The sequence below is a fragment of the Micromys minutus genome, assembly GCF_963924665.1.
Source record: "Micromys minutus genome assembly, chromosome: 16".
NCBI lineage: Eukaryota > Metazoa > Chordata > Mammalia > Rodentia > Muridae > Micromys > Micromys minutus.
In genome coordinates, this window is record NC_137985.1 from 11575767 (window position 1) to 11719945 (window position 144179).

The 144179-nt window shown below is 42.6% G+C and overlaps 5 protein-coding genes across 6 annotated transcripts in view; 2 read left to right on the top strand and 3 right to left on the bottom strand.

Moving 5' to 3' along the window:
• Nucleotides 1-4336, top strand: part of VSTM5 (V-set and transmembrane domain containing 5) — a gene marked incomplete at both ends in the record, with an annotated part of 18668 nt that extends 14332 nt beyond the window's left edge. The window contains 3 exons of the mRNA XM_080929948.1: nt 3300-3626; nt 3721-3861; nt 4293-4336. Coding sequence (XP_080786074.1) covers nt 3300-3626; nt 3721-3861; nt 4293-4336 — 512 coding nt within the window. The remainder of the gene's footprint in view (nt 1-3299; nt 3627-3720; nt 3862-4292) is intronic.
• Nucleotides 4337-7749: 3413 nt separating this feature from the next.
• On the bottom strand, nt 7750-23684 carry MED17 (mediator complex subunit 17). The gene is made up of 12 exons (XM_080929764.1): nt 23336-23684; nt 21540-21706; nt 19693-19912; nt 18057-18193; nt 17894-17978; nt 16416-16568; nt 15565-15695; nt 14609-14793; nt 12377-12514; nt 10859-10976; nt 9170-9329; nt 7750-8261 (listed from the first exon to the last, which is right to left on the bottom strand). The coding sequence occupies exons 1-12, from the start codon at nt 23577-23579 to the stop codon at nt 8050-8052; spliced, it is 1950 nt and encodes a 649-aa protein (XP_080785890.1). The 5' UTR covers nt 23580-23684; the 3' UTR covers nt 7750-8049.
• Nucleotides 23685-27466: 3782 nt separating this feature from the next.
• On the bottom strand, nt 27467-47642 carry LOC308430710 (ester hydrolase C11orf54 homolog). Its single transcript, XM_080929970.1, has 9 exons — nt 47572-47642; nt 44772-44909; nt 42939-43037; nt 39263-39336; nt 38977-39078; nt 35649-35825; nt 34475-34624; nt 31207-31323; nt 27467-29241 (listed from the first exon to the last, which is right to left on the bottom strand). The coding sequence occupies exons 2-9, from the start codon at nt 44824-44826 to the stop codon at nt 29068-29070; spliced, it is 948 nt and encodes a 315-aa protein (XP_080786096.1). The 5' UTR covers nt 44827-44909; nt 47572-47642; the 3' UTR covers nt 27467-29067.
• A 152-nt stretch (nt 47643-47794) lies between these two features.
• Nucleotides 47795-57320, top strand: TAF1D (TATA-box binding protein associated factor, RNA polymerase I subunit D). 2 transcript variants are annotated; one of them, XR_013975369.1, is made up of 12 exons: nt 47795-47820; nt 49028-49118; nt 49774-50152; nt 51049-51224; nt 51543-51594; nt 52446-52612; nt 53503-53561; nt 54777-54820; nt 55014-55044; nt 55933-56668; nt 56895-56930; nt 57142-57320. XR_013975369.1 is itself a non-coding variant. In XM_080930341.1 (6 exons), the coding sequence occupies exons 2-6, from the start codon at nt 49048-49050 to the stop codon at nt 52590-52592; spliced, it is 825 nt and encodes a 274-aa protein (XP_080786467.1). In that variant the 5' UTR covers nt 47795-47820; nt 49028-49047; the 3' UTR covers nt 52593-53490. The 2 variants fall into 2 exon arrangements, 1 of the variants encoding a protein (XP_080786467.1); XM_080930341.1 differs by lacking the exons at nt 53503-53561; nt 54777-54820; nt 55014-55044; ... (1 more) ...; nt 56895-56930; nt 57142-57320 and having other exon boundaries at nt 52446-53490.
• CEP295 (centrosomal protein 295) lies at nt 57288-93945 on the bottom strand. Its single transcript, XM_080930340.1, has 27 exons — nt 93861-93945; nt 91745-91875; nt 90261-90461; nt 89050-89174; nt 88169-88262; nt 83753-83848; nt 80710-80850; nt 78270-78453; nt 77955-78062; nt 75999-76220; nt 73860-73952; nt 73623-73726; nt 73160-73294; nt 72865-72962; nt 69243-72594; nt 68230-68389; nt 67970-68113; nt 64660-64812; nt 63398-63504; nt 62825-62927; nt 60953-61089; nt 60390-60531; nt 59296-59864; nt 57897-58034; nt 57710-57803; nt 57517-57627; nt 57288-57417 (listed from the first exon to the last, which is right to left on the bottom strand). Exons 2-27 carry the CDS (start codon nt 91847-91849, stop codon nt 57359-57361), a joined length of 6975 nt encoding a protein of 2324 aa, XP_080786466.1. The 5' UTR covers nt 91850-91875; nt 93861-93945; the 3' UTR covers nt 57288-57358.
• Nucleotides 93946-144179: the final 50234 nt, after the last annotated feature.

Genomic DNA, 144179 nt, shown 5'->3' on the forward strand with positions numbered 1-144179 from the left:
GCCAATAAATTTAGAAGAAAGGTAGAATTTAATATATCATGGGTTTACAGCTGTATCCAACTGAGAAGTAGTTAACAGAGGTGATGTGGGGCTGTGAATACCCAAACCTCCAACAGGGTGGCCATGTGGTCTCTAGAGAAAAGGGTGATCTGCCAGTCAGAGCCAGGTGCCCTGTCCAACTTAACTCCCCCAGCCACCCGACAGACGTCTAATGTGTGTCTTCTGGGTTGGTGCAAAATGAGGACTTCGCTTTTACAGTGGTTTTACCTTGTTTCCAAGCAAATCTTGAGTAAAATGTTTTAAAATATTGTCATGAAAGTCTCACACCATTTCTAAGGGGGAGAAGCTTTGCTGAATTAAAGAGGATATCAAATCATAAGGACCAGATGCAGAGAGTGGATTCCACGTGGTAACAATTCTGTGAGCAGATGTGGAACTTTGGAGATACACTGGACACTAGGAAGTATATTACCCATGGGGCCAGATGGCTCAGTGAATGGAGGTGCTTATCCCCAATGCTGACAGTTCGTTTGCTCCTCAGGACTCATGGCGGAAGGGGAGAACCCACTCCCACAAGTTGTCTCCTGACCTCTACCATAGCACGCATTGCACGTGCTGTACATACAGTAACATGGACTAAGAAAATGGTGTTATTCCAAAGCTAAATCTTAGGAGTGGATGACGGTCTGAGAACATCTGCTCCCTGGCCAGGTTTTGGGGTGCCCGTAATGTACTATGTTACGGTTCAGTCCCCGAGACTGCTCTGCTCTTCGGATGCCAATGTGGGGCTGTAGACTGCATCTGTTAAGGGCACTTGCTGCTTTTGTGGAGTCAGAGAGTCAGTCGGCTGTCAGGAAGCAGCTCACATCTGTACTTCCAGTTTCAAGGGAGCTGACACCCTTTGGTGGCTTCTACAGTACCATGTGTGCATAGACATGTGTGCAGACGGCATACACATACAAAGCAAAGACAAATAAATCTGTTTTTAAAAAGTCCCAGCTTGTCCCCCATGTTTACACTCTTTGTGTAAAACGAATCTGCTAGGGCAGCTCATAAAACATATAGAAACACTTTCCTTATGTGTACCCATTCGTGAGGAGCTTACACAGACTGAGGTGGGCACCAGAGGAAGACAGACAGAGGAAAGGGGGGTAAGGGAGGGCTTCAGACCTTTTTACCCTTCCTGGGTGAGTTGCCCTGCGAGCATCTCTGTGTTTAGCTCTCCAGAACACTCAGAACACTGTCCCTTAGGGGTTTGCAAGTGATTCTCCATGTGGGCATGGATGACTGCTCACAGACCAAGGGGAGCAGCTTACCTCTCAGCCTCCTCACCTCCCTGGAGGCTGGAAGAGGTGCTCCAAGCTCTAGCATTCCAGCCACCCCTCACCTTTCCTGGTGACCAGTCCCATTCCTGAAGCGATCTTGGAGTCGCTGGCCACCAGTTGTGTCGCGTGTCCAAAGAGGTTCCCCATGACGCCCATCACTTGGGAGAGCCCAGGGTTTTAGGAACTGACAGGACACGGTGGCAGAAATCAGACATATTCATTCTTGCATGATAACGTTAGAGGGAGAGAGTGTATGCACTTGGCAGAATCACTCTAGAAAGTCATTATTACCATTTCAAGGGTTTTTTAAAAACTGTTTATTATTCTGTATGGAAAAGGTGCACATGCTCAATGAACAACCTGAAGGAATCACTTCTCTCCCACCATGTGGTTCTCAGAGTCTGGGCTCAGACCATCAGGCTACTAACAAGTTCCTTAAACAACTGAACCATCTCAGTGGCCTGCTACCCATTCGTGTAAAGCATGAGATCCCTGCAGTGTTTTAGTTACCCAGCCACCCCAGGGATTGGGAGAGGACAACAGAAAGGGTCTGGAAACATTATGTGTTGGGTTACCTACAACCGACAGTGTGGATCCGGGTCAGCCGGGCCCCAGAAGATGAGAGTTAAACAGAAAAGAAAGGTGGGAGCCAAGGGTCTCAGGATTTCTGCTGCGGAGATGAAACACCGTGACAAGCACCTTAGGAAGGAAGGGGCTTATTTCACACACTTATCCACATCACAGTCTGTCTTCGAAGGAAGTCAGGGCAGGTACCCAAGGCAGGAACCTAGAGGCAGGAGCTAAGTCATGGGGAACCCTGCTTACCAGCAAGCTTCTGAACTCTAGAACCCACCGTGGGCTGGGCCCTCCCACATCAGTCAGTAAGAAAATGCACTACAGTCTAATACGATGGGGGGATTCCTCAACTGAGGTTCACTCTTCCCAAATGACTGAAACTGTGTCAAGTTGATGCCAAACTAGGCAGCACACCAGGCTTGCCTCCTGTCCCATTCGCTCCTCTCCCATCTCTAGCCTCCCTGCATGTAGGAGGCAGCTGTCACTCTGTCCCCTCAACTGCCAGCCACTGGCCCCCTAGTAGAGCCATGTATAAATGTTTGAGCGTTGAAGTCAACCGCCCATGTGTAAACCTCAGTCCTGCAGTGACCCTGAGCAGGCTTTTTAGTCATGATGAGCCTGAAGCTCACCATGGATTAACTGGCTATAGACTCTGGGAGACTAATAGCATGGGGCCTGGTGCATGGTGTGCACTATGCAACACGGTACCTAGTTAGTACTTGTGAAATGTACCTGTTCAACTAAGGCACTATCTCCTTACACACTCAGCAGAGATCTGCTTTATCCAACCCCACAGCCACACCTAGATACTCACTGTGCTCAGAGCCAGGTACTTTCTAAGGCACGTCCTAAATCACCCTGTCCTTTTCAATTCCATCTCTCTTTCAACGACCACCGGCACCCTGGTTTCCACTCTTACCCATTAGCACTCAGGCTGGTCTTCATGGCTGGGCTTAAGGTACCCTGCAGTTCCCACAATGCCAGTCTGGACTCCCACCCGGTTCTTTAGCTTTTCATCCTAAGCCCTGCCCAGTGTTCCTTGCCTTCCAGTCCTGGCCACCCTCAAACACACCCTACCTGCCCTCGGGACATACGCCTCTGCCAAAAATGTCTACCTCGTATTTTCCTTCACAGGGACTTCTTGCTTGTCCATGGGGTCTGAGCTCAAATGTGATTTCCTCAGAGAAGTCTTCCCAAACCATTGCGTATCCACCGCCCTCCACCACTCAGTTATTCTTGCTGTTGTCAGTGCACTTCTCACCACCTAACGCCAGGCTGTCTGTTTATTGGTCACTGGTGTTCCTCACCTCGCTGAGAATAGAGCAGAGCTGGGAGCTGGGTGTGATCACTCTAGGTGCTCAGTACATGCTCACGGAGAAACTGCTGTGTGCCCCACAGGTCAGGGTGTGTCACTCTACATTCCACAGTCAGCCATCAATGCCACTGTCCAAGAAGATATCCTGCTGTCAGTGGACTATATCTGCCACGGCCTGCCCACGATTGAGTGGAAGTACACAACTCACTGGGGCGTGCAGAGGATTGTGGAGTGGAAACCAGGGACCCCAGCCAATGTCTCCCAAAGCCACAGAGACAGAGTCTGCACCTTTGACAATGGCTCCATCCAGCTTTTCAGTGTCGGTGTGAGGGATTCTGGCTACTACATCATCACTGTCACAGAGCATCCGGGGAGCAGCCAGTCCGGCACCATCTTGCTGCATGTGTCTGGTAAGAGAGCCCCAGGGCTCCCCGAGGTACAGGCCCAGGTGGGCGACATTGTAGTACTAAGAGAGACCTTGCCTTCCCTCCTGTCCCACCCCAGAGATCCGATATGAAGACCTCCACTTCGTTGCTGTCTTCTTTGCTCTGCTTGCTGCTGTGGCTGTGGTGCTAATCAGCCTCATGTGGGTGTGCAATCAGTGTGCATATAAATTCCAAAGGAAGAGGGGCTACAAACTCAAAGGTAACGCTCTGGGCCGGGTGGTCATCCCTTCAGGCTTCTGAGGCCAGAGGTGGCTCCTGTTACCCCATTCACACTAAGAAGCCACTGTGTGGCAGATTCTCGTCCTCTTGTTGAGTGTGTGTGTGTGTGTGTGTGTGTGTGCGTACATGTGTGTGTAAGTCTGAGGTCAATATTAGGTGGCTTCCTCAAGCACACTCCACCTCTGATTTTTTTTTGAAGCAGAATTTTTCGTTGACCTGGAGATCACTGATTGGTTAGACTGACTGGCCAATAATCCCTGGAATCTGCCTGTTTCCATCCACACCCTGAGCACTGGACACACAGATGTGTGCCCCTGAATTCTTACATGAGTTCTGAGCTTCTGAATTCAGGTCTTTAGATTGTTCATTTAACCAAAAGGCATTGCCTTTGACTTGCCTCTTGCTTTGCAGAAAGCACCACCGAGGAGATCGAGATGAAAGATGTTGAGTGTTAGCCAAGACTGTACCCAATGACACTGCTACCTCAAGAGCAAAACAGTATTTTCCAGTCGAAGGAACAAGCCAATCGTCGAAGCAGCCTCCTCACCCCTTTCCTGATGACACAGCTGGAGAAGGCAGCTGGCTGTGAACTGGACGTGGTGGCTTATGTACTTTTGCCTGTAGTTCAAAGAGACGTCTGGCTGAGGCTTTCAACCAGGAACGTTCCTTGGTTGCAGCTTCAGGGTCACGCTGACCCTTAACACAGGCAGGCACCAGCTACACCTGTAGTACAGCAATCCTACACTGGCCTGTTGCAGGAGTTCCTGTCCCCAGAGCCAGGGCGTCTGCAGAGGGGGTGATGTGCAGCCAGCGCTGGAGCTTCCTGTGTCTCCCGCTCCTGTCTGATGTGCACGCTGTGGCGCCCTCCTCCTCCCCATCCCACCAATGTGAGCAAGCCTGAGGCTCTGGGACAGTCTGATGATGTGGAGTGAACTGTAGCTCATGGTGAGCAGCTGAGTGCATGAAGCCACCAGCTTTGGGCACAGGGAGCAGAAGACATTGATCTCATCTTCCCTCATACAAAACTGAGTAGCGTAAACTTGGGTTACTATGAGAAACCATGGCTTACGTTGAGCAGGGGTAGCTGGGTGGGCAGTACAGCAGTAAAGCCCGTAAGGCTTCATCCAGCTTCACCCCAGGTCTCCAGTCAGCCCGGGCAGAGGCGTGTGTGGTGTGCACCTACCTCATATGGCATCGGGGATTAAGAAAAGCATGTGAATCCTTGAAGGATCTGGAAAATTAGTTGAGAAAGTGCAATATTGTATAGCAAAGGTTAAAGCACCCTGGGATGGGGCTAGAGAGAAGGCTCAGCACCTAAGAGTACTTGCTGTTCTTGCAGAGGACCCTGATTCAATTCCATGCACCCACACTGCAGCTCATAACCTTGTATAACTCCAGTCCAGGGAATGGCTCCCTCTTCTGGCCCCAATGGGCACTGCATGCACACAGTGCAAACATGTATGTGAAGGCAAAACATCCATACACGTGAAATAAAATTATAAGAAATCAATCTAAGCAGGCTTTTTCAGTGACCTAGGCTATCAGGGCTCCGGATGAGATTGAGGGTTGGGTCTCTGCCGGCCTTGACTTTCCAGACACTCAGACTGTTAGGCTGACCTCAAATGGCCGGTCTTCTTCCCAGTTACAATTTGCCAAGCTCCAGCTGCAGACATCCACGCCCTTCTGATACACAGCAGCACACCAGCTCAATGTTGTCTCCACTCCAACCATGATGGAAGCTGAGGCCAGTGGCTGTGTGCAGGGTTGGCTGCGGATTCATGTGTGCCCTTATCTTTTTTTCTTCCCATGTGGCAGGTAAGGAATTATTGCAAAAATCCCTTTTCTTGGAGAGATTAAAAACACTGGCTTCCTCTCCTCGTTAGGTCCCAACAACAAACCAAGGTGCAACAAACTGCTGTGTCATAGACAGAAGACCATTTTAAAATGTGTGCTTCCAGAATTTTTTTTTAAATCACAGGTACTTAAAAAAATCTTTTTTATGTATATGAGTACATTCTAGCTGTCCTCAGACACACCAGAAGAAGGCATCAGATCCCATTACAGATGGTTGTGAGCCACCATGTGGTTGCTGGGAATTGAACTCAGGACCTCTGGAAGAGGAGTCAGTGCTCTTAACCACTGAGCCGTCTCTCCAGCTCCTACTTCCAGAATTTTAACTGTAATTCTAGTCATTGCTCCCTCTGGAAAGGGTGGAGGCTAGGAGACTGCCAGGCCACATACGTCAGTGGGCATACCTGGCTCTGTCAACTGGGTCTTCTCAGAGAGCATGAGCTGAGAACCTAAGAGGTGTATGTTGTGCTCATATAAGTTTTCTGGTCTTGAAGAACTGAAATAAACCCGTCGCTTGAGGCCCACAATGACAGTAACTGCCTGAGACAATCTCAGGCATAACCAGAAACACCACAGGGAGGAACATATACAGTGAGGTAAGGTTGCCAGGATGTCTTGGCCAGTACAAGAATGTAGACAAGGACACCACTCTAATGGCTGAAGAATGTAACCATGGGCAAATGACATTTGAGACCTCAAGGCCCACCCCCACAGTGACACACTCCCTCTAGCAAGGCCACACCTCCTAACAGTGCCACTCCCTTTGGGCCCATGGGAGCCAAAGCACCACAGAAGGCCTTGAGGAACACATCTCAGATGCAGCTACCTTGAGTGGTACCAGAGCAGACAAGGCTGCTTCCTCCAGCTGTTATGTATCAGAACTGGATTATTATGTGCTTCCCTGACATCAGACACCGCTAGAGTTAACTAAGAAACTACTGTTTCCACAACCACACCAAGTCTCACTCAGAAGAGGGATGTGTCCATGTGTGCTTATGCATGTGACCACCATCTCAGCTGCCAATCTGTAAGGGCGTCTGGGGTCACGATGTCTCTTGCCTTTCAAGAATCTCTAATTGCAAAAGTAATGGTTCTTAAAAAGTCAAAAGATACACAAGTACCCAACACAGCGAAAGCTCATACTCTCTCTCCATCCTCACTTCTCAGAGGGCACAGGATCTTTCTAGACACACATACATATAAACATGTCTATACATTACAGTACACATTCCAACAATCATATCCACCTACCCCTTTCTCTCTAATTCTGGAGCTTGAATCTGAGCACTCATGCATGCTAGGCAAGCATTCTCCCACTGGGCTACACCCCAGCCCACGGACCCCACAGACTCATGACCTTGCCATCACATTACTTCATGTCTCTCCCTATTAAAAATTTCACTCTCTTCCCCTTGCAAAACATAATCCATAGCATGAATACATTTTCTTTCCTTTGACTTTGAGACAAGGCTCTTCCTACGTAGCCCCAGATGGCCTGGAACTCATGCAGATCAGGCTGAACTTGAACTCTTGATCTTCCTGTCTTCAACTCCATAGTCCTAGGATTACAGGCATCACACTTGGCATACATATCTCCTTTATATCTCAACTTGTCGCATTTCAAGTGGAATGCAGTCAGCTCTATGGAAGTTTCTATATAGCCAAAGACAGTGACCATTACCAGGGAAAACAGAAATGGTATTATGGTACGACTTTTGGTTTCCTGTTTTTTTGAGGAAGTTCTTAACCTGTTCATGTTGACCCAGGTGAGGAAAAAGATGGCTACAGAGGCTTCATGTCCCAAACACCCCAAGAGCCCCACGTGCTAAGGACTCCTGAGTGATCGGTGAACTTCAAGGACAGGGTCTGGTGTGGTCAATGGATCTGTATTGTAAGATGTTCTTAGGTGATTTTTAAAGAAACAGCAGGAGTGGCTGATTTGAGACACAGCTCACACAGGTTATGAGAAACTCACAAAATACTTGGAGATTTTTAAACACAAAGTTTATGTTAACATTAAAGATGGAATTTTAAAAAAGCAACTTCAAGCCCTTAAGTTAGTAATATTTTCAGGTTATATAAAAAGTGTCCTATTTTACATCTCCATACTGCATACTAAAACTGTACATACATTTGCTCATTCCAAAGGACTCGTCACTTATAAAGTGAGAGAATTCAAGCGCAAGGTAAACACGTAACTTTTAAACAGGCTCCTGTGAAAGACTGGAACAGCAGTGAACACCAGTCTGCGCTCAGCACTTATACAGAAAGCATCTCTCCCAGAAGCCAGTATTTCTGGAACTTGTTCTGGAGAAAATCACAGCAGACAGGGGCTCAGGGCAGACATAAGCAGCTCCATTTTATAAACAAAGTTCCGGCCCTCCATCTTGTTCCACTGAACCTCCTTGAATGGTCCGCGGAGATGACTCCATTTGCTGTCTTGTAAAACATCACTTTTCGGAAGGTCTTTGCACTGGTTACGGGGAAACTGAACCATAATCTTGCTGCCACTCTCAGGTCCGTTACGAACTATTGAGGAAACCAACATCAGTACATCGACTTTGCAACTTAGAAAGTGACAGTAAACTAGGCCCAACAGCTTAGACGACCTCCAGAGCACGTCAGGAGAGGTACACACCCCTAACCCTCACCTGGGAGGCGCAGGCTTCAGGATCAGGAGTTCAAGGCTAATTCTGACTACAGTAAGATCAAGGGTAGTGTTTCAGTTCTAAAATACTAAACGTATTTACGTGTGCACATATATGTGTATATGAAAAAATGCATGTGTGTTGTATGTGTGCACATGTGAAAGTCAGAAGACAACTGACAACTCTGTGGGAGCTGGGGTCAAACTAAGGTCATCAGGCTCCACGGCAAGGGCATTTTCCTGCTAAAACATCCTGTCAGGCCTCCAAATGCTAAAGTTTTACACACACCCACAGACTAAGACGATCTAAACAGTTTCAAACAATTATTGCCCTATAAAAATTAAACAACATGTGCCAGATGTGGTAACCTATGCCTGCAAGCCAAACCCTCAGAGGCTGAGCCAGGACTGGGGCTGGCCTGGCCACAAAGCGTTTAACACCAGCCTTTGTTCCACAGTTTGACACCAGCCTAAACTGCAAACATGACCTGGTCTCCCCAAGAAGGAAAAGAATAAGTCAAAGGAAGAATCCTTGACTTTGACTGACGTTTTAACTGATGCAGGCAAAATTTAAAAAATGGCTTTTTCAACCTTCCAATATTCTTAATCTTAAGAATAGAAGGTTTGCTTAGTAAGTTCTCACACCCTTCCCTCTCTACCTGCCCCTCCCTGCTTATATACACACACAGCAGTGTAAACATGTTAACTCATTGTAGAGATAAATGGGTCCTACACACATTTAGTTATATTAAAGGTTAAGCGTTACCTCCCACCGGGGCAGTCAAAGTACCTGAAATAGCATAGTCACCACTCGGAGAGGCCACTGTGATGGCAGAGGCATTGCCAATACTCTCTATGGGCCCGAGTCCCACATGATTACTGAAGCTGAGGACCTGCCAGCCCATAACCTTGGCAAGCTGCTGAACCGCATGCACCTGGTGCTGTGACATCTGCGGATGAGAGGATGGAGTGAATCGCAGGCACACTCTGGTGAGCTGATGTAACCGTAAGCCTGCTGGGGTTCTCAAGCTCTGGCCCAGGTTTGAGATTCTGTGTGACTACTAAAGAGGCGGGTAGACCCCACCTTCCACTGCAGAAGCTGTGGGTACCTAGCACTGTCTGTGTCTGCCAGCAGCTTGAGTGCAGACTCAGGACCTAAGCCTGGCTTCTGCAGTCTCCTGTGTGGATCAATGGATGTGGTGTGACATCAGAAGCTGCAGTGCTCCAAGCATCTTCCATTGCCCTTCAAACACAGTCTCAGCTTACTGCTGGGTAGACTCCACATTAGCTTACTACGTTCTCTGGCTTCAGGTAATGGAACCACCAAAGCTGGGGGTTACCCAATGCAGCCAGCAGAACAGTGAGGGACACGGTTGGTCAGGCGTTGTCCTCATGGTACTTGTTCCTGTGAGGCTAACTAGGTCAGCTGCAGCTCATGACAAAAACCTGCTCATCTGGTCAAGTGGCTTGCTATACATTACAGCCCTCAAGGCCAGAAGCCCTGAGGTCATCACTAAAGGCACCCACGTGGCCAGCTGACCCCCAGTAACAGCATGCCGCCTGTTCTTCATTCTCCCTGGTGGCATGCTCTCTGCCACCGGCAGGAAAGGAGCAGCACCAGGGCAGCCATACTGCCACCACCTGCTTCTCTGGTCCCTGTCCACTTGCAGACCTGGGTCTCTAGCCATGCCATTCTGACACTCCAGCAATCTGTGTACTCTTCAGCTAACCAAACCCGCTTAGGATGTAACTGATGGGAGGCTGAGTCAGCTGTGTCCCCCACAGATGCACCTGATTACTTGGCATCAAAGAGGCAAATCCTCTCAGAGAGCACCTCACCTGGAGGAAAGTATTAACATATTTTTTTCTTAATTTGTGTGAATAACCATTATTATTAGCATTAAGCCCCCCCCACCCCGCCATAATTCATCACTTTACTAGCTAATCCCAACTCTAAGGTGGCAAAATACTGTTCTTCTTGCACTCCGGTGTCACCAGACAAGTCTGTGGAACAGGAACTAGACGCCAGCACTTCCGGTGTCCTTTCACATGAGCAATTCTTTCCAGGGCCAAAGACTAAAAACACTGAACTGTGTACAATGGTTTATATTACACAGGATGACGGCTGCTACAGTTCACATGGTCTTCCTCTCTCTGCTTCCCTAGGACTCATACCCCCTTCCTGGAGAGGTCTATACACCACTTGTGCAAATCAAACCAAGACAGATTATGAAGCAAAAGTGTGTGCTTGAAGTAAGTGGCAGGGCAGGAAAAATGGTTTCTCCTTCTGTAACCATTACAGTTACTGCTTGTTCAGTTTGTTCCTTAAGCAATTAATGAAACTAGACTTCAGGCCTGAGGTGCGGCAATCCCAGTATCCAGGAGGACTACTGGGTTACACAACTCATTCCAGGCTAGGCTGAGCTACATTGAGACTTTCCTCAAACACTTAAACAAAACTCCAACCAATGTAACATACCTGGGACAGAAGGAAATCCTGTAGTTCCTGCTCCTGGTGAGACAATGTGATCACACGCCCATCTCTGTGCACAACACGGACCTGCTCAACACCAATGTTCAACTGCAGCTGGATGGACCTGCGGACACACTCTAGTTGGTACAATTCCAAGGAACTTTACATCATGTTAACAGCATGCACAAAGATGCAACAGCTCTGATGACCTAAACCAACGTTTATGTTACAGGTGAGGGTGGTTTCTTAGCATCCAGAGTGAAATCCAAGGCAGATTTACTCAGCGTGCACCAGGCACATGCTTCACAGCTAGTCAGGTGACTGTCTTCCCTTCAAGTTGTCATAGCAGGACATGCACACAGCAGCATCTCCCAACTCCCAAGAGGCAAGATATGTTGGCCTGGCAACATATCTGATTTAAAATGTAGGTAAGGGCTCTTGCATCCAAGTCTGAGGACCTGAGTTCAATCCCAGGTACATACACTGTAGAAGGAGAGAACCCGCTTCTACAGACTGTCCTCTACAGCTCTGCACATGTACCATGGCATGTACGCACAGCAACCCCAGATAAGGAAATTAATGTAAAACATGCGCCTAGTTCCTTTCCATCACATACTTTTACTTCCTGCATCTGATCGTATGCTTGTTTATTCACTAAAACGGGCACACTGAAAATCAGTACTGCAGAGCTTCTGCTCCTCCTTCACAAGGGAGTGACTTTGCATGTCATAGTGCTTTGTTCGTGGTGGCCAGTTTGCTCTGTCTTAAAGCATCTAAGCACGTGCAGAGCCTGGAGAGGCAGGGCTGAGACTTTCAGACCAACAGGTGCAGCTGTGCCTTTTCACTGTTTTTCAAGACAAGCTCTTGTTTGTGAAACCCAGTCTGGCCTTGAGTTCACTGCACTCCGCCTCCCAAGCTCTGGGATTAGAGGTGTGCATTAGCACACCCAGCTTTATTATAAAACACCAAGCAGGCATTCGGAGCCATACACCTTGCTCAAGCATCTGACTAAGAATGCTGGGACAAGGACCAGGCTGCTATCCCACAGCAGACTAAGCTGAGTGCAGGCTTGGATGGTCCTCTCACTCCTGACACAACAGACCCAGGCTTAGCAATGAGGTAGCTGTCTTCTCAGTGTGGGGACCCTAGGTACGTTCGACTCAGCCCACAGCTGCCATGTGGCCAAGGATAGCTGTGAACACAGCCCAACACAAAACTGTAACCATGGGATTTTATGTGGCTTTGAGTTTTGTGTATGTATGCCACATTTGTGCAGGCGCCCTTGGAGGTCAGAAGAGAATCTATGGTTCTCTGGAGCTGGAGTTTCAGGCAAGTTGTGAGCCACCTGATTTGGTTGCTAGGAACCGTCCGTCCTCTGGAAGAAAACTTTAAACCATGTAACCGTCTCTCCAGCCCCTTACCTCTTGTGTCTGCAAACACATTGTTGGTGATTGCAGACTCCCTTAGAGAAGGACACTAACAGCCCTCAGCAAGCTGTCTGTGTGACTTACTGGTGACACTTACTTGCAGATCTGTTCATAACCCTGAGATGTGATTAAAACTTTGACACTGGACTCATACACGTCGTTGATGTTTGACCAGTGGGCCTGGATCTGGGGGTCCTCAATGCGACTCGCCAAGCTGTCAATGGTGGCAGCCGTCCTTCAGAAGAAAATGTGAGACCATCACATAAAATGAAAGCATTTAAATTGTGTGTCAATTTCACAAAAATTAGAAAATTATTTAATTTTGCCTACTTTCCAATCATACCACCATTTGAAAGGTGAAGGCTCTAGAGGTGAGTTCGTTCTGCGAGTCCTTGCACACCCACTGCTGTGCTGGTCTAAGCTTTGCACCACAACACACACTCAAACCTCCTCATTCATCTTGTCCTGCTCATGAAAGCTTATTTGACACAGGTAAGGTACTTCCCAGGTACTAATCTGATATGCACCCAGATATTAGTGACCTTCCCTAACAAATGACTTGGGACATACCCACACCTGGAATAAACCATAATTAAGGCAAACTAAAGAACTGGGCACAATCCAAACATCACCCATCAGGAAAGTCAGCAATGCTTGCTACGATCAGCATCTAAAACTCTGCGTGTGTTCACGGACTTCATTATCTATTCACAACAGCCCTGTGTGTTTGGCAGGCATTGTTTTGTTTTTTTTTGTTTGTTTTTTTTTAAGTTGGGTTTATTAATTTTTCTTTGAAGCAATCTTTCTCTTTGTAGTCCCAGCTTGGCCTGGAACTAACAGTGCACACAGCAAGTTCCAGGAGGGTCAGGGCTACCTAGAAAGACCCTGACTCAAACAAACAACAAAAACCAAACCCTCCCACCTCATGATCCTCGGGAGTGGGAGCATGCACACGAAGTGTCTCCTCGCTATACATTTCCAACACTAGTCCATTACTTCTATAATGGGTGTGTGTGGGGGCAGGTGTTGCTACATTTTAAAGCTTCTCTACTTCTGAGATCTACTTACTGTTAAGATCAATAATGGTTCTAAAGACACTTCTTTCTGTGTCACATACTTTTCATATATTGTAACAATACAGTCCCATTGACAGTGTTTATCACTGACGTCATAAAGGAAAGCAGAAACTCACCAATGCAATACTGTAGTGCTTCTAAATCATTTCTGCACAATTACATACTTCATCCCAAGACTAGGCTTTTATGTATTCCCACAGTGAAGCGGAAAAGACTGGAGGGCAACAGATACTAAGGGACTCGCAGTGATTAAGCCCAAGCTCAAATCCACCTCTCACACCAGATCTCCCTTTCTTCCACTGCACCACAGAACTCTAAAACATCTTCCTAATTTACTTTCCGAAACGATGAAGAACCTAGACTGGAGAGATGGCTCAGTGGTTAGAAGCACTGACTGCTCTTCCAGAGGTCCTGAGTTCAATTCCCAGCAACCACATGGTGGCTCACAACCATCTGTAATGAGATCTGATGCCCTCTTCTGGTGTGTCTGAGGACAGTTACAGTGTACTCATATACATAAAATAAATAAATCTTTAAAAAAAAAAAGCTGAAGGACCCAAGCTGCTCTTTCTGCCAAGACAGGACAGTAAGCCAATATTCTAATAAACTACTGTAAAGAATGGAATCTGCCTCTAGGAGAAGACAGGCCCTTGTCTGTCTCCTGAGAGCTTAATCAAGTAAGGCAAAACACTGCTAGGAAGCAGGCTTACCTGTGTACTGTGAGCTTTCCCAGAATCTATACCTTGGTGTAGTCCCCAGGAGTTACTGCAAATCTGAGGTTCAGCTATGTCTACCCATCTTTTACATCAGGTCTGCCTGACTCAGTGATGTGACTGTGTCTCTTTCCCCACAGGCTGCTAGAAGAGCCAGGTATGCTGTTAGCTTCCTACAAGCATTCCAAGCTTCCCTGTGCTTTTGCTAAATCCCTGGCCTCTCCCTGCATAAACTCAAGCTAAACAGCTGTGTTTCCTCTTTCTCTCTCTTTCTTCCTTTCAGGCAGCTGGGAGGCTCACAGCTTGCCTGCCCAGGGCTTTCCCCTTTACACTCTACAGAAGTGTTTTCAGCTGTCAGCAGAATCTGCACCCCCAACACCCCTTCCACCTACCCCCACCCCCTGCAACTGGACAAGAACCAGTCTGTCACCATAATTTTTCTCTTAGCCACTTTCTGCTAACATGTACCCAAAATTAACAAAAAGAGGACAGAAAAAGGACTCAATTTTACAGAAAAACAGTAACTTTCTTTATCCTTACCTGCTCCTTAGAAAAATATGCTTTGCTTGTTTAATTATTTTTTCTAGGAGTCCTTCTGTGGACTGTATTGAATTAATTTCATTCTTATCAAAAGCTTGAGGACCTGAGAGTCTCATTCTCTTGTGGCCAAAAGGAGCACTCGCTGGGTGTGGCATCACGATGGAACTCAAGGTCTGTTTGTGAAACTGACAAAAAATAAAAATAAAAAGTAATCTTGCCAGATGTAATAGCAATGCCTTTAATCTTAGTTCTCAGAAGGCAGACACCAGCCTGGTCTACATAGGTGCTGCAAGACAGCCAGGGCTACACGGTGAGATCCTGTCCCCAAATCACCATCATCACAATCACCTTGATGCAGAGATAATTCACTGAGTGACCATGTACATGACTCAAGTCTATAAGGAGGTAGGCTCCTCTGAACTGTAATTTTTATTCTGAAAGTTTAAATTACAAAGCATTCTTCATTAAGTCTGATCTCATGTCATAATCAAAGAGTTAATCAACTCTCCTAGACTGCCTAGTAGAACCCCAAGAAACACGTAACAGTGGGATTGAGCTGAGAGCCTCACCCAGGCTAAGCAAATATTCAACCCTGAAGGAAGTCCTCAGTCCAAAAAACCTGAAACACTGGCTTTATACCATTACAATCAACAGAACTCAATCTTGGGAACTGGAGGCTAGGGGTGGGGGTGATGGGAGGATGGAATATGGACTTCTATGGAGTCTCAAACATGATGCTCAGACCTCCCTGCCAGAGCCACACTTCTCACTGTGCTTCCCATGGTAACTCCAGAACTTGCTGTGTATCCCTAGTGCTACAAGATATTCTGGGACCAAGGACCATCCATATACTGGTTGTGTCTGAATCTCCAGACACAGCAGGCTCTTCCATACCAGGCAGGGGACACCACTGCTGCACATTACTGAGCCTCACTGCTCAGCTCTGGAGTTGATACCTCTCTGATCAGCAGGTGCAAGTTGTGCTCCAGGACGTAGAGATGACCCTCCTGACCAGGCTTCTCTGTGGCACATTTCTGGGACTTCTTATCATCTGAGGAGTGGCACAGAGAAATGGACAACTGCAAGCCTGTGTAGAAAGGCAGGACAAATGCAGATTAAGCCAAGAACTGGACACCAAGACTATCCTCACAGGGGACAATCAGAGCACATTCTCAAGAATCTGAAGTGGACCATCAGGGCTCCTGTGAGCACCTCTACTCCAATGACCTCCTTCACTAGACATGATAAATTATCACAGGCTTGGACAACGGTAATATTCCACAGACTATACTGTGGCTCTGACCCTGAGCTGTGACTAAAGAAGACTGGGGATAACTCTCAATGCTTGGTTTTACAAAGAATCTTAAAAACAAGCTTTTCTAGTTGTGGAACAAGAAGTTAAGACCTAGTTTTGCCAGGCTCTTTTCCCTGCTCCTAAAAGCATAGGGCAGAGCTGTTCGTGTCTAACCCGAAACTAACAAGTCTACAGACACTGACAACTGATTTCTAAGTTACACTTGAACAAAAATTTCATTTCTACAAATTAGGAATACTCTATTATTTTGAGTTGGTACCTCATTTAGAAAAGCAATGCCCCTGACAGCACTGCTGTTGTCTGAAGCCACAGCACCACAATTTCTAACATATGCTATGAAAGCCCAAGACGCCACCCTCAGATCACAGAACAGAGCAGGCAGCTTTACTGGCGGCCATGATGCACACAGCAGCCTCTTGCTGAGGCCACTCTTACAGCACACCCACACCACAGAGTCCTGCTTGCAGGCTTCAGCAGGCTGGCTTCTCTTACTTGGAAAGGGCTGAGAGATGATCTGGTTTTTCACCACAATGTGAGGGATCTGAGACTTAATCTGAACGGCTTCCCTAGAGAGCTGTGCAAAGATTTCCTTACAAAGAAGAACATTTTGTGCTGCTTCTAATTTTGTCTGCCAGTGTGGGGAACCTGAAAGACAAAAGGCATGTGGAAAGCCATGTCCAGCTGCATGAACAATGACCTCACTCCATAATCAACACTCCAGAGAATAGTTATCACCTCTTTCTGTTCAAATACGAAGTCTCACTTTAAAAAATTCCACAATTTAGATGCAAACAGGCTTCTGGTCATTTTCACCTGTCTCTCTTTTGTCTTCCTTTTCCTACTCCACTCTTCTCCCAAAGCCTCCTTCCTGCGTGCATGCGTGTGTGTGCATGTCAGAGTTTGTAGCTGCTCCTGTGAGCATGAGGTTATTTACAGGAACACAGGCAGCTACTCAGTGGCTTTACTGAGGGCCAGAGTCCATTAAACAGCAAACTCACCCTATGTGATGTCACTTGTGCTTTACAACAGCCTAAATGACTTCTGTGCTATGTCAGGGCCAGGCCAACCCTGACACCCATGTGCACTGTTACCTCAGTCAAGCTCCCTAGACCCTGAGTCTTGGGCGCTGTTTCTGAGTCAACAGTAGCCATCTTTATGGAAGAAGCCATAAGTACTTTGTAAAGAACTTCAATGTAAACATGCCTTAAGCTTTGTTGTACACATGCGCTGAGTTAAATGTCATCAAAAAACTTCTTTCCAAAATGGTGCTGTACCTAAATATGGTTAAAACAAACTGCCTGTTGTTAGACTCTACAATTTGAACCAGTGATGTCAAGCTGAACAGAGTTTCAGTCTGACCTCATTTGTATACTTTTGCTGACCATTAGCAGCCCCTAGTCAGTCAGTAAGGGTGAGTCCTCATGAACACCTCTGCGGCAGGTAACCACAGACAGAGTGCGTGAGTGCACGGCTGTGCCATGCCCAGAAGACAGTGCTTCAAAGCCTCCTCCCCAGCCTCTATATTCTTAGGGTCTCTACTTCCGTGATATTCTGAGTCCTGGAGGAGCTGAACATCTCCTTTACATGGAGACACCTAATGTACTTCAACCTATAAAAATATACAGCAATTCACCAGTGCTTTATGTTTAATTAGTACTTCTGCAGAAGTAAGAATGGCATTTCATGCCTGTAATTCTAGTATGCAGAAGGCAGAGGCAGAAGATTATGAGTTTAAAGTCAAAGATTGTTTCAAAAAGCCAAATACAAGATGGCAGCTCTTTAAGAAACCCACATCCATGCTCTGGGGTATCTTTCTTTCTGAGCATCTTTCTCTTAACCCTCACTGCTTAAGACATCTTCAAGAAACACAAACTTCCCATTGTTTTCACACTAACGGTCTCCTTTCCTCTCTTTACATTTGGCTTACTGAGTACGTGAGTGGAGAATGAAGTGTAGACACCATGACATACCTGACTTGGACTTGGGCAAAGGTCTCTTAAAAAGGTTAACGGTGCCAAGATCTCCAATGTCTGGAGCCTGTTTCTGAATAGAAACCTAGACAACACAAAAAGTATTAGCAAAGTAGCTTCAGGGTAATTGCCAAGAAATAACACGAAAAACTCTACTCCGTACCTTGATATATGCAGACCCCTCTAAATCACTAGGAATCTGGACATCTAGAGGACAGTAATCTTCTGGAATCTTTTTATCCAAGTCAATGTCTGTATTCTTTATCACTTCAAAGGTACCATGGTGGGGAAAGAGAGAGCCTAATTGGGTAATAAAGATTAAAATAATTAACATAACAAATTAACACAAATTATCAAGTATAATACTTTACCCCCACATCACTAAAACAAGCATTCTTTGCACTGGAAATGTGTATGCCAAGAGGGAGGTACTTGGAGGCTGAGGTGGGAGGGTCAAGAGTTCAAAGCCAACATTGCCTACATGAGACCCTATCTTGAAAATCCCTGGACAGACCAGTCTTACGATAGTAGCTACATTGAAGAGAAAGTTCAAACGCAGCACTTCAAATTTACAATTTGGACTCCAGTCCTGCTTGGTGAGCCAAACCAAAAAGGAAGTAGAAAAGAGGTGGAGACAAGTGAGTCTACAGTGAGGCCAGCCTGATCGACATAGGAATTCCAGGCCCAGGAGAGCTCTACACAATGAGATCTTGTCTACAAATAAAACTAACCAACATGGGCTGGAGAGATGGCTCAGCGATTAGAGCACTGACTGATCTTCCAGAGGTTCTGAGTTCAAATCTCAGCAACCACATGGTGGCTCACAACCATCTGTAATGGGATCTGATGCCCTCTTCTGGTGTGTCTGAGGACAGCTACAGTTTATATGTAATAAATAAATATATTTTAAAATTACTTAAAAAGAAAACCAACCGACATAACACTTCGTGAGCACGGTGGTGCACACCTGTACCTATCTTTAAGACATCACTGAACCTGACTGCTACAGACCACACACTCTTCTCCTGGAGTCTTGATAAAATGAATCCACATCAGAAAGGCAAATCAACAGTGCTCACAGTACTATTTCCAGCCAGCTCCTCTACTGTGCTGGGCAGCACTCTATGCAGGGCAGAAACCTACGTAACTGCTACACTATTAGTAGATGGTTAACTGCAATGCTTGTCTGACAAGAAAGACATTCAGGATCGTCTTGCAATTAAAGAGTGTGACTAAACACTTCCATAATCTCAAGGGATCAAGCCCAAAGAGAAATTAAGTATTTGCCCATAATTATTTTGGGGAAAAAAGTTACAATGTCTAAAACCAAAAGGCACCAACTTATCTTGTAGTGGGACTCCTATCAGTGCTGGGGCACTGACCCTAGACTGTGTTTTAGTAACAGCCTGATTTTGGTACAAGGAATCTTCGACATCTCTACCGCTGTTCTCACAAGCATCCCAGCAGGACTGCTTGGCTGTCTCCCACTGGATTCTAAACATTAAACATGCTGCGTTTGAACTTTCTCTTCAATGTAGCTACTATCGTAAGACTGGTCTGTCCAGGGATTTTCAAGATAGGGTCTCATGTAGGCAATGTTGGCTTTGAACTCTTGACCCTCCCACCTCAGCCTCCAAGTATCAGGACTCCAGGTGTGTGACACTGAGCTCTGCCAAGAATGGTTCTGGCTTGTGGGTAACGACATTAAGTCTCACTGTCCAACAAGGAGATGAGAAATGATCATGGCAGGAGGCGAGGAGACATCACACAAAGCAGTTTCTATGGTCAGAGATCTGTACCTGCACTTCGGTAGCTTAGGTCACCCAGGATCTTGTCGCCCACCTTCCTCAGTTTCCAGTGTTGCCGAAGTCTCAAGAGCTCAGAATTGAAGTCTCGCTGGAGCTTGTTTTCCTGGTTCTCAGCCACTGACTTGGTCAGTCTTTCTGCCCCCTTCAGTAGGATTTGAGCTGCTCCAGCAAGGGACTTCTTCTTAGAGATCAGTTGCAGCGTCTGTGGACTCTACCAAAAATAACATAGCACGTTTTCTATCAAAAATGAGTTCCAAATGACTTTAGGTATGTTTAAAACTATATATTTTTTCAAGCAGGAAATGTTTTACTTGGAAAAAAAGTTGTAATTAAACACACACACACACACACACACACACACACACAGAAGGATGACAGCTGGCAAGGGGCTTGGCATCCCAGTCTCAGGGAAGGACAATTCTGGAGGCTTGCTGGCCAGTCAATCTGGTCAACTAGTGAATTTTACCTTCAGAAAGAAAAATTGACTCAAAATTATAAAGATTCAGAGAGAACTGAGAAAGATGCCTAAGGTAACCTCTGACTTCTAGACCCTCCCACAGGGGCATGCACACAATACGCAAATGAGTAAACATAGAAGAAAAATGAGCAGATAGTAAAGTAACATACTAAGACTTTGAAAAAAAGTTCCCCCTGCAAGACTTTTTTTTTTTTTTAAAACAACAAATGTAACCTGTTTCTTGGCAAGCTTACAAAATGACCTTAAGCCAAATCACCATGGTGGCCCAGAAACTAGAACTAGGCAATCCACCACCTGGGGCAAACTAGACCAAGGCTCTGACCTTACCATCCCAGCTCTGACCCTGTGCATGCCTTTCTGTGGCACCCATACTTCATGTTAAACTCCAAACCCCTGCTCAGATGTACCCAATGCATAGAACCAGCATCTGCATGGTACACACCGACACTAAGCTTACAGCTGACAGAAATCCAAGAATCCCCTCCAGGAGTTTTGAAATTGTGACCTGTGTCAGTCAGCAGCACTACATTAACTACACTCACTGCCGAAAGCTGTTGAAGTGACTGCAGAATGTGTGTACAACCACCAGTTTTGTATTGTATTGAGTAGCTACACTCCCAAATAACAAGTCTAACACATGCAAGTTCTCTGACAGTAGAGTGTGTCCAAAACAAAGCAAAAGAGTTTCACAAGTAGGTTTCACAAAAGGCCCCAGCCTTCTACAGCCGTACTATGAATTCCCACCATGTCACCTGACCTCACACACTAAGTTGGCCAGGCCTGGTTAGTACCTGGATGGAGAAGTTCACTCACTATCTGCATAAGAAGCTGATTCAAAGATACTCCTAGGAGTTGGAGAGATGGCTCAATGGTTAAGAGCACTGACTGCTCTTCCAAAGGGCCTGAGTTCAATTCCCAGCAACCACATGGTGGCTCACAACCATCAGCAATGTGATCTGATGCCCTCTTCTGGTGTATCTACATAAAGTAAATAAATAAATAAATATTAAAAGTAAAGATACTCCTCATCTGTGAAGTGCTCATTCTTTACATCTTAATTTTTCTCTTTCCTAATACTAATATTATTTTATTATGTGTACATGTGTGAGCATATATATGAAGAGATTAGAGGGGTGTCAGATCTCCTGAAGCTGGAGCTGCTGGCAGGTTTAAGCTGCCTGATGTGGTACCAAGAATAGAACTCAGATCATCTGCAACAACAATATGTGTTCAAAATCACTGAGCCATTGCTCTAGCTCGTGGATTTAATGTTCCAACCAAGTAAAAGGGAGAAAAACACATTCAATAAAATACTGCCCCTGGGCTTAAAGAAAAGATTTTCCGTTAAGGGCACATGTACCTGTTTGGGAGGAAGTGCATCCTGAGAGACGGGGTCCAGAGTCATGAATTTTTTGTCCCTGACGATACTGAGAACATCATAGAGAACACACATCTCTGTGAGGGCACTTCGCAAATTGTTCCTCACTGAGTCCCAGGGCCACAGAGAAGGTTGGAATTTTACCAAACCTGAAAGCAGAAGGAAAAACAGAAACATATGTGTACTGGTTTCATTGAATATAAGACAGAAGGCGGTTCATTACAGGTTTAAAAGTATGAAGAGGAGGAATGAGTTCTCTTCCAAACTGCCCTTCCTTCACCTCCTTCTCATACCCTGTCTTGAACTGTTAACATTTAATACTCTTCTTACGGCAAAACAAATGCCAGGTTAATTTCCACAGGCCAAAACTGTCATTATATCTTAGGTAGACACTCAAATCTTTCTAAACCTAGGGCTTCATTCATCCCAGATAAGCACTGAACTATATCCCCAGTTCCATATAAGCCTTTAAAAATAAGCTGCTTCCTTCCAACATCTACAGCTTGAATAACTGTGCTGAATTCCTGAACTGCAAAACAACAGGCAAAGCCCCCAATGGCCTTACAACACCAGCATTACTACTGGCTACATGAGTTTATCTACCTTTTAATCAATTTTTAATAAATGTTCACTCTATGGAGTTCACCATAAAAGATCAGGGCGTGAAAATCAAATTTTCCTTTTAACTTAAACCTGACTCTCCTCCCTCCTGATACATAGCCATTATCAACAGATGGGGTGAACCCTTTAAAGCTTTTCCTGATAATTTAACACATACTGTTACTTGCTCTTTCCTTCAGTCGTTATGTCCTAGAGATACCTCAACCCAGCATATAGGACCTACTCATTCTTTCAAGACATTTGGAAGCCCAGAGGCATGCCATTTAAGCCTGTCACTTAATAGACAGGTCAAACGCTCCTAATGATGTCAGTACTGGATCTCAATACACACTTGTGCTCTATAGTTTGCAGGTGGGGGATTTCATGGATCAAATTCAATACACATTTAAAAATTTGCATTTAAAACTACTGAGCTGATTTGCCTTTCCAACACTGGCTAATAACAATGTTCTTTTAAGCTTTATTTACTTATTTAATGTATGTGAGTATACACACTGTCGCTGTCTTCAGACACACCATTAAAAAAAAGGGCATCGAATCCCACTACAGACAGTTGTGAGCCACCATGTGGCTGCTTGGAATTGAACTCAGGACCTCTGGAAGACTAGTCAGTGCTCTCGACCACTGAGCCACCTCTCCAGTCCCCATTGTTTTACCTTTCTGCCAAATTTATAAAAACTACGTTTAAATTTTTATGTATTTATTGAGAAGATATCTCACTATTAGCCCATGCTTTTCGTAAATCTGATTGCCTCTGCCTGACGAATTACCACATTAGACACTTACATCCTTCACTTAAACCGACTCTGTCACATCACTAAATTAAGAACTATGCTTTCTGGCTGCTTCTCCAAATTTCCCTCATTCAGCTTTGTTTCCTTGTAATTCATTTACCTCAAAGTTTCGGAGGTCATCTTTAAGTATCACCAGTCTCCACCTAAGATCACCCCAAAAAGCTTTTAGATGTTCTTTAAAATAAAAAATAAAATAAAATAAGGCGAGTGCGTCTGTACACGACCCCGAGTCCCGACTAGGTCGACTTTACCACTGCTGTCAATACTTTGGGGGTTGTTAGGCTCAAGGCCGCCCACTACAAAACACACTTTCCCCCTAGGGGAGACCCTGGAGCAGGAAGAGCAACGAGGGCGAAGCCTCACCCTCCTCGTCGTCCTGGTCGGCCCCCGCGCCCGCCCAGTCCGGTGCGTCGCCGTCCGGCCCCGCCGCCTCCTCCTCCTCAGAGCCGGAGCCCTGGCTGAAGTCGATGCGCTGTGCCAGGCGCGCCAGGTTCTGCGACATAGACAGCGGCTGCAGGTACGTCTCGGTGCCATCAAGGCCCACCTCCTGCACCTGCTTCTCGCAGGCCGACTCGATGCTGATGCGCACAGCTCGCACGCCCGACATCCTGGCGGCGGCCTGCGGGAGACTCTTCAGAAACTCAGAAACGAGCAAGGACACAGAAGGATAGAAACCAAGCTGCCAGAAAGCCGGACGCGGCGGAAGCTAACCACCCACCGCTGTCCCACAATCCTCCGCGAAGCGTCTCGCGGAACACTATGTGCAGGCGCGGAGAGCCAGCTGGCCGGACACTTCCGGTAGGCTGCACGCTGGAGCCGAAAACTTCCGGCTGGCGGAGCTCTCAGCTGCGGCAGTGAAAGTGGGTAGGGCTAGTTTTATGTAGATACGCTGGGCGTTGTAATTTTGTTTAGTTGGTTGCTTTGATTTTAAAATAGCTTATTTCTTCTTGACCTGATTAATTTGTTAGTTGGTTGTTGAGACACGCAGCTTCTTTGTTAGTTGCTTAGTTATTTGGTTCGTTATTTGGTTTTTAAGACAGGCAGCAGCATATCCACCACGCCACTCCCGATAATTCAGTCTGGGACCTAGTCCACGGGATGCGTCCACCTTCTGGGTAGTTTTCACTTCTTAGTTAAACCTCTCTGGGAATATACTCCCAGAGGTGTCTCCTCTAGGTGATTTTACATTCAGTGAAATTAACGATGAAGACGTATGCACCGTAACAAGGGCTTTTCATTTATGTAAGCATGCCCACAGAGACACTGTAGACGGTAGTTAACTGTATATTTCACAGCTATTGTCGTCTCTCTGTTAATCGAGCTGCCTTCAGCAGAAAGACTTAAATCAAACAGCTAGAAGCACTACCATCCAGACTGCACCAGCTGTCTTCAACCCTCCAAGATCAGTCAGATATGTCTACACGAAATATTGCAACTGATTGTCCTGGCCCAGTAAGCACAGCTTGGGCCAGGACTTTGTGTAGTCATAAACCTGGACAGAGGCTGAATATTATGACCCACTCATTTTAACCAGTTTTAATGAAATCATAAAAACTAGCTTTCTCTAAGTTTCAATGAAATGCAATGATTAATAATTCATAATACCAAAAAGTGTAAAGCTGTATTTAAAAATGAACATATCACGTTTTTAAAGATCATATTACATCAATCTACTGAAAATATGAAAGGTTTATAGTTCTCTTTACAGTTTAGTCTATTCTATATAATATAATAAGCACTTATGGCATATATAATATATATGTATATTGATCAGAAGTGCTATACTGGAATTCATACATGAGTTGGGAATGACAATGTTGAGCTTGCCTCTTACTGAAATAAAATAACATGCAATTATAGTTATCTCTGTAAAAATTCTTCTAAGTAAACTGTATCACTAAGTAATTTTAATAAAATAAGTCATTAGAACTTAGATATTTGATCCTTTTAGAGAGTGTGAGACATATTCTCTGATAATGTTTAATGTTTATTATTAAAATGGACTAATCATTTCCACATTGGCCAGGAGGGTGCACTTGCCCTGATGGAGGGAGGGACCACTGTGTCTGCTGGCTTAAAAACAAAATGGAGGGCTATGCTGTCTCTCCAGACCTGCAGCCACCCTCACACATGTAGCATACACTCACAGAGACAAAAGACACCTGTCTTTAGTCAAACAAATGTTGCGATTGGCCCAAATCCCCCTTCTTGGGCTATACAAGCAGGCTACACTTCAGGTGGTCCACCAAGAGGTGCTCTTCCCTATCATGGAGTTAGGTCCAGCAATGCCTTGTACTGAGAGGCCTTTCCCTGCTTACTTTCACTATTCCAGCTGCACCAGAGAAAGGAAGGAACATTAGTTGGTTGGCAACAGTGCCCCACAGCTTGATGGGCACTAACCCCTACTTTCCTCCAGTAATTTGTTGTTTGTTTTAAGACTTCCTCTGGGCTGGAGAGATGGCTCCGTGGTTAAGAGCACTGACTGCTCTTCCAGAGGTCCTGAGTTCAAATCCCAGCAACCACATGGTGGCTAACAACCATCTGTAATGGGATCTGATAACTTCTTCTGGTGTGTCTGAAGACAGTGACAATGTACTCACATATATAAAATAAATCTTTAAAAAAAAAGGACTTTCTCTGTGTAGCCCCAGCTGTCTTGGAACTCACTCTGTAGACCAGGCTGGACTTTGATACCACTTTGAGTCTAATCTTGGGCTCCTGAACAACCAACCTTGCCTTGTCTAGAAATTATGTGTCAAGTCCTTGGGCCCTTGCTTCTGAACAAGCTGTAGACTGCAAAAGCCTCTGACCTACTATTGACAAAGTCCACGGGCTTGCATCCCACTGGTAGTGCTGGTGCAGCTATTAAAGCCTTGGAGATTCCATCTGCTGGAAGAGATGCTTCCTGAGTGGTCCTAGTTGGACCCAGTGTTTAGAGTCTGAACAGCTCTCCAGTTGCCCTGGCTCTCAAACACCCTAAGTAGTGACCATGGCACTGACAGCTGAAGGAGATGCTGAAAAGTTCCTGGAGTGGTCAGGACAAAATGGAAAAGGGAGGTGGAGGCATTAGAGAGTTTCATTTACAGTGTCACAACCCATACCCACCGTCACCACTCACTGCTATTAGAGACTGAGGGAAACAAAAGCTGCTGGACATCATTTAACAAGCTTGCCTATCCAGAATTTCCATCCTGGTAGAGCAGAGAACACTCAGACAGTTGAACACTGAAAAGTATCAGTTCTTCCACTTGGCATTTCCATCCCTGCAGGTAAGTGTGTGTCTATGTGTCTGTGTCCATCCCCGAATGCATGTGTAGGTGCTATGGAAGTCAGAAGAGGGCACTGGAATCCCTGGAGCTGTAGTTGCAGTCAGTTGTGAACTGCCTGATGTGTGTGGTAGAGAGTAGACTCAGGTACTGAGCAAGTACTGAGGAGCCATCTTTCCAGCTCCTGATTCTGCTTCTGATGTTTGACTAGAGGCAGACATCAAACCTATTTCTGACAAGAGCACCTGAATGCTCCATTGATATCCGTGGGAAGTTCAAAGCTCATACAGGAACCATTAAAGCCAGTCTTTCCTTATTCTGTCGGTTTTTTTTTTCCAGACAGGCCTAGTAGCTCTCCTGATCTCTCTAGAAACCTTCCTTGCATCACAATTAGTACCCTTTAGGTGTGATTTCATTAGTCTTGATATTTGAGTCAAATTAAGGAACCTCATGAGGAAATAGAATTCTTTTTATCTTCCACCCCCACTCTCTCGTCACGTATTAATATACTAGTCACATATTTGTTTGGTTCTCCAACTAGACACATCCCAAAATCTAGTGACATCTGGCATAATCACCCACTCACCCAACAAATATTCACTACATGCTTATTTTGGCACTGTGCTATAATGGTGAATTAACACCTCACTCAGCTCCAGAGTACAGGTTAAGTGAAATAAGAGAATACTAGCCCTAGGCTGGGGTGACAGTGGATCAAGCCCTTGTACAAATGTGAAGACTGGAGCTTGGAGCCCCAGAACTCACATAAAAGCCAGTGGGTGTGGCAGCTCATATGTATTCCCAGTGCTCAAGGAGGTAAAGACAGGATCGCACTGAGTAACTACGGTGCCTGAGTCAGCAAGCCTCAGTATTTAAGGTAAAGAGAAATCAAAGATACTGGGCGTAACCTCTGGCTTCCATATGTACATGCACTCATGTTGTGGACATGCAAACATGTAGCACACACACACACATTTTTAAAAATAGTAATATTGTTTTTGTTCAGGTATGATATTAAAAAAAACTATCAGCTGATCAGCTGGGCAGTGATGGCACACACCTTTATTCCTAGTACCTGGGAAGCAGAGGCAGGCAAATCTCAAGTTCAGGACTAATTTGGTCTCCAGTGTGAGTTCCAGGACAGCCAGGGCTACATAGAGAAACTCTTATCAAAATAAACAAACAAACAAACAAACTAGAAAGAAAAAACGGTATTAAATGATTTTATTCAGTTTCACATCAAAATCATTTTAATTAAAAATAACATCATTATTAAAAATAATATATGTGCATTACAAAGTGAAGAATCAGGAAACATTTAGAGCTTAGTTTGAGAGAGTTCCTAGGCCCACATCTTATTGCAAAGCTGGAAAGTTGATTTATAGCTAATGATCATCACAGATTCTGTAATACAGAACAGCAAGGAGTTTTCCTTCTTTCTTCCTTTCTTTTTATAAATTTTTGCAGCCTACTTTTTAAAAAAAATATTTATTTCATGTATGTGAGTACACTGTCGCTGTCTTCAGACACACCAGAAGAGGGCATCAGATCTCATTACAGATGGTTATAAGCCACCACGTGGTTGCTGGGAATTGAACTCAGGAACTTTGAAAGAGCAGTCAGTGCTTTTAACCACTGAGTCATCTCTCCAGCCCAGCAAGTTTTCTAACCATCACCATATGCTAACCATAAGCGCTCAGTAATAGTATATCTTTTGAAAAGCACAAAGATTTCTTGAATGTAGTCACTTTGGAATGAGGAGAAACAAATGGGTGTCTGGATTCCCATCCCTCCTCCACCATCCTAAAGAATCCATGTTGGGTCCTGGCATGAGGTTCGGGTTTCGATAGAAAGCACATAAGGAATGCTTAACTAAGGTCAAGCTGTGGTCCTGCCCACCACCGTTGTCTAGGCTCCTGTTGGTCCTGAGAACTGTGACATCTCTTTCTAGGAGACAAGTTCCTCCTCGGGCTGGCACCGGGCTTTAGCCTTTTTCTTCTCCTGGCATGAAATTCCTGAGGGAATTCCAATGTCTTGTGGCCCATTGTCTCAACAGTCTATGTAGACAGAGAAAGGGCACAAAGGTGTCTCTAACACACCACACACTAAGAGTAGTTTTATAGCTCACAATGGAGAGTGGCCATGTTTCGGTGTTGTGTTTTGTTGCTGTTTCTTTTTCTTATCTTGCAAACCATTATAAGGTAAAGACTGTTGGACAGAGACCTAATTCAGGAAGAGCCTGGCTAGTCAATGTCACTGACATCTGTAGAAGGCAGCTGCAGACCTCTGAGTGTGGGTAGTCCCCCACGTGCTGAGAACACAGCACAATGATTTCCAGGGTGGGCTTTTAAAACTCAGTGCAAAGATTCCACACTGTTGTGACTAATACTCAGTAATAATCCCTTAGACCTTGTGAGATGAACTTGGAAAATTTAGTAATGTCACCCAAATGTAAGTTACTGCTAGATAGCAGGAAAAATGGAAGGTCCCTGTCCATGTTCATATCTGAGGTATGAAGAGAAGGTAGACTTTGCTGGGATATAGACATAAAATTGGTTTACTGAAGTGAGCATAGAGGAAAGTGAGCATCTCAATTAGTTGCCTTTTTCCCCAAGACTCTCCTTCACATGCAGATGCTAAATATGAGTGTCATACGTCCACACCCTTGCATTTCAAATGCCATTTAAACAGTGCTTATACAGTGAAATTATTCTTATTGGCTGAGCTGGGATTCTCTGGCCCTTTACTGTATTTTGAATTGCTATCAATTGCTGGGTTAGTAGTTTAACCCTAGCTAGCCATCTCTCCCCTAAGTAAGCACCAGCTGCTTTAATCTCTCCCAAAGGCATGGGTGTCTTTAGGCTGGTCAATGCGGTAGAGGAGCTGTGCAGGTGAGAAGTAGCCAAGATACTCCACTGTGTCTGGGGTGGTATCATAGTGGTAGTGTCCACCTTCTCCATGGTGACTGAAGAAATGTGTGTGCTCCAGTCGCAGATCAAGCCCCTAGGACAGGAAGCGTTTGTTAGTATGAATTCAAATGATTTTGAATACAGTGTATTTAAGGGGAAGGAGAGAAGCCTTTTGTTACTTTTTCTTAAAGGTTTTTTTTTTTCCCCTTCTTAAGACAGGAACTTACTGTGGCAGAGACTAGCTTTGAACTCAGTCTTCTTACTGTATCTTCTTAGTGACACATCAAAGGCATCTACCCCGAAACCTGCAATTAAGTTTTCTGTAGTGCTGGTCCTTGACTCCCAGGCACGGGAGCCAATGCACGCCAGGCACAGGCTCTATCACTGAGCTACATCTGCAGCTGACCAGCTCTTAAGTAATGGAGTCATACTAAGGAAAGCCAAGGACGCAAGAGGGCGCAGTCCGTGCGGTCAGGAGCACACAGGCCCTCTTTCTTTTTCTTTTTCTTTTTCTTTTCTTTTCCAGCAGGTAAAGACAGCTTCCTGCACGTCCTTCCAGGAAGACTTTCGCCCTTTGATTCAGACTCTAGCTCTCTACACTGTTCTGCTTATTCAAAAATTAACAAGGCAGGGGCTGGAGAGATGCCTCAGTGGTTAAGAGGCTGAATCACCATGTGCAATTCTCAGCACTGACACGGCAGTTCCAGGGGATCTGACACCCCCTTCTGGCCTCCAGGGGCACCAGGCACACATGGTACACAGACATACATGTAGGCAAAACATCCATACATAGAAAAGAAATACAACCATAGCTTAAAGTTTCTGCTCTGAAGTTAAGTGCTTAGGCTTTCTTTGATTCCTCTGTGGCGTTCTGCTCAGGGTCTCACTGTGTCAATGGACACATTTCCAGTATTTCTACTACTACAGAATGTTGTCACTGTCAGCTTTGTAAAGATGGCCTGATCTCACAGAGATCCTACAGAATGCTGGAAGTAAAGGCTTGTTCCAACCCACCCAGCTCTTTTATTGTGGAGTAGCACAACTTCTGTGTTATTTAAAGTGCCTGCTCTTTTAGTTTCTTGAAGGTAAAGTCTTCTCTGCCAAACACTCTGTGTAGAAAGCCACATATCCCTCGGTTTTTCAGGATAATGCCTATAAACTAGACATGATGTCAGTGCCTGAACCTCATCACTGAAGAGGAAAATGTAGGCAGATGGATCAGAAGTTCAAGGTCACCCTTTGCTACAAAGGGAGTTGGTGGCCTGGACTGATGAATAAGGTCAAGGGGAAAAAAAGCCAGGCATGATACCACATGCCCCTAGTCCCAGCACTTGAGAGACAGAGGCAGGTGAGTTCTGGGATAGAGAATAATGTCAAGTCTCAAACGGCAGAGATGCCTATTTAACATATGAAAGCAGACCTGGCTGCCAGGTTCCAGCATCTCTCAGTCCTTCCTTGTTACAAGGTATGGCTGCCATACCTTGCCCTCTACCCTCAACTCTCCCCAGGGACTGGGCTGCCCTTCTCCCAGAGGCTCTTTCCTATATAATCCAGCTATTTTGATTACCAACCCCACCCCTCCGTTTTTACCTTTTGCCCTACAGGCTGCTGCCTCGGTTCCTCTCTCTCCCTCCCACCCCCAGGGCTCAGGGCCACTTCACTCTGGACTCTCCCAGATGTCCCTGTCCTGGCTGTGCTCTAGCCTCTATCTACCTTGAACCTTCTCCACCATCCTCATGGAGTATTCTCATACTTAAATAACAAAACCCCAATGACCTCGTTCAAAACCAATAAGAGGCTGGCAAGATGGTTCAGAGGGCAAAAGTGCTTGCTGCCAAGCCAAACGACCTGCGTTCCATCTGTGTTCTCACAATAGGAAGGAACTGACACACATGGTGTTCTCTGATCACCACTCATGTGCTGTACCCCCTCTCTCTCTCACGCACACACACACACACACACACACACACACACACACACACACACACACACACACGTTAAAAGAACGAGTATCCCACCAAGCATTTTATTGCGTATAGAATGAAGATAAAGGACTCACCGGGTCTTTGGAAACGAAAACTGGTAGACAAATCAAAGGAGCCTTCATCTCATAGAAGTGTAGCCATTTATTGACAGCTTCGTCCGAGTTCAGCGGGCAGGGAGAGAACTCTGCTGGCTGCAGTAAGAAGATATTAAACAGGAGACACTGCACATCAATGAAAATTAGAAATAGTGAGAATGAAAAAGCACAGTTTTATACTTTCCGTCTTGTGCACTTTGGTGTCAGTCACATAAGGCCATTTTTAACGGGCTAGCAAACCAATCTGTACAATCTAAAGCTTACTCCTAATTTAGGAAGTGAGGCGTTACTTTTTTCTTTTGCTTTCCACAGATATTCAGTCTCCTTGCTATTCATGTTCTCCATTTTATGTGTAATTTTAATTTAATTTTTTTGTAATATTGGAAATTGAACCTGAGGACTTATACACTCTAAGTAAGTACTGTACCACTGAGCCATAGCCCCAGACCCTCCCCATTTTAAAATATTATTCTCATACAGTTCTGGGGGTTAGAACCAGTGCCTCCTGACTTCTAGGTAAGCACTCTACCACTGAGCTATTCAGCTTCCCCTTTCCAATCCCTTCCTCCTAATCTTTAGGTTTTCCTCGGTGCTAGGATCAAGCCCAGGGCCTTGCTCATTTAGTCAGGTTGCTCCTCTGAGCTCCTCTGAGCTCGGGCTCCAGCTCCTGTGTTTGCCTGTACCTCATAACTGCTGCCAGGACAGCAAGTGGGTAGGACAGGGAAACACGCCTCTAGAAGTGGGAGGAGCCACCAAAGAGAACAAAGAACTTTTGTGTAATCAAGGAGGTGAGAGGACATACATAGGGAACTATAAAAATTGTGGAAAAAAATCAGAGTGGGGCCAGCAATTTGGTTCCCAGGTAAAAGTACCTGCAACGAAAGCCTGGTGGCCTGATCCCTAGAACTTAGGACAGAAAAGAACCAACTTTCTATTAAAAAGAAAAAAAAGGATTATTGATGTGTGTATTCCTGACGGGGGGGGGGGGTGTGCCAGTATTGGAGGTCAGAGGGTAATTCCATAGTGTGTTTTCTCTTTCTACCTTTAAGTGGGATCTGGGCATTAAACTCTTAAGTCCCTAGGCCTCCAGAACAGACAACTCTCAGCCTGAGGACGGACTTTTGACAGTTGTCTTACCTCCACATGTGTGCTGTGCATTCACAACACATACAATAATAGAACACAGACATTAGACTGCAAAAGTCCACGGCAGAGGGAAGACAGAGGTGACAGAAGATGAAGATGTCAGTGCTCCTGAAGGCTAGCTAAGGACTTAGCCCTGTGCCGAGGGGGTCTTGGCATAACAGTCCTTGCCTTGGCTTCTATCTTATTCTAGAACCACCTCCCAACCCCCCAAAACAAAACCCAGTAATAACAAGACTCATAATGGCAGGCTGAGGAGATAGATGGCTCGGCGGTTAGAGCACTGACTGTTCTTCCAGAGGTCCCAAGTTCAAATCCCAGCAACCACATGGTGGCTCACAGCCATCTGTAATGGGATCTGATGCCCTCTTCTGGTGTGTCTGAATATATAAAATAAAGAAATCTTTTAAAAAGACTCATCATGGCTAGTCACTGTTTGTGAGGTCTGTGAGGTCGTGGGTTTGATCACAAAGGGCAAAGCAGAGAATCAATGTAATTGTTATTTAAATTCTGGTCACAGTATGTAACTCCGGCTGTCCTGGAACTCAGGGAGGTCTGTGCTTCTGCCTCTCTTGTCCTGGGATTAAAAGCATATACCTCCATACCAAGCTGCTGCTTAAATCCTACTGGTTTCCTTTTTTAAGTGGAAAAAAATGCACCTAAAGTTTCTATAAAGTTTTAAAGACAATTCAGTAAAAGAAGCCAGAAGTCTTCCCGCCTTAGCTTCTGAATGTCCAGGTACTGTAGCTGACAGTGCCGGCTGCACAGACAGGCATGCTCTATCTGCTACTGCCCATCGCTGTGATAAACCACAACACAGGCAACCCAGTGGGATTGCACACAGTCTATCATGAGGGGAGGTTCGGGCAGGTTAGGTAGAGAGCACGGAGGGGCGCTCTTTACTGGCTTGTTCCCTAACGCTTGCCAGGCATAGCTTTTTAATACCACACTGCCCACACAAGCTGGGCCCTCCCACATCAATCATTAATTTAGAAAATACCCCACAGAGTTGTCCCCAGGCCAGTCTAATGGAGGTATTCCTAAATTGTGGTTCTCTCTTCCCAGGTGACTAACCTATATCAAATTGATAAAAACAGAATGGAGAGAGGCCAGAAACAAAGCATTTCATGGGGTGGGGTGGGGGGGGCAAATGATTTCTTTTCTTAAAATATGTATTTGTTTTTATGTGTCTTCATGTTCTTTGTCCATGTATCTGTGTGAACCATGTGCATGCCACTGTGGAGGGAATTGAACCCAGGTCCTCTGAAGGAACATCGAGTGCTCTTAATCACTGAGTCATTTCCCCTGCCTGGGTGAATGATTTTCAACCAGAGTGCCGGTGCCAGTCTAGGGGAACATTGGACAGACAGGCACAGGGATGGATGAAGGTAGATTGCACAAAATATAAAAGTTACCTTCAGCAGGGAAAAGATAGAATGCAGCTAAAATGTATAGAAAATGTTCAAAACACAGGGGACATTTTCTGACACTGGGGTTGGTAATCGTAAAACTTGTCCCATGAATAGTGGTGTATATCTGATGCCAGCACTTAGCCCGCTGAGGCAGAAGGCTTGTCAATGCAAAGGCAATGCGGACTCTGTAGTTAGTTTGATTCAGCCTGAGTTGTGGCAAGTTAGCTGCTGTGTCTGTGCAGGTCACAGTGTGTGCAGGCCTCAGTGTGTGCAGGCCCCAGTGTGTGCAGGCCCCAGTGTGTGCAGGCCCCAGTGTGTGCAGGTCAGTGTGTGCAGGCCCCAGACTGTGCAGGCCACAGTGTGTGCAGGGCCCAGTGTGTGCAGGCCCCAGACTGTGCAGGCCCCAGTGTGTGCAGGTCACAGTGTGTGCAGGCCCCAGACTGTGCAGGCCACAGTGTGTGCAGGGCCCAGTGTATGCAGGCCCCAGACTGTGCAGGCCCCAGTGTGTGTAGGCCCCAGACTGTGCAGGCCCCAGTGTGTGCAGGCCCCAGACTGTGCAGGCCCCAGTGTGTGTAGGCCCCAGACTGTGCAGGCCCCAGTGTGTGTAGGCCCCAGACTGTGCAGGCCCCAGTGTGTGCAGGCCCCAGTGTGTGCAGGCCCCAGTGTGTGTAGGCCTCAGATGGAGTGCTTACCATTATGTGGGCTTTTACTTTCCCCTTCTGCACAATGAAGGTGCCTCCCATGCCTACAGGTTTGTCACCATAGTGCTTCTCCAGCGTCTGCCTCATGCAGCTCACAAAGTTAAGTTGTCCTGTTCTTCTCTTGGCTTGCACTTGAATAACCTGCAGAGGGTGAAACGGTGCACGGAACCGTATAAACATACACTTCTGTGTAGAGAACCATCTACATGCACCATTACAAAATTACTGCCACCAGGTAAAGTCTTATTTGCTGAGCACACAAAAGTTAAAAATACTTCATTCCTTGTGAGTCTTAAATCTCTCCCTCTCTGTCTCACATACACACATACACACACACACACACACACACACACACACACACACCACCTATATGTAACTCCAAACTTATTCACGTGTCCTCAACTGAGTCCTATTCTGAACTTGGAGACTAAGGTGGTTCAGTGAGTTACTGGGCTTAAAGAGACTCATCTATGGTAATGGGGTGAAGACACGTTTATAAGGTGTCATTTCCTGTTAAATCCTGTATGAGCTTTCCCTATGTCCTTGGGCACACCTCTGTCTCATTTCTCATTTCTCCTTTCAAGACCTAAGTCCCTACAGGATGACACCGAGATCAAGCAGGTGCTTGCTCTTCCCTGTTGGGTTCTTGTTTTTGTCACTAACACTTCTAGCTCAATGCAGGTTATTCTGAAACAAACAGACGCCTAGTTACCACCCATAAGTAGGTGTAATCCTAGTGCTTTATGCAAGTGATAAATATCCTAGATTTATATCTTGTTGCCTTTTACCAGATGCTCTGTTTGCTAAGTAAATATTCTTAACTTTGGGTTAAAAGAAAGACTTTGTTTTCCCCTGTACTATTCTGAATAGTACATTGGTATTGACACGTACGATTTTCTTGGGAGAACTGTATTGGGGACAATAAAAGCTCATATTTAGCTATCTGAGATGAATGCTATGTTTTGTTTTGTTTTTTAATAATTATTTTATTTATGTGAGTTCACTGTTACTGTCCTCAGACACACCAGAAGAGGCATCGGATCCCATTACAGATGGTTGTGAGCCGCCATGCAGTTGCCAGGAATTGAACTCAGGACCTCTGGAAGAGCAGTCAGTGCTCCTAACCTCTGAGCCCCGAATGCTATGTTCGTATGGGCATAATCACCTTGCCAGGTTGGCCCTCACTGGCAAAAAGATTAGCCAGTAATGCACATCCAAAGTCGTGATATTTTTGGCTGTATTTCTCCAGCAGGCATTCCCCATCTGCAGGATTTTCACGGGCAAAGTAACTTCCGTTCACAGGTTGGTTGTGTTCACTTGCTGTTTGAACAACTGGCATGAACTGGAAAGAAAACAAACCAATGCTAGTGCATTCATTAATCCTTTTTCTTTCTCACACGTTAGGAGATTTTACCCCAGGTCTTTCTCACATACTGTAGTGGTGTTGGAGATTGCACCCAGGCCTTTGTTCATGCTGGACAAGGCTCTACCAGGGACTCTGTTCAATGCCAAATTCAAACTGTACTCACACAACAGCATGACCAGTCCCAAATGCCACTTCAACATCAGATTAACCTGCCTGTGGGATGTGGTGGTTTCGGGGGCAGGGCTTTGCTCCCTGGCTGTTTGCTTCCCAGCTGTAAGGTAAGCAACCGTGTCCTACCACATCTTCCTCACTGCCCTGTCTCCCCAAAGGTCCAAAACACCTGGGCAATCAGCCCCAGAGGGAAGCTGCTGAAACCGTGAGTGACAGTGTCTCCTGTCAACCGTCTGTCACTGTTATTTTGTCGCAGCTGTGGATATCCAACACAAACGTTTTGTAAAATGCTTTTCTAATTTCCTTTTAGATTCATTTATTTCACTGGTGTAAGTGCTTTGCCTACACGCATGTGTGGCATACCCGGACCTCACAGGTCCCTGGAGCTGGAGTTATAGACAGCTGTGGTTGCTGTATGGGTGCTAGGAAGAAGAGCAGCCACTTAATGTCTGAAGCACCTCTTCATCCCACTTACATAAAACATTTACAGTGTCTCCTTCTTAGAGACAGCCTCTTGCTGTGTACCCCAGGAAGTTGCTTCTAAGACTATCTGACACGGAACTCACAATTTTAGATATAATCCTCTGGCCTGAACTCTGGGGTTACTGTGTCTACCACGCCACCTGATAAAATGTCTTATTCATTTATTGATTAGAATAGGATCTCATTCTATGGTCCTGGCTGGTTGTGTAGACTTAACAGTAATCCTCCTCAGCCTCTGGACTATTATAGGTATGAGCCATTATTCATGGCTCAAATCATAGATTTTAACTATCACTGCTTCTGCAAGAGAAGCTGTGTAATTTCTGAACAACGCCCTATCTGATAAGAGAATGGCAGTCTGGTCTCACGAGATCTAAACAGTGGCATCTCACTATCGTACAGCATGTGGAGTACACATACGGCACTGGTACCAGCCATTGACTTTTGTAAGAAGCCATTGGATCTCTCTGATGGTTACTTACTATGTTTTTGTTGTTTTGATTTTCCAGATAGGTTTTTTTCTAACATCCGTGGCTGACCTGGAACTAACTTAATACATGGACCAGACTGGGCTCGAACTCATAGAGTCTACTTGCCTCTGTCTCCTGAGTTCAGGGATTAAAAGCATGTCCACCGTGCCCGGCGACTGTCTGGTTTTTCTCATGGAGTTCTCCCCATTGTCCCTCTTGACTCTAAAGCTGCCTTTATATGGCAGAAGGATTTATAGAGAAGCGAAGGATCCTGTGATCTATAAGAAAAATCATGAGCCAGGTGGTAGCTCATGCCTTTGACCCCAGCACTTGGGGAGCAGAGGCAGGTGGGTCTCTGTGAGCTTGAGACCAGCCTGGTCTACAGAGCGAGTTCTGAGACAGCCAGGGCTACACAGAGAAACCCCAAAAACAAACCCAACAACAACAAATGATCCCGAGGCCTGCAGCGGCCATGGCCATCCAGAACTAAACCGGCAGAGAAGACGACTGTAGTGAGGTCAGCCCGGGTACATAACCAGAGTCTGCTTCAAGAAACAAGGATGCACATAACACATACACACAACACACACACACACAACACATATAATGCACTACACAAAATTCACACATACACAATACATGCAATACATACAGACATAATACACATAATACACACACAAGGGCTAGAGAAGATGGCTCAGTGGTTAAGAGCACTGACGGTTCTTCCAGAGGTCCTGAGTTCAATTCCCAGCAACCACATGTGGCTCACAGCCATCTGTAATGGGATCCAATGCCCTTTTCTGGTGTGTCTGAAAGACAGCTATAGTGTACTTTTATACATAAAATAAATAAATCTTTAAAAAAAAGGAAATTATATGAACAAACAGGTATGCCCATGAAAAAAATACACACAATATACATATACCACACAATACACCCAGACATAATACACATATACCACACATACAGTATATATATACACATAAAAAACATACACACTACACACATAATATATAAACATTACACACATACACACAGAATCCACACACTACACACATAATAACACACATCACACACACTACACACATAACTCATACTATACACATGCATGATACATATACAATATATACACTACACATAACATATATTATACACATAAATGATACACACAATATACACATAATAGCATACACTGTACATACTACACACATACTCACATAGCACACATTACACACATTATTCACTATTGCACACTATACACATTATTCACAATTTACACATAATACATAATACATACACACATAATACACATTACACACTACATACACATACACTACACACAACACACATATACATAGATACATAGTACACACACAACAAATACATGCATAATACATACACATAATACATATATAACACACTGCATACATATACACATAATACACAATACATATACATTACACATTATACACACACATATATACATACACATACACACTTCACATATACACACACAATACAGACACTATATACATATATAATACATGCTACACACATACATAATACATACACACTACACATACATACATAATATATACACTACACACACACACACACACATATCCTTTTGGGTTTATCCTATTCTCTAAACACTCTGAAAGTAAAATAGGCACTTTCCTGGCACTGGACCAGTTGGAGTGTCCACTGAGCCTAAATCTGAAGAGACTCCAACAACTTACAATTCACTCACAAAGAAGGTGATTTCTGATTTTCGTTTTTCCCTTGAGACAGGTTTCCCACTGTAACTCAGACTGACTTGGAAATCACTTTGTGGCCCATGATGACCTTGAACTTGCACAATCCTCCTGCCTCAGCCTAAGTGCTAGAACCACATGTAGGTGCCACTCTCAGCTAAAAGTAGATTTTTGACAGATCAGTAAAAAGGTTACGAATAACTCAAATGTCAAATGAACAAAATAAAATAATACTATACACACACTGACCTCAGAATTGAAGCCAAGTGTCTGAAATGGACCTGCTCCTGCTCCAAGGATAAAAGCTCCAGGCAGCTTTATTTCTCTTGCAATTTCATTTAAGTCATAAACCTATAAAAAGGAAAAAATTACAGAATCATATGAATTTCCTGATTTATTGTTTACAACAGACCACTGGCTTCCTTGCCTGCCACACTCACTGGTGTGAGTCAACACAGTTTCTACATATACACTACACACTACACACACACACATATACATCCTTTGTGAATACAAAGAATAAAAACATACTTACTTTTTGTTTGTTTACAAGAGGCAGTAAGTAAGGCACACCTCCCACTTCTGCAATTCTAGTTTGCCCACAGATGCCTAAAAAACACAAGCTATCTGAAAATCAGGCAAACACATCATTCAAGTATGAAATTCTAGAGGACACTAATTTCTTAGGAACACATGTAAGAGAATCTCAGTTGGAACTGGCAGAGATGAAGAGATGCAACTGGTTCCTGCTCAGTTCTGCTTTACCGCCACCAAGAACCATCATCCCTGCGCACGGCGCAGGCCAGTGGCACTCCAACAGCTGATGTCTAAGACGGCAGAGACCAACTTTTGGGTAGAGTTTTAGGTAGAATTAGGTTAGAATTCATTTGCTTGATCCCTTAAAAATCCCCCAGGTAGCATCTTCATTTAAAAATTATTCTTTTTTGGCATAAGTTGTATTTTTAATTTATTTATTTCCATTTTATGGGTGTTGGTGTTTTGCCTGCATGTGTGTCTGTGTGAAAGTTGTGAGCTGCCATGTGGGTGCTGAGATTTGAACCTGGGTCCTATGGAAGAACAATCAGTGCCCTCGACTGCGAAGCCATCTCTCCAGCCACATATTTTTAAATTTTTCTAACATTTTACTTTGGTAGAATACTGTTCTTTAGATCCACGCTGAGAAATTTTTATAAGTTTATACAAATAAATTTATAAAAATAAGTTTATACAAAAATAAGTAATGATGGGTAACCTTTGGATACTAGCAAGTTTCTATGTGTGTATTTCTGTAGCGGTGCAGGTATTTTGTTGTCTGTTTTGCGCTAGGGATGGAACTCAGAGGTAATAACATACTGTGCTACTAAGCTGTCCTTCGCCCAACCCGTTATCTACTCACATTTGAAAATCAATGCTAAACTGTTAAAACTAAATTTAAACTAAATAAACTGTATATTGTACTTTGCTCACATTTTAATTGATTGATTGTCTATGGATGTATGTGTGTGTGTGTGTATATGTGTGAGTGTGCTGTGTGTATGGTATATTCAAATGTTTGTGTACATATGCTGCTCATACTACCACAAGTGGCAGCCAGACAGAGACGCTGGGTGACCTGCTTCACCACTCTCCACCTTATTCCTTGAGAGGCTTTCTCCGAACTCAGAGTGAGCCCCAGAAATCTTCTATGTCGGCCTGAGAGCTGGGGTTACAGACAAACATGGCTACATCAGGTTTTTATGTGGGTGTTGGGATCTGAACTCAATTCTTCATGCTTACGCAGAAAGAGCTGTTACCCACTGAGCCATCTCTCCAGCCCTTCTACTTATGTTTTTCTATTATGTTTATTTATTTAATATGTGTGTGGTGGCAGGGGGTATACATGTGGAGGGAAAACAACCCGTGGAGGTCTTCCCCTTCCATCATGTGGATTCTTGGGATTGAATTCAGTTTATCGGGTGTGACAGCAAAGGTGAACCATCGTACTTGCACTTTTAGAATTATAACACTGCAGTGAGGCAGTGTGGGAGAAGGCACTCTTTAGAAGTCTTTCAGGATTAGTATTAGGTGAAGTACATTCAATCACCCTGCTGTTATTCAGAGGAGAGATGCAAAAAAGTCTTACAAGTGCCTTTTGTGTTTGGGGTGAAGCTTGGGAGGTGCAAAAATCACCCACAGGTTGTGTACTGGGTAACAGGATGCTGGTGGCTGGAGGAACTACTACAGGACCCACAGCCGTCCAGGGAACTGGGAAGAAGGAAGCCCTAGGCAGAGCTGTGCTACATGCAACTGGACATTCGCGAGACCTAGGTAAGAGAGATTTCAAAGGTGCTGGGTCCCGGTTAAAAGTATAAGATTAGATGAAAAACTTGGAAAGATTCTACAAAGCAGGTGCAGGCAGGAGAAAGGTCCTGCAAAACATAAAGTGTCTTCCAGATAGAGAGAGGTGGCTTGAGAAACAGCAAAGAAAGAGTAATTTACTCTCAAAATGGAAACCAGAAACCACAGATGATTTACAAGGGGGAGAGAAGAGAGGTGATCTCAGTTTGTTCATTTGCAAGGTTGAACTGTGGCTGTGAAAGACCAGGATAAATCATGGCCCCCTAACAGGTAAAGTAGAAGGTAAAGTAGAAGACCCCTAGCAGGTAGAGTAGAGCCAAAAATGTAGGATAGCCGGTTCAGTGACTCTGTTTCAGGAACTGGCTGACCATAAAACCATAAAAGTTAAAATAACACCTTATAAACAATTGTGAGAAACTGGGTGTTTCCCTTGTGATTCTTCACTGGTATTTTTGGTATTTTCCAATGTACTCCCTGCCCTCTTGGTTGTGGTTTTTTTCCTTTAAAAAACCCCTTTTTCTAGCCACTTGAGGTCAGACTCCTCTACCCCTGTGTGGAATATGAGTCTCAACCCTAGTGCATTGGTTCATCAATAAACCTCGTGTAATTGCAGCAAGGACACTCTCTTGTAAGTTCTTGGGGGGTCATGTTATCCCAAGACTTGAGTGAGGGTCTCCCCTCTGTGGGGGTCTTTCGACTGCAGAGATGTCTCAGCAGTCAAGAGCACTGGCTTATTCTTTGAGAAGACCTGGATTCAGTTCCCAGCACCACAACCATCTGTAACTCCAGAAGGATGTGATATCTTCTCCATAGGCACCAAGCATGCACAAGGTGCACAGTCATTCATACATACAAAGTACCCAGTAAGTATAAAGTAAATGCTCCCAAAATGGTTTCTAATAGTTGCAAGGTGTTAAGAGACTACAGTCAAAGACGGTTTAACCTAGAAGACTCCCACAACACTCAACTGAACTTTCCTATTGAATGTATCTACGGCCATGGGACGTCATGGGGATGAGTCCAAGCAATGGAATGAACAGACACCAGGACTAGTGTCTAAAGAATTCCAAGCAGAATTGGAACCAGCTATGTCAATTAACATAAAAGAAACAGCAAATGCACAGTGCCCTGATTCCTCATTGCCTTGGTGAGCTGCTGCCATATACATCTGTCGCCCTGAGGCTTTTACTCAACCAGTATTCATTTCCTTCCCTTATTACTTCAAACGTGGCAAATTTCTTGATGGGGTCTAAACATTTTATTGATGAATCAAATATAAGGCCTAAAAGAAGCTTACTCAATTTTAAATCATGTATATGATATGTGCATTATGGGGCTATGTGCTCAGGAATGCAGATTTCTTCAGAGGCTAGAAGAGGGCCTTGGATCCTCTGGAGCTGGGGTTACAGGCAGCCGTGAACCACTTGATGTGTTCACTAGAAACCAAACTTGAGTCCCTTGAAAGAGCAACAAATGCTTTTAACTGCTAAGCCATCTCTCCAGACCCCCAAATGTAGGCCTCTTAAGATATTTTGTGAGCTTGAGTAAATTTATACAGACAAAGATTAAAGATAATTTTACAAGTCACTTGAGGAATTAAAAGCAAAAGTCTTGTCCTGTTAAAACTTAGCCTGTTGAGTATGTTGTATAACCAAACTATTGAGCGTTAGAAACAAACCTGAAACACAGTCTCTCCCTACAAGGGTCCACAATAAAATCTGACCCAAATAACTGGGTAAAATTGAGCCTGAAAGTTATAATAATAGCCTTTTTCATAGAGGAAAAGAATACTGGCTTCCAATATATATATATATATGAATGAAAGCCAAAACTTTTTTTAAAAAAGCAAAAACAAAACCAGAAAAACTACGCACCTTGTACTGGAAAGTTAAACGGCTCCTTTGTTAAATCTGGGCACTCCACCACGGAGACCTGGACATCAGCAAAGTTCTCTTTTAGCCCCTTCTGCAAAACTAAGACAAGACATGCAAAGGAGATATTTAACACTAGGTAAAAAAACTGATCACCATATACTAAGTCTTTCCTCAAAGTTTCCTTGTTACACTCACAGCCTTAACTTACACAAGAAAACACAGAGGGACCCAGGGCTTAAGCCAAGCACATAGTCGGCCACTGACCTGCACCGCCAAATCAAGAATGAGCTTTTTTTTTTTTTAACTTTTTGCAATTTTTTTTTTAGTTTATTTTTTATTTAACATGCGAGTGTTCTGCTACATGCACACCTGCATGCCAGAAGAAGCATCAGATCCATCCCATTACAGATGGTTGTGAGCCACCATGTGGTTGCTGGGAATTGAACTCAGGGTCTCTGGAAGAGCAGTCAGTGCTCTTAACCTCTGAGCCATCTCTCCAGCCCCCTATTTATCTATTTTTAGTGTGTATGAGTGTTATGCCCACATGTATGTCTGTGCACCACCTGTGTCTGGTGTTGAAGGAGGCCAGAAGAGGGCACAGAATCATCTAGAACAATTACCGACAATTGTGAGCTACCATGTGAATTCTGGGACAGAAGTTCAGCAGTACTCTTAACCACTGAGACATCTTTCCAGGCCCAGCAGACTATATTTAAAGAATATTAATATTGTCAATATCGTACAACTCTCTGGGCTCCTCTGCTAATTTTCATTAGCAACAAGATCACTATAAATATGATATGGTGGGTACTTCTGGGAGAATGATTTATATCTTTATAAATAGTGATATGGTGGTTATTCTGTTGGGGAAAAATGAATTTTGAATTTATCTATAATAATACCTTAAAAAATGTATAACTCCATGCATATGTATCAGTATATAGGAAGAAAGGACTGGCTTTTGTCACTGCAGGACTAGGCACACCCTCTCTCCCTGGGGCCAGGCAAGGCAGCCCAACGAGGGAATGGGATCTACAGGTAGGCAAGAATTCAGGGACAGCAGACAGCCTCTACTCCAGGTGTTGAAGACTGAGTTGTACATCTGCCACGTATGTGTAGGGGTTGGGATAGGGGACTGGCTTTTAAGGTATTGTATTATTGTGTGCAGTTTCATGTGATCTTGAATCAAACAACATCTATTTTGTCAAGATCAAGATGGGATAATAATTGTAAATGTTTATAAATAACATAGTCTAGGGCTGGAGAGATGGCTCACTGGGTAAGAGTACTTCCAGAGCACCTAGGTGCAGTTCCCAGCAGCCACATGGTGGCTCACAGCCATCTGTAATGGAATCTGATGCCCTCTGCTGGTGTGTCTGAAGACAGCTACAGTGTACTCATATACATAAAATAAGTAAATAAATCTTATAAAAAGGGTAACATAGCCTAAAAACTTACACAAGTTTTAAGACATAGAAATTTGGATTTTTTTAAAATAAAAATATTTGAACAGATACTGAAGCAGAAATTTCTGTGTTAAAAGTACTATTTCAATAAGACAGAGAGGTAATTAGCTACATATGTACTTCAGGGATCTTCTGGTTTTGTTTCCTGGAACAGTATTTAAATACCCAAGACTAGCCAGGCCTAGTGGCATACACCTTTACTTCCAATACTCAGGAGGAAGAGGCATAGGGATCTCTGTGAGTCTGAGGCCAGCCTGGTCTACAGAGTGAGTTCCAGGACAGCCAGGGATACACAGAGAAACCCTGCCTCAGAAAAACCAACCAACCAAACATAAAAACCAACCGCCCAAAGAGAGCCTCATTTTACCTTCAGCAAGCTCCCCCAGACTTGGCATGTGAAAAGAAAACTCAGTGCAAGCCATTCTCCTTCCCCTCACGGCTGCTCAGACTCGGCAGCAGCTGGCCGACTGCCACAAGCGTTCACAGGGCACCAGCACCAACAGTTCTGGACATGAATGGCAGAGTTTAGTTTCTTGGTGAGGGCAAAGGCCATCGAGGTTCTATGTCCTCAGAGTTCACTTATGTAAGGAGGGCAAAGTGCCCCAAGGCTCCACTCAGAGCACAAACGATTTTCTGTCCATTCCACGTGAGCAGGAGCTGAGGGACCCCTCCCTATGGTTCTTTCCTTCTTTTTCCTTTTGATCTATTGCTCTATTCCCTCCCTCCCTCGGTCCCTCCCTCCCTCCTTCCTTTCCCTTCTTTATTCCTGGCAGCACAGCAGGTAGAACCCAGGGCCTCAGCTACAACACTGTTATATGAATCCGTTCTTTATATTTTTTCCCTTTCATTTATTTGTTCTGTACTGGGACTGAACCAGGAGCTCAAGGAAGCCAGGAGAGCACTTTCTCATGGAGTGCTATCCTCAGCCTACACCTGAGCTTTTCTAACAGTCTAAGAATACGGCCTTGATTCAGAAGATGAATGGATACAAAAATTGTGGTACATATACACAATGAAATACTACTCAGCCACCAGAAACAATGACTTAACCAAATTCTTAAGAAAATGGCTGCATTTAGAGAATATCATCCTGAGTGAGATAACACAGTCACAAAAGAACAGTCATAATATGCAGTCACTGATAGTGGGATGCTAACCCCAGAAGCTTGCACTCCCCCAGAAACAACTCACAGACTGTATGAAGTCCAAGAAATAAAGAAAACAAAACAAAAAAAATTTACAAAACAAGAAAACTTTAACTATTTCCATGTTACATTTTGTTTTACATGTACTTTAGCTCATTGTAACAGCAATAACAAAATGCCAACATCTGGCATTGTAGTAGTAAAGCAGGATAATGGGAGTTTTTGTTTTTTTTTTTTTCCCTGAAGCTAAAAACTTGTGTGGCCAAATCTCATTTGTTCACATTTGAATTATTCCTTTCTATCTGTCATTTTAATAAGAGAAAATTTTAGTTATCGACTGAAATGGAAACCTATGAGTAATTATTCTCAAAGTCTTTTTCAACTTTAATTTATAAATCAATACACTTACTTGGTAAGTACTTTTAACATTCAATTAATCTGGTAACCTAATCAATTATAATCTTATATTTCCAAAAATGCATGGTGAAAACACTTTACAAAACAGAACAAAAACAAAAAGGAGCACATACTTCCCTGTTCAGGAGAAGAACCACAGAAGCAAGCCCAGGGAGGTAGCTAGACCGAAGTCAGGGAAAGAAAAGGAGATAGGCTATTCCTGCCTCCCAGAGCAGTCATTATGGCTAATGGAACATCCTGTAGTCAGAAGGGTTGGGTTTGAAGTGCTTACACGGCAAATAAAAAGTGGGCCCCTCAGACTGCTGTGGGTTTCTTTTGATTTGTTTTTCTCTTTAGTCTAACCACGGGAGCCTTCAGCCTGGATAACTGGTTTAGAAAAGTAGATGCTCATGCAGATGACATGTTCCGGGGAGAACATGTGTGTATAGAGTGGAGTTGGAGTTAGGACCCAAAGGATTGGTTCCACAGATAAGAGCTGCTCCCAGAAGACTTCCAGCCAGATGAAGGCAATATTTACCTTCCTGACTTAAGTTATGGGAGCCAATGGCTCAAAAACGGGGTAGAGAAAGGGTGAACGAACAGAAGATAAATGTGATTCGAGAAACAACACTAAAAGCAACAGTCATTATTGCTGAGTGTCATTATTGCGGCCACCCTGTATTCAGAAACAGTCAGGCCCTTTAAAGTCCTCAAAAGTCTCAAATCCAAGACTGACTTAAATGGCAGAAACAGAATTCAAAAGCAGATTCAAGCGAGGCAGGTGGTGCACATGGAGGAAGAGGCAAGGGGTTCTCTGAGTTTAAGGACAGCCTGGTTTACATGACAAGTTCTAGGTCACTCAGGGCTACACAGAGACACGCGTCAAACAGCAGCCGCAGTAACAACAAACTCAAAGGCAGAGATGTAAATCCAGAAAGTGCTCATCCCAAGCTGAATCAGCAGTGAAGAAATCATTCACTTCCTTCGGCCGACAAAGGAAGAAAGTGATCAGACTGATCCTGCAGCACTTAGGAGAGCTGATCATTGCTTGAGCCTTATTTCCCTCCTAGACTGGATTTCTACTCTCCTCCAAGCATATTGCACACAGTAGGCAGTCTCTTAATTAATTATTAAGTATTTATGATATATCAGACTTTTTTGATACACTAGACTAGTAGGGTCCAAGCACAAGGTTGGCTTTACAGCTTTGCAAATACTACGGTCAGCCAGCCACACAGGACCCTATATTCATAAAGATCTAACTACACACAGGTTTTTGTTTGCTTTTTTGTTTTTGTTTTTTCTCAGTGCTGCCATGCACACTAGGCAAGGTCTCTACAATCCCAGTAACTTTACTTTTGAAATGTGTTTGTCTATGAGAACTCATGGGACAGTGAAGCAGGAGCCTGTGTGCCCTCTCATCAGACCTTGTCACCCACTGAATAAGGTGTTTGTAATCTTCCACTAGAGCTTAGCCCTAGTGGACCGGCATGTGTGCAAGTCCACAGAGTGTTGGCAAACTGTAAGGATCACAAAGTAGAAGGCAAGTGAGTGCACAGCTACAGTACACAAATTTATAATAGACCTACCCTGCGGGCACAGTCACCACAACAAACCAACGCTCACCTGACCCGCAGTGTCTTCAGGTTAGCAGGAACGCCTTCCTGACACCCCTGATCTCAGCTCCAGTCTCCGGCCTCTCTTTTAATAGCTCAAGGCCAAGGGAAGAGCCAGGGTACCGCCCCTCCCGGAGGCCCGCCCACCACGGAGGCCACACGATAGCCACGCCCACGGACGTTCCCTCCCGCGAGATTTCGTCCTTGTCCTAATCAGGCTGTTGGGCACCGAAGCGTTCTTTTCGGCGCGGCGACAGAGGTGAGCGGTTGACTGTGTTGGGCGCTCTGGTCGGCCGCGGCTGACCGGGAGGGATCGCCCGGACCCCCCAGGGGCTGCTGGGGCGGCGGGGCAGGGCCGCCCGGAAACGGCGTTACGGTAGGACTGGGATCCGCGGAGCGGGCCTGGCTCGGGCCTTTCGCGGGCCGCTGTTGGGAGAGGCCGAGGTGTTCTGGGCCTGGACGGCGATTTTAGTGTCTTGTAAGGGGTCGTGTGTTGCCTGCCCACCTCTCTTAACCTGGTTAAAGGGTCTTGTCAGCCGGTCCCCAGCACATGCTCGACTCAGCTCACCACGTGGCCTCCAAAGCTTGCAGTCTGAGGATTTGAAAGTAGCATGCAGGTGGGAGTGATTCCCAGATAGGGTTTTAAGGTAATTATCTTGGGATTTACCCTCAGGCGTATTGTTGGTGCAAGCGGGCCAACCTTACATTTCAGTTTTGATGGATTGATTTTAAAAAGCAATTCGTGGAGTGGGTATTTTGCTATCTAAGGTCATAGTCACCTCATTTCTTACCCTTGAAGTTTGTGATTAGTTCTAAAATTTGTGTAGCCCGAGGTAACTTTGAAGTTTTTTTTTCTCTTTTAGTACATGTGGCCGCATTACCCTGCTCTTATTTCTACACCACGTACATGCAGTACTCACAGTGCCCAGAGTGGACATTGAATTTTTTAGGAATGGTTACAGCTATTTTAAGCTGCCATGTGGGTGCTGGGAGTCTACTTTTAGTCCATTGAAGAGCTCAGTCCTAACTGCTAAGCCATCTCCAGCCCCAATCTGTTAGGATTACAGGATTGTGAACCACTATTGCCATGTCCCAACTACCTGAACTGATGTTCCTGTTTCACTGTTTAGGTGCAGCCAGGATGGAACTAGAAATGATATAGTAATGTGAGGCTATGCGGTGGTTAAAGCCATGTGGGTTGTTTTGTGGGGTAGATTTAGAGAGGGAACAAACTGCATTGGAATTTAAGGGAAACTTACTGTGGGGAATATATGCCATATGTATGAGGGTACCCAGGAAGACGAAGCACTTTATCATCTCAGAGCTAAAGATTGTGAGCAACCCAGTGTGGGTGCTGGGAACTGAAATCTGGAAGAGGAGAGGAGCTCTACAGAGTGGTAAGAAGTATGTTGAACTTTTCATTAGAATGCTGTGTATGTGAAGGTCATTGAAATTTGTAATTACAGAAAACTGGGCAAGACAAGTGATGGCCCAATCAGAAGTGAATTCTGTTGACTGTGTGGCATCTGATAGAGATGGTGACATTGGAGATCAAAGGTAAGGTAGCTTTTGTGGGCAAACTATAGATTCAGTCCAAATGCTCAATTCATTTTGAGACAGGGTCTGTCCTCACCCATATAACCCTACCTATCTTCCCAAGAGTTGTGATTAAAGGCACCTTATTAGTGCTTGTCCATAAAGATAGAAAAGCTCACGATTAAAATTTATATTTGACTAATACAGTTTGCATAAAATTATTGCAGATAACAACCTGAACATGCAGAAATGGAACATAGTGCAGTTTTTTTTTCTAGGAAAACTACATTTTGGGGGCTATTTTTTTTTGGATTTATTGGCCCATTTTTGTTTAATGGATAGGAGAAGCCTCAGTGGTTAAATGGCTTTTGAAACATAAAATTGAAAATATTAACCAACTGTCTTGTTTTAATATAGTAAGGACATGGAAGTTAACTGGTACTGAGATAAATTGCTAGTTTTTTTTTTTTTTTTTAGGGGGTTGAACTTTGAGTGAGGTTGTACTTTGAATTTTTCACATTTTAGATTTGTCACAAGTACTTTTGCTTGTCCTGGTGCTCTTAGGTCAGTGGAGGGTGTGGAACTGGAGGGATGCACAGCTGAGCTGCCTGAGAGTATTGGTCTTGCCACCCATGGGGGATTGTATCTAATGAAAATTCCGAAATTTTTGTTCTAGTGATGACTCATCCGATGGCAGCTTATTTAAAACACAGTGTATTCCTACACCTACACAAAAGCAAAGAATCCCCACTGTGAAGTGTCGTACTTTACCTGCAAGTGTTGAAACAGATTCATCTAGTGACTCTTCTCTAGAACCAAGGCCTTTGACATTAAAGGCTATTTTTGAAAGATTTAAGAAAAAGAAACAAAAAAAGAGGAAAAAGAGAAAATATAAGCCAAAATTAAAACCAAGGGGAAGACCACCTGGAACGAGGAACACTAGAAAGTCACAAATAGATGTGAAACAAATTAAAGACAAAGGAGCCGTGCTCCCGTACTTAGACTCTGAAAGTGAAAGAAAACCTTTACCTTGGAGGAAAATCTTAACATATGAGGTAAGTGATTTTTTTTTTTAAGTAGGCGAGTATATTAGGGAAGGTGGAATGGCTTGCTGGCATTCTTATTTGTCTGAGGGACACCTGGGACAGACTTTATCAGTAGTGACATCTATGTAAAGTGCTCCAGTCTTCATCTCACGTGCATCACTAGTGAGAAATATCCACCAGCATATTTACCAGTGTGCACAGAGTTCCTTATACAGAGTCACTCCAAACTACTCTGAAGTACACCATCCCAAACTTCTCAGCAGTAGTTCAACCAGATACTTCAAGGTCAGCTAGTATGGTATCATTTCTTAAGTAAGGCCCATTTAGAATAATCCAGGAAGGGCTGAAGAATGGGACCTTGAAGCTGCTGGTCATGTGCACTATTAGCCTAGAGAACTCTTGCTCAGAACAGCAACACCCATAATCTTGGCAATTGCTATACAAAAAAAATAAGGCCCTGTTGTTTGAGGATCTGTTCTCCGTTGATTCTGAGCAATGCCAAATTGACTGTTAACTAGGACAAGGGCCAGAGAAAAAACCCAAGTACCCAGATACTAGTTAGGTTTTTCAAATGTTTGAGTATTAGGCGTTGAATGATTGCAAGTGGTCCTTGGTTGGTTAATGCCTGCTTTGTGTATTTCTTTTGTGTGTGCACTTGCAGACAGCTTCCTAATTTGGGTTGTCTTCCTATTTATTCACCTTGTTTCTACATACTGTTTTTACCACCCAAATCTGGAGTTGCAGTAGAACCATCATGTACATAGCATTTACATGATTTCTATGCATTCAAATTTGGTCCTTTGAACAGCAAGCTATTGTTCGGCCCCTTGGTACATTATTGAGCTTGATTTATAATTACTATTTGATGTTTCAATCTTTAAGGAATTGTGTGTTCTAACTTGCAGCAAGCTGTTGCAAGAGGATTTTTTCACCACATTGAAAAACTCAAGTATGAACACCACCTTAAGGAGTGCTTAAAGCAAATGCATGCTGGGGAAGATTTAGAAAAGGAAGACCTTGACAGCCGTAGACACAAGTATATGGATGATGATGGTCCGCTTTCTCCTATTGACGAGCCATTGTAAGTTGAATCTGGAAGTAATTTGTTCATTTGTCGTTTAATTTTTTAAGATACTTTAAAGTCCCACTACTGAATAGCTTTGGCTAGGGTTGAACTCAGATTTACCTTTTTCTCCCAATGCTGGGATTAAATGCATGTGCCATCTATAAAATGAGCATCCTTAAAATTCATAAATAGTAATAACTTCTAGTAGTCCATTTAGGATTGTTTAATTTGAGGTATGTGCACAGGACATCAGAATATTGTTTTCTTTGACTGTAGGTTTCAGTGGTTTTAGAATACTAGGTAAGATGTGACACATTTCATTTACTGTTACAGAACTGAAGATGAAGCAACAGATCCTCAGTCTGAATGTGATATCAAGTTGGTTGTAAGTGACTGAGTTTTTTTCCATCTCATATACAGAAGTTGTATACTATTTGAAATTTCATTTAAACGTTTAAGGGTGAAACTACTATTTAGGGTATTTGATACTGTGGTGTTTTTTGTTTTTATTGTGGCTCTTTTTAGCTCCAAGTGTTGGGGTTCAATGCTTTGTCTGCATTTATGACAAGGCAGACTGCTGAGTTATAACTTTAGCTTTGAATATTTGTGTGTAGAGTATGTGTATCTGCATGCAGGTATGAGCACACATTTATGGAGGCCAGAAAGAAGTCATTCTGGCCTCTTGAGACCACAAACCAGTGGATTAACCTGCAGCAGTCTTTGCTCCTGCTTATTGGCTAACAAAATGTGTATTTCTGTCTGGCTTCAGTCTTAGGCCTTTTTAAAAAAAATTCAGTATTGTGCTTTGCCGTCAAGTATACCAGGTGTATGCCTGGTTCCCGGTGCCTAGAACTGGGGTTACACTCACGGTGGGTGCATGGAATTGAATCTTAGTCCTGCAAGTAAGAGAAGCCATTGTCATGGCTTATTTTTTTATTTTTTTAAAACTTAATGTGAGTGCTTTATCTACATGTGCACCTGACTAATGGAAGAATACCCCATGGGAATTGAAAGGAAGACTCCTGAAAGACCTCTAACTGCTGAGGCATCTCTCCAGCCCTGAAAAGCCAGTGTTCTTAACCACTGAGCCATCTCTAGCTCCTGATAAATTATATGAACACTTAGCTAGTCTGGTATACCAAATGAGAAATAGCACTGGTGTACTGAGGAATAGATTTGTACTTATCCACCAGTCAGTGGTGAGTTTAGTTACTAATTTTCTTCTATTAAATGCAGGAAAATAGTTGCTTTATAATAAGTTCAGAATTCCCAAGGAAGAGAAACCTAGAGCACGAGAAGATTAAGAAAGAATCTACATTCTCTAAAAAGGCCAAAGCCAAAGATGCCACACAAAGAGCACAGAAGGACCTGGAAAGGAGATGAACACATGAATATCAAAGAAGGTAAAGAACACAAGTGGCTGTATGCCAAGTAGATGAAGAAACATAAAACACTGAAACAATCTGGGAAAGAAGATAAATCTTGTTGGGAAAGCTAATAAATAAATACTTAGTGAAGCTTTTTTCAGTGCTTGGTTTGAAATCCTTTATCTACTATGTCTTCCTATATCTACTTTCCTTCCTATGTCTATTACAGCAAGCATGCTTTTGATTTTGGCAGCAAAATGCTAACTATCCTGTAAATGTCTTAGTTTCAAGAATCCTAGCCTCTTCAGTGCTTAGCCCAAGCAAACTTCATATTTGTGTATTTTGCCTACATGCATATGTATGCAGTATGCATCCTGATACCCAAGGTTAGAAGACCTCAGGATCTGGATCTCAGGTTACAAGGTGGTAATTAGCCAGCCATTGTGGGGGTGATGGGAACTGAACCACAATTCTATCTACAAGAATGTTCCTATCTTGAGCTTTCTCTTGACACCCACACACAGCTTCCGGTGGGTATGTAAGTCAGTCTTGAGTCGACCAAGTAATTATCTTCCCTTAGGACTATGTTTTGAATTTTAGCACTGTCTATACTGTGGTCACAATTGTAAAGCTGGTTCTGTGTCAGTATGTACAGAATTGCTTAGTAGCACTTGTGTTTGTTTTTGTTCAACTGTTGGACAAAGGCAGGTTAGACAGGTGCAAAAAATAAATCCTCTTTTGCAACCCAGAACTCATTTTTCAGTATGAGTTTTGATACATACAAGAAGGAATAAAAAAAGGAATATAAGAGCACAGAGGTGTTATTGATGAAACTGGTTCTAGCAGTATCCTATGTATATATCTGTCTATATATATAGCTTATCCTATAAAGGTAATGTGATAGATGAATATTCCTTTCTTTAAAGGCTTGTCTTACAAAGTCAGAATTGGAAGATAACCATGAATGGATGTTTGTTTCAGTGTTGTAAGTAGCATGTCATTTTACACCTAAACAGTTTTCATCTCATTATGCTAACTTTAAGTGATGCTAATACAGTGGAAGTTTTAAGAGTCCTCCAACCCTCAGTAAATGCTAGAACATTAGAATCAATAATTTGAACTGAGATGTTTACCAGAATAACACAAAATAAGGCCATAAGGTCTTATACTCAATTTACAATATTATAAAAAAATTTCAAGCATGGTTTATAAACTATAGCAGAAACTTGTAACATCAAATAATGTTTGAAAAGTCTGAGTTAACTTAAATAGGTATTCTAAAAAAAATCAGGCTGCCCCTTTATTTAGGCACTTAATGAAAATTTAGTTTTTATCTGCCTAATGTCTCTGACCCTTATTGTTTTGAAGACCTAGTCTTGGAAGCTTCTAGCCTCTGTACAATCTCTGATTTAGGCCTAGAATGTTTTCAGCCTCTTGAAATTTATTGCTCACCCTTTCTTGTTCTTACTCAATTTTTGTCTGGTTTAACAAAGCTGTAGTGGCTCATTTTTGTCCAAGCTGACTAATTCAATCTGACTTCAAACTACCCTGTAATTTGTTCTGACTTTCTGAGTTCCTCCCTCTTGGGTTATTTTGTATTCACCTGTGTCTTGTTCTGTCTATACCTGTCTTTGTAAAACTAGTAAAAACTGCCTCCTTCCCTCAATTGCTTCTCTTCCCCCCTCCCCCATAGTTGGGTGTATCTTTGTTGAATCTTTGTCACTTTATCTGCCACTCAGACATCACTTTCAAACATGGGTGATTCCTTCTATAACCTAACTTTACCTTCATTGTTTGGGATTAAAGGCATGTGCTAAGGGTGTGTCAGTATTGAGGTCAGCATAACCATGTTGCTAGATTAAAATCCCTCTACAGTAAAAGTGAGTTTGGGAGGTCAGCACTGTAAGAATAGAACCTTAGAGCTAAGGTAGAAACATTTCCTGATTTTGGTGATTTCCTTAAGTTCCTATTCATAGCTGTCTATATAGAAGGTGGATGGAGAGCTTCACAGTTGTTGAAATGATTGCTTTTGAGGTCTATCCCGATGGGGCTTTCTTAGTAGCCACACGTCGTTGGAAACGCCTCATATATTAACTTGTGGCTTTACTTGACTCACAGGACTGTTTGTTAGGTCTGTGGGAAGGGGCTACAAGACAATGAATGTAATACAAAACTGATGTGTTTGGTTTGCTTTCTTCAGGCACTGGCATTTCCTTCATAAAAGATTAGAATTCTGAGTATTAGGTGAGTTTTAGTGACTGTAATTTTGGGGAAATAACAGCTACAGTTCAGATGATGAATTAAACTGTTCAACTGCTGAATGACACAGACATGAACTAAAATTTAATTCTGACAACTGGCTACAGCTGTTAAGTCTAAAATTTGTAGTTTTTTTTAAACAAATAATCCTTTTAAAGTCATATGTATTGTTCTTCAGGAAAGGATGAGGAGACTCTCCAGAGATGATGGTAAGTAAAAGTAGATTCCTGTAGGATTCTAGTATAGAAAATTACAAATCTCCGGGGGTGATGTGGACATTTGCTGTGTGTGTACAAACTAGAAAGTACTTTGTGCTAGGATAGCAGTATATCAAATGCCAGATGAAAATGATTAGAAATGCTCAATCAGGGATATTGAGTTTTGTTTTTATAAAAGATATACATACCATGTACTAGTCCCACACCTATAGTTCTAGGAGTTGAGAGTCTGGGGCGGGAAGATCCAAGTTTCAGTACAGCCAAGGAAACTTGTCTCAGAAAATAAAATTCTTGGCTGGGTAGATGGTACAGTGGGTAATTATAGTTCAAAAACCCAGCTGCCAGGCCGATAAGATAAATCTGTAAGCTCTGACTTTAGTCAGAAACCATCACTGAATAAGGAAGGCAGTCAACATCAGTGTGCCCATGTATGTGCACCCAAAGAGAACAATAATCTTTTGAATTCACTCATTTTCCCATTTGTAAGGGAGTTTTAGCTGAGATGCATAAACTCAATAGCTGAAAGTCTGCCCTGCCCCGTCAGAATGTGAGTGTATGTTAACATCAAGAAATTAGCTTTTTCATAGGACTTTGCACTGCACGGTATCTGCACTCAGCAGTTCTTTCCTGTTGGGTGTTCAAAAGACAGTGCGATAGCAATTCACTATCTGGCATCGTTGGTTTCTTGGCTTTGTGCATGCTAAACCTGGTATTTCTAATGATACAGTTTATTTCATATGTACATAGTTTTGGATATAGGTCTGCTGGGGGTAGATAGAACAACTTGTAAGTTTGATTTCAATGTCTGTTCTGGGGAACAATTAACTAGCTGGTCTTGAAGCTTGGTTACCTGCTGAATTCCTTTTCTCTTCTTCCTAGGGTGTCACACAAGTGAAGCCTACCTTAAAATGGTAATTTTTCTGTTTCTACATGACTTTACTGGAGTACTAGATATATCATATGAGACTCAGGAAGTAAGCCTCATTGTACATAAGAATGGGCATTGTTTGTCAGTGTTCAGAACTGGTCAGTGTGGCTAAATTGAGATACAGGTCATGCTTCCATCACAGCAGATAAATTACAGTGGTGACAATGAGACCTGTAACATTTGTCTGTCTACTGCACTCTTGTGCATGTTAATAATTCAATTTGTAATATACTCTTATGATCAATCTTGTAGGCTTAAAAGCTAATTGAAGAAGGGTCCCTAAAGTAAACTGCTGGATTCCTAAAAGCTTCTGGTAAGATGTTGACTTTGAAGCCACACATGTAAGATAATACTGAAATTTGGAAAAACATGACCTACCTACCATAAATGATGTTGTGATGATGGGCAAAGTGTTCAACTGCTCTGAATGTGCTGAATGAAAGTAGCCTTTCTGAACATCTCTATTGGGTAGGTTTCCCTAGACTCCATGTGTGCAGATCTTCCGACTCCCTTCAACTCCATATATGTGAGCTTCCAGAGTGCCATGTGCAACATTCATTTCAGTACTCCCTAACCCTAACTAACTCCATGTAGAAATCTGTAATTTTTTGAAACACACTTTCTCCCACAGGTTAAGAACTTAAGTTACCAATGACTGTGTCTTTAAACCAAGGACAGATAAAACAGGCAAGTAATTACTCATGACAGTAATTTTTATAATGGTCATTACCAAGGCTTTTAGAATGCAGTTTCTCATTTGCTGTGGACATGACCATAAAGAAATATTCCCATTAGGTTTTTCATATGCTTACTTGAGTAGCAGTTAACCTGTTGGGAACAAATCCTTACCCAGTTACTAATGATATGCAGATGGTTCTAGTGCTCATCTGATTACTCCCATGTTCTTATGCAGGGCTGAAAAAGCACAACTGGATGACCTTTGAGAAAGGTGTGTATACGGGAGGCAGGTAGTGAAGGTCATTTCAAAGAGGGCTTGGTGGACTGTAAAACCAAAAGCTCTTAACGCTGTGACCAGAGATCAATGTTCTTCAAAGCAAAGCGTGCACTTTTTCATAGTGCTGTGTCTTTCTGAGAAGACAACATGCATGCATATCCCTGAATCACAATTAACTCCTCATATCTTAATTTGTCTCTTTTAGGGCTATTTCAGATGACCTGGATGGACAGCAAAGGAATCAAATACCTTAAATAAAAATTTATTGACTTAATAAATAATTCTATACATTACAAAAAGAACCCTTAACACACTTTGTAAGAAGTCAGCATGTATTTTTTGGGGGGGGGGCTTGAAGTTTCTCTAGTGTTCTGTAGAATGAAAATTTAGCTGTTTTTAATGAGTGAAAGACTGGCTCCTGTTCACCCCTTTTCCTGCTTTGTTTTCTCTTCTCTTTGCTGCTGCATCTCAGCTAAACTGCCTGTAAGAGAAATTTGTGGAATTAGGTTGGCACAAGTGCCTTTTGGTGCATGATTAATGTCTTGGGCAGCTTTTCCTCTTAGGGTTCTAAGGAACTTACCTGTCTCTTTAGCTTCAGGGAGCCGAGTTTTATTCCGGATCTCTCTTTGTCTCTGGTAGGATCTTTCCATGAATGTCTTTTTTCTTTTCATAAATGCTTCCTGTAAACTACCTGGTGCAGCAGTAATAAAAATATTCATGGAATTAATTAGCAACGGATGTTTTAGGTTATCTGAAAGTCTCAAGTGGTTTACCTGAAAGTGCTACTGTGGGTTGGTCCACACAAGGCTCTGATTCAGCTCCATGGACAGGACTTTCCACTGAGGATGAAGGCAGAACCACACCTGCCTACAAAAGGTCATTTTGGCTTTAGTATCCTGCCTTCCTCCCGACTCCCACCCAATATCAGTGGCTCAAGCAGGTTGGGTGCAGTTGTTTTACCTGAAAACAGCTCTGTGCTTCATTGTCTTTGTCTTCAAGGGTTAAATTTGCAAGATCTGTTTCAGTGATGCTGATGTCACTAGTACTCAGTAGAGTGAGGTCTGGCTCTTCCATTATACCATAGCCAGTTTCTGTTTCCTGTTTAACAAACATTCAGAAATATGAAATTACCCTCATAATTGCCCATGGCAGTACTCTCCTCATTCATAGGATACAGGTTGGGTTTGCCCTGCAAGGATGAATCTGAGGTGCTTTCTCATGCAAAGCCACTGTGACATGCTACACAAATTTAGCTTCTTGGGACATCAGGAGCCATCAAAATAGAGATCTGTTGGCCCAGCACAGTAGTTAAGTGGATGCAATATCCTGGCAACAGACTACATTTGAGCCCAGTCTCCTGCAAAACAGCACTGCTGTCCAATTTTTATCTTCATTTTGCATATGCAGTTGCACTAGCATTTTTTGCATGACAGATTCCTAGCAAGTATCACCACGTGTAAGTAAATTAAAGAGTACCTGTTCAATTCCTAGGAACCACATGGTGGCTCACAATCACCTGTAATGGGATCTGATGTATCTGAAGACATTGCTCAGATGTAGAGATACTTCAGAATTCTTTGTGCTGCAATTAAGCACTTTAAGCTACTAGGCCCTAAAAGTGATAGTTCCCACTCAGATTACCCTTATTGTAATTTAATTTCCTGTTTGGCAGAAAAAATATTTTGCCATGGGAGGGACAGCTTCAATAATTCTTTTGGACTTAATTTTGACAATATGCTACATAGCATAGCACTAAACTTGGTTCAGCCCCATTCCATCGCTGAAGTAACTCAAGGTATCCCACTCCATTTGTATAGACCTGATCTTGCCCCAACACCAAAAAAAAAAAAAGTGAATTGCTCCACTATGAGCTTTCCCATCATTTCAATCAATCCTGGTAATTCTATCTAGAAGTATGAGGCCGACTTAACTCCACCCTAACATTCCTTATTTATCTCACTTAAAACTTCCGCAATTAATTCACTACTTTTTCTGCCCCCGCCCCTTCCTTTCAAAATGAGCTAAGAAATAACTGCCTCATCCTAGGAATGCTAATAGCCACAACAGCAGTATTCAGTATATCAGTAAATCTAATTTTCACCTTACATTTAGTTGATTTATCATCTATTTTAGGGGCTACTATTACTGCCATTATTAATATGATGCCACCACTTTAACTCAATATCAAACATCATTTGTGACCTCTGGTATTCTTCCAGTCACAACAGTAGTGAAAACCATATGTAGTTGACTAAGTAGCCTCTGTACATGCTGAACAGAACTTGATAGAAAATAAGTGTCAGAAGGAGGCTTTTCAAAATATATTTGGAAGTTTTCTAATGAAGACAAATTAACTTACCCAGACTGGAACAGGGCTCTGAAATGGACAGTGCTCAGATTTCAGTTTGTGCTCTGCTTGTGCTAGCTGACATCTGTTTCTTACAGCTCTTGTAGTTTCAGTTACCTTCTTTTCGTTGTGAATGCTCAATGAATCAGATCCCTGAACAGAAGTGTCCATCTCCACTGCTCCTGCATGTGGGTTTACAGGTAAAACTACATTTTCATCTTCAGTGAGTCTTTGTGACATTGTAACTGCTTTTCTTGACAGTTCTTCAAAACCCAACATGTCTTTGCTTTCTAATTGTTTTACTGAGCAATCACTAGAGAGAGAACCACAGGGAGTGCTGTGCTGCAGGAGTAACTGATCAAACAGAGTATCGGATGAACTGCAGGCTGGACTCAAATTCTCTGCTGAAGGCTGGAGACAGATACTTTTTTTCTTATTTTGTAATATTTCAGAATAGTTCTGGTTTTCCATGGTTTGGGAAGTGCCTTTTGCTTCAATGCAATAAATACTGGGTAGATCAGCATGTTGGCTTTCCTGTGAAGAGAATTCTGGTAGAAGCTGTTGAAAAGATTGCTCAGATCCTGCATGAAAAAACAACCCCCCCCCCAACAAAGTCAATACTGGATAGAGTCACATATTAAGTAAACTATAAATAGGTTTTATGGCCTACAGTTTTAGAAGGAAAAGTTGATGTGTATAAACAGACAATAAAGCCAACGATCAGTAATTTTCACAAAAACATTATTTTCTAAATAATATGGTTATTCCCATGAGAATATGGTTATTATTAATAAATAATAAATGGTTATTCCCACGAGAATTCTGAATAACAAAAATAGAAAACGTACATGTGTGTGTGTGTGTGTGTTTACAAAGTTCTAGAAAGATAGGACTACGGTTAGTCAGGTGGGACAAAAGTGATTTTTGATTGTGTGAGACTCAGTGTTGTACACATTCAAGTCAAGTATATATTACATTGCTTAAATAAAGGAACAGAACCTCTGATGCTGAGAATCAGAGAGGGGGCAGATGAGCAGGTGATAAGCATAAATGCCAAAGAGATGGGAGAGTCTTCATGTGGGTTTAACTCTCACTTAGTCACACACCCTCAGTTGTACCATGAACCAGGTTAACATCAAGTTGTTGGTTCAGCCTTGAGTTAGAAGAATGTGAGCTGGCTGTCAGTGCTGCGAAACACGTTCCTGTGGACAATGCCTTGGCATGTTTTTCAGATGAAGATTCTGAGCTCTGCTGAGAACAGTAAGAAAAAAGGCTGAAATACTGATCTTATATTATCAGTCAAATCTACCATGTTCCTTTGATATTTTTTTCTTAATTACAACTTTACCATTATAGTCATGAGTTGTGATCATTAAAGGAACAGGTACCCTTCTTAGTACTGACCTAGATTCCTAAAAGATGAACTATCAGCCTCTGTACTCTTCCCAGAATGCTGTAACTGCTGTGAGGTGAATTCCTTGCTCTTTTCTCTATAAACCCAATGACTGATAAGTGGGACCGCCTCCTTTACCAAGGTGTACAAGGAACCACATAGCTGAATGGAGTGAAGCAGTTTTTCATTCAGCTACAAATTCCACAAAACAAGATGACTGGTCTCCACCTTTTAATCACCGTCCATCAATACTCACAGCATTGAAATTTAATATACCTGGAAAAAGTCTCTGTCTTCTTGAGAGGTCCCAGGGGATGATAAGTCAAGATCAAGATGTGGTTCTAAGGGTCTGAAGAGCTGACGATGCAGGTGTGGAAATATGTGTTCCAATTCTGGAAAGTCAAAGTCCACAGCTGGAACGTTAAGGAGGGAAAAAAAAGATAAAGCTTAATTTTAATAACTGCAACGAAGCGCAGGAAATGATGGCTAAGAATGTGCCCATCAGTATTTAAACATTTGTAATACAGCAGGATTACTTCCATCTGCTCTCCATGCTCACAAGATGTATTCAGAGTCGGTCGAATCATGACTGTTCCCCAGATAGAAGGCAGCTTCCATGGTTAATTAGGAATAGCAGACCACATAAAACCACATAAGAATAAAACTTAGCTATAAGAGCTCAACTTCATTACCAAGTGTCTTCCTTGTTGCTGTAGGGCACATGTACTGTTGTTGATGTGTAATATTTTAATTTCAACCTTTTATGAAAGAGGTAAATTAACTGCTCAATGGTCCCACAGCAACAAGTGCTCGAATAAATCCCACCCAAATCCCTGTCTTAGTTGTTGTAATTTAAGGTAAAGGGAGATGTCCTTCTCTTTAGGCTCTTCAAGCTGCTTTATTTTTTTAATTTAAAAAATTAAACTAATTCATTTATGTATGTATTTGCTTGTACATGCCATGGTGCACCTGCCATAGTGCATGTATTTAGGTCAGAGGTAACCTCTAGAAGTTAGTTCTCTCCTTTCACCAATGTGGGTTCTGTGAACTGAATTCAGGTGGCTATGTCATAGGTTGATAGCAAGTACCTTTAATGTTGTGATGGTTTGTATATGCTTGACCTAGGGAGTGGCACTATTAGGAGGTGTGGCCATGTTGGAGTAGGTGTGTCACTGTGGGTGTGGGCTTAAGATCGTCACCCTTGCTGCCTGGAAGTTAATCTTTCACTAGCAGCCTTCAGATGAAGACATAGAAGTCTCAGCTCCACCTGCACCATGCCTGCCTGGACGCTGTTATGTTCCTGCCTTGATGATACCTCTGAACCTGTAAGCCATTCCAATTAAATGTCCTCATAAAAGTTGGTCATGGTGTCTGTTTACAGCAGTAAAACCCTAACTAAAACAAATGCCAAGACATCTTCTCACTGACCCCCCCCCTTCATATGTTTTAGTCAGACCGTGCTGCCAGACACCCTGTCTCTAAATGCCTTCAGTATTATCTGTGGTACAAATGATAACGCAAGCCGTAAGAAATAATGAAGTTAAAGCTAAAAAGGGATGAAAAGTGAAACGCTTAAAAAAGTTATACAAATATTCTTTTAAAATGGTTTTACCCTGAAAGTCTCTTTTTTCAGGTATCAAATTTGCTTCATTTATATTCTTGTCTATGATTTGCTGAACACGTGTATGATCAGATGCACTTTCTTCCCCCGTGGGCAACAGAGAGTTATGAGCACCTAAAGAGTGCTGCTGCTGGTAAATAACTTGTGTTGAAGGGACTGCACAACTAAGAGGACCAGTCTCTTCCTGTTTACTGGTAGATTCTTGTTCTAGATGCTCTGTCTGTTCTGAAAATGACTCTGAAATTAAATGTAATGAAGATATTTAATTAACATTTATACCACAGTAATTTAATGTCTCGGTATTGCTGAGATTGTTGGAGTCAAGATATCTGTTCGGAGGGAAAATGTGCTAGAATGCACACTTTGTCAGTTTCACAGTATCTATCAGAGCACAGTATTCTATTTGACACTGATGCTGTTTTTCTTTGTAGACTCGAGATGGTTTCTACCGCAGACCTAATTCCTTTTACCACACTGCAGTCTAGCCAGTGCAACTCCTTTAATATGTTCACAAAGTCTGATAGTACCTGGATCTGTGAGGCTCAAATCTGTGATTTCATAACTTAAGAAGCTTCCAGTAGAAACAGTTATTGAAGATAATGGTTCCTGAAAAATCTCTTGTGTTTCATCCTAAAATACAAAAGGGAACTATTTGATCATGATCATGACACATCTAGAAAAACCACAAATGATCTACATGGCCAGTTGTCAGGTCTGAGCTCAGGTCAAGTGTAGAAACCTTCACAGTGACAAAATTCAGTACTAAAGCCTTTTCATCATTGCTCAGAAATGACCACACACCCACACACACACACACACACACACACACACACACCCACCCACACACCCATACACCCACATACTACCCTTCCTTCTCCCACCATAGACAGACCCTAATTGTTTAAGCTGTTTTGTAGTTTTGCTTCTCAGAACTATAGAGATCATGTACCAAGCAGACCAAAAGGTCTTCTGATGCTCAGATTTGGCTATTTTCATCATTGATCCACTTCAGTAGATCTCAGAGAACAGATTTTGTTAATGAACTAAACAAATACAAAAAGCCAAACTGTTTAATAAATACACCAAGTAGTATTACTGACCTCATCATCTGGCTTGGCAGGAGGGCCCAGGTATGCCCATGCTTCTTCTTCTGAGACAGTATGACTCAATACTGAATGATCCTCAACATCAGATTTCTTGACTTTAACTAAAATGGAATTTGAGGGTTCAAAGTAGGGGCAGGGGCAATTAAGACAAAGTAAATTTTAGCACCAGAGGATGTCATTCTCTGCATTTCTATACCTTATTTTTGTATTTTCCTTCTTAAAATAGAAAAAAAAAGCCATTTATTGTCATCTATAGTACTCACTAGGAGAACACTCATTAAGGAAAGAAAGGAAGAAAAACAGAAAGAAAATGTATGTCACTGCTAGTCAAGGAAAAAATTCTCTTAAAATATTTAAAATGATAAAGTTGGAAGAGCCCAAAATACACATCAAAATATCAAAACTGACAATGTCCTATACTATTCTTTCAACTATAACAAAAAAAAAAAAAAAAAAAAAAAAAAAAAAAAAAAAAAAGCAGGCATTGGCACCAATCCTCTCTTATGAACCCTCAAACAGAAAGTTTCTCATTGGGCGCTGGAGAGATGGTTGGTTCAGTGGTTAAGGGCACTGACTGCTCTTCTAGAGGTCCTGAGTTCAAATCCCAGCAACCACATGGTGGCTCACAACCATCTGTAATGGGATCAGATGTCCTCTTCTGGTGCTGCTGAAGACAGTTACAATGTACTTACATATAATAAATTAATTTAAAAAAAGTTTCTCATGTCCTATGTTTTTATGTTTTAACTACAACTCACATACCAATTATCTGTGTTTAAATCAAGCTGAGATAAAAAGAAATCCTTGGAAGTTAATGACTTAAACAAGTTACAATGACTAAAGTGGTATTGGAGCTTTGCTCTGTAGGCCAGCCAGCAAACAATATTACAGCTGAGTGTCTATATGTATCCATTCAAAAGCAAGAAAATTAACCCTTTAGAAGGTACCTTTCCTACCACTGTATTACAATGTGGCCACAAAGTTGCCAACTTACCCTTCATATATTCATGGTACTCACTGCATGTGCCAGCTGGGCAGTAAAAGGATGTCATAGCACTTGCAAGACAGAGGCAGAAGGGTCTCTGAGTTCCAGGGCAGTCTAGTCCCAGCTTGCAATCGAGAGCAGTTATGTACCACAATGATCTATTACTGGCAGTAATCAAAGCTACTTAATACCACTACACACAACCTAACAGTCACCTTTTGTCCACATGTCCTTGTGTGTAACACTTTCACTTCCTACATATCTTTTTTACCTGCTTCAGCACTATCATGGCTTCTATTGTTCTCTTGAGCAGGTAGTTGGTGACAACCAAATGGATCATGTGCCAGTGGGCTCTCCAGGAAACTTTGTTCTCTGCTTACTGAGACCCTTAATGGGTCTCGGTCTTGATAAAATTCTCCTTTTCCTGGGTAGGAAAAAAAGAAAAACCAGCTCATTGAATTTCCAGTTGCTAAAATGGCCATTTGTTTTTAGGCGTGCAAGTGTTTTGCCTGCCTGTATGAATATACACTACGAGCGCAATGTCTTGGAGGCTGGAAGGGGTAATGGATCCCATGAAGTTGGAATGAAAATAGTCTGTGCATGAGTCCTCTGGAAGAGCAGTAAGTGCTCAACTTCAGAACCACCTTTCTAGTGCATCAATGGCCACTTTATCATGTAAAATGGCCATATAGACAACAGGTTTTAAAAGTCCAGCCAGCCTTATCATCTACATGGTTCTTTATGGTGCTTCTGTATATGCAGTGTCATTATCATTAAAAATTTTATCTTATTTATATTGTTATAAAAAAGTAATTATATTCTTAGCCTAACTTATGAATGGCATAATTTTAATTTAAATCATACCTTGAGCAGGATTAATTTTTACTATATTCTTTAAAACAATGAAATGTGTCACTCATATATATCTAAGAAGTTCAATATTCTTTTAAAATCATCTTTCTCAAGCACCATGGATCTTAAAGATTTATCTAATAACATGAATTATTCATCATCATGTTACATTACAAGCCGAGACTAAAATTTTATATTTAGAAAATTGCAAAATTCTAAATTTCCACTTGGATTGTCTCCTATGCTTACTCACTTCAGAGTTTCTTCTTGGAGACTAGAGATACTTGGTTTTACTTTGTTCAAACATGACTTTCTCGAAAAATAAGTTAACTGAAAATTTTGAAAAAAAAATTCCAGCCAGCCTTTTAATACAGTAAATATGCAGGAACTTAGAGAAAAGCTTCTAAAAATATGAGGAGGAAAAAACTGGACCAATAGGATATATGGAACCAAAACAAAAACTAAGTTTTAAAGTCACTCCTATTCTGTTTTCATGGAACAGAAGTAGGATGTACCAAGGTTGAGTGTTGGAGGAGCCCAAAACAAAACAACAAAAGACTGTTAACTCTAATCAGACAATAAATTCAGAAGCAAAGAAAAAAAACAGTAAAATAAAAGAATTAAGGAAAATTATCCAGAAAATAAAGACAAAAGAAATGATCTACAAGAGAGAAAAGAAGGAAAATCAATACAGATTAGTGTTTTCAACTTAATTATTAACCTCTAACTGCCCTACCCAACACAAGCTGTAGTTTGCGGATTAAAAATCACTGCAAAGGAGCTGGAGAGATGGCTCAGTGGTTAAGAGCACTGACTGCTCTTCCAGAGGTCCTGAGTTCAATTCCCAGGAACTACATGGTGGCTCACAACCATCTGTAATGGGATCTGATGCCCTCTTCTGGTCTTTGAAGACAACTACACTGTAGACACAAAATAAATCTTTAAAAAAAAAAAAAAATCACTGCAAAGCTTTCATTTGTCCCTCAACCAGCTTTCATTTTGTTGGGGGAAAAGACATTTTTATCAATGCCCTTGTTTACAGGCACACATGTGTATTCCCAACACTTGGAAAGCTGAGACAAGAGGACCACATGTTTAAGTATAGTCTAAGCTACTCTGTAAGCTCCAGACCATCATGGGCTACACTGCAGACTCTGCTTCAAAGAGCCAAAAGAATAATGCTGGGAATTCCTGTAGCTACCTAAGAAAAATAAAACCAAACAAACCAGGAGAGCCAGGGTTGAGTGGTGATGGAAAGTGGGCAGTCTTAAGAGTTCAAAGAGGTAAGAGACAGTAATTTTTTGGATTAGGACACCAACCCTTAAAGAGGAAGTAGAGTACTGTGACTTCCCCTCTAGACAAATGGCATTTTTATAATCTCAAACATGACTCAGTTAACTCCAGGAATCAGTAATAAGGAACTTCCTCACAATCATTCTAAATTAAAAAAATTGTTAATTTCCCAAAAGGGAAAAAGCTTCCAAAGCTAGTGAAAAAATTCTGATTCTCATTTCAAGAAATATGTTATCTCCTACTATGAGCAGGGTACTGATTCTTAGAGGGCCTGTGTTTTCTACCTTCCCATATTCTTTATTTTTTATTTTATTTATATAAATACACTGTTGCTATCCTCAGACACACCAGAAGAAGGCATCAGATCCTATTACAGATGGTTGTGAGCCACCATGTGGTTGCTAAGAATTGAACTCAGGACCTCTGGAAGAGCAGCCCGTGTTCTTAACCACTGAGCCATCTCTCCAGTCTCTCCCATATTCTTTCAGTAAGAAACCAAGGCACTTTATTTTATGGCTTGATCCAAACAGCTGATATTAGCATTGCATTCCTATCTATTTTTACCTTTTTTTATTAAAAAAAAAAAAAAAAAAAAAACACCTAATTTTCTTTTAAACAAGATTTGCTTTGGTAAATTCATCAAGAAAATTATCTGGTGACTCTAAAATCTGGAGGATGTTAATAAATTCAAGAATTTTAAGAAGGAATTTTTTTTCCCTAGGTGTCTGAACATAAAAGTAGTATGGTAAAAAAAAATCTGTTCTAATTGCTAGTAAAGCCAATATTTTAGGCATAATTATCACATAAAAGACACATGAATAAGATCAAGGTCAGCCTGGTCTAAATATTAAGTTCCTGTCTAGAAACAAAATAAAACAGCTCTACCTAGATACAGAAGACTAGTGAGAATAGACTGAAGGGAAAAAGAGCCGAGTCCCACTATGAGGTGTTTCCAGATGGCAGACATAAAAGAGAGCACTGTGTCAGAATGTTGGACAGCACAAACTTTGTCACGGCACACTGCCATTCTCCATATGAGAGAAAAGCTAGTTTTTCTCACACTGCCTTCCACATGTGAGATAGCAAGGCTAGTTACAGTGTTATATTTCTTTAAGTCAAAAATTTAAGTGCTTCAATACATTCTATTTTATTATTACTGTGTGTATAGGGTATGTGTGAGTGTTGGTGTATGTGTGGCATGTAGAGGTCAGAGGATAATTTTTGGGAGGTGGTTCTCTATTTCCACCTGGGATCCAGAGACTTAACTCTAGCTGTCAGGTCTGAATAAGAAATGCTTTTTACTTGGTAAGCCATCACTCTGCCCCCAAATTTTTAATCATTTTTATGTAAATCAGTTTCTCTTTCTACAAGTACTCAAAGACTGTCTCTTGGATACATTTTAGCATACTAAGATGTATTTTTATCACTTTGCTTACCTGGCATGGAATTCCTGCCACTTGCTGGTGTCTCTACTTCCTGTATAGCACTAAGCTCATGCTGGTTTAAGTCCAAAACACATTTAACTTTGGAGACAGGTGGCTTTGAGGTTCTTCCACTCTGTTCTTTGCCCAGACTATCACCTATTGGGTCAAGAAAAGGTTAAGCAAATGAAACTTTGTGACTACACAGCAAGCCTTTCTTCAGCTAGCCAGCTGCAGGGATAAGGTATGATCAGAAGACAACAGGACCATCTCACCTCTGTGCTCAGCATGGACATCTGCTGAACATGGCTGCTCACCACTAGAGCTCCCCTGACCTGAGTCTCCCCAGGTAAGGCCTTGGATGTTAGGAAACCACCCTCTAAGTTGTTCTATCTTCTGCATTTCCAAGTCATTTTCACCTGTGGGATTCCTTGTCTGGAAAAAAATAGGTAGGGAAATGGGAATGTGGGTTAAGGGATCATGTGAATAAGCCATGAGATTTAAATCTCACTTAAGTCAGAACCTCAACTGAAATCCATCACTATAGCAGTTTTTCCCTGTGTCTCTACTGGAATGGCCTACCTCATGGGCTCTACAAAGTACTTTGAAAGTACCATAAATTTATGACTTTCTGGCTAAAGCAGAATAGACCCATTCTAACTAAATATGTATTGAATATGGAGTGATGACACCAGTCTTCTCAGCAGCTCAAATACAAAAAGCATCAGTAGGTCTGGCCTCTATCAGACTATAACCATACCAGCTATAACATTATGTCACTTAGGGAAAAACAGGACACAGATTTTGATTCATATACAAATATTAACAGTCATTAGAAAACAGAATCTGCCACACTATAAGAATTGTAGGGCTGGAGAGATGACTCAGAGGTTAAGAGCACTGGCTGCTCTTCCAGAGGTCCTGAGTTCAATTCCCAGAAACCACATGGTGGCTCACAGCCATCTGTAATGGGATCTGGTGCCCTCTTCTGGAGTGTCCAAAGACAGTGACAGTGTACTCACATATATAAAATAAATTCTTTAAAAAAAGAATTCTATTAGCCAGCCTTTTTCATAATTTTATCTGAGAACCCACTGCAACAAAACTCATAAATGAAGATGGATATTCTTTAATGTTTGCTGTATTTTAAAAATGACTCTATAAAGTAGATACATTTGTTTTAATTTCCATACTCCCAATAACTAAGGAGAAGGTAGGTTTAGGATTAAAATGAAACCAGGTTTAAGCATCTAGTATATAATGCTGAAGTTTTAAATTCAGAACATACCTGACTGACATTAAAGAAGTCTTTCAAAGTCTCTTGGTGTTTTTGGATTTGCTGCTGTAAGGCTGTCTGTCTCTGCACAAGCAATTCTTCCTGGGCTTTTTGCCTAGAGTGTAGAGCTTCTCTTTGTAGATTTAGCTGCTTCTGAAGACACATGTTATTTTGCTGAGTTAAGACAGGCTGGGAATGACTTAAAAGACTGTCATGTAATCCTGGGATTGCAGCATTATTAGGAGCTGCATGCTCCTTTTCAGATAAATATGGCTCACAAATGCTTTTAGATTTAGTTTCTGCAAAAGGTAGTGGAATGAATGGATGCTCCATTTCCTTGGACAGAAACAAAGCAGGGAGAGAATGCTCAGGAGATTCACTTTTGGGTTGGCTCCTCTGTTTGTGTGAAAGCAGTTCATTATGAAATATCATTTCTAAGTCCAACTGCTCTGTCCCATTATCCTGCAGAAGTAGAAGAGGCTGTGAAAAGTTCAAATACTTATCATGGGACCTGAGCATCTCAGTATCACTTTTGGCTGAGAAAAACTTCCCTTCAGAACTGGCAGTTGGCAGTGCTACCTGGGATGAGAATGGAGAGGAGCTAGTTTGTTTGGAAGATACCCTTTGCTCCAATTTATTTAACTTTTGCAAAAGCAGTTCCTCTTGTATTTCCTGGCCAGATCTAATGATTTCCCTTTGCACCTCTAACTGCTGTTGAAGTGCCTTTAAATCATCGTGACGAAGTTGGATAAAATGCTTAGCAGACATCTCTTCAAATTTACACGTTCCAGGAAACACTTCTTGGGCTTTCTCAGTAGAATGAAAGGAATTTGTTTGTGCATGAAGGTGTTCAGCATGTGCTGTCAGATTATCCTGCTGAGGTAAAGCAGTATGTGATAATCCAAATGCCCTGTCAGGCAACTCTAGCATCTCAGAATAACCTGAAGATATGGCATCGTCACTGTTGGCTGAATACAGTTCTTGTGCTCTTTCAGTGTCAGAAACAGGGAATGAAGCGGGTGAATGCTGTGAAATCAGGGGAGAAAATGAACCAACCTGCTCTGGGAATATTTTTTCTTTCCACTCTCTTAGTGTTTCCTCATGAGCTTCTTGTCTAGAGTGGATGATGGCTTCCCTTTGTGTAGCTAATTGTTCTTGAAGGGCCTTCAAACTGTCTTGCTGAGGCTGGATGAGCTGGGATATCTTCAAAAGTCTATGCTGCAGTTCTGGTATCTGAAGATGGCTTGACGTTACTTTACTGTCACTCTCTGTTGAGAGAGGTTGCTGTCTTATACCAGAGTCAGCAGATGGCAAGGACACACATGATGGTGGTCTTAATGAGGATGTAAAGGACGAAAAGCCTGTGTGTTGAGAGGATGGATTTTCCCGAGTTTGAGGACTATATTGAAAGCTCCCCTTTTCCGTGTTGACCCATTCTTGGTGTTCCTGCGAATTATCCTGTAGAGGGGATGTAGGCTGTGAAAATCTAACTTGTCTTTCCTGAAACCCTGGAACCTTAAAATGGCTTAAGAAATCTCTACTATCACTGTTTACTGATACAGACTCCTGGGGTATTTCCATTTCAGTTACTTGGGATGGAGAAGACAAGGCACCAGTCTGTTGAAAACAGAGTCCCTTTTCTAATTCATTTTGTTTGTGAGCAAATTCCTGAATTGTTTTTCTAGCACCAAGTATAACCCTCTGAATATGTGCCTGTTCCTGGAATGACGTAAAATGTTCTCGTCTTGGCAGGCTGTGCTGTGGAAAGCTATGAGACTCCTCCTGAACTGCTGGGGTGACCAAATGACCGGAGAGAACTGTATTTACTTTCTTAGATGAATACACTTCCTGGAGCCTCTTAGGCCCAGCATGAGAGGCATGTGAATGCTGAGCAACTACTGAGGAGAGTGAATTAACCGGCCCAGCCTTACTGTGTCCCGAACATCTTTCTTTATGTAAAAGTAATGCCTCTTGAGCATCATGTCTACGCTGAATCACACCCCTCTGTAGAGTTCGCTGTTCTTGAAGCAAGTTTAAAGTATCCTGGAGAGGTAGGGTTTGCTGTGGAAAATCTGAAGATCCATCTTGAGATCTTGAGATTTCAGACTGGCTTGGGAGTAGTCCTTTCTTGTTTGTAGGTAAAGGCTGTTTATGGATTTTTCTACATTGTGTATCAGTCGATGTTAGTGAACTAAATGACTGTGGCCAAGACCCAGCCTGTTCAGAATGCACAGCTTCACCCAGCTTACTCTGTGCATGTGCACACAGGACCTCCTGGGCTTCCCGCCTAGCCTGTAGGTTATCCTTCTCAACACTGACCTGCTCTCGGAGAAATTCTAAATTAGTTTGCTGTGATGAGATGGATTGTGAAGAATCCCAAAGCCTGTCTATATTGTTTGAGGAAACAGTGGCATAACTTTTTGTTGAAGATGTTTGGATGTTTCCTGATTCAGCTGAGGCAGAGGGCAGTGAAGAAAATACATTTCCAACTTGTGAAGGGAGGAATACTGGGAGACCAGTCTGCTCTTCCAGTTCTTTCTGTGTGCATAAAAGCAGCTTTTCCTGAGCCTCTTTTCTTGCCTGAAGAACTTTCTTCTGTAGTTCTAACTGTTCTTGAAGAAATCTTAAATCACCCTGCTGGGCTGTAATAGTCTCCAAGGATGACAAAGGCTGATCATGCATTTGACTGATTATAGATTGGCTTATGGTTGTAAAAGGTTTTTGAATTGTTTCAGATTCGAGTTTAACTGGGAGACTAGAAAAAGAGTGTTCAGGTATCAGTGGGAGAAAAGAAGACGGCTCAGTTGGCTTAGAAGATATATTTTCACTATCCTCTGATGATATCTGTTGGGAATCTAAAGTTTGAGAAATTATTGACCTCAGTGGTTTAGATACTTCTCCAGCATCCTGTAACGTTTGTGGCCTAGCATAGGACAAGGTCCTTGAAAGTGAATGAGAATCTTTAAGGGTGAACTCATAGTCTCTCTGATGTGATTCCACCTGAGGGAATTGCCACTGCTGTTCCTGTGACTCCATAGACTGCTTGGCTAGCATCTCTGAATCAGCTGTTTCTCCTTGCCTCTGTGGAACATGACCCGGTCTTGATACCTGAATATGATCCTGATCTAATGCAGAGATCTGTGAGGGCTGCACAGGTTGATATTTGCTAGGACTTTGCTTTAGTCTCTGCCTTGGATCCCAGCAGTCTGAGGTAACAGCAGGCTTTTGGGTTTGTTGTGGTGGTCCTGATTCAACAGAATCAGTTATCAGTGATGTGGCTGACCTGGATGGGCATCTTTCTTTTAATACAGTTTGGTATTCGAGTAATCGTTTCCTGGCAGTTTCAACAGTTTGCTTATGTAACCTACCAAAAACCAAATAAATAAATAAATATAACTAATTTGTAATTAAAAAAAAAAAAAAACATCAGATTCTCAAATTTTACACATCGAACTATAAACAGCAACTATAAAAGGCTGGTTATATTTACTGTGAAAAAGTACTAACATTCCCACTGCCCTTGAAGAAAATGTGGCAATTTCTAAAGGATCCCAATTAGATCCTCACATAAAACAAATGATAAATCCCAAAGATGTAGCACATTGTCTCACAGAAATCATAACTTGGCCCATACCTGTTTTGTTGTAAAAGCTGATGTTGATAGTTACGAATCATCTGCCTGTGACAGTCTTCATCAGAAACCATAGCATGTGACACTGGAGCAGGGCAAACCTAAAAAAAAAAAATAAGTAAATAAAATTAATTTAACATTTTCTACAGTGCTAGGTAAGTCCAAAATCTCAACACACACACACCTTATTAATAAACCTGATCACATTTATACTGGCACGGCACACACACTGAAGACGAAATATGTAAGGTTGGGTGGGGCATAAGGAATGTTTTCTGACCTTCCAATGCCATCCTACCTCAAGCTGATCAGCTTTCTTTCTTTTCTCTTCCAGTTGAGCCTGGAAACAGTCAGTTTCTAACCTTAACTTCTGCTGCTCAATTTGTTCAAGTAATTCCAACTGCTTCTGCTTCTGCTCTTCTATCTCCATTATCTAGGTAACAAGAACACTACTGTTCTAACAACAGACTCAAAATGTCCATACAGTGCATTGAAAAGAAGTACAAGTCATCAGCAAATGGATGGATTATCCATAAAATAAATAGTTTTAATCTGCCAGTGGTGTTGCAAAGGGGATTATGGGAGAACCAAGAAAAAGTGGAAAGGATGCCGCAGACACTTAAGGGACAAATGAGTGTAAAGCAGAAACCAAATGCATCCTGTCACCTGAATGTCTATAAGAAAACACATGGTATCAAATAACCACAGACTAAGCCATGTTGCAAAAGTCAAACAAAATTGCAGCCCCAGGGCGTGCTTACCTGTTTGCGCCTTGCTGACATTCGAATTCTGACTGCTTCTTCCTGAGGATGAAGCAGGACTGAACTCTGAGCCACAGTTGTGACAGGTGGAGAAACAGCTATTGCTAGAAGAATCCCCAAACAAAAAGAAATCAGCATCAATAATTCAGAAGGGTGACTCTACTATCATACCTTTCTTTACTAGAGAAAAGATGTGAGGAACCAAGCAGGTTTAATTTGAGGCTATGACAAAAGTACCTTGTTCCTTCCCAGTACCCGCTTTGTAGAAAAATGGCTTATCTTCACTACTCAGTGGTCCAGATTCTATCGTCAGCGTATCACTGTCCATGACTGTAGAAGACACCACTGTTATGAGAATGTCAAACTTAAAAGGAGCAAATTAACAGGAACCTTCATTCAGATAAATCATTCTCCCTTAGTCTACACGAAGTGGACATTCAGTGAAAGCTCTGTACTCTTTTTGGTAGCTACACACATTAACCACCCAACTTAAGCCAAATATTACAAGACAAATTAAAGACTAAAGAAAAGCTGAAGGAAGGCCAATGAATTTTTAATAGAATAACTAGATTCCAGGGATTTTAGGACACATGTCCCATCACATCAAGGTAGCTCCTTTGCGAAGTACTCATTCATCCATCTATCATACTATGGTAGATGACAGGGAATATTGTGCTGAATGACAAGAGGCTTCAAGGAGGTTGGTGTTGCTGTAAATATTTAAAAGGTGGCTTATCCCTTTATCAGCCCCCTTGGTCTCACTCCACGGAAGTCACTCTAGCGTGGAGTTGTGTGCACAGACTGTCACATAGTTTGAAAGCCATACTCTCTGCATGGTTCCCTTCTCAGGTGGTTCACTCCGTCCGCCCTGCTGCTTTTGTCCCAGGTGGATATGACTGCCCCGGCATGGCCGCCCAGCACAAACATGACTCTGAATCCCGGTAGCTTTTCATGGTAGGTTTATATATTAAATTCTCAATCCACAAACCTCTACAAATTAGATTAAATACAATAGACAAAGACACAAACTGCCCTTCTACAAGAGAGAAAAAAACCTATAGAATCCCTTAAGAATATTCATATCTATCTATTGCCAATTAAGTGCACCTGGATCTAGGTCTGCTTTCTCCAGCTCTATCTTGATTCTCTCCCAGTCTCTGCTCCTCTTCTGTTTCCTACCCTTTCTCCGCCCACCTCTCTACTGTCCAATCATGTATCACCTTATCAACCCACAGGTTGGAAGTTTGAAAGGAGAACATAAATATAATATAGTAGCCTCAGAAAAGCATAGAGAATTAAAGATAGGCACTACATAAAGAAAACAAAGGCTGTATTATAAAATAAATAAGGATACTAGATTAGTGAGTCAGGTGTGCTTTCTCTGAGAAAATAATCTTTAAGCACTCACTGAAAGATAAGGAAGATCAGGTGAAGGAGATGAACAGACCTATCCAAACACCAACATAAATGAAGGCCCTGTGAAGAAAAAGAAAGGAAAACAAAACAAAAAACCCACAACCCCCTCCCTGTCCTCTCTCACTCTTTGGGTTACTCAAGAAACTAGAAAACTCACAGACAAGTAGTGTAGTCAGTTGAAAGGCAAGAATGCAGCAAGATTAAAGTGAAGAATGCCTATTCTATTCATCAGGGTATTTTCAAAAGAATGTAATTACAGATTCTACTGTAGCTTCCTTTTATTGGAATCCCAACACCGTATTCTCTCTACTTGTCTGCCCCCTGTAGCTTCTTCTACAGCTGCAATCCCTCAGGTAGTCACATGTAAGTTCCCTTCTCACTGAATTCTTTCCTCTAAAAGAAACTTCCATTCTCGTGGCTTTAAATATCTGACTTCTTGATTCACTCTCTTGCTTTAAGCTAGTCATCTAATTCAACAAAAACTGAGCACTTTTTATATACAAGGCCTCTTGAGAACAGAGGAATGAATAAAATCTTCAAGTTTTCTCTCGCAAATGGGTTAGATATGAAGAAAATAAGCAAAATAAAGTAAGTCTATTGCCTGTTGGTTAGAGCTCTAAAGAAAAAGCAGGATGAGAGAGACTGTGAAGAGATGGGAGCATTACTGGGCAATCTATTCAACTGTGCTTTCTCAGCGAGGCTTTCTCTGCTCACTCTATTTAAAATATTCCCTTCTGCCCTCCCAGGAAGTGTTCTTAAACCACTGAGCTATCCCTTCAGCCCATGTCTTAACTTTTGGCCTCTGTTCTTTGTTTTCTCATACAGAGAACTACCACCCCCGACCCACCATCACCTCCCAGTTGCCAGAAACACGGGCTGAAACCAGGGCTTTGAAGAGACTCAGTTATGAGCATCCACCCTTTCACCAATGTGCCATCAACAGAGTAGTAGAGAAAGCACCTTGCTCCTGCTCAAAGGACACTGTTCTCTGCTCCGTGGTAATGGCGCCTGAGTCCATACTGGGCACTTGACTCTCCATCTCACTGATGCTCGTAGTCACCTCACTTTCATCCTCAGACATGGATTTAATTGTCCAGAGAGATTTTTGACTTCGAATCTTATTTAATAGTCTTTTAAAAAGAATTCTTGAGGGGATTTGTTGGGTCTTCGTTGCCAAGGGCACTAAAACAGAGAAAACTAACTTCATCACATTTAGGCATATTCAAAAGGTAACTTCACTGCACCCTTCCTTAATGCCACACAGTAATTTTACCGATTCCTTAATTACACACACACACACACACACACACACACACACACACACACACACACACACACACACACAACACGAGTTACTTAAGTTTTTTTTTTTTTTTTTGCCTGGTTCATTCAATCATTAGTCTGTGAGTTAGTTACCTATCTTTACGACAGATTGATCATCCATTCATACACCCACACATCCATCTGCATTTTGTGTGTGTACTAGAGATGGAATTTAGGGCCTTACACATGCTAGGCAAACACTTTACCATTGAGCTGCATTGCCAACTTTTATTTGTAATTATTTTCAATGAGGATTTAATTTAAGGAGGGTAATAGGAATGCCTAGCCTTTGGTTGTTGTCTTCAAGAGACAAACTACTGCTATTTTGTCCAGAACAGCACCAAACTCCTGGATGTCCCCTTAGCTCAGCCTTCTGAAGAGCTGAAACTACAAGCTGTACAGTAATATACAGCTTCCTAACTCTTTATGAAAAGCTGAAGACTGAGTAACATTAAGCCAGATCTTAACTGGGATCAACAGGAAATAGAACATTTCTTTATGAAATGCTAGGCTTCAATTTTCGATAACCATAAATATGAATTAAAAAGTTCCACTTTTTAACAAAACAAAACAGGGTGGGTAAACACTGAACCAATCCACTGTCTGCTTGAGAGCAGAGTCAAACCAGTGTCTTATAGGTGAGTAGAGACTTGTGGGCTGAGCTGACAGAGAAAAGAATGCCCTGAGCTCCCACCATCAAGTTAGAGCCATAAAGAGCTAGTTCCATTAAGGGTGCCTGTGATGAGATGTAAACCTCAGTAGCTTGACGCAAAGACAATATAGGTAGAAAAGAGGAAAAATGAGCTCAGTTCAAAGGTGGGGTGGTCTCTAAGGAGATATAGAAGTGAAAGAGCAAAGTGTATGGTCTGCCTCAGGTAACCAGGATACCATCACTCAATTACATTTATTTATTTACTGGGGAAGGGAACACGAAGGTCAGAGGACAACTTGCAGGAGTCAGCTCCCTCCTTCCACAATGGGGTCCCAGGAATCAAGGTGGGGTCATTAGGCTTGGAGACAAGTGCCTTTACCCACCGAGCCATCCTGCTAAACCCATCAATCACTTAAGTTAGGAAGCAAAGGTTTCAGTAGACAAAGATGATTAAGTTTAGTGCTGGATATGGGTGTTAAGTACCTGTGGGACAGCCAAGTGAAAAAGTTCGATGTTGAAGACAGGGGTGAAGGGTAGAAGATCAAAGTTTGTATGCCTCATCATGATATCTGAAGTACCTAGCAGTAATGGAACACAATAGAATTTCTACTGATCTGGTCAACTGTAAATATTGCTAGCCTTTCAAATGGCTTTAGAACTGAGCATCTATCTCCTAAAACCTAAAAATCTCCAGATGAGGTGACATGACACTGACTCCTTCCAACAAGCCTGGAGCTGACCTCCAGTGGCAGAAACAGACATGCAGAGTGGCACTGCTCCCATTAGTGTTCTTTTTGCACTTAAGTTGAACATATTTGAATTAGCAGCTAATGACTAATATGCTTTTCTGTAAGTTTTAACACTTGGCTTAGAGGCTTAAGTACCTGTTCCACTAGAGCATGTTATTTCAGTGCCTGGCACTTGAGGGTCCTCAGTTTCACCTTGCTTTTCTTGTTCCATTGAAAGGTCGAGTTCTTCATCTTGGAGTTGATCAGACATTGTGGGCAAAGGTTCTGGCTTAAGATGCAAAATCACATTTCCTTTCACCTCTGAATAAAGAAATACAGAAACATGTTTCCTTCTAATATGACTGAAAAATACTTAAAAAAAAAAAAGCCAATAAAACCCAAAACCCCAAAGTCTAAAAGCAGGAGGGCCCTTTTTATACAATTACTCATTTAAAAATAAACACTGCTTATCACTACAAACATTATTCCCCACCAGAACACTTAAAAACACTGCTGAAAGTCCCTTACTCCTATCTGCACTGTACATATCTTCAAAGGCAAACTCCAGCTCTCGCTGCCAGTCTTCCTTCATCTCACTCCGTCTGTATGGCAGCTCAAGTAGCTGTGGTGGCATCTGTGCCACTGTCTGCCTCCTACGGGCCAGGTCCTCTTTCTGCAGCTGTTTGAGTTCTTCCATCAATTGCTCTTGGTTCTTAAACAGAATGAACAGATCAATGACAGCAGAGTCAAACTTCAGATAGTTGTATTAACTGGTGGAGAGAAGCATGAAGAAGGTCTAAAGTACCATTTGTTCTGACCTAAGACACACTACACTAATTTATACATTCAATAACATAACTTCCGAGTATTATACTATAAATAGTATGTTGACTCTAGACTAGTAATAGGACAAAACAGGTGATACTGCTGAGACCGTCGATCTGAAAGTGTCTGCCATTCCATTCTCCTTCATTCATCACTTTCTGTTTCACTGCTAGGGACCCTACAAGGTGCTGTAGTTTAGCTGTCTGTACCTTTCAGGTCCTAAGTGATTGTGTTTTAACCGACAATACTGTCTCTCCAAACTTTTGTGGATGTCTTGATGTGTGGAAAACAACTAACATGGAAGTAGAGATCCCAGGGGCAGCACATAGGCACGGCTACGGTACCAGAGAACAGCATGTCATTCTATGGCTAGGACAGAGAGCAAAGGGATCACAGACAAAAATCATAAAACTGGAAGAGGACAGAATCCAAATGCCAATTACAACAGGCCCAACAGGAAACACGTTCCCAGACCAGATGGTCTTAGGCCAAAGGCTCAGTAAGGCAATGGAATGAACAGGAGATGCCACTGGTTTAGTCACTTGTTTGTCCATTTTGTTTCTGTTTTTCAAAACAGGCTTTCCTCTCTGTGTAGCCCTGGCTGTCCTAAATTCATTCTGTAGACCAGGCTGGCTGCCTGGCAAATATGACCTTTTTATGTGAGAAATACTAGTCTAGAGAAGGAGGAGTGGCTGGAACAACTGGTTTTTAATGACAGCATATATATTACCTGCTATTTGAGTAAGTGCTTATTCTGGTCCACTAAAAGCATGATATATCACTCCATTAGTATTTTCCTAACTATGGTGAATTTATAAAACTCCATACATGTTCCTATGAGCTTTATGCAAGTAACAAATTATGGAACTTAGTTCAGAGGGTGAGCTAAGACAGATTAACAACACAGAAGTAAATCCAGGCAAGCTGTGGAAACTCATTTCTGTAGACACTCAACACTGCTGCTTTTATGGAAGGATAGACTTAACTTAGAACTGCTCCTCACAGGTTTTGTTGTTATTTATCATAGGTTTAAGTCTTAGATGACAATGATCAAAAATTCAGATACCCGGTTAACTGGGCCATAATACTTCCATCTTAAGAAAGCTAAAAATTTGGGGGAGGAGGTCACAATCTAAACCCTATTATACAAGTAAACTTCCTTAGGATAAGCATTAAATGTTCAACTTAAAAACTCTCCTAAGATGCTCCTAAGTCAAACACAGAAAGTGAAAAGAAACATGCAACAAGATGAACCACTTTCACACTGTGCTTCAAGAATAAGCCTACCTTAGAGTCAACACTCTAAGAGGTTGGTAAGGGCTTTGCTCAGAAAATGCTTAATAGATCCACTGCAGAGATTTATACAACACAATGCAATAAAAATTACTACATCAAAAAAGTGATTAATCTTCTCAGTAAACATTAAAAACAAGATACTGAGAACAGCTTTATCTAACTTAAGCTTAAAAGAGAATGGCAGGGCTGGAGAGATGGCTCAGCGGTTAAGAGCACTAACTGCTCTTCCAGAGGTCCTGAGTTCAATTCACAGCAACCACACAGTGGCTCACAACCATCTGTAATGGGATCTACTGCCCTCTTCTGGTGTGTCTGACGCTAGTGTACTCAAAAATAAAAATATAAAAATTAAAAAAAAAAAAAAGAGGCTGGCAAGGGATACTGGTATATTTTAATGAAATCGCACTAATGAGAGACTATGTGATGGTTAATGTTGTCAACACAATAAAATTTTGACCTGGGAGGTGAACTTTTGAGAATGCCTGTAGGGAATTATCTTGCTTATGTAGAAGTGGAAACCTGCTCACTGTGGTGGCATCACTCCCTGGCTGGGTGCTAGAGTGCATGGGAAAGGAAGCTGAGCAGCTGCAGGCATTCATGCTGTTCCTTACTGGTGTAATGTGAACTGTTTCTGCTTCCTTTACTTGCCCTCCATGATGAACTGCATCTAAACTGTGAGGTAAAAGAAACCATTCCTTAAGTTCCTTTTTTCAGGGTATTTGATCACAGCGACAGACAAAGACAATGACATACTCTAGGACTCTGAACTCACTCCCCAAGCACTTCTACAATGCCAACAACCAGCCTAGCAGCAGCAGACACAAGTCACGGGGACATCAATTCTTACTTGGGCCAAGTGGATCTTTTTCATGGCTTGGGATCCCCGGACATGTGCCCTTTCCAACTGTTTCATTCTCTCCTGTGCCGCCTGTTTTCGTAGTCTTTCCAACCGTCTAGCTTCTTCTTCAGCAGCCAAATGAGCATCTGGCTAGCAGTCAATCAACACAATTTTAGATCTTTTTTTTAAGAAGTGTGAAACAAATAGCTTTAAAAAGTAATGTCATTAATAGAAACCTTTTTCTACTTATATAAAATTAAATAGTAAAAAAAAATTTTTTAAAAGGGGGAATGGGATGGGGAGAAATTCAAGACAGAATTTCTCTGGGTAGCTCTGTGTAGATCCATCAGCTTCTGCCTCCCAAGGGCTGGGACTAAAGATGTGCATGGGAGTAAAGTTTTTAATGTCTACAATTATCAGAATATCTGGCCATAAAATGACCAAATTATTAGTATAAAGTCTTATAAATACATTTTAAAACACATTGGGTTTTTTGACTATTCAAAAATATTACTCCATTTTCCCCTCAAGACAAGGTTCTCTGTAGAGCCATGGCTGTCCTAGAATTCACTTGTAGACCATGCTGGCCTTGAACTCACAAAGATTCACCTGCTACTGGGATTAAAAGTACATACCACCACTGTCCAGCCTTACTCCATGATTTTAAGAAATTCCTCTAAATGGCAAAGCTGATTCAACTAAGAAGGCCAGAATGATTTGAGACACAACCAACCGTAGCTTCCTAGAATTCATGCAGAAACAGTGACTATGCCACTCACCACAACTTGCCACTCTTACCTGAATACTTACTTTCAAATACATACATTTTTTTACTTAACATTAATTTTGTTTTAATTATGCATATGTGGAAATTCAGGAAAGGGCATCTGATTTCTTAGAGCTGTAGTCAAAGGTGGTAATGAGAAGTCTACTGTGCGTGTAGGCACTCTATAAGAGCAGTAAACACTTAACTGCTCAGCCATGCCATCATTATAGGCAGCATTTTGAATGTAACCAGGAATGAAAACCATTGTTCTTTATATGATCAAATTCTATCAATAAATTGAAACAATATTAATGAGAACATAAACTTTATACATAAGGTTATTGTCATTAATTTTCTACATCAGATTAAATCCTCCCAGAGTAGATGTGGTAGCTCACTCTTATAATCTTTATACTCAGATACTGAGTTTGAGGCCAGTATGGACTAAAGTGAAAGAAACACTGTCTCACAGAAAGAAGATGAAAAGTCCCCAAATAGAGACACAAGGAAGTGAAGAGGCTGACAGTGAACAAGGAGAATTACACTAACCAAATAAGCCTATTAAAAATACTTCTTTTGAGACGGAGAATACTTCTGAAAAATCTAAATAATGCCAGACAGAACAAAAATAGATTAAATAAAAATTATAATGAGCACAGAACATTAAACAAGACAAAAACACTTCATTCTATTAAAATAACACTTTACTCTATTCAGGACATAAAATTTCATGAAAAAAGTTCCTACAGAATTTTCACCTTCTTGAAGATGAATGTAAATTTGGACAAATTAAAATCTTAAGGGTGAAAGAGTGGAAAAAAAAGGAAAAAAAAACTTCAAAATACAATATGAATAATAACTATGTTTAATCTAGAGACAATGAAGTATGCATTGTGGAGAAGGGACTAGTTATGGTGATGCATGTCTTTAATCTTAGCACATAGAAGGTAGAGATAGTGCATTTCTGAGAGTTCCAGGCCAGCCAGGGTTACAAATTGAGACACAGTTTCAAACAAAGACAAAAGAGGAGTTGGAGAGATGGCTCAGCAGTTAAGAGAACTGACTGATCTTCCAGAGGTCCTGAGTTCAATTCCCAGTGACCACATGGTGGCTCATAAACATCTGTAACTGAATCTGATACCTTCTTTTTTCTGGTATGTCTGAAGACAGCTACATCCAATCTACAGAACATACACACAGACACACACACATAAAGGAATGGGAAGAAAGCCATTCTGATGTTGGTACTTTATAAAGGCAGTTTAGTTAATTTTATCAAATGCTATGTAGTTTGGAATCAATAATTTTGCCTCTAGAAATCTATTCTTCAGCTGGAGAGATGGCTCAGTGGTTAAGAGCATTGACTGCTCTTCCAGAGGTCCTGAGTTCAAATCCCAGCAATCACATGGTGGCTCACAACCATCTGTAATGGGATCTTGTGCCCTCTTCTGGTGTGTCTGAGGACAGCTACACTGTATTCATGTGCATAAAATAAATAACTCTTAAAATAAAACTATTTTTAATATACATTCAGATATAGATATAAATGTCCAAGATTATTGTGTTTCTATTATTTAGTGAAGTATAAACTATGATTAGGCTGTTAAAAATTCTGTTTTTAGGGACTGGATAGATGGTTCACCAGTTAAGAGCAATGGCTATGTTTTTGGAGGACCCAGGTTCAATTCCCAGTACCCTATGGCAGGTCACAACTGTCTGTAATTCTAGTTTTAGGGGATCAGATATCCCTTGTTCTAGCTTCTGCAGGCACCAGGCACAGGATATGGTATACAGACATACTTGCAAAGCAAAACATCCATAAACATTAAAAAAAAACTATTTTTAAATGATTGTGTATACATTTATACATAAAGACAGATATAATTCATATAATATTAATCATTTTGTTTTCTGGTAGTGGAATCATTGATGTTTCTCCTAGTTTATCTTCAATATAAAGTTCCATTCTTACAAAGAGTCTCTTATTTTATGACAAGTTTTAAAACCTACTTTATGTTATAATGAGGCATATTTTATACAAAATATATTTATTATTTTAAAAGATAGTCACAAATAGTCATGGATTTCTTCTATTATACAGGACTACCATATATCTGACATGAAAATTCAAAACACGTTTAGAAGGCTTTGCATTCTTTAGAATAGTTAGTAGGATTGTTCAAATTTTGAGAACTAGCCACATCAGACACAGAATCAAGAAAAAACTCAACTGAGTGAACACCGAAATACTTAAGTGAGGTCATGAACAAGCAGTAAGTCAGTCACCTGCTCTGAACCCATCTGTCTACTCACAAAGGTGGACATATGATGGTAGGTGGAACTGTTGGTTTTCAGTGAAGGAATTCTGTTTATGTCAATGTTCTGGAAAATAGGAAATAACATACAATGAGAGTTAAAACATTTTCAATTAAAAGCAGATTCAATGAAAAAGGTATAATTGTTTTTTTCTTTTTTGAAACAGTATTTTGCTATGTAACCTGAGACTGGCCTGGACTTCTGGCAAGTCTCCTGCCTCAACTTCCTAAATGCTGACATTATAGTGTGTACTGCCACAAAATTGTGCATTAACCTATGTTATAGCTTGTTCTAAAGTTTGTTTTATTTTAATCTCCACTAGAAGATGCTAAGAGGGAACAAGGTAGAAACTTCAGGGGTGATTAGGGCAGTTCTTCTAATGAATAGATTAATCCTTTCAAGTGATTAATAGAGTCCAAGCCTAATCGTTTCTAAAGTGAATCTGCTACAAAAGCCAGTTCACTTAGCTTCCTTGTTTGTGGCTTCCATGTTCTCCATCAGCTCAGTACACAGACCAGTGCAGATGCTGACCAGCAGAGAAACACAGTCTTTTCTCTATAAATTACTTTGCCTATCACGCTGTATTATTAGAAACAGAAAATGCACTAAAACAAGACTGGTGTTAAATCTGCTTAATAATGAAATAAATCTTTTCATCCAAAGTTAAATTACTTCATGCTTTAATAAAAATCCTAGATCTTATAATTGTTCAAATACCTTCTAGATATCAGTAACATAGTGTTTCTATTTCAGTTCAGAAGTTCACTCTGACTTCTAAGTTATTTAAAGAGATATTTAGTTTTACTATAGCACCCCCTACACTCTTTACTGGGGACCTGTATCCAGGGCCTTACACATGCTAGCTAGGCAGGTGCTCCTTCGCTGACTTCATCTTTAGAACTGAAAGAACTTTCAAATGTCCTGAATACAAATGTGCTTAGAAGACATACCAAATCAAGTTAGAGTACAACTAATCACGAAAACTCCACTACAGTTCATCATGAAACACTAAATAATATTTAAGCACACTAATTCCGGAAGCCTCAAAAAGATAAAATAAGCTACCTTCCCGTTTTTATTTGGCATAAAAATAGTCAGACTATTACAATTCATTAAAGATTGATAGGTAGTTAAGTCAATTGTACTAAACAAGGGAGTTTTGAAGGATCACCATGTCTAAGCTAGGAACTGTAATAAAATAAAATAACAATTCCTGTCTTCAAGAAACTCAAAGTAATGCTTCTAAAAATGAATTCTTAATAAACTGACATTCTGTATGTAACCTGACAAAAGTCCCTTCACAGAGAAATGCCAACAATTTCTTTGAGTTTCTTCTGCACGTGGATCTGCTCTCACCTTTCTTATGAAAAGAAGGCACACAGTATGTTGCTTGGTCACGTGATAATTATTGTGGGAATCACAATGTGACTGACAAGCACAGAGGGAAAAGTATAATTTGAGAAATGATTAGACACAGCTTTAACATAGATGAGTGGGAAAAACAAACATGACTCCCCTGAGATTTAAATTACCACCAATCATTATTAGTTAAAACACAATTTCCAGTGAACTAAACTTTAGAGTTTAGTCACATCAGTCCATGGACTGTCAGTGTTGTTAAGATAACTTGTAAATGATTCTAATTTGCTCAGTTAACATCTAGCTTCCAGTCTGGGTTTTGCTCTGCTGTAAACTATCACTGGACTTAAACCATTAGGGTACAAACTAAAAACAACTCAGCAATACCTGAGACTGGTTCACCCATCAAAGGGGGAGATAAAATATTCAACTATGACAACTCCTATAAGTACACATAGAAAACAACGGCAGTGCAAAAAGGAAAGGTCACGCACTAGACACTTGGGAGGTAGAAGCAGGCCAGATCTCTGAGTTTGAGGCCAAGCCTGGTCTACAGATTGAGTTCCAGGACAGCTAAAGTTACAGGAGAAAGCCTGTCTCAAACAAACAAACAAAAATAAAAAATCAGTAACTAATTACCTTAACCGGCAGAGGTAGTATATGCCTTTAATCCCAACCATAGGAAGGCAGAGTCAGGTGGATCTTTGAGTTGGAGGCCAGCCTGGTCTACAAAGTGAGTTTTAAGACAGCCAGGACTACATGGAAAAACTGTCTTAAAAAAACAACAAAAAAATGAACCTGCTTTTAAATAAGACACTATGGTGTGCACAGCACTGAGGTTTTCAACACTATGTTCACATTTGCAGTCTTACTGGCCGACTAGTTTACCTTAATGACGTCTAAAGAAGGGGATTCTTGGACACTAAGAGCCACAAGAGAAAGATGATGAGCTTGTAGAGCCAATCTTGATATAAACTCTGGTTCTCCATTGAGGTTAGTTAACCCTTGATCTTCATGTTTCCTAACCTGAGAAACAGCTGTAACTTTTACTTTGCACAGCTGCAGTGAGGAGCCAATAAAACACTAAAATCACAGATATGCAGTAGTGCCCACTCACATTCCAGGAACGATTCTTGGGTAAGATTTTAGTGTATCCAAAATGATATTTTTCTTTAGATTACGTAAACAGAAACCTTGTTTTATGTTTGTTTGCTGGGTTTCATAGTCTACTCTAGCTTCCAACTTGCCATGTAAGCAAAACTGGCCTTGCATTCCTGATCTTCCTGCCTTCACCTACATGAAAGAGGGTCCCATGCCTAGCTAAGATAAGATGTCTGAGGAACCGAAACAGTTTGCATTTCTCTGCTCAGATTTCTCAGTATTTGAGTTTTATATTTAGAGAAATGGTTACACAAACACACCTCCATTCTATATATGACACAAGACCCTTAAGTGGTACATGTTAACCTCAAGGGACTCAAACACGTCGTTAACTTAGCCCTTCAAACCAAAGTCCTATTTTTTTTCCTTTTACATCACAAACTCACAACCAGCTCAAAACATATTCTAAGTCACTGTTCTTTCCCAAACACCTGGAATAAAGAACCTACTGTAAAACAAGTTGTTTTTTTTCTTTTAACCAAACAAGAATACAATCACCCTAGCGAGCAGTACTGTCACACACCTTTAATCCCAGCATTCGGGAGGCAGAGGCAGGTGGATCTCTGGATTTGAGGTCAGAATGAGGTCTAGGACAGTCAGGGCTACACAAAGAAACCCTGTCTCAAAAAACTAAAGAAGAAAAAAACATACAATCACCCAGATCTTCTTACACACACACACACACACACACACACACACAGAGAGAGAGAGAGAGAGAGAGAGAGAGAGAGAGAGAGAGCAAGGTGCACTGAAGATCCAGAAGTGGGGCTGTGTATATTCATAGGGGGCCATAGATATTCTCTGGGCTCCAGAACAAAGAAGCACTTGACTTGAAAAACGTGGATAACAGAGCAGCTTTAAGAGCCTTCCTTTTAATGAAGAGAATCTGAGCTTCCAAGAAAGAGAAAAAAGGACAACTATGTGTAGCATAATAAAACCCAGTATCTCCAGAACGGCATTCACAAAAATGAAAGCGTCCCTACCATCACTGGCAAAAACAAAACAAAAAAGTAAATTTGCTATCCCTGAACTGATAACTATCCGTCCAGCACTCTGAAAAGCATTCTTCAAGAAGCTATAGGCTGGCTTATAAATACTAGAAAATATAATAAAAGCAATACAAAAGCATCATGGGTTAAATACTGCCTGCCCTTTTAATTTCTTGATGGTCCTGGGGAAGTAGCTGAAATAGGACACTTCTACCTGGATCTCACTAGGTTATGACAGATGGCTCAGTGGGAGCAGGGAGACTGACAGAGCCTGACACTCATGCTGATCATATGCACACAAATAATTGATAGATCCTCACACTAGCATTTCCATGTCTTTATAAAAAAGCTTCTATATAAAAACACCTAATTTTGACGTCATCTCTATAGCTGCTCCAATGACCACAAAATGCTAATGTAATTAAAGTGGTCCCCCTTTTTACTCTTGAAACAAAGCCTTACAATGCTCAATAGTCATCCTCCTGCCTCAGCCTCACAAATTCTGGAATATAGATATGAGCTAGCATGTCCACTCTAGTACTCCCGGATTGTCTACAGAACAACTAATGTCATTTTTGGCAAACAAGGCTATAAACAAGTAAAAAGCAGGATGGCCAGGAGCACGAGAGAAATAAAAACCACTGTGCTTTGCAAACACAAATTGTTTTGAGACAACTGAGGAAAAACACATATGGGAACAACAAGGGTTAGGTAACACTGAGAAAAATGTCAGTACTGTTATTTTTTTACACTTCTTAAAAACATACATTCAAGTTTTAATAGGTAAAACAGTACCTAGGATTTTAAACTATTCCATATATACTCATATAATATTATTTAATTAAAATTCATTTAAGCAAAGCTCTAGGCAATTCACCTCAAAGGGGGATGGGACAGGTGGTGGCAGCCTGGCCATTTTAGCGGATCTCTGTTTTTCCACAAGCACTGCTTCCTTTCGAGCGTTTATGTGCCTTAAAAGACAAGAGATGCCACCAATTAGTCTCCGGTAATATCTGTTTTCACCAAAGGACCGAAATGCATTAGCTGATATCAGGACAAGAGTCAAAAACATAAGCCAGACACTGGTCTTCTAGGTGAGTTGACACCCAGTTTGCTGCTTGACAAAGCATACATGTTTGAATATATTTACCAGCTACAAGAGGCTTAGATAAAGACAGGAGGGTCAGCTGTGAGGGTCAATCGAGAGTTCTTGACAATAAGAGCAGAACTAGAAATGTTAAAGATAGACCACTGTGTAAAATGATCAATACAGACCACTGACAGCATGCAAAAGTTACTAATGACAGAAGCTTTCCAGTCCACAGCCACAGGTGCCTGTGTGTACGTGTCTCGAGACAATCTCACTATATAACCCTGACTGGCCCAGAACCCAGTATGTATAGACCAGGCTGGTCTTAAACTCACAAAGATCTCCATGTTTCTGCCTCCTAAGCACTGAAATTAAAGGTGTGTGCCACCTCACCTGCCTAAGAAAAACTGTTTGACTTTGTTTTTATGTCAGAGACAGTTCTGGTCTGATGTTAGGTCTGAACTGTCCATACATTTCTTCAGAAACCCCTGCAGAACTCAGAATGTTCACTCAGCTAGTGAAGTCACCCTACTGCATTAGTAAGCCCTTGTCAGAGTGCCACAGACACACAACCTTTCATTTGTATGTCCTTCCACAGCCTCCCACACACCCTCCATTTCTTGTCACAATGCTTTCAGCTGAAAATATGATAAAAGTCATTATGTCACCTGGTTTTCTGTTTCATTAACATTTCTTTTTGATTTTTTTGCACTTTCAGGGCTTCTTTATGCCTCACTTCTGCTTTTCTTTTTCTTTCTGCTGCCCGCCGAGAAAGAGCATCCAAGTCAGGTTCCTAGAAGCATATACTATTTGATTAAAAATTCATGTTATATAAGATGAACAGAAATGTATCTACTTGACATCAACATTTTACCTTGCAATCCCATCATTTCTTGCCACAGTACACAAATATTTCCCAGAGCATGGCAATGGGACCACCACCATGCCACAATACTAAACCTCTAACTGCCTATAAAAACATAAAAAAAATCAAGCTAATTTGCACAAGGTTAAATTAGCCAATAAAATTAAATTTTATTTAAACTAAAACACCAAATATATAGTAATACAGTTGGTTCTCTGGCCTTCAAAAAGCATGTGTGTCTTTCAGATAAATCAGACTTGGAAAAAGGATTAAACACAAGGCCAACTATGACTCAAAAAGGTAAAAAAGTAAAGGAAAAAAGGACTTGAGACTGCTGGTACAAACACACCAACTAGCATTTGTTTCCTTCTCCCTCCGCCACCCTTTTACTCTGTATTTTGTTCTGTTATGTAAATTTGACTGACCCGTAACTCACTAGGCTGGCTCTGATCTTAAGGTAGTCCTTCTGTCTCTTTTCTTGAGTATTAGGTTACCAGCATATACGTATACCATGCCTGGCCAAATGAGTATTTTTTAGCCATAAATCACAGTAAGCAAATTAAATAAATTCAAGGAATTATCTGAAAACACAGAACTCTATGTTGCCTTAGAAAAGTCATCAACAAAAACAAGTGTATATTCAGTCATATATACTTAGAGGTGTCAGAAATTAGAAATCATTTGACATCTGAAATTTAGTCCCCTGAATGTATCCAAACTACTCGAAATGAACAATTTCTGGTTGCATAGGTGACCATCATCTTATACAGGCAAGAACTGAAATAATGCTAACTTATTATTATTAACCAGAAGAAAGGTGTGCTTGGCATGATTTATAAGGCAATGGAGATACCATTGTTCTCATGGTAGATTAAACTGATTTAAAAAATAAAGGTCAGCTTGCATCCCAATTCTTTCCACACATTAAAACATGTTTATCATGTAAGCATTCAATAAATCAATTTAATATAACCACACTGTCTCCACCAGTCATCAATTGAGGTCACTACTTACATTTTCTTTAGCCTGTCGATGTCCGTCTCCCATATGTCTTAAACTTGCCAAATATAGTTTTTCCAAGTTCTGTATTTTCTGGCTTTGTGCTTCTTCCCATTCTGCCCTTAGCTCCTCAGCCAAATGAGAAATCTGCTGATTTCGCCTCTGTTTTATGTCTTCTCTTATCTGGAAGGCAATGCCCCTTTCTTGTTCTCGAACCTGAAAGATGAGTATTTCATACAACATACATGAAGGGGGTTTAAACATTTAAAAAAAAATCCAGCTGAGAATAAGAATGCAAATGAATTCTCTTCAGGCCTAACAATTCTCCTAAATACTCATTAGATACAGAAGATGGCTATCAAAAAAGTTAAACTGACAGAGAAAAGATAAAGGACAGGCTATTTAGAAAATGTTTAGTGTGTGTGTGTGTGTGTGTGTGTAGCACAGGAGCCAGAAGACAACCTTTGTGAGGACCTGGATTGCCAAGCTGAACAGTAAAGTACCTTTACCTACTGAGCCACCTCAGCAGCCTTCTAAAGCTATTTAATCGAATCTTGTTTCATCTACTCTACCTCCAATAAGATGCTAAGAGTAAAATGACTTCACAAGTTTCACAGTCAAGTTTAGATGGGAGCTCCCTCTCTAGAGTACATCACCTCTGATTCTAGGTAGAAATCTATGACTCACAAAGTTTAGAACAGAAAATCTAAACTTTCCTAATAAACTTGTCTTAGATGCTCATATTAGTTAAGACTGTTTCACCTTTCTAATAGTATTTTCCAAATTCTTTTTCAGCTTCCTTTTTTAATGTTCACCAACTATGTACCATTGAGAAACAGAACAGACAGATTTTAATAGCCAGAAATTGAGGAAGATTTCTGTAACATAATGTCTTTTGAACATAACAGAAGTGATGCAGGCATGGCTCTTGCTGACACAAGATCATGCAAGTCAACCTTCCTGAACGGAGGGAGGGTTCATGAGACCCCACCCTAGCTACATAGGCTGCTGGGGGATAGTTAGTTTTCTTCAGCAATATGGTTCAACTGTATGCTGCCTGTGCTCCAATGGATAGCACTATGCAGATTCAGACAGAATTAAATGAACTCAGGGTTATTTATTTAGGAAAAGAAAGGAGAAAAAGGCCTGAAGTAGGGAAAATATGAGAGAAAGTTGGGGAGAAAATGGAGGGAGAAGAGAGGGGTAGATAATGATCTAAATATATTGTATCCACAGAAGCAATTTATCAAAGAATAATATATATATTATCTATATATATATTTATTTATATATATTTAAAAAACTATTTTCTAATATTTGGTTAAGCGCTATCTTTCAACTCTTCTCCAATCTACTTATCAGCTTATTTTTCAAATGTAAATAAGCAAGAACCAGGGCTCTAACAGGTTTCAAATGCAACACTTTGTTTAGAACAATCTAATCCAAAATATAGGAATGATTTGAGGAAGATAAAAATTTAAATTCCAAGTAAACAATACCTGTAGCAATCTTAGTTTTCGTCTTCTTTCATAATCTTCCTTCAAAATGAAGGCTTCTTCATTAGGACTCAGTCTCAGCTTCCCATTCATTACCTTTCTTTTCATTTCTGAGTATTTTAAATATAAAGGATCTGAATTGAAGAGGAATAAACAGATGAATGTCTATAAAATATAGAACTGAAATAGGACAACAATTAAAATGACTTGAAAACTCCATGTCAATGCTTTCAGTATTTAAATATATATATACTTTTCCCCTGTCTTGGCATTTCCATAGTTTATTAAGCACGTAAAAGATGTATTGGCACCAAACAAATATTTTCACAAGTATAATCTAACACTGATAACCTGTACCTAATAAAAAAAATTAAAAGGTATCTTTAAGGGTTTGCTGTACATAATCAGCACCATTAAGGCTCATGGAAAATCATCAACCCCAGGGGCTTCATTTAAAAAAAAAAATCCCTCAACAATTATAAACACGCTGTATTAGTTAGGGGTTCTATTGTTTCAATAAAACACCAGGACCAAAAGCAACCTGGGAATAAAGGGTTTATTTCAGCTTGTATTTCCACACCTAGTCCATCAGTGAGGGAAGTCAGGGCAGGAACTCAAATGGTAGAAAGGTGGAAGCAAAGCTGAAGCAGAGGCCATGGCGATGCGCGGCTTGTTGCCTTGCTCACCCTACTTTTTTATCCCATCCAGCATGACCTGCCCGAGGATGGCACAGCACACAATGGGTCTGGCCCTTCCACAGCAATAATTAATCAAGAAACTGTATTACAGATGTGCCTACAGGCAAATTTTATGTGAACATTTTTTTTTTTCAATTGAATGTTCTCTTACCAAATGACTCTAACTTGTGTCAAGGCAATATAAAATTTACCGGGATACTTTTAAAATGACCATTTAAAGAATTCCTATAGTATAATTCTAATGACATAACACTTAGATTCCTGGTCTGTTCTTCTATTGCTAAGTCTGGGTGCTCTTGATGTCCTCCCTACACTTTTTTCAGTCTCTGTAGTTCTGGGATGTCTTTTGTAGATAAGGTTTTAATAACTAAGTGATAGTAGCTATAGTTTTTACAACTCAATACTCAAATATAACAACTTAAAAACACGGTTTCAATGAAGTGCTTGGGTAACCTAGTGAAAGCCAACACCTTTTGCAGAGAATTCTCCTGTGAATCAAACTGTGGTCAGTCCAAGGATGATCTTTTGTCTAAAAAGCTGTCTTGCATCTTATAATTCAGGGTAGACTGAACGAGACAGTGATTTAATTCAGATACAATATGTATATGTATGACATGTATGGCAGACCCAGTCATGACTACATCCAAGAGAACAAATGTCAAACAGTAGGAATTGAATTGCAAACGTTTTCCAATACACTCCACTGACATGCTTAAGAAAAAAATCCAGAGAATGGTTGAGGCTCCAAGAGAGGAATACTGTAAGTTGTTTTCCATAGGAGAAGAGCATTCCTCCTACACCTATTAAGTAGAATCCTGTTGCCTGGTTTGTTCCCTAGGCATTTCTATCCACGTGGATTCTTTAAGCTCTATGTTTTAAGTGTCCAATAATGAGCACAGCAGGATTTATCTTGACAGATTTTATTCTGAGGATTAGGCAGTATCCGACACGTAGTAATAGCAAAATTAGTAGCGATGGATGCAGGAGCCAACATTGCCATTCATTAGCAGAAGGCAGCAGCTAAGTTTCAATCCCTTGGGTCTTGTTAATTTTACTCCGTGTAAGGGGAGTAATTTCCAGCACGCGTGGCTGTACTACAAACCGCCGAACACATTCTAATATTAGACTGACGACCATTCGCTGCTGCAGTTTCTTGAGACAGGGTCTCACTGTTTGTTGCTTAGGCTGGTCTTGAACTCAAGGCATTCCTGCCTCTGCACTGCCTCTTAAGTGCTGGGATTACAAGGTGAATAACACTCCCGGTTGGGACTGCCATTTTATCAGAAGAGCTACGGGTGGCGGATGTCACGGAAAGGCCGAGCTCTCTGCAGGACGGGCCTCGGGGCGGTTTAAAGGGCCGGAAGGCTCGCCAGCCAGCTCGCGGCCTGCCAGGAGAACCCTGACGGGTCTCCGTCACTCACCTGATAGCGTGTGTGGTCGGACCTCACGGCACACGGGTACCCGCACCCGGCCAGCTACCCAGCAGCCGTTTGGGTACCTGCTGGACAGCCATGGCCCGGCTCTCGTCACTTCCGTCATTCAAACGGCCCGCCAATGGCGGGATCGGACGGCGGGAACCAGCTTGGACCAGCCTCCGCAGAGGCCGCCGGGAAGGCCGCCTCTTGCCAAGCCCCCGCCCACCTCCAACCCAGCGCACGCGCAGCCCCTCCCACGCTTAGCCCCGCCCGCACGCACGCACGTACGCATGCACGCGTAGTCTTGCGAAACTGGTCATTATCATTCTCAACTTCTGGGTCCCGTGTCCCAGTTGCTCTGTGTTGTGTTGGCCGCGAGTCAAGCGGGGGTGGGTTCAGAACCTGAAGGAGGATGTGTGGAACCGGCGAAAGACTTGAACCAGGAAGTGCAATTTCACATACTCTGACACCGAGACAACTCAGACTACCTTTATTTACACATCTATTTTTTTCCTTGTAATCTCTTTTAAGAACTTTATACGTTCAACCAAGTGCACACTGTACTTCTTCCCTTTCTTGTCAATCCTCACGGTTTCCTGCTAACCCATGAACTGTATCAAGAAAGGTGAACTATAGATTCAGCAAGCGGTTAGTATCTAACCCAGCACATTGGTACATATAACCAATTGGTACAGTATAGAGAGGTGATAAACTACGTACCCGTGAAATTCTGATTTAATTATTGACATCTAGCGTCTCCCCTTAGGAGATCTAATTCCCTAACGCCCAGGACTCTGCGCAAATTAGTAAACCGAGTCGGTTCCTCATCCTTGCTTGTTTTACCTCTAAATGTTCCTATTAAGTCTTGGAACCAACGATCCAGCAAGACCTTCCTAACCTTTTAATAATCATCTAATTATTATTTGGAATAGGTCAGGGGGGAAAATTGTTGGAACTAAATTACCATCCCATCGAGAGAGAACATCTGGACAGCTGATTTACCCAGAGCAGGCCCTCCTGTTGACTCAACCACATTATCATTATTAACAAACACAGGAGTAGTAGTCTGTTCACACCCAAACCCATCCAAGAATCCCTTGAAAACCAGGAGATTCTGCTGGAATATCCCACAGGTCCTTTCGATGTGGGAACCCAGCTCCTCTCCCCGCAGAGGCTCACCAGTCCTGAAGAGGGACACTACCCTTTCCAATGGTTTTTCAAGCATGTTTGGCTCAGTTGCCTGATATCCATCTGTCATTTGCTGACCTGGTGACTGGACAATTATGTGCTCTACCCAGCTGGGTCTTGCTTGGGCAGAAAGTCCTCAAGTGGAAATTTGAGACTGAGACATGTTCAGTTTTGAATAGGAAACCAGGAGGAATCAGCGAAAGTGTGGTAGGCTTAGAGTAGACATCATGGCTCTGGGACCCCAAGCTGGGACCCCGAACCACTGGAGTCAAAGCTTCTCTCTTTAGAGTCTAAGTTGAGACCTGGGTTGCTGTAGGCCACGCCACCCTGGAGTGTTCCTTTTACTTGGCATCTATTTCCTGTCATCTAAAGACCCTGCTGGGAGTGTCACTGGAGTGCCTGTCTCCTTGTACCTTTGCCGTGGGAACTAGACTTCTCTCAGTTCGTTCTCTGGGTTTTCAGAGGAACTGTCCTAAGAGCATTCTCCAGGGAAGAGGGAAGCTGCTAGTGCTTTGGCAGGGAAGGCTGAGGAATTGTAAAATTTGCTGCATTTTTACTGGTTAAGTACGAGAGCCAGCCCAGATTCCAGTTAGGAGGAAGCTCCTACGAGAGACTTTGTGGGTATCTTAATCCACTGCAGCGTCCTTAATTATACTCCATTTGTCCTCTTCCCAGGGTCCACGGAGACTCAACGATTAAGCATCATGTGAAGGCAGTTTGCAGATTTTTTAGAAGTATAAGGTCTTCTGCTTAGGTTTTCTTTCTTGTTTAGAACTTTGCCCTTTGATACAGACCCAGCATCCTCAGGGCACACACCCAGCACCCCCAGGGCACATACCCTGCACCCCCATGGCCAAGACCAGACAATTTCCACCCTCTAGCTCTCTTTCTATTGTGACTGGCCCAAGAGTGGGCACATGACCTAAAGTGGGTAGACCACAGTATTTTGCAGTAATTGTTCTTACTGGAATCAATAAACATGAAAAATTTTTTAGTTCAAACTAGGATATGAATCTGAGAATCAAGTGACTCACACAAGCTGATGTGAAAACACAAGTCGGACATACACCAGGGAGCACCAAGAGGAAACTGTGCCGGTTCCTGGCTGCTGCTATCCCTGAGGTCAGCAGCACACCTGGTCACTCTGTATTCTTCTGACAAACTCTGAATTTAAGATGTTTTCCTTACAAGTTTCTGTGTTTTGTAAACCATAAGAAGCTGAAGTTTTGTTTGTGAGACATGATCTCACCAAATGCTCTGGAATTCTCCATATAGACAGGTTGGCCTTGAACTCATAGAGATCCTCTGCCTCTGTCTCTAGTGCTGTGATTAAAGGCATGTGCCACCATGACTTGTCAGGCTACAGGTTTATCTCTGTAGACATATCTGGTGTTTTGGGGGTTAAAACAAAATAATGGTTGGTATGTTGGATCCAGAGTCACCTTGATGGACTCTGACACTGCGCTAACTCCTGAACTTCCCTACAGGTCCGTTTTCTCAACTAGGATGTAGTAAACATGTTCCAAAGGTGACTGTGAGATTTAAAGCTGTTAAGACAATGCCCAGAAGAAAGTACATGATACATGCTACTTTGCATTTTGTTTTTTAATAATTTTTGTAAATCTTGTTTTGGAGACAGGATCTATGTGGCCCTGTCTGTCTTGAAACTTGTGTAGACAAAGCTGGCCTTGAACTCACAGATTTGCCTCCTGAGTGCTGGGATGAAAAGCATGGCCACCACATCCCATAATGCTTCGTTTTTGACTGAAGAAAACTAAAAATAAACTTTAAAATCTGTGTTTTAATACTTGTTTTGATTTTTAATTATATCTTTGACCTTTATAGGTGCAGAAAAGGTAGGCATGTTTAGCTTCTAATGTTGTCCACTCATTGGTAATGAGTGTGTGTATGTGTGTGTGTCTTTGAACACAAGTGTGCATATGCATATGTGTGTGCACATGTTTGGAAGTCAGAGGTCAGTGTCAGGTGGTTTTTCCTATGGCTTTGCACCTTGTCTTTTGTAACAAAGCCGTTCACTGATCCCAGAGCTAGACTGAGCAGTAGAAAGGCTAACAGTTTCTTCTTCTTCTTCTTCTTCTTCTTCTTCTTCTTCTTCTTCTTCTTCTTCTTCTTCTTCTTCTCTTTTAAGATTTATTTATTTCAAGTATGTGAGTACACTGTCGCTGTCCTCAGACACAGCAGAAGAGGGCATCAGATCCATTACAGATGGTTGTGAGCCACCATGTGGTTTCTCGGATTTGAACTCAGGACCTCTGGAAGAGCGATCAATGCTCTAACCACTGAGACATCTCTCCAGCCCAAGACTAACAGTTCTTAAGGGATAGACCTGTCTCCACACACTCACTCTTTGTACCTGTACCAGGCCTTGTTTGTGCATGTGTGCTGTGCATCTAAACTTAGTTACTCAGAGATACTTGATTCATTGGGTCATTTCCCCGGCCTTGGAGTAAATAATCACCACGGGTCAGAGGAAGAATTGTGACATTAGTGTGGCTAGTTTCTGTGTAATGTTGCCTCTCTTTAGCATACAGCTGAAGCCAGGTTGACTCGGAGCATTACTTTAGCATCATGTGACCGCAGTACCTGGCAGGCACAACTTAATGGAGGGAGGAACGATTTATTCTTACAGTTTGAGAGGTCTTCAGTCCATCACAGCAGGGAAGGTAGGAGTTCATACCGTGGTGGACAGGTAGTAGAGAGAGTGAAATGGAAATAAGTCCGGGATGATATTCTCTCAAGAACCTACTGTCAATGATCCACCTTCAAACTAGGCCTCACTTTCAAAAGCTCCCAGCTAGTACCACCATGTGGAGTCCAGACATCGCAAGGCTGAGACTGAGGGAGATAATGCATTCAAGTCACAGTAGAATAGTTTCAGACGGTTTTATAGCTATGAGTTCACCTTAATCTCTTCCCACATCCAGGGTAAAAACTCCTAACATTTAAGTAGGGGGAGTCCTCAAAGTCTTATGTATAAAATCCAAAAGAATGTCAGGTGTAGTACACTCCTATAATCGTAGACACAGAGGCAGGGGAATCACCACAAGTATGAAAGTGGTCTAGGGTACCTAGCAAGTTCCTGGCCTACCAGGGATGCGTAGTGAGATGCCTATTCAGAAAAAAAAAAAATCCAAAAGAAAGAATATCTTGCAAGAAACAGAGGTAATTGAAGAGCTTCTGTCTGTCAGCCTGCTGTTCTGGCTTTCCCGATATTAGCACCACACGTGGCAGTTGCTCAGTGGTGATGAGACGGAGTGTGCAAGAAAAGATGGACCTAGACACTTCCAAACTACAAATGCCATCTTAAAGCCATGGTGCAGGGCCAGAGCCATTTACTTGAGTAAGAAACAAGAAGCATGGGCTGGAGAGATGGCTCAGCAGTTAAGAGCACTTGCTACTCTTGCAGCACCCATGTGGTAATTCCCAACCATCCCTAATTCTAGTTTCCCCTTCTGACTTCCACAAGCTCCATGGACACACATGGTACGGATACATACATGCAGGCAAAACACATAAACGAGAACCACTTTTCCATCATTTGAGGCTCGTTGACCTACCGTTCAGATGACGTGCATCAAGACCATTGATTCTAAGCTGTGAGTACGTAAGATGTTAGGCACATGCTCACAAGGACAGGGGAGACTAGGCAAGAAGGAAAAACAGATAATTTACAGCCCAGAAAAGTACACAGCCAAGTGGGGCTCAGTAGGGTCGGCATTAGTTTTGCTTCTGGATTCAGATGTAGGTCTGAACACCGGCTTTACCTGAAATTAGCTTCCCTGACGCTCTTGGAGATGAAAGTATCAACTTTCACTGAACATTCTCTGCACCAGAAATCAATAAAAATGCCCTCAAACCGTAAAATCCAAAAAGACTGCAATCCTTTTATTTAGAAACATAATTATAAAAGCCAACAGCATGATTCGTCCACCAGTACGGACCCAAGGCAACATCCATTCTCTCATCTCTAGTACTGCCATCTGACCTGCTTTCGTTCATGTCGTGAGAAACAATCCTGTTCGCATAGCATTTTTTTCTCATCTAAAATGATCTCCAAAGTGAGGCCAGAAACTACAGTGTGAAACTTGAAGTCAGTTTTGGCTGTGCTAAGCCGCTCTCTTCTACACAGTGGGAGACCCTGCCTCAAAGAACAGCAAGATACACCAGCAGCAAAATATTCTTCTTACCCACGAGCATAGCAATAATTTACACACAATTAAACAGTTGCTGCTCAAAGCCCAATGCCAGCAGCATGAGAGACACCAGGAGATAGTTGGAAAGTCAGGCTCTCAGATTCTGCTTTGATTTGCTGGCCCACAATCTGCATTTTACCTGTTTGTTTGATTTTTCTGAAGTGCTAGGTATTAAACGGAGGGCCTCATGCATGCTAGACAAATACCCTACCACTGAGCCGCACCCCAAGCCGTCAGAATCTATATGAGCACTTTAACACTGAGAAGCCCTGACACACAAAACCCCAGGGTAAGTGATAAACTTGTGTTATGCTATGTATTTGGGGATCAATGGATGAAAACATGGCACTGTTTCCAGCCACAGAATTAGTTCTTTAACTGGATGATGGCGGATTCCTTAGAGCCCTTCTCTTCTTTCCAGATCTTATCTCCTAGAGTCCTTCCAGCCTTCCAAAGTCAGCCACACACTTGTCCCGCTCTGTCTGATGTGATAAAGCTTGGTTCTAAGAGTGTGGTAATGTGAATATGCTTGCCCCAGGGAATGGCACTATTAGGAGGTGTAGCCTTGTTGGAGGAAGTGTGTCACTGTGGGGATTTGGGACCCTTCTCCTAGCTGCCTGCGAACAGTCTGCTCGCGGTTTCGGTTGGATGAAGATGTAGAACTCTCAGCTCCTTCAGTGCTATGCCTGCCTGGATGCTGCCGTGCTTCCCGCTTGAGGATACTGGACAGAACCCACAAGCCAGCCCCAATTAAATGTCCTTTATAAGAGGTGCCTTGGTCATGGTGTCTCCTCACAACTAAGATGAAAAGTATCACTGGGGACTCATCTGTGACGCGATGTGTTTCTAAACAAAGGACACTTGATATTTGCATCTTATGAACGGTTTGGGATTTTAGACTGGGGCGCACAACGGCCTACGGATTTCGTCTCAGAAAGCAGAGGTGAAGCGATGTGGAGATGGGGCGAGCCAGGTGGCGCCTGCGGAGGGCGCTCCTTTGAAGATGAAGGAGGAGCCGCCTCAGTCCGGGAAGAACATTCCGAAACACTCCTTCTGGATGGATCTCTGGCTCTTCATCCTTTTCGACCTGGTGCTGTTCATCTTCGCGTACCTCTTGACCTGACTGGATTGCCGAGATTCAAGAACGTGGCGCTTCCTGAAATCTCTCTAGACTTTTGAGTGAAGAGGACTTCGAGCAGCTGAATCCCAGACTTCTAATTCTCCTTCAGCCCTTCACCTCACTCAAGTAGTACCATGTATTTAAAGCCATATGATTATAGCTTAATGATATTTAATATATATTTTAATAATGTCTGTAACTTAAGTACTTAAGGGAAATATATGTGATATTTACTCATCCAACAGGTAATGGTCCCTCACTATTAACCAGACATGGCAGTGAACATCAGCAGAAAATTGTTATTTTTGTGAAGCTTACTTCCTCAGATATTGTTATTTTAAAACTATGCTATTATAAAACAGTTATCGTTTAGGGTTGAGTGGGTAGCGTGTGCCCAGAAAGCCCACATTCCCAAAGCAGCTACTATAAACATTTTGGGAGCTATTGCTTTACATTTTAAGACCTGGGAAATTAGATTTTTTTTTTAACTGTTGGTTTTAGTGCTATTCGGTATTGGATATTTTTGTGCACAGTGTAACTGTATGTATTAGAATACAGGACTGGGGGACACCGAGTTTGCCGCATTCTGGGGCCTCGTTGATACGGCTCACTGTTTTTCTCTAATGTTTGATCACTGAAAATGGTCTGACCACCGTCACTGCCCAGTGCTGCCCTCATAGAACTGCTGCCTTTCTTCTTAGCGCAAAAGGGGACTCTTGAACCTAAATGCTTTCTGGCACCAGAACCTTAGGTTTGGAAACCTAGAAGATAAAAATGCCACTTTTGCTACCAACAAGACTTCTACTCAGAAAACCTTTTGGACTTTCTGAGCACCAGTTTTCCGATTTCTCACAGCTTCACGGGGATAATTCACTCTCAGGGCAAGGACTGGAGATACAGTGGCACACTGTGATGGTTTCGTTTATTTTATGCACACACTGCATATGAATCATGTATAGTGGCTGCCTGTAGTGTTTAATGGGGGTAATGGGCTGAAAAGAAATGCTTGTCTTCTGACCTGCTGGTCCAGTGACATCATAGTACATTGTGATGTCCTTAGCTTTCTAGTAAAACCAAGGAAATGGATGCAGATCCCTACTGCAGGGCTTGGGGGAATTTCCCAAAGGAGAATCTAGGAACACAAGCTTGGAGGAAATGCGGGAAGTAAGGGAGCATGAATGGGGAACTTGAGAAGGGTCACCGAAGAAAACCGTCCAGTTTTGTTGTGCCTACCTGCTTTGAGGTATTGATCCTAAACAGGCAGAAGAGACACCGTTGGCATTTGTGCCTTCTGCTCTTCAGCCTGTGAAGAGCCTGGGGCTCTCGGGCATCTGACTTTCCATGGACATTCCTGACACTCCCACAGGGACTTAATCTAAGCAGTCTTATTCAGGTTGATGTAGTTCAACTTCAAGGATTCACAGGCCTAGGTCCTTGTCTGAGGATTTATGTTGCTGTGACCATGGCAACTCTTATAAAGGAAAACATTTAGCTGGGGCTGGCTTATAGTTTCAGAAATGTAATCCATTATTACCATGGCGGGAAACATGGTTGTGTGCAGGTAGATCTGGTGCTGGAGAAGAAGCTGAGAGTTCTACATCTGATCTGCAGGCAGTAGGAAGGGAATGCCACACTGGGCATAGGTTGACCATCTGAGACCTCAAAGTTTGCCCCCAGAAACACACTTCCTCCACCAAGGCTAAACCTCCTAGTAGTGCCATTCTGTATGGGCTTATGGGGACCATTTTATTCAAACCACCACAGTCCTGATTGCACTTTAAAAAGGATCTTTAAGCTTTGTAACTGGGAAATAAGAGGGTCTAGTCAGTTCCTGTTGCCTGTGTGGAGGAAGTGGCATCAGGGCTTCTCACACATTAGCCCTGAAGATTAAAATATTCACCACTAGAGGGTGGACTAGACAAGCTTTGGAACATTTGTTCACTATTTTTTCCTTTTATTAAATTTCAATTTGTGGTTCTAGGGCATCAACCCAGGGCTTCACACCAGAGACACTCGCTCTGCCTTTGAGTTACATCCTAGCCCCAGAATTTCTCCCCTCACTTCCAAAAAGTCCCCTGTTTACAAAGAATGACTTAGTGTCACTGACATCAAGTCTGCCATGACATTGCCATCATGGTCTTAATCTAAATGTGTCTAGAATGCCTCTTCTGCCCAGGGGAGGACACGGGCACATGTGTATGATACAGCCTGGCATCAAGTACCTGCTGTGTGGTGGGCACTGCACTGGGCCTTTCACACACTCTGTAGTCTTTGATCCTTACAACACCTGTCTGGTGCAGATTTTTAAATTAATAATTTCATGAAAATCATTAACAAAGGAGAAATTATTTAACAGATGAAGAAACAGACTTATAAAAGTTCAATGAATGTACTATGTAATATCTTTTTCAAAGCAAACAGCTAACACGTAGTAGAGTTGTGCTGTTTGTTGACGTTTGTTGAAAGGGCTGAAACTAAATTAAATTAAATGCATCAGCTCTGATCTCTCAAGGGGTTTCAGAGTCCACTGTCTGACAAAAGTAGCTTTAGCTGGAGAAAATAGTTCTAAGCAAATTCTACTTTACAGAAAATGCAATCAATAGCAGCGTTGTTTTCATGATTTAAACAATTTTAATGTTTGTGAGTGTGTATGTGTGTATGTGTGCATATAAATGCAGGATCCCATGAAGAAGATGGTGTCAGAACACCTGAAGCTAGAGTGACAGATGGTTGTGATCCCTATAATGTGGGTGCTGGGAATTGAACCTGGATCCTCTGGAAGATCAGTTGGTACTCTTAACTCCATTTCTCTAGTCCCCTACATTGTTCATTTGTTTTTAGAAGAAACATGCAGGAGGGACATGGTGGCTTTAATACTCAGATGATTGTCTTGTTACCTTCCAGAAGTTGTGCCCAAAGCAATCCACTCCGATCTAGCAGTGCCCTTATATGGTGTTTTGCAGGGTGAGTATGACTGTTAGGAACTGAGCACATTTGGTGAGCTTTGGTGGCTGTGATTCAGAGCTAGTGTCCAATGGCATGCTTGCTGGCACTACTTCTGTTTGTCTTTGGAATTTTATCTTATTTTATGTACCTGAGTGTTTTTCTTATAGGTATGTCTGCGCATCACATGCTTATCTGGTGCCCACAGAGGCCAAAAGAGGATATGAGATCCCTGGGAACTGGAGTTACAGATGATTGTGAGCTGCCACATGGTCCTGAGACTCCAACCTGGGTCCTTTGGAAGAGCAGTCAGTGGTTTTAACTGCTAATTGTCTTTCCAGCCTCACTGCTGTTACTTTTGAGGCAGATTCTTATGGTATCTCATCATCCCTGAAACTGGCTGTGTAGACCAGGATGTCCTTCAGTTCATAGACATTCACCTGCCTCTGACTCCTGAGTCCTGGGAATAAAGTGTGCACCACCACACCTGGAGTGGCATTGCTCTTTGATAAGCTTGGCTTACAGGAAAACACGGATAGTGTCTAGCACTTTGTTTGGTTGTCTTTGTACCCATATCCCTCTGCTCATGTGGAAGGTAAAGCGTCTTCCTTTCTAGTGAGACCACAGGGTCCTAACGTACCAGGAGTGTGTAATCCATAGACGCATGCCTGTGAGTGAACAGATGATATTTCTCTGTGTTATAAATGGGGCATCCGAAGCACAGTAGCTTCAAAGATCATGTCCAAGATCCTACACGTGGAAAGCAATGAAGGCGGGGCCTGCTTGATCTTGGACCCCTTTCCTTTGTGTGGTAAAGGAGCAGAGGGCTGTGGAAGCTGGCCATGCAATTGCTACAGGGCCCAGAGCAATCTGAGGTACAGAGACAAAATTTTCTTTCTTCCTTTTTTTGTGTGGTGACTCAGGCAGGAGCCCTGTAGATGGGTACTATGGTGAATAAGAAATTTTAGTAGGGAGGCCCAGAGATGCGGATTACTGCGGAGCCTCTAGATGTTCATCCTGGGGATCCCCCTCAGCATAGTCTAAGATAAGAGCCCAGGTATCTGCATGCTTTTAAAAGACAAATTAAGAACAGAAACCAGCACACATACTCTTTCCATCCTTTCCGAGCTGAAGGGATGACAATCCTCGAGAACTTGTAATGTGCCTGCTAATTACTGAAAGTGCAGACAGAGGACTGCAGCTCACAAGGACTTACTAGAAAAACTTCATGGAAGGCCTAGATTCCCATCCACTGACTCCAAATTGGCATTTTAACAAGATCCCTGAGATCGGGATGCCAGAGAGAAGCAGGCTTTCCATACCTAATCTTGGCTTCATTTCACCTTCAATACATGAGGTTTTTCAGAGTGTAGATGTGATGCTAAGGCCCAAGGAAGGTTAGACACTTGCCCGAGGTCAGTAAGTATAAAAATGGACTTCAGGTGACTCTAGAACCCATGTTTGTAACCAATACACAAGAGATTCTCACAGTTCAGCATTTGGAAGATTTACCTGGGGAGGGTATGAAAAACACTGAGTCCCGAGCTTCTCTCTGAAATTCTAAGGCAGAGCCTCAAATGAACCTTTTGTTACTCATTCACCTGGGGACCCTGAGACTAGATGCCACAGAACATGTTTGCAAAATCCTGCATTGCATTATACTCACCAAACATGCTTGTGCGGGAGAGACCTACTTTGTATTTCTGGAGAACTTCAGAGTGAAGTCTTGGCTGATAAAGATTTTTCTATCAAGTCCTTGATCCAGATGCCCCTAGAAATCTCTGAATCCAATCCTATGCTTTGGGAGAAATGTTAAGTCCTGCTGTAGTATAACAATCACATCAAAGCAGGGGGTTTATTGGATGCTAGACAGATACTGAGTCCAGGTAAGGAAAGATCTGACATCTATTCAAGAACAAACCCCCAAATTTTATCTTTCACATGCTACAGAATTAAATACAAGTGGCAGAATCGGTTACCTTTTAAAATGTTTATTATGGTTTCATGTATAATTCAAACCACTGGATGGCTGTAACTTTTGCTAGTTAACTATGTACCCTTGAGAAGCAATTCATAGCAGCCAGCACAGCAGAAAGGCCTGTGCACTACTGAGCCGCTTAGGGCAATGAGCAGGGAAGAAGTTGAACACCAACAGACTGTGTCTGCGAGCCCGTCCTGTGTGACTCGCCTTCTGAATAGCTCAGCACTGCGTGTCCCCATCATGATACACACCCGTGTGCACTTATACACTCCCTCTGTCATCTGATGGTTGCCACAGCTGAGCCAGGATGAGCACAGAGCAGAAAGTGAGCTACACGGAGGAAGTAGAAAGAAGAAATAGCGATGAATTGTTTAAAAATCACCACCCCAAGCTCTTTCCTTTCTTATTTTGTTTAACAATTTGTATCGGACATTAATTACGATCCAGGCCATTTGGTAACCACGTAAGTGACAAATAGGAATTTATCAGCTCAAGGTATCATAGTCTCCGGAAGCCGTGCAACCGGAGGAAGAGGAACATTCACACTCGCTCGTGCACACACACACACACACACACACACACACACACACACACACACACATACTGTTCACACAAATGGAGTCTAGGGCTTGGTAAATGTGGGAATGAAGTGCAAGTTCTCATCTTTGGAATGTTTCCTTGGAGTCAGACACTTGAGTGTGACCAGCAGTCTCTGAGTGGCTAGTCCAGACTTATAGATGAGGGAAAGTCCTGAGAGAGTAAAGACCTTGCCATGTTACACCAGGATGCTGCTTTATGAGAACGTGTCTTTTTCAGAATCCACAGCAACATCCTTGTGACTTTGTCACCTTATTTCCATGGTTGAGGGTGACAGGAAGAAGAAATGAAAATTTATAACTGAAGAAAATCTGACACAGCCAATAACACCTCTAATGACTGCTGTCGTGTTACAGGAATTCAATCTGTAGTCTTGGGAAAGTGCCTGGTAATCTAGAGGAACGGGTGGCTTGGGCAAGGCTGTGTAGAGGATTTTCTTTATTTTTTAATTAATGTATTTATTACATATAAGTACACTGTCACTGTCTTCAGACACACCACAAGAGGATGTCAGATCTCATTACAGATGGTTGTGAGCCACCATGTGGTTGCTGGGATTTGAACTCAGGACCTCTAGAAGAGCAGTCGGTGCTCTTAACCACTGAGCCATCTCTCCAGCCTGATGGTTTTCTTTTATAAAGTCTAAAAGAGAGCCCTGTGTTGCGATCCCACCACATCCTTCTCCCATGATGATTCAGTTTGTGCACTGGGAACCCTGTTGTAAAGTAGGATGCTAGACGGAGGTAAGGTTTGTTAAAGGTTCTTAAAGTGTTAAGAGAGATGGAAAGAAGGGCCAAGAACACAGCCTCATCCATGCCCTGAAATCGCCAAAGGACTCATGGAAGATCATGGTACTTTGGGGATAGGGGTCAAATTTGGCCCTGAGTATGTGTGTGTCTGTAAGCCTCTCTTGCTCAATTTGCTGCAAGAGACAGAGTTTTCCAGACATGTAAGACAGGCATGCATAATAACAAGTGAGAGTCCCAAGCCTCTCTCTAGATTTATATTAACACAGGCTCATTTCCAGTCTCCATGTCCAATATCAGCCAGCAGATGCACCCTGTCTTCCGGACACTTTCTGTCACTGAGAAGAGGGAAAGAGGTGAGAAGCCCCCCTTCTTCTGCTCAGTTTCATTGGCTAGAGGAGCCCACAGCTCATCAGGGCAGGCTCTGAACTTCTCACAAGATATCTGCTTCAGAAGAGTACTTGAATAAGCTGTGGCTAGACTAATTCAGACTAAAGTTCAGTGGTTAATACATTTAGTAAAGTTAAGTAGATAATCCATTGTCTTTCCTGGGAAACGTTTCATTTCAGTTTTGCTATGTGCTTTAGCTAAGAATGCACTGTCTGGCTAGTGATGTGTGCGGTGCCTCAGTGATGGGTGTGCCATTTGTCAGGGAGCCTCCCATATGTCTCCCTTGTCTCTCCCACACCGACTTTATTTGGGATTGTCCAGTCTGAAACGCAGTACAGGCAACCTCGCAGCTGGTGACTTCTGTCAAGTTATGGCAACTTTCGGTGTGGCAGTGGAAATCTGGACCTCAAATCTTCACACTCACCCCAAACAGAACAAAACAACCAAAGCTGATAATTATAACATTAGTTACAGTTTATCAGCACAGAAGTCCATGACAGAGCCTAGAGAGATCGCTCAGTAGAGTGCTTGTTGAGCATGAAATACACTTTACATTAACAAATATTTATTCAAACATTGTAAAAAAGCCTGAATAAACAAACAAAACCAAAGCCACTGGTACCTTTCCCTATCAGTCTATAAACACGTTAAGGTCAGTATCAAATCTGTTCCATTTTATAGTCCTAGAACCTAGTACTGCCATGCAACAGTAAAGATTAATAAATTGGTTAGTGGGAGTGGGGTGGGGTGTTTGCTGATCTTGGACATACACACAAACACAGGCAAAGAACTAAAAAACAATAAAAACAAATGGGTTTCCCTTTTCCCCTTAGGTCTTTGTCTACCACCCACAAGGGTGAGCAGAACAAAAGCTGTGAGCAGGCTCAGATGGCTCTGACTTGGTAGAAGAACTTCTGGGAGTGAGCTTTAGTGAGAGCACTACTTTAGTGCTCCAAGGTTAGGGTATAGAGGGCTCTTAGGGAGATGGGTGGAAAAGGGCTGATTGGTCATAGTACAGTACCTAATTAGCATATGGACAAGAGGGGCCTTTTGGTCATGGGCAAGAGGAAAGAGTGAGACTCGTGTGCTGAATCATATAGCACTTGCAGAAAGCTCTGTGCAGGGTTATCCTCCAAGTAAGGACAGGCATCTGTGCTCAGAGACACTTTCCAAACAAAGCCAGCTAAAAACGGGAAGCCCTGCTGAGAAAGAGAAGCCTCCATTTTGCACCAAGCTTGGAGAGCTATCAGACACGGTAGACTGTGACCTCAGCAGCAGGGTTCTTCAGCAATCTAAAGAAAATCATGAAGGAGACAGGCCTCACTACCTTCCAGGCTATAGAAGGTGTAGTTAGTTCCACGATACGGAATCTGAGGAGCACAGAGTTTAAGTGACTAATCTAAGGTCACACAGATTAGTAGTTTAGAGACTCCTCCCAGATCTCCCTGTGAAAACCCTGGGTTTTTTTTTTTCTCCCAGTTTCTGCACAGCCTGGACTGACTGCTACTGCAGTTGGAATCAGGAGGACACCAGCAGAGATCCTGCAGGGCTACCCATCTGTGACCCAGACGTTGGCTGACCTCGCTGTAGTACTTTGCCCCAGAGGAGCATTCATGGGTATAGAGGCAGATTTCTTTCTCAAGGGCTCCGTTTGCCCCTCCGATTACATTTCTAATCTTCACCCCATCCTTTAAGGACTTGTAGCCCTTGCTTGGTATGGAAGCAGGTTTCCAGGGTTACCAGAAATTCATAGTTGAAATCTTTCTCTGGTTTCTGAGTCATGGTCCTTGTCAGGGAGAAAGGATCTTGACTGCCATTATCCTTATCTCCTGTGTCTCTTATGACACTTCCCTGCTAAGTACAATACTAGGAAGATGCAAAATAAATTATAGGCCCTATGTATTTAGTGACAGTCCTAAAAATCCCTACCCAGAAGCCGTGGGTAGTGTGGTGTCATGGTTTTCTTGGTTATCAACTAGACCACATCTGGAATGAGCTAAAACCCAAGTGGCTGAGAACACCATTGAGGTATTTATATATGTAAATCCACCTTTAAACAGGATCTTCTGAGGGGGAGGTGTACCTTTGATCTGGGATACACCTTAGGCTGGCAGCAGAAATAAAGAACACGGATGGAAGGAAGCTGGTTCTCTTTACCTATTTGCCCTCAATTTCACTGTCGAGTTCATCCTTTCACTAATTTCCCATTTCATACTGCTTTTGGGTTCTGGCAAATACAAAAATCAACTGAGATGGCCAGCTTTGTGGCTGAACCACTCCTGGACTTTTGGACTTTTCATAGTAGACAGCCGTTGTTGAACTAGCTGGAGCACAGTGACTATAAGCCACACACACACACACACACACACACACACACACACACACACACACACACACACCACACACGACACTTGTTGTCCAGATACCAATAGCAGTCTAGGCTGTGTGAATAATTCTGAAAAAGCAGAATTATTCAGAGGGAGAGCCCTAGAAAGAGTCTGGCTAAATTACTACTTATCTGTGTGACCTTATATTAGTCATTTTAGCTCTGTAAACCTCAATTTCAGAACCATACCTTCTATAACATGGGTTTTCTTTAGATTTGTTTTTTAGTTACACGTCTGTCTATGTGCAAGATCAGCAAACTTTCCCTGCTACCTCCTATAACCAATTTTCTAACAGCCACTACTTACAAGGCAATATAGGTCCTAGGAATGTAAAATGGAGCACACTTAGTGCTGACCTTAAATATATATTAATATATGTATATAATAAAGTATATATGTCTAAATTAATACATAATATAATCATATATATAACAGATATGATATAATTATATATATGACAAAGAAAGTATATATTAATAGATATGTGTGTGAGAAGGTAAGAGCAAGAGGGGAGACTTATTTTACAGCTTTGTTCCTCTAGAGACCCCTGACTAACAAAGGTAGGAACTGCTTCATGCCTGGTACCAGGAGTTGGGTGGGGGTGGGGTCTCTGCTCAGCCACTTGCTATGTGTTTCTGATTTAATTACTGCACGGATTCCACCTTGGTCTCAGTTGCTTGGTCTGTTAGATGGAGAACAGCAAGTGTCTTATTACAATAGTTTAGGAGGCTTTGATGAAAGGATGTTACCAAGCAGGGATACTCAAACCTGGTATGTAGAGGAATCAGATGTGAGAATGAAAATTAAAATACAGTGTGTGTGCATGTGTGTGTGGGTATGTGCGTGGATTGCAGACCAGAGGGTGACAAACACCATCCTCAGCAGTGACATCTTCTTCTTGGCTGGAAAGTGAGCTTCAGGGATCTTTCGGTTTCTACTTCTCCAGCTTTGGGATTGTAAGTACACATCGTTTTACCAGCATCATTACATGGGTTCTGTGAATTTAACTCAGGGCAAGCACTTTGTGAATTCAGTCAGTAACCTAGCTCTAATATGTAGATTTTAAGTCAACAGGAACCAACATGTCTGAAACTGGGTTTGAGGTGCTGATTTCTCCCACATCCTCACGTGACATGACAAGGCTGAGGACCACTGACAAAGGCACAGTAGAGCATTGTGGGTCTGCAGTGTACAGTGAACGTCTGAATGCCAAGGGGAGTGGGAAGGTACAGAAGCGTTTCTGAAATTTCCCAACTCATCCTTCTTGATATTTAAAAGGTGTCACAAAGCCGAGTCTAAATGCAACATTTATTGTTTCCCCCTTATTACAGGAGTAATAAATGGTATTTTCGGACATAAGGCTAGCTCACATCTCAATACTTTCCTTGGCTGACATTCAGGCTGATTTACAGCGTCAAGGTCTAAAGGCTTGAAAATATCCCAGCATCCTATTGCTCCGGCAGCTAAATTAAACCTGATGCCCAGAACCTGCGTGAGCAGAATAATGAACTAGACTGCACTCCTTCCAAGCCCTGCCAGTGGGGGAGTTTTGTAGGACAGGAGGAAGCCACTGGGAAGGAGAGGCCATGTTACAGAAATAAGTCCTGGTAACCATTTGCCATCAGGCAAATCATTGTTTGCGACAGATAAATTTACTGTGTCAATTTGCCTAAAGTTTGATGAATTCTCAACACAAAGAAAGTAAGGAAAGTCTAGTCACACTCAACCTCATGTTGTTGAACGTGTCCCTGTGTCTAGATAGAGCCTGTATCCTACTCCGAGAACTGGGCAATCTCGCAAAGTCTTTGTCCAATTATGCAACTGGCCCGAGATATTCTCATCTTCAAAATAAAGCTGAAGTTTTAAAAACCTCTTATATCAATCATTTTATCTTTATGACTGTAAGCTGGGCAACATTTCCATTTTCAATCTGTGGGGATTTATGTGTTGTGTCTAAGGTCATGTCGTAAGGCACATAGCTGGAAGGTAAACCTGTCTTTGGACTATTGCATTTATTCCTTCACTTACTTTAGAAAATTCTTTAAAAAAAATACTAAAACCCAGGGGCTGAAAAGATGGTTTAGCCTTGCAAGCACATTAACCTGAGTTCAGTCCCTAAATCCCACATGAAAAAAACAGGCATGGTGGTATGTGTTTTAAATTATGGCACCAGAGAGGCAGAGACAGGTATATCCTCAGGATTTTCCAGCCAGTCAGCCAGTCTAGCTTTTGTGGGACAGGGGGAGATGCACCAAACATGCCTACTCAACCCAGATAGGGAACCCACAACAGGCTGAAAACAGATACCACCAAAGTCCAACTTGGTGAACCAATGAGTTTTATTGGAGTTACTTACAGGAATATGGGTGAGGGGGTTACTTACAGGAGCCAAAGTGACTCAGAGACAGCGGTATCCCCAAAGTCCACCCCAGCATGGGTGATCACAAACTTGGAGCAACTGCACAGCCTGCAGGCAGCCCAGCAGATTGGAGACTGTCCTTTCCAGGTGCCTCAGTTGCTCTAAACCTATTCCCGGCAGCTAGTCTGGTCTGAGAGTCTTCTTTGCAGCTTGGATTTCTTCTGTCAGCTTTCATAGCTTACTCTGACAGAGAGGGGCCTAGAGAATCTGGTCAATTTCAGGAACTTCCTGAAGCTATTTTGAGTTGTTCCCCTTCCTGCTTAAGAAGCTTCTGTAACTGAATGTTATTTTTTAATCTCAGAGGAAACGGTTACTTGGTCCAAGTTCAGTGACAGACTCTTCCAGAAGAAGGTGGATGGCTCTTCGTTGTTCTCTGACCTCCACATGCATGTGTTGTGGGTCTGGAGACTTAAAGACATCCATTCACCAGCCGGTTTTAGTAAATTAGAGACTTTTTATTAAAAAGAGACTGTCCAGAACCAAACCAGAAAGAAAGAGTTCTCTAGGTAAGGCCCCAGCTGCTATTGTTAGTCAAAGGATTAGAAAGGCAAACCCGAAAAGTTATAATTTTGAGGGAGCCAAATTAACTCATATCCTGTCTGGGTGTAGGTAAGGCTTGATGTTGTAACATGTCTAGGAGGTGTCTCAGCCATTCACACTAGAGTTTGACACAAAAGCAGATCTTAGAAGTTAACTTGTTAGTCTAATGACCCATTACTTTGTAGGACTAGCTAAGGCAGTGAAATAGTTTGCAACAATCAGCAATTTTTAAAGAATTGCCCAATTGGATCAAGAATTGGTCCATCTTGGGGCAGCTAACAGCATAAATTCAAAGTAGGAGCAACTTTCCCAGGGCTTATATAAGCTTAAAACAATTTAGCACAGTAAATTTATCATCCAAACATAATATTCACCACCTGTGTGCTCATGTGCACACACACAAATAGTACACACAGCACACACACAGTACACACACAGTACACACACAGTACACACACAGTACACACACAATACACATACACAGTACACATACACAGTACACACACAGTACACACACAGTACACACACAGTACACACACAGCACAACACACAGCACACATACACAGTACACATACACAGTACACACACAGTACACACAGTACACACACAGTACACATACACAGTACACATACACAGTACACACACAGTACACACACAGTACACACACAGCACACACACAGTACACACACAGTACACACACAGTACACACACAGTACACACACAGTACACACACAATACACATACACAGTACACATACACAGTACACACACAGTACACACACAGTACACATACACAGTACACACACAGTACAAACACAGTACACATACACAGTACACACAGTACACACACAGTACACATACACAGTACACATACACAGTACACATACAGTACACATACACAGCACACACACAGTACACACACAATACACATACACAGTACACACACAGTACACACATAAAACACACACACACTTTTAGGGGAAAGGTATCCAGGAAGTCAGAAACCAAAGTCACACTGCACAACAAACCTCCCATAAGAGATTTACTGGGACAGACACAAAAAATGGTAGTTGTCTCTCTACTAGGGCAAGAAGCAGGAAGGACTAAGCAGGATAAAGGTTTATATTGGGTTTCAGGGGAAGAGTTTTCCAGGATGGACATTTCCTGGGTGGGGATTGGTGGAATTTTCAAGTAAAGTCCAAGGATTGGTTGGATTTCAAGCTCAGGGATTGGTGGGTTTTGGTAGGTTTTCTAACCTGGAAGTAGGTTCAGACCTTTTATTCTGTGTGCACCAGTCCCCAGGTCTTACTGTGTCTGTCTCTGGGTTAGGGCTAATCTAAGAGTTGTAGTATGAGGGTGACTCAGAGTTGAGAGAAGTTGTTCTGAGGGATTTTTTTTCTTCAAAAAGAAAAAAAAATACATGTTTACATGAGCCAAACTTGGTTCTTCTAATGTATAATTTCTGGGTTAGGTTGTTCTTGACAGACTAGAAAGAAGGAACCAATATTATCAAGCCTCGTCTATGGGCAAATACCCTGCTGGCCAAGCATGTGGTGGTAAGATTGGAGTCGCTATCTCTCTTTAGGAAAAAGATAACAACACGACAAATACTAGTTCTCCATTCACAAGTGTACCACTTTCCAAGCCAGAGTCTGAGTACTCTGCAGTGCTAGCGTGAAAATTCTGATCCCAGGATGCATGAGTTCCAGACACCGGCATGGTTCAAACACTTTCCAGTGGATTCTATAATCAAGGCTGCAGGTCACTACCAGGCAGCTCTTCTCCTCAAGGGACTCAGAACTCATTTGTGTATAGGAGGGCACTAGATGAATCCACCCATATGCTCACACATGAGCACATACACTAAACTACCCATCCCCCCCCCACACTTCCATTTTCGTTCTTTGAGAACATTCTTTGTCTTCTCTGTGATAATGTGGACTGAGCACAGGGCCCCACGCATACCAGCAAAATGATCCACTACCAAGCCATATGCCCAACTCAAGAACACTTTTTAGAATATTAAATTCATTCACTCACATCCATGTGTTAAGTTTTTCTAGTGAGCAGAGCATGCGGCAAATGGACCATGCCACCAGACAGAAAAACTGGTAAGGTTGAGTGAGCCCAAATCTTTAAAACTTAGAATTGAATACAGTAGGCATGGGGCTAGCTCCCTGTCAAACTCTACCTGCTCTGGAAGTTGTAAGCTCAACACCCCATTGAGAGGACCATGACAGTCAGCCACATAAGGAAAACACCTGAAGTCCACCCCGTGCTAATAGAACATCACTAGCATCTCAAATTGAGCCAATGGGAAGCTTCTACCTCTGGGTCCAACCCTACTCCTCAGTCTTTATTTATTTTATTTGAGTATATTGTTGTTGTCTTCAGACATAACAGAAGAGGGCATCAGATCCTGTAACAGATGGCTGTTAGCCACCATGTGGTTGCTGGGTTTTGAACTTAGGACCTTTAGTAGAGCAGTCAGTGCTCTTAACCCTCCTCAGTGTTTATAAAGTCCCTATCCATATGGAATAAAGTGTACAAGTTATTTTACCAAGAATTGTCTGTGAGTGGCTGTTTTACTGAGCTGTAACACTTGGGGAAAAGTTTTCTCTCCTGAAGCATTCATTACTGGACCTTAGACCTGCCTGGCAGATCTGACTCATTCCCCTACAGAGCAGCTACCACCACCCACCACTGCCCACTGTGGCCCACTGCTGCCCACCACTGCCCCTGCCTCTGGCATTGACATTGCCACAGTAGGCGGTGAGACCTGGGGCCCCAGCCACCTGCCCTGTGTGGACTTTCCTTCTGAGAGCTGTAACACTTTGGCCATGTCTGGCCAGACCAAAGACCCATGGAACCCCCAGTTCTGTGGGGGAAAGCCTGGAGGTCTGGGGATACAGGGGTATTAACAAGAGTTAGAGGTGGGGCGCAAAGGATGTAGGGAAAAGTTCAGAGTGATGTGTTGAGACATAGGGACTATCTGGGCATATTTCTAGTTTTGTCTGTAGTCGTTCTGCCCTGGAAGTCATCAAGACCTGACAAATTGATGTGACCAAATGAAGGCCATGTAACACCTGAGTTTGCAGAATGTCTACCAGCTCCTTGTTGCTGGGATAGTCTCTGAGATGCTGGGTTGGCAGTTACAGGAAGGTAGATCAGATCTCCTTTTAGACTGGGAGCTGGCTCGTCTAATCTGCATCAGGTTCCATGTGCCCAGTCTGAGGTGGTAAGTCTGAGGCCACTTTAGGAGGTGGAGGTAATCAGAGGAAGAGCGTATGGGGGACAATGTCTTTGAGGGTTTTTAACCCAGTCCCATGCCCTGTCTCTTCTCTATTTGTTGTTCTGCCAAGACATGAGGACACAAGGAGTCCCAGCTCCTCATGCCTTCCACCTCCACAGAGCCTTCCCACCGCAGAGCCTTCCCACCACAGAGCCTTCCCACCACAGAGCCTTCCCACCACAGAGCCTTCCCACCATGCCTTCCACCTCCACAGACCATTCCCACCACAGACCCTCCACCACTGTGGAGCCTTCCCACCACCAGTGTGAATCGTTTCTCCTCAAACTGTGAGCCACCATAAGTCACTTCCTTCCTAGGTGCTTTGTGTCAAAGAGAAAAAAAAACCAAGCACACTTATTATTTAAGATTCCAATGAATCACCCCAGAATCACTGCTGGACAGAGGATATAATTTCCTGTCCACGTTAGTAGAGAAGAATGTAGCTTTTAGAAGAACATTTGAAGTTTGTCCAAGTTAAAAAAAATCATAGTCAGTTGCATCCAATTGCTTGCTCTCAAACCTAGCTGGAGAGGAGACACAGCCTTCTAAACAACAAACTAATACTATCTAAGTGGTATCAATCACTGACATCAGCTTTAAAAAAGAAAGCTTTACCATTTAGTTTGCTTGGACTGAAATTAAGATGTTTGGGGCAAAGATTATTATATGTTATTGAGAGAGAAGGCAAATCATTATTTTCATTAATATTTTTCCTCAGCCAATGTTTGAGAAAGGAGCCCCTATCCTTTGTTAATATTTAAGTTCAAATGATGTTAATTGAAGGAATACTTAGTTGGGAGAGTAATCATGGAGTGGGACACAGTTGTTGGTTTTTAGCAAACATTAATGAGCCTGTAGCTGTGTGCCACATTCTGCCTTCTGACATAAAGATTAGTGAAATGCTCCTGCCATCCTTAAGGCTTTTAATCCAGCAGAGAGACCCCGGAAACCCCCTTAAAGGAGGAGAATTGTTTCCACATCTGGGGATCAGGGCAGGAGAAAGATGCAGAGTATAGCTGGTGTGGACTGTCCCTTTGGTTAGCTCTCCACTGTTCTTTTCTCAGTAAGCTCCAGCCACACAAGGAATAAGACCTCAGTGAAGCTATGGGCAGATACTACTGGGACATCCAGGTTTTTGGAGTCCTGGTAGTGAAAATCGTTGCTGACTTCCTGTGGTTATCGGTTCATTTTATAAGCAGGAAGAGGACTGGGCCCACTCTGATATGCTGACCCCTTGGCTGGTTTTTTTTCTAGATGTATTTCTGGATCCAAAATTTTATAGGGATTGGGATCATACACAATGAGCAAAATTCTATAATTTATCCATTATTAGAATGTAACTCCCTGGAATGAGACAAGAATACCGAACAAGACATGGGTTAGGACGCCCTGAACCCAAAGGGATAACAAAGTAGAAAGTGTTTGGGTCTGGACGTGGGCTAGTTTGGCCACCAGGTAGGGGTGAGCCAAAGACCCATGGGATGTAGTATCAGTGGGTAGGATCAGACCCCAAATGTTCAGGCAGTGCCAAGGAGAGAACACCGATTCCAGAAAGACATTGGCAAATACTAGGACTGGAAACAAAGGCTGTGGCTGGAAGAAGTCATGGCCTGTTCCACCCAGAACAGGCTCCCTGTGTACAAGAGCACTCTTTACTGTTCACTAGGAGTCTCTAAGGCTGGCCCTTCGTTATTTTCATGATGCTCCTAACAGAAGAGCAAATAAAAAGCCAAGTCACAGGGTCCTGGAGCAAGACTTTCAACAATGCAATTGCAGTAGTTGAAGCATTAGCATGTGTGTCTGTGTTTACAAGGCATGTGTGTGTGTGTGTGTGTCTGTCTGTGTGTGTGTATGTATGTGTGTGTGTCTGTGTTGTGTGTGTGTCTCTGTGTGTGTGTGTGTCTGTGTCTGTGTGTGTGTGTAGGAGGTAAGCCTACAAATGAAGAATATTTGTTACCAATATTTTAATTTAAAAGTTTAAAATCATACGTATGTATTTATCTTGTTTGTATGTTGTGTGTGGGCAGTTACATGTGTGCCACAACTTTCGTTTGGTGATCAGGGGATAAGTTGCAGGAGTTGGAGCAAATCTTGTCCGAGCAAACTTAGGTCCTCAGGCTTGGTAGTAAGAGCAGAGCCATCTTGATGGTTCTGCTTGTTTTTATGCCTTTAATTCTGTTTCTTTCACTTTCTGTCACTTCTTTCCCTCTGTCTTCTTCAACCTAGGATGAAGGTGAGGCATAGAATCCTCATCGATATCATGACACATGGGAAGCTGGTTAATTTAATTGATGTGGGAGTCAATGAAAAGTAATATAATCGAGCAACAGAGAGGAAGAAAAGGGAGTTAAGAGTGTAGTCTTTAGACACACCAATTTTGAACTCCAGGGTTCCTGTATCAAAGGGGTGTGTGTGTGTGTGTGTGTGTGTGTGTGTGTGTGTTGTATGTGTATGGCTGTATGTTCTGGGTATATGTTATGTGTTTACTTGGAGTTCCTCCAGAGAAGGCCCTCTCTCACACACAACCACATATCTTTACAGGTTTTCTTTTATAGTACTTGAGAAAGTTTCTGGCTGTGACAGCAAATCCACCTGTGACCCTGGCAGCTCTTCTCTATCCGTCGTACTCTAGGGAGCATCTGACACAGGATGGGGAGTAGATAGGAATGTGTAGTTTGGGTAAGTGGGCAGGGCAGCCTGCAGTGGTGATGGCCTGGTCCCTCTGCTCTCCCGTTGTAAACATTTGCTTTCTGCTCTTGTTCCCAGACTACAAGGATTATGTAACCATGCAGTGAGAAAGATTGGTGGGAGCAGAGGTGGGGACAGACACGCACATGTACACGGGTTGGTGCACATGGGAGTGCATTTTCCTTCTGTTCAGGGGCCTGGAGGAAAGTTTTATGCAACACAGAGGAGGAAGGGCTCAACATTTGTAGTTGAGAAGTGAGTGTAGGGACAGTCTTTCCCCAGTTGTTGATTGCAAACTGAAAAGGAAATGCCTTTTTCTCTCTTTCCCCTCAAAAATAACCAAATTCTCACCAACGGCAGCTTAGTTACTGCTGCTTCCAGAGACCCTGACCTCCTGGAAGTTGATTTTCTCAGATGTTTTTTTGTCATAGCAATGAAAAGCTAAGTCACACATGGGCTAATTGCTAGGAATGCCTAGTTGAGTAAGAAAGCTCCTGTGATGAGCTTATATCCCAGCAAGGTTACAAAGAGCTCACTACCCTGAGAGATAAAAACAGGAAGCAGAGGGGATGGAAGAAATAGAGAAAGTGGTGGAGGTGAGAGAGGAAGTGGTAGGGGTGGGAAAGAGAGGGAGGAGGTAGTGGGGGAGGGAGAGATAGAAGAGGTGGGGTGGAAGAGATAGAGGAGGTGGGGTGGGAGAGATAAAGGGGTGGGGTGGGAGAGATAGAGGGGTGGGGTGGGAGAGATAGAGGAAGTGGTGAGGGTGGGAGTGAGAGGGAGGAGGTAGTGGGGGAGGGAGAGATAGAAGAGGTGGGGAGGGAGAGATAGAGGAGGTGGGGGTGGGAGAGAGAGGGAGGAGGTAGTGGGGGAGGGAGAGATAGAAGAGGTGGGGAGGGAGAGATAGAGGAGGTGGGGGTGGGAGAGAGAGGGAAGAGGTAGTAGGGGAGGGAGAGATAGAAGAGGTGGGGTGGAAGAGATAGAGGAGGTGGGGAGGAAGAGATAGAGGAGGTGGGGTGGAAGAGATAGAGGAGGTGGGGTGGGAGAGATAGAGGAGGTGGGATGGGAGAGATAGAGGAGGTGGGGTGGGAGAGATAGAGGGGTGGGGTGGGAGGGATAGAGGAGGTGGGGTGGGAGAGATAGAGGAGGTGGGGTGGGAGAGATAGAGGGGTGGGGTGGGAGGGATAGAGGAGGTGGGGTGGGAGAGATAGAGGAGGTGGGGTGGGAGAGATAGAGGAGGTGGGGTGGGAGAGATAGAGGGGTGGGGTGGGAGGGATAGAGGAGGTGGGGTGGGAGAGAGAGAGGAGGTGGGGTGGGAGAGATAGAGGAGGTGGGGTGGGAGGGATAGAGGAGGTGGGGTGGGAGAGATAGAGGAGGTGGGGTGGGAGAGATAGAGGGGTGGGGTGGGAGAGATAGAGAGGTGGGGTGGGAGAGATAGAGGAGGTGGGGTGGGAGAGATAGAGGGGTGGGAGAGATAGAGGGGTGGGGGGTGGGAGGGATAGAGGAGGTGGGGTGGAAGAGATAGAGGAGGTGGGGAGGGAGAGATAGAGGAGGTGGGGTGGGAGAGATAGAGGAGGTGGGGTGGGAGGGATAGAGGAGGTGGGGTGGAAGAGATAGAGGAGGTGGGGAGGGAGAGATAGAGGAGGTGGGGTGGGAGAGATAGAGGAGGTGGGGTGGGAGGGATAGAGGAGGTGGGGTGGGAGAGAGAGAGGAGGTGGGGTGGGAGAGATAGAGAGGTGGGGTGGGAGAGATAGAGGAGGTGGGGTGGGAGAGATAGAGGGGTGGGGTGGGAGAGATAGAGGGGTGGGGTGGGAGGGATAGAGGAGGTGGGGTGGAAGAGATAGAGGAGGTGGGGAGGGAGAGATAGAGGAGGTGGGGTGGGAGAGATAGAGGAGGTGGGGTGGGAGGGATAGAGGAGGTGGGGTGGGAGAGAGAGAGGAGGTGGGGTGGGAGAGATAGAGAGGTGGGGTGGGAGAGATAGAGGAGGTGGGGTGGGAGAGATAGAGGGGTGGGGTGGGAGAGATAGAGGGGTGGGGTGGGAGGGATAGAGGAGGTGGGGTGGAAGAGATAGAGGAGGTGGGGAGGGAGAGATAGAGGAGGTGGGGTGGGAGAGATAGAGGAGGTGGGGTGGGAGGGATAGAGGAGGTGGGGTGGGAGAGATAGAGGAGGTGGGGTGGGAGAGAGAGAGGAGGTGGGGTGGGAGAGATAGAGGAGGTGGGGTGGGAGGGATAGAGAAGGTGGTGGAGGTGGAAGTGAGTAGAGGTGTTAGTGTAGATCCAGATTGAGATGTCTGAGGTGGTGGTAGTGATGTCCCATTGTGGTGGTTTGAATAACTATGAACTCCATATACTTGGATGCTTAGTGAATCGAGTTAGGAGGTGTGGCCTTGTTGGAGAATGCGTCACTGAGGGTGGGTCTTGGGGTTTCAAATGCCCAAGTCAGGCCCAGTAGCCATCTCTTCTGCCTGCCAAGATGGAGAGCACAGAGCTATCTCTGCAGAGCTATGTCAGCCTGTGTGTCACCATACTACTGCCTAGGTGACAATGAACTGAACCTCTGAAACTGTAAGCCAGCCCCACGTGTTTCCCTTTCTAAGAATTGCTGTGATAGTGATGTCTCTTCAAGGCAACAAAACCCTGACTAAGGCTTTCATTCTTCCTATGTAATTGGCTTTTTTTCATATGCTAATCTTAATATCTCTCGTTTCCTAAGCATTGTTCTCTGTACTGACAAGTTTTATGTGGACTTGACCCAAGCTAAAGTCATCAGAGAAGGGGGAACCTCAACGGGAAAAATGCTTCCATAAGGTCAGGCTGTAGGCGAGCCTGTAGTGCATTTTCTCAATTGGTGATTGGTTGGGGAGGGGTAATCTCTAGTGGGTGGCGTCATCCCCAAGATGGCAATCTTGGATTCTCTAAGAAAGCAGGCTGAGGAAGCAGTAAGGGCTCTCCTTTGTGCTTTTGCTGCAGCCTCTCCTTTGAGGTTCCTACCCTATTTGAGTTCTAGGCCTGACTTTCTTCAACATGAAGAGTGGCGTGGAATGGTGAGCCAAATAAACTTCCTCTCCAAGTTGTGTTGGTCATGTTTTTCCATCATAGCAATAGAAGCCCTAAGACTCTCCCACCGTACTTTAAAAAAGAAACAGGCCGTCATGCATGGAGAAGCAGAAATCTGCTTTAGAGCTAGCTCTTTCTCCTCAGAAGGAAAACTAGTTGTAAGGAGGGCTTCCGACTAGTTAATATTTTATGGGGAAGTTTCAGCTTGTGCTTGAAAGGCTTTGAGAGACCGTTCCTTTTTCTCCAGCTTCTTTTGGGCACGTCCACCATGCCCTTGTGTTACACAGGTTGGGAAGGAGCAGCATCGCCCTGGTGTCTACAGACAGTGGATACGTTCTGCACCAAGCCACAGCACCAACCCTGCCTTCACCAGCGGCATGGCACAGAATGTCTACTCACTAAGAATGCCAGAAGAGTCCCATGACCTCTAACATCAATTTCAATCAGCTAATGAGTTTTCCTTTTCAGTTGAAAGGATGCTCTGCATAACAGGTCTCCTTAATAAAAACGTCTTGAAGGGCAGCTGTTGTGATTCAACTGAAGCACAGTAGACTAGACTGGCAGCCTAGCTGTGCCCTCTGCTCCATCCATTCCACACACATTGACTAAGCCTAGAGCCCACACCAGGTACCGTGCTCAGCTTGATAGACAGCCACAAAGATGAAGTTCCCCCATCAGGAGTCTGGCAGAGGCAACAGAAGAAAGTAAATAACCAGCAAAAGTGGGCATTGGAGTATTGATATTAGTGGATTTGGGGGTTTGCATATATGCCGGATGTCTTGGCACTGTGTTGTCTTGGGGCTGTAATGTGGATCCTTGGTGTCTGAACAGTTGGCATCCAAATGCCTACTCCTCCTGCCCCTCCTCCAAGCCCACTGTCTAGAGTAAATGAAGGGAAGAGACAAAGAAGGAGGAAGAGCATGGTTTCTGAGGAGTGCAGGCTTTTAGGGGAGAGAGAAATAAGACATCCCCGTTCCTCTAAGACTATTCTGGGGCAGCTACCACAGAAGACAGGCAGTGAAGGGTTGTATAGTAAACCTTGATGCATGAGTGGTGTGTGTGTCTGTGTACTAAAGCCTGTGTGTGTGCCTGTGTGTGTGTGTGTGTGTGTGTGTGCCTTTGTGTCTGTCTACTAACCTTAGCTCATGTTACATTGTTCTGTCATAGGAGTTTTTGAGTGGGGGGTTTCGTAATGGCTCTTAACTACCTGACCTAGGTATGTACTTTGGGAAAGCTCCTCTCAGGCACCTGGGGAAGGAGTTTAAGGAGCAAGTTTAAGAGACTAGAAGCGAGATCTTTCTTCCTGGTTAACTCACCACCTTATCAGTAGGCTCTGGAGTTGGCTAGGGACACACTGGGATGTCCAGGTTTTTGTGTCTCAGAGCAAGGAATAAGACAGAGCACATGGATAGCAAGAGAAGTGAGAGGTTCACTGAATAGAATACACCTGTTTTTCGAGGATGTAGGCGAGAGCAGAGACAACGTTGAGAAATTTAAAGGTGTTTTCAAAGCATAGGTGCTTCTTTGTCACAAGGGATGGGGTGGAGCTTTGTGGAGCTTCATTTGCATAGCATGGGCTTTCCGGCTTATTTTCAAGTTCAGGCTTTCTTCTGTACTCTGTCTCATGTAGTTCACATGTCACAGGTTACCTTAGACAGCAGAAGGCCTCTGCACCTGAGCTGGTGGTTTCAGCTGGTTTTAGCTGGTCTCAGGCCAGAAAGTTCCAGGCTTCCTTTCTTCCAAGAAGTTTTTTTTTTTTTTTTTTTTTTTTTGTGCTAATTTCACAACTTTTATGTGGGATCTTCTGGACCCAACTGCCTGCCCTTCTTTAGTATTGGGGGCTTCTTTTGATTGTTAGCTTGTTTCGGTTAAGAAACACTTCTCTGGGGGTGTGCCTGCGAGGGAGTTTCCAGAGAAGACTCCCTTTGAATGTAGACACCAGCGTCCCATAGGTGAGGGAGGATGGTCCAGGAAGAAATCAAAGAGAAAAGGAGGAAGCCAACTGAGTACTAGCATCTCCTCCCCCAGCTTTGGCGAGGGGTCCAGCCACACTCCGGACACCATGGGGCCTTTCTCCTCCTGCCATATTGGATGGTAAAGTGATTTAAGTGAGAAATGTCTCCCAAGATCCCAGGCATTTGGGTACCTGGATCCTGGTTGATGCCGTTAGCTTGTGAGAATTGGTGTGCGGACTTTGTGGAGGAAGTATGTCAGTAGGGTGGGCTTTGAGATTACAAGCCTCCTGCCATTTCTAGTTTGCTCTCTCAGCTTCATGCTTGTGGTTCAAGACATGCGCTCCCAGACTCCTGGTCCTGCTGCTGCCATTATTCACCCTCCCATCGTGGTCTCTAAGCCCTGGTACTGTAAGCAAAGGACAAATTCGTTCTTTTTTAAGTTGCCTTGGTTATGCTGTTTTATCACAGCAACAGACAAAGAATCAATACAGATGGTGTATTTTAAACATGAGCCAAAACACAGCCTTTTAAGTAGCTCCTGTCAGGCATTTCATCAAGGCAATGAGAAAGCAACGGAGTGAGCACATGATAACTGAGTGAATCCTAAAGACAAGCGAGAGGCCCGTCAGGTCAGAGTGCGTGGCATAGCGATGGAGGCGCTCACACAATGCGGGGATGGGGGTGCATAGGCCACAGGACTGCTGTGGGAAAGACAGTGCAGGGAAGGTGGGAGCTGAGCAAAGGCGGTCCAGGGAGCCATGCCATGTCATCCCTACTTCTTCACACGGTTCTCTCCCCGCTTTCTTCTTTTTGGTAAGACTGAGCTCTGAGTTAGGGCCTCCCTGTGGTGAGTGTAAGTTTTAGGGTTTATAAAGGCGGTACTGCCTCCACCAGATGCAAACTGTTCATATTCTGCACATCTTCACTGGGGATGCTGCTAGAGGATTCAGCAAATTCTTTCCTTTTCTCACATGGCACAGGGGAAGGGCATCTGAGCCCAGCAATGCTGGTAAAAGCCTGTGGTGAGTATAGTGCAGTGCAGTAAGTATAGCAGTGTACAGTGAACACAGCGGTGTACAGTGAGCACTGTGCTGTACAGTGAGCACAGCGGTGTACAGTGAGCGCAGCGGTGTAGAGTGAGCACAGCCGTGTACAGTGAGCACTGTGGTGTACAGTGAGCACATCAGAGTACAGTGAGTGCAGTGATGTACAGTGAGTGCAGCAGTGTAGAGTGAGCACAGCAGTGTACAGTGAGCACATCAGAGTACAGTGAGTGCAGTGATGTACAGTGAGTGCAGTGATGTACAGTGAGCACAGCAGTGTACAGTGAGCACAGCGGTGTACAGTGAGCACAGCGGTGTACAGTGAGCACAGTGGTGTACAGTGAGCACTGTGGTGTACAGTGAGTGCAGTGATGTACAGTGAGCGCAGTGATGTACAGTGAGCACAGCGGTGTACAGTGAGCACAGTGGTGTGCAGTGAGCACAGCGGTGTACAGTGAGCACAGCAGTGTACAGTGAGCACAGTGGTGTGCAGTGAGCACAGCGGTGTACAGTGAGTACAGTGCAGGGCTGTCCTCTATGTGTCAGTTCTATCACCGTAGTTAGACTGCAATTAAAACTACGAATTCTTCGTGACAAGCCACAGTTGGATTGAGGGCACAGAGGAGAAGTTTGGGGTACACTTGAAGTGAGGACACAGGCACAGACATGCTGCTGTTATGAGACGCCGTCACTCTTCAGGGCTGTCCCCAAACACACAGCCTTCTCATACACAGGCACATGAGGCAAAGGGGCAATGCAGAAAGAGGAGATGAGCGCATGCCTGCACACCGCTAAGGACACTTACCCATTTTCCCTCTCTGGGAAGAATCCAGTTACAGTGTCAGAAATGACTTAAGGACGAGAGTCAAGACTCAGTCAGCAAATGATACAAACAGCACGAGTCTAGGCATGACGGACCCACCCCAGTCCAGGTTCTCAGGAGGCGGCTCTCTGTGCCTATTTATCTGTCTGTATAGGGACCCTGTCTCAAACTAATAATGTGGAGAAATGATTGGGAAAAAAAGACTAGAGTCAAACTTGGGTATTTATTTATTCCACCCATTGGTCTGTGTGTCAACAAGAAGCCACCACCGGTTCTGTTATACCTAGGGGTGTCAGAGCCCCCAGGAAGCCATGGCTCAAGCTGACCAAGCAGCAGTGGCCACACATGACTAGCAAGTTTCAGCCAGTGCAGGAGGCTGAGTGCACTCCAAGCTCAGGGCAGCCGTGGCTGCTGTATGCAGTAGTCAGGGGGAAGGAAACTGGGAGAAATCTGAATCCCTTTCTCACCATTATGGAAAAGAAGTTCCCCCTCCAGCTCTTGAGAAGCTCTGCATCCTGGGGGAGTAAACTAGGCAGGCTAGTACCTAATTTCTGAGCACAGCTGTGGAAGTTGGTCTGCCTAAGTTTGAAATGATTGGAACTGACGTATGCCTTTCTTTCTTCTTTTAAGAGGTAGCTTTGTTCTTCTTTCTCTTTCAAGACACAGACTGCCCGAGGCAGCACACTAGATCCAGGTAGGAAAAGGAGCCCTTCCCAGTTTGACCCAGAGGGAACCTCTTCATTTACATGTTAATATCCAAGTCTTTTTATTTTTATTTTTTAAAAGGTGTTCTGGACCAGCATGAAAAGTATCTTGCTATTTCGCTTTACAAATGTACCACATCAGGGCTGCACAGGCTCTCCTGTCTAGGGAGAACCTAACCACCATAGTTAGGCCTTTGTGTCAATGACTGTCTTCTATCCATTTCTGGGTAACAAGGCACTGCAAAACTTTGCCCCAGAAAACAAGGATACTTTCTTATTGTTCTTGTCACTGTATTCCTGAATTAACATTTTCTAAGTCTATATTTTATTTTTGCTGCCCTGTTTCCTTCTGAGCAGCCCTTCCATGGGGCCATTTTCCCTTCGCACTTACCTTTGGCCAACTCATCTCCTGCTCTTTCATGGTGTGGTCCATCCAACACCCCTCTCATGGCAGACTCCTTTCTTCCCCTCTCCTGTGTTTCTTCCCTGAAATCCTAAAAGTCCGGTCTGTCCCCCTGCCCAGCCACTGAGCTGGCTCTTTATTGACCAGTCAACTGTTGGCAGGGACCCGCAGCAGATGTGTGGATTCCCATGTGAGCACAAATCAAATCTCCAACAGTAGGTTCGCCCACAGGTAGCCTCATGTGCTGCTGCTGTCTAAGCCCTGACGGAACTGTGTTCAGCTATCACATGGCCTCTCTCTTCAGTTGGGCCCTATTGTTGAAGGTGTCACTGAGGGTCCATTCCCTCAGGCAGTGTGTTTCTCTATGTGGACCTTGTCCACTTTTATGTAGGGCCTGTCCATTTCCAGAAGACGGTCCAGGCTCATTTTAGCATGCATTCTGGTCCTAAGAGACAGCACCAGAGTGCCAGAATCAGAATTAAACTCCTAAGGGATAAGCTTAGTGTAGTTACTGTGTCATTTCAGCCACACTTTGTTGGTCAAATCAAGTGACAAGGCCAGGCCAGACACAAGGGGAAGGAAGATCAAGGGCATGGCCAATGACAGGATGGCAGGCATCTCTGGGGTGCCCACCACACGAGGTGCATCTGAACTGATGCTTTAAGTCACCGAGGAGGTGAAGATGGGTTAGATAGTGAGTAAGTCCCAGGTAAACTGGTGGTAACTAGTAGTGATAAAGATCTGTAGCCCCATCCTAGTGTGATGTGCACAAGCCAGTAAGCAGCATCCCTTCACAGCCTATGTATCAGCTCCTGCCTCCAGGTTCCTGCCCTGACTTCCTTTGGGGATGAACAGCAATGTGTGAAAGTGTGAGAGGAATAAACCCTTTCCTCTCCAACTTGCTTTTTGGTCATGGCATTTTGTTGTAGCATTACAAACCTTACCTAAGACATGTGGATAACTAATTCTTCTGGTAAAGCTACATTAGTTGAAGAATGTATATCAGTGACAAACAAACTGGGATGGGGCATAGGGCTCAGGGTTAGCTTTATACTTACAGAGACTACTGTCCCTGCAGGAAGGATCATGAATCAAGGGAGAAGGACTGGACTCATTCAAAGAATACGGAAAAGTACAACATCAGATCTCAACTCCACTGTGAGCCACAGTCCTGAAAAAGAAGCTGTGCCTTTAAGCGAAGCTCTCTGCAAGGCTGATTAACTTCTGTCATTTTGGTGAATTTGAATATTGCAAATCCTAAGTTATCTTGGGCCATCTCCCTACTCTTCATGGCCATTCACTGCTCTCTGTGGCCATTGGGTAAAGTATCTGGAATGCTCAGAGCACTCGTCTTCCTTTGCAAGGCGTTAACTTAGCAGACCCAAAGGCTGAGAAGATCGTCAGCTGGCATTGGGGCCTGTAGCCGAGAAACCTCTGCTCTGCTGAAGCCCGTCTACTTAATGTTTCCACCAGTGTATTGAACAGAGTCTTGATTGATGAGTTTCTTTGTTCTGTCATGACAGAAACTAAACCTGTTAGCGCATTGGAAGACAGAATTTGGAGTGACCAAACCCTGTGTTCCCAGGCCGTGGACATTCCTGTTGGTTCCAGAATAAATGATTTCTTATTCCATGTGAGGAGAGAGTTGTGTCTTTTTGTCAACAATACATATACAAAAATAAACTCCAGGTAGATAAATGTAAACAGGCAAAGAAAAGACAATGTTCTTGTGCTCAGGATCTTAAGCTGAGCCCGGAGCTCTTTTCTTCAGAGAACAAAAGCTTTTAGGATTTTCTTGCCAGCGTTCCTCAAGATTTATCTAAGTTGTATACTTTTGGATTATATTGTATTAGAAAGTTTCATTTTTTTAAGATTATTATTTCACAATTCCATACTTGTCTCCCCTCCCTCCTTCCTAACACCGTCTGTTTTTAACAAGCCTCCCTCATCCTCACCTCCTGTGGCCCACAGGACTTAATTAGGGTTACCCATGTGACCGTTTACTTACTTACAAAGCCAACTGGGGTATTATTTCCCTTCTCCAGAAACCATTAACTGTCTATAGATCTTCAGGGAAGGGTGGGGCCTTGTGAGACTTTCCCATATCCACGATAGATATAAGCCCAGTCTCATGCAGGCAATCACAGCTGTGGTGAGGCCAGGGGTACATAAGCCACACCCAGAGGACAGTGTTTCACAGAGCTACCCCCATCCCTCTGAATCTTGTATTTTTTTTGCCCCTCCCCCCAGAACGTTTTAAAATAAAATGTCCAAATTCAATCCTATAGTAGGTGATGATTTCAGTTGAAATTAAGTCTTCCAACCTCTGGGAAGTTGAGGATACCTGTATCCTGGAGCTCCTTCATCTATTAAGTGCCATGTGTAACTCCAGAGACAATCTTCTGCACAGTCATGAGGAAGAATGTAGAAGTTTACCCCATTGCCTTGTCCTCAGAGGTGGGCCCATGTCTGGTTGTGTGGCTGAAGCTAAGTCAAGTGGCGTATTTCCTCCCAGTAGGATTACTTCCTGACTGAAGCGCAGAGAAGTGTGGGCAGGCTGCTTGCTATAAGAAAGTGTCACTTTCAGTAGAGGTGAAATGAAGAAAGAAGCAAGAGAGTTTTTAGATGCATATCCCTATCATGTTTTGGGTATAGACTGTATTCCACAGGTTTATATATTGAGTACTTGGTTCCAGATAGAGGTGCTCCTTAGGGAGGGTCTGGAAACTTCAAGAAGTTGGGGCCTAGTTGAAACTAGCTGGTTCTAGTACAGTGTTGGGAACCAGATTCCACACAATGCCACACAATGATCTCCTTCTATCAGGGTCCCTTGGACACATGTAGTTCTCTTCTCTTGTGTGTTTGTCTCTTGGTGCGCCAAGCTGTCTGTCCGTCCACATGTGTCAATTTATGCCCATGTTTTCTTTGTTTAAATGTTACTCATGTTTCATGTTAAAAAAAAATCGTCTCTTGATTCAGTTTTAACTCGTGTATAAAAGGGTAAAATTAAAAATAAAAAGCAGCCACTTGGGGCCCTATACCTAAAAGTTAATAGTTTAGCTCAGTTGAAGACCTGCTGGAAGCTGATTTCTAGGCTGCTCCTAGAAAAGGGTGCCCACAGCTTATTCACCTGGAGCTGTTCCATTGCTTCTCCTACAAAAATCTGTGTTTGTGGAGCTCAATGGGTGACAAAGTTCCCATCTCTTAAAATTACAGCTAAAAAGGCAAAAAAATTATCTAGTTTAAATATATAAGATGTGTGGTTACTTCATGTCTGCTTTTGACTGGTTTTAAGAAGTCTAAATATGCTCTGCATGTCTTGGTGGTAAATTATTTGCTTGTAAGTAATTGGATATGATTCAAAAATTGCAATATTGGTAACAAAAAATTTGTTTAACACTAGTAACTTGATTAAAGTCTCTATAAACAGCAACACGTGGCATAAACCAACCCAGGGAAACAGGTTTCTAAAATACCTCCAAATTGAGTTATATTATATGTAATGAGATAAGATTTAAAACAGTATTGCTGCACTGTAGTGTGTTTGTGTGCGGGGAAACTAGCAGCCAAACTTCATAGCATGAAGCTGATGTGCTCTGATGCACTATGTGTTGATTTTGGAGAGATTAATTGTTTAGGGGTTAAGTTTTGCTTTCTAAACCTTTTCAAGAGTTCGTTAATAGGCTAATTAAAATGTCTGAGAAAGTGTTTAGAGCTGCTAATATTAGAATGCTTTTGGTAAAAATGGGGATGCAGGCTCTTCCTACTGGAAAAGGATTTAGCCTTTTTTTAAATTTTTTTTTAATTGAAAACCTTTACTTTAAAAAACAAAGATAAATGTACAAATTTTCAGCATTTTTGCATAAAAGTATACGAATACATTTTTAAGGTTGTAATTAAGTATTTGTGGGTACATATACATACACATATGTATATATGTAACTGAAGAGTAAAAAGTTGTCAAAGGACACTGATTCCTTGCCCTAGGGCCCTCTCCTCTGCAGGTAATCGCACCCGGAACTTTCTTGAGAAGAACAGTTCCCAGAATAACCACAGAAGGTCCCGATGACCTCTGTGGAATGTTTCAACGCCCTAGGTGTGCCCCAGGCGTATGATACATGTGACACATGGTTTAACTGATGAATAATGTATGATTCTTCCCCTTTGAATTTCCTCATTCTCCCCCTGTCCTCCCTTTTGTGGTTTTTGCCTTTATAAGCCCGTCACAAGTTCAGGCCGGGGTCGAACTCCTCTACCCCTGTGTGGTGTATGAGTCTCGACCCCAGCATGCTGACCTGAGATCTCACTCTGTTTCACTTTCAATAAAATTCCTCATGTGATTGCAGCAAGTCTGGTCTCGGTGCCTCGCTGGGTGCGTGCCTATCCTGGGATTTGAGTGAGGGTCTCCCTTCGGGGGTCTTTCATTACAATGGATTTAGCCTTTCAAATGTTTATATTGGGTGCAAGCTATAAAAGCTAAAAGACCTGAGTTAGCCTTAAAAATAAATAAAAAATCTTGGCTTAAAACAGTTAGTGTTACCCAGTTACAAAGTCAGTCCAGAGCAAAGCAGTGATCTCTTACATTGGGAAGATAAAGAAAGTCACCAAAGATATTTTTAGCCTTATTGTTTCTAATGGGAGTCCTATGTAGTCCAAATAATAATAAGTTAACCAAGGGTTGAGAAAACAAAATCAAGGCTAAATTAGAGCTCGCTGCAGTTACCCCTAAAAAAGGAAAAACAGATCTAAGATATTTTTAATTGGCAAGCCTGCACACCATTCAGATAAAATCATTTTAAAAAGTGATGTCCCTATATGGGTTAATCAGCTTCAGAAGAAAATTTTGGCCACTCAATAGCTAGTGCAGGAGCAATTGCAAGCTGGCCACATTGAGCCTTCTAATTCTTCCTAAAATCCTGCTATATTTGTAATTAAGTAAAAATCAAACAGGTAAAATTTGCTACAGCTTTGTGAAGGGTTGAGACTGTAAAATTTACAGCCTGGTTTACTGCTTCAGTTGCCATTCCAAAGAGTTATCATAGATTTTCAAAGATAGTTTTTATACATTTCTTTGCATCTTCATGATTGTTCAGGGTTTGCTTTTGGCGTGTCTGCTTGTGGTTTTGAAAGCCCTTGAGGCAATGGGTGTCTTTGAGAAGCTTTGCCTCAGGGAATGACTGATGTCCTTGTGTGGAGTTAGAGCTTTGCCACTGCTTCAATGCAGGAAATTGGGACTTAATCCTCAATGTCTACTTGCTTTGTTAGCTGGAGTTTTGCTTTTACAATGAGCTTTATAATTTTAGAGAGTGGTCATTGCTCCAGAAAAGGAACCAAATAATTGGGTTATCAGTCATCCTAGTCAGACTGGAGCATAGAAAGTTCATAAGGATAATTTACTTTTCAAAAGATGCTAACTGACTAAAACCTCTCCTTAAGCTCACCACAGGAGATCTCAAACCTCAGTTTGCTGTTCTCCAAAAATGCAAATTCTGGTCCCTCTGCAGTTAACTGCAGAGATGAAAAGTTTTGCAGAGAATATAGAGAAAGCAATTAACTAACAGCAGATACTATATAGATTATAATCAATTGTTGGTTGTCTGTATTTGCCTCACACCCACAGCAGCCATTCTGGCAAAAGGAACCATTAATGTGAATTCATCCTTTTTCCTCAAGTAAAGTTTCAGCATCCTATTATGAAACCTTTGCTATGTTAAAACAAAATTGCATGATAGAATAGTAAAAGTATATATATATTTAAAAGGTAATGTCTTAACCTGATGGAATACTTATTCCTTATTCCAAACAATTAAATTAGTTATTGCTAAATACTGATATTTGGTCTATTGCATGTGCACACTTCGTCAGGCAAAACTGACAATTGATTATCATTATCCAAGAGATGAGTTGTTAATTCTTTTCCCTATGCATGCCTTTTATTTCCTGTAAATTTACGCACGCAGCCCATAGACAATGCAATTGCTATATTTATAGATGGTTCATCTATAAGAAAGTAATATATACAATTGAATCACATTTTCATTCTCTTGAGTTTCTCCCTGATACAGCAGAGATTATTGGATTATGCTCTGTAGCCACTGTTCTTAAATGTTAAATTAATTAAACCTTAAATTTATATACTAATAGCCTATATATATATATATATATATATATATATATATCTTATAGTTTGCAATTGCTTGAAATTGTTTCATTTTTAGATACTGCTAATTCTTGAGCTTTACAATTGTTTATAAAAATACAACTTAATTTAAGAGAACATACTGTCCCATACTTAGATATTTAAGAGATACTAGGTTGCCTAGATCCCTTAATAAAGGCAATGCCACCACAAATTTGTATACCAGGCAGATTATAATCTTATTTTTTACTATTAAAATAGTAATGGCCTAAGACAACAATTTTGATATTTCTAGAGAATGTATACATCAAATTATAAAGATTTGTCCTAAATGTCCTCAGTTTCTTATGTTAACCCTTGAGGACTTAATTCTAACCAACTATGGCAAATATTTATTTAAATATTAACACCTTTTCAAGCTTTCTAGTTGCAATTGCTTTAACAGAAGAAACAACTAAAGATATAATTTTTCATGGCCTATGTTATTTTTCTATGGTTGGTGCTCCAAATCAGATTATAACAGATAATGGAACTTGGCCATTATAGTCAAACATTTGAGATCCTCTGTTGACAAGTTAATATTACCCATATTATTAAAATTCCTTATAAATCTCAAAAACAAAATATTGTAATACAGATACTGTAAAACTTTAAAACAATATTTTCATAAATTAAAAGGGGAGAGTTACATGCCCATTTATTTGAATCATACACTTTTTATTTAAAAAAAATTTAAATTTAGATGTCAAGGAATGTCTATGGCATTCAACAACTGGACAAGCTTATGCCTAGGTGAAATGAAAAGATCCACATACTGGCATATGGTATGGTCCTGATCAAGGGGACCAATTAATATGGGAAAAAGGGTGAGTTTGTTTTTTTCCCACAGGATGCTGCAAGAGCATGCTAGCTGCCAGGGTGGTTGGTGAGACATGCTGATGCTGAGACAAACAATCATGCTGACCTGTGAGCTTCCTGAGTGCCCTGACAATGGTGACCAAGAAGCTGCATTGGACATCTGTTCCTGACCCACCTTTGCTTGCCTTTAACCCAGATTGGACAAGCAGCTTTGCCGAAGTTTTTAGACCTTGTGGGACAGAGAACATGGGGACTGTGGAAACTTACTTAAAAAAATTAGTCAATTAGAAAAGAAGTTATAATGACTTTTCTCTTAACTTTAATGAGACCAATTATTCTGACTCAAGCATGGACTGGTTTAGAAATTAATCTAATATTAGAAATAATAGTCTTCATTGGGAAGACGAATTCTGGAGATTTTTAAAGGCATTTAAAAAATTCATAATTGCCTTGTGAAGATATATTTACATTGGATAAAATTGGGACTAGATCCAGATTTTGAATGTTAGGACATGTATTTAAGCTCCTAATCTTTTATTATTTGGTCATGTTAAAAATTATACTTCTTTATTTTTATTGATACTTATTGTAAGTTGTACTGTACACTTTCCAATTGTGTTAATGTTGAATTCTGACATGTCTGTGATGGTGGTTTATCAACCAGTTTTTGTTCTATTGCTAGTGAGTATTATAAGACCGTGATATTCTGAAAGAAGGTTTGCAGATACTGGAAGTTAGTTAGGCTTTATACAGAAGCAAGAGGGTATTGGGCTTGATTATTGTAGGCATAGTAGTTTTAATTGTATTAACAGCTAGTATTATCTGCTTCTGCTATTGCCTTGACAGAAGTTTTAGACAGCTACTTTTGTTAAAATGTTACTAAGGTCCTAAATATTCAAGGGGATTTAGATAGGCATTTAGAACAATGGATTGATATTCTTTATGCTATTCAAGTTATTAGAGAAGTGAGTGCTTCAAAGTCTGAGAGTAAGAAGCCATTTCCAGAGTCATGCTAAGTACCAATGGAATTGTGTTACTTCTAAGCTTTACATTGATAGTCATTAATTGGGAGAAGATTCAGAGACACTTACAGGGTGTTTGGCATAGTTCTAATACCTCTCTAGATGTTTTAGCCTTACACACTGAGTTAATTAACCTAAAGAATGCTGCCCCACTGAGCTTGGATACTGCAGATGTTGCTGGTAAATTTATCCATGGCCTGAGGTTAGTGTTTCCTTCCTGGTCCAGCTTCTACCAAAATTAACAGTGCACCCTGCAGATGACCTCCTTCTGTTTTGGAAAAGAGACACTGACCTGCCCCATAATAAGAGAGAACCTATTTCTGCAGTCACCTTAGCAGTGATCCTCGGTTTAGGGGCCGCAGGTGCAGGGACCGGTATTGCTTCCCTGGTCACCTCCCAACGGCAATATGCCCAGCTTAGCCTCGCTATAGACAGAGATCTCCAAGAGCTGCAGAAGGGGTTAGAAAATCTAAAAGATTCCCTGGTCTCCTTGTCTGAAGTAGTGCTACAAAACAGGCAAGGTCTTAACCTGGTGTTCCTGCAAGAGGGAGGCCTCTGTGCAGCCCTCAAAGAAGAGTGCTGTTTTTACTCTGATAAGACTGGCCTAGTCCAAAATAGCGTAGACAAGATCAAAACTAGTCTAAGAAGAGAGAAAACGCAACAGAGAGCAACAAGAAGCCTGGTATTAAAATTGGTTTTCTACTTCCCCCTGGCTCTCCACCCTGTTCCCCAGCCTTTTGGGGCCTCTTGTGTGTGCTTTGTTACGTTTGGCCTTCGGCATTTGGACCCTGGGCCTTTAACAGATTAACCAGCTTTGTTAAGTCACAGATCGACTCTGCCTTGAGCAAGCCAGTAGCAGTCCACTATCCTCGGCTTGACATCCGAGGCTCCACTGAAGACCTCCTGCCGGTGCAGAGAGAATGCCCGCTGGCCTTCAGTTCTCCACCCTCGCTGCAGAGACAGGGCTTCCCTGGTACCGCAGGCTGTGGAGAGATCTGTGACAGAGTGTGTGACCCCTGGCTCCCAATAGTGGCTGAGGGCCATAAGCTGTGGAGTTGCCTATGATGAGAATATTGTGATTCCACGGTCCAGGTGCACACCGCTTAATGGCTGCAGGGTTACCCAATGACAGGGTTATTGTGGGTCCACTGCCTGGGTGCCCATCACGACTCCCTAGGATCTGATTAAGCCCTTTGAGTAAGATGTGATGCCAGGAGTGGGTGCCCTCCACATGGCCTAAGACAGGGGCTCCACCGACCCTCTCATTATGGCCACCCCTCAACGTTTTTTTTAAAGAAAGAAGGGGGATATGTTGGGTGCCGGATTCCACACAATGCCACACAATGATCTCCTTCCCCTATTCCCCCTGCGTGAGAGCATGAACTTTTCCCAAGGACCTTGGTGTTTACTCAAGATAAGTTACAGCTCCACTAATGACTGTGCATTCTGGAGCTCCACAATCGACTGTACCCAGGTGTCCTGAGAAGATAATTAAGCCCTAAATCTCCTAGCTAACAACTGACAAGATATCTTTGTGTGCTTACCCTGCATTCCATTCCCTTGCTTAAAAGAGAGACCCTGAGAAAAATTAAACAGACCTTGACAAGTCTCTGCTTGGTCTCACTTCTTTTTCTCGCCCATTTCTTCCCAGGGTAGGTCCACCTTGATCCCACAAATAACTGGGTCCTGTTGGACAGGACAGTACAGGGGTTCTCAACCTATGGGTTAAGACCGTCCCTAAAAGACCATAGGAAAACACAGATATTTACATTACAATTCATAACACTAGCAAAATTATAGTTATGGGGTAGCAATGAAATTAATTTTGTGGTTGGGGGGTCACTACAACATGAGGTACTGTATTAAAGGGACATAGCATTACGAAAGTCAAGAACCACTGCACATAAGTGTCTGATGATTATATTCATCTCTGCCATTCCTCAATCCCTGTTTCCTATCAGGCCAACCATGTTCTTTAAAGGCTGCCACTGCCAGGATGTCCTGTTCAAGTGCATGGGATCATGCAACCATGGGACACACCCTTTACCCTCCATCTAAATAAATTATTCCTCCCTTTGTCTCTGACTGGTGCTTGGTCATCTTGATAAAACGGAACAGCATATCACAGAGCATTGGAGTTCTTATCTATCTAAAGACTAACTTCATTCTTCTCCTGTGGCTGTAGGAGTCAGAGCATCCGTTGGCTTGAGGTGGCAGAGGTGGGTGTCTGTCACTGGCAATCCGAGGATCTAGCTAACTTGTCAATAGATGAAATCTACAAACATTTGCTTATCAATGGAATAACTAATCAAAGAACAAAATCTGCATATTCATTTTTTGTTTGTTTCCAAAGACTCATTTCAGTCTATGACTTGATAGTGTTTGGAGTGGATATTTATAGTACAGTAGTTCAAAATATTCTGAAAAGTAACTCAAAGTTGATTCTCAAAGAAAGATAGGGACTTCTCATTAAAAGATGTTTTAGGGGGATGGAGAGATGATTTAAAAGCTGAATATACCCAACATTTTTCCAGGGGACCTGAATTTTCCCAGCACCCAACTGCCTTTAACTCTATCACCAACTCTAGCTCCAACTCACACACACATAAACCACACATCTAACTCTCTCTCTCTCTCTCTCTCTCTCTCTCTCTCTCTCACACACACACACACACACACACAGAGACGTGCACACACACATTTTTTTTTTAAAGAAAAGAAATGTTTTAGGTAACAGAAAATGGGATAGTCTCTACATTAACTTATACAGAAAAGGTTGTTTTGTAACTACAGTTTAAATATTTCTCTTTAAAGTTGCCTTATAGATTTGCAGCTGTTTTTCATTTGTACAGAGGTTGAGTTCCTTTGACAGAACTCTAACAATGTCATGACTTCCTTTCTTTCTTTTAATCCTATGGTGTTTGAAATACTTGAAAAGTGTTTTCATTTGAGTTCTGATGATTATATACAATGACTAAATTGTACTTTTGATGGCTCATCCTCTCCAAGCAGACCCACTAATAACTGCTCCCAACTCTATTTCTAAGGACAGCGCTCCTCAGGGGTGGGGCAGGAAGCACTGCCAATAGCAGAGAACAAAAACAAGGTTTTGTTTGGCCTTTAAAGTTAATGAATTGTGTGATCTAATAATAACTACTTGTATCTTCCCTCTGTCATAAAGCTCTTAAAGCATTTCACAGCCAGTTAGCTAAGGAGCATCATTATCGGGGCATTTGGAAACATGATTGACTGTATTCAGAGTTGGCTCAGAGAAGACTCACTGGTGAGAAGTCAGGGGTGGGGTGGGGGATGGGAGAGTGGTCATGCCAAGCAAGTAGGCTTTGAAGGCAGAAAAGAAGGCTCCATGTCTCACTGGCTTGCTGGGACCAAGCCTCGGTTTCCTCATTATGATGCACCTTGCAGGCAGTCCAGTGCTGCTGTGGAGACTGCTGCTTCTGCATTCCCAAGGTGCATCGCTGTGTTGCTGCTGTTGATAAGTTAAACACGGGTTCCCTTCCAAAGCAAAGTTCAATACTGAATAATTATCTGATATATTTGGTTGGTACAGGCTAGCAAGCTGGGTGATTTAAGGCACAATGAATTTTGAGTTAAAGTCAGGTTAGAGACTTTCAGGACTTACAGGTTAGACATAAGCATTCAAATGCCAATGACCTCTACTATTATTTGCTAATAGCACCAAAGTGCAAAAGATAGTGAAAGGATGTGGTTTTCTCAGCACTTTTAAGCCTACACTTTGCCTGTGACATTTTTTGATTGACATGGTGTGGATATGCTCATTTGAAGCAAATGCAAACAAGCTGCATTTAAATAGGTCCTCATACCGTCTGTTAGGGGAAGGATGAAGAGAGTGGGGGGCATATGGCCCATGGAGGTGCGGCGAGGCCTGAGGGCAAGGGAGATGCCTCTGGGGGTCCATGTTGGGAATCCCTTCTCCCTGAGGGACCAGCCACACAACAGTATAGTACGGAATAGAGTTTATTCAGGACATGGGAGAGTTAAGAGGGTGGTAGAGACAGAGAGAGAGAAGTAGAGGAGTAGAGGCAGGCCATGAGCACGTGGGAGAGAGGGGGAAGGGAAAGGAGAGAGCAAGGCTGCAAGAGCACAAGGGCAAGAGAGGCCAAGAGAGAGAGGAGGGGTCAAGCAGCTCCTTTTATAGTGTCAGGTCACTGGGGCGGAGCATACCTGGCCACTGCTGGGTATTTGAGGGGTGGGGTATACCTGGCTGTTGCTAGGTAACTGAGAGGTGGGGTTTACAGAATCCCAACACCGGCTCCAAAAAGAATTTCAATGTAGTCCTTTAGAACTGACTTGATTATCTGGAGGCTCTTAACCTGATTAGAAGTGAGATGCTCTGTCGTCTTTGGTAATTTACATCAGGAAAGGCAGCAGGAGACTGGGATGCCCTATGAAACCAAGTTAGGATACACTGTTTAATTCTCTTCTGTCAGCCAGCCCCACCCTCAAGTGACAAGTGTAACTTGTTACTAATCACAATCAATTGGGTATGCTCAATAATGTCTCCCACAAAGATGTCCTTGTCCTAATTCTTAGAGTCCATTAATGTCACCCTATGTGGCCCCAAACTACTTTGTGGTTGAGATTAAATTATGAGCCTTGGGATGGGGAGATATTGAGACCTTCATGTAGGCATTAAATAGAACATCCTATATAACGAGGAGAAGGTAAAAGACGAAGATTTGACCCACACAGAAGAGTGGACAAAGTAACCAAGGAAGCAGATACAGAGGGTGTAGTCACAAGTCCTGGAAGTCAGCAGAACCAGAATCAAGAGATGTGGAATGGATTCTCCCTGGAGCCCTTGATTTGTTCCCAGCCTTGCTAACACATGAGAGAAAATTTTTCTCGTATTAAAACACCAGTTTATGGTGATTTGGTATAGTGGCCATAGGAAGTTCAGGTCAATGTTGAAGTCAAGGATCCAAGCATGGTGGTTTAAATATACTTGGCCTGGGGGGAGGAACTTTTAGGAGGTGTGGTCTTGTTGGAGGATGTCTGTCACTGTGTGGGTGAGTTTTGAGACCCTCCTCCTAGCTGGCTGGAAGTCTTTTCATGTTTGCCTTCGGAATAAGATGTAGAACTCTCAGCTCTTCCAGCACCATGCTTGCCAGGTGCTACCAAGCTTCTTGCCATGATGATAATAGACCGAATTTCAGAACTGGTGAGCCAGCTCCAATTAAATGTTGTCTTTTAAAAGAGTTGTCTTGGTCATGGTGTCTCTTTACAGCAATGGAAATCCCAACTAAGGTGACCTTGATGGCTAATCTTGGTTGGCAACTTGACTATTTCTGTAATCAACTAAGACTTAAGCATCTGGGGACACAGGTGAGGGATTTTCTTGATTGGATCATTTGAGGGAAGGCCCATCCTACCCCAACCCACACCTCTTGGTGGTAGTCCACATACAGGAATAGGAAAGAAGGAAGCTTTTCCTTTTGCCTGCTTTCCTCACTCTTGCTGGCAAATCACCTGTCCTGTTGCTGAGGTATCCTTTCGTGAGTATTAAATCCTATTTATTTGGAATTCCAACATAGACAGAAGAATAGAAACTCTCTAGAATCGATCACCAGATTGGGACTGCTGAGATTTCCAGTCTTGTAGACAGAACAACTATTAGATCACTGGGCTTCAGTCAGGAGTCAGGTGTTTAGGACCACCCAGACCACACACAGACTATATGCCATTCTAATGATAAAATTTCCACTTGCTGTCTGACTATATATGGAATGAATATATATGGATATGATATATGATACATATGAATTTAAATATATATATATATATATATTCTATCTGTGCTGTTTCTCAGAGATCCCTGGATATATAGTGACCAATAATCATAGTGAAAGGATAATAACAGCCACCAGAGGTTAGGGTTTGGGATATAGCTCAGTGACAGAGTGTACATTTGCTCTAGTGCTATGGTGCATATAAATTATGTGTTGCTATCTTCATTATTTTAACTGTCAACTTGACAAAGTTTAGAGTCACCTGACAATTGGGAAAGTGCTCAGATCAGATTGGCCTGTGGGAATTTTTGTGAGAGATTGTCTTTCTTGTTAACTGATGTGGGAGGACCCAGGCCTCTATGGGTGGTACCATTCCCTGGGAGGGTGGTCTTGGACCATATAAGCTAGCTAAGCATAGGTCTGTGAATAGGCTGTCAAGCAATGCTTCTCAGTGGGTTCCGCTGTATTTCCTTAGCTGTGAATGTGCGCTCTGGTTGTAGGTAATGCTGTATGGAATATTAAGGAGTTCTGCCTTTAGGCCAATATCTTGAGTTCTTGTCCTGGCTCCTCTCAATGGTAGATTGTGATCTGGAAGTATTAGATGAAATTAACCCTTTACTTTGCCAAGTCATTTTAGAGTTTTGTTGCTGCAGGAGAATGAAACTAGAACAAGTGAAAATGGTCTCTGAGGACAGCGTTGCTTTTGTTTTTCTTTTCTCTCTTTTATCTGGCGGATTTTCATTTTGAGAGTCTCTGTTTACTTATTCTGTTTTTGGCAGGAGACTGACTACAGGTTGAGTGCTCAATTTGCACAGCTGGTTGTATGGTTTGAATATGAAATATATGCCAGCTAATTCTGCTATTTTGGGAGGTTGTGGAATCTTTAGGGCATGGAATCTGACTGGTAAAAACAGGTCTCTAGGGTGTGTCTTGAACCTTGTAACTACTTCTGATTCCAGTCTAGCACTCTCTCCTTCCTGCTTGACTATGAATAAGTCATACCCCACCATGTGCTCCCTGCTATGATGAATTGACAGCTCTCTAAAACCACAAAACAAACTTTCCTCCCTTAGGTTGCTTCTGTCAGGTTTTCTGTCACTTACACAGAACATTGGTCCTAAGAAGTAGGCCATTGCTGTGATGAACCTTTGAAAGGTCTTGTGGAGGAAGCATATGGAGATGTGGGCTAGTGATGCCTTAGGATACTGTAAGCAGATTTTAACAGGCCATTCTGTTGAAAGTGCCAAAGATCAGAATTCACATAGAAGTGACAACAGTAAAGACTGTACACATGAGATTTCAGATCAGAATAAGGACTTCACTGACAACTGGGTTAGGGGCCATTAATATTATATTCTGGCAGAGAATGTGGCTATAGTCTGTTTATGTCTCAAAAATTTTAATAGGGCTGAATTAAATTGATTCATTAACTTTATTTATTTACACATTAATTACATTAATTAATTTGGCAGAGGAAATTGTATGGTGAATTAATGTTCAGTCTGTGGCATGGTTATTGCTTGCTGTGTTCAGCCATCTTTATAATGAGAATAAAGAGAGAGAGAAAGCAGAATGATGTGGAAAATGTGTACTTTGGCTGAAGACAAACATGTGGATAAATCATTGTTGAGGTTTTGTCTTTTACTGTTTACTGTAATGCTAAGTGCTGGCCTCTAAGATTTGGAGTCTGCACGTAGCCTGAGGAACCCTGGCCCCAGTTAATTATGATAGGTAAATAAAGATGCCAGAAACCAATAGCTGGGGAGAAGAGACATAGGCAGACTTTAGATTTCCCAGGCTTGAGACCATGAGGAGGAAGGGAGAAAGGGGAGAGCCACCATGGGATCAAGAAGCAAGAAGAACAGAAAGGAGAACCATCATGGGCTAGGGGCCTAGGGAACGTGGCACAGAGGCCTGCCTAATTGGAACTAAGAGCATCCCAGATAAAACATAGTAAGTGATAACTTGGGTTATTAATAGGAGGTAGATTTTAACAGCATGAAGGGTAGGCAGCTGCTCAGCTATTGTCCTGCCTAAGGCATAATTAAAAATAATGGCGCGCTCTCTGTGTGTGTGTGTGTCTTTCATCCAGCAACAAAAATAGTCAAAGGCAACAAGGAACCCTGAGCCAGAATATTTTTAATATATTTTTATAACAAATTGTATTCCTTAGATTTGGACATTGAAGGAAAAATTGCAACATCAAAGGCTCTAGGTGTAAAACAAAAGCAGATTTGGAGGATTGTACTCTGCTTGAACAGGGCCACTCAGGGCGATACTTTTCACAATATAGACATTCAGAAGCAACTACAACTGTGGTCCAACTATACCCACCTACATCTCAAATTGCCAGCAGATTTTGGGATTGTCCATGGACTGCTGGTTTATAGATGTGAAGAATATAAGAGCTACAGAGTCATGGAGGATTGTACCGTGTTTACAAAAGAAAATGCTGATGAGCCCAGATAATCTGTACCAAAGACTTCCTGAATAAAGCTCTTGAATTAGATGTGGATGAAGTTGTGAATGTGACTAAGTTACAACAAGATCCTAAAATATTGGAGAGGCCAGGAATTTGGATGATTTACTAAGGAGAACTGCAGGCATTGGGTGGAACTACCCAAGAGAGAGGACATGTGTGTGGCAGATGGCATGGATGCAGGGATGAACGGGGCTGCCCGAGTCCTTCAGATCATAGATGATGTTACCATTTGTCCTAGAGCTATTTGGTGTTTGGCCCTCTGAGTTTTTGTCTTGCTTTGGTAGAATATTTTGTTGCTGTCTTAGTCAGGGTTTTATTGCTGTGAAGAGATATCATGACCCAGGCAACTCTTATAAGAGAAAACATTAATTTGGGACTTGCTAACAGTTTCAGAGATTTAGTTTACTATGCGAGCCTTAAAGGTTTTTTCTGCCTTTGGTTCCACTCTTCCTGCTTCCCGACTGGCCCAATAGATGAGCTTCTGCCCCATCCTGCTGTTGCACAAAGGACTGAACTATCGGACTGTATGTGAGAGCCAAAAGAAGCCTTTTCTTTCTCATTTCTTTTGTCATATCAATGCAAACCAACGAATGGACATCTTTGTGAAACCCAGCATCTCTCTGGCCAGTCCTTTCCGGTGAAAACGAAGTGTGGTGTTGGGAGAACCTTTCTGCCTGGAGTGGCCATCTTCACAAGCTGGGCTCCGAAGGGGAAACTGTGAGGCTCCTGGATTCAGGATCGTGCAGGATGGTAAGAAGAGCTCTCCGGCTGTGTGGACTTCGGGTATTAAGTAACCGGCTGATAGGAGGCCTTTGGGGGCGGGGGCTATATGTCGCTCACTACTGGGACTGGTGGGAATCTGGCTGAACAGAAAGAAGTACTGCTGAGGACAAAATGGCTCAATCAAGCAAAAGTGATTCCGGGCCCGACGCCAGTCTAGTATCAGCCACCGGGTTGTCATTATTTGCTTTGAACCTCAGTAGGCCTTGCCTACCTTTGATGGTGCTCGCACAGGGCTTTGGCTGGAAGATGAAAGCGGCGTTCTGGCTCGTTAGGCAGAAATCATGTGGAAGTGGGTCTCACAGCCAGAGACGGCCTCTGAAAGACGCCACTCTGTGACCAGATTATTTCCCGGCTCTGGAGTATAGAAACGCTGCTGATTAATTCTTTGCATTAGGACCAACATTTCCTGCTACTCTGGGGTTTATGATTGAAACAATACGTTCTGATTACCATTGTGTCCTGTGTAATTTAGATGCTAAGTGCAACATGTGAAATGTAAGGTTTTCTTGTTTTTTTTTAAGTCCTGTGACTGCAGATGAGAATGTACTTTAGAAGTATTAAAAACAATGCAACAGTAATTAAAGACCCGTGTTTTTCCTGGGACTAAAAGATCCCACTATGCTAAGAATTTGATTGGCAGCAAGTAATTAAAAGGTATTTCATATGGTTATGAAACAGAACCAGCGAGGAAAACAAAACATAGAGGAACACTTTAATACAGGAAAATTTTTAAAAATTTTACTCATTGTGAATATGTGTAGAGCACTCGATTAAGCATTTAAAATCAA

What these genes read in the sequence shown, in the direction of transcription:
- MED17 (XM_080929764.1), bottom strand. Translation starts at nt 23,579, where the DNA reads ATGTCGGGCGTGCGAGCTGTGCGCATCAGCATCGAGTCGGCCTGCGAG. An exon ending in AGGGGTCTGCATATATCAAG is followed by an intron (nt 17,979 to 18,056) that starts GTACGGAGTAGA and finishes TGTGTTGTCTAG; the next exon opens with GTTTCTATTCAGAAACAGGC. An exon ending in AGGATTTCCTTCTGTCCCAG is followed by an intron (nt 9,330 to 10,858) that starts GTATGTTACATT and finishes TCTCATCCGCAG; the next exon opens with ATGTCACAGCACCAGGTGCA.
- LOC308430710 (XM_080929970.1), bottom strand. Translation starts at nt 44,826, where the DNA reads ATGGCTTGCACTGAGTTTTCTTTTCACATGCCAAGTCTGGGGGAGCTT. An exon ending in CACTTGGCTTCAATTCTGAG is followed by an intron (nt 35,826 to 38,976) that starts GTCAGTGTGTGT and finishes TTTTCTTTCCAG; the next exon opens with TTCATGCCAGTTGTTCAAAC. An exon ending in TTTTCGTTTCCAAAGACCCG is followed by an intron (nt 29,242 to 31,206) that starts GTGAGTCCTTTA and finishes TTCCTGTCCTAG; the next exon opens with GGGCTTGATCTGCGACTGGA.
- CEP295 (XM_080930340.1), bottom strand. Translation starts at nt 91,849, where the DNA reads ATGAAAAGAAAGGTAATGAATGGGAAGCTGAGACTGAGTCCTAATGAA. An exon ending in AGAAAGCTGATCAGCTTGAG is followed by an intron (nt 72,963 to 73,159) that starts GTAGGATGGCAT and finishes TTTTTTTTTTAG; the next exon opens with GTTTGCCCTGCTCCAGTGTC. An exon ending in TGGCAGGAATTCCATGCCAG is followed by an intron (nt 64,813 to 67,969) that starts GTAAGCAAAGTG and finishes TTTCCTACCCAG; the next exon opens with GAAAAGGAGAATTTTATCAA.
- TAF1D (XM_080930341.1), top strand. Translation starts at nt 49,048, where the DNA reads ATGGCCCAATCAGAAGTGAATTCTGTTGACTGTGTGGCATCTGATAGA. An exon ending in GGAAAATCTTAACATATGAG is followed by an intron (nt 50,153 to 51,048) that starts GTAAGTGATTTT and finishes TCTAACTTGCAG; the next exon opens with CAAGCTGTTGCAAGAGGATT. An exon ending in TCTCCTATTGACGAGCCATT is followed by an intron (nt 51,225 to 51,542) that starts GTAAGTTGAATC and finishes TTACTGTTACAG; the next exon opens with AACTGAAGATGAAGCAACAG.